The sequence below is a fragment of the Heterocephalus glaber genome, unplaced genomic scaffold (genome assembly GCF_053883595.1).
Source record: "Heterocephalus glaber isolate CG9 unplaced genomic scaffold, H.glaber_assembly_v1.0 deba00000818, whole genome shotgun sequence".
Classification (NCBI taxonomy): domain Eukaryota; kingdom Metazoa; phylum Chordata; class Mammalia; order Rodentia; family Bathyergidae; genus Heterocephalus; species Heterocephalus glaber.
The window spans coordinates 17,457,143-17,601,321 of record NW_028258164.1 but is presented as its reverse complement, the minus strand read 5'-3'; the positions used below and the strand labels follow the sequence as shown (position 1 = coordinate 17,601,321).

Below are 144,179 nucleotides of genomic sequence, written 5' to 3'. Positions count from 1 at the left end.
ATTGTATTAGTGCATATATGACTTTTCATGTCCGTTAGTATTTGTTTTATATAGTTGGGTGCACTAGTGTTTGTGCATAGATATTTATGATTGTCATCTCTTCCTCTTGGATTCTTCCCTTTACAAGGATGTGGTGTCCTTCTTTGTCTCTCTTAATCAGTGTTGGTTTGAAATCTACTTGATCTGCAAAGAGGATAGCTACTCCTGCTTTTTTTGGGTTCCTGTCACATGGAGTATTGTTTTCCACCCTTTAACTTTCAGTCTATGAGTTTCCTTTTGAATGAAGTGTGTTTCTTGTATGCAGCATATTGTTGGATTTTGTTTCTTGACCCATTCTGCCACTCTATTTCTTTTGATTGGTGAATTGAGACCATTAACATTGATGGTTATAACTGAAACGTATTGACTTGTCATTGCCATGACTTTTTCTTTTTGTTGGGTTCTCCCCCTTTACATTTAGTTTCTTGTCATGCCAGATGGGTTCATTCTGCTTTGCTTCCTGGGATTGTGATCCTCAATGTCTGTTCCTAGGCTATTGTGTAAAATTTTTTGGAGTGCTTGTTTGGTATTCACAAAGTTTCTAAGGTGCTCTTTGTCATGAAAGTATCTTATTTCTCCATCACTTTTGAAAGATAGTTTTGCAGGGTACATCAATCTGGGTTGGAGGCTGTTTTCTTTTAGGGCTTGGAATATGTCACTCCAAGCTCTTCTTGCCTTGATGGTTTGTGTTGAGAAGTCTGCTGTGATTCTGATGGGCTTTCCTTTGTATGTGATTTGTTTCTTTTCTCTGACTGCTTGGAGAACTTTGTTCTTCTGTTGTGTTTCTGGAATCTTAACAATTATATGCCTATGTGTAGATTTTTTTTGATCAAGGCTATTTGGAGTCCTATATGCCTCCCTTATCTGTATGTCAAGCTCTTTTCCCCTGCTTGGGAAGTTTTCTGCCATTATTTCCGTGAAGAGATTTTTTTTATGTCATCTCCACTCTCTCCTGTTTCTTCATTGAGCCCAGTCAGTCTTATGTTATTCTTCTTTGCATCATCCAGCAACTGCTGGATTGATTTCTCATATTCCCTTATAATTTTGAAGCAATTTTTCTTTTCCTGGTCACTAATTGCAATCTTATCTTGTATATCTGAAATTCTGTCCTCACATTGGCTCATTCTGCTCTGTAGACTTTCAGTGGAGCTTTTCATGTCTTGGAAATCTATTTGCATCTGTTTTATGGATTCCATTTGTTTCTTATGTTGGGATTCCATCATGTTCCTGAGCTCCTCTCTAGGTTTATTACTCATGTCTTGCACTAGGGGCACAATTTCTTCTGTTATCTGAGAAATTATTTCTGATTTCATTTTTTCCAGATCCCCTTTTGTTGCCAGTTCAGTGGGTCCAGGTGGTTAAGTACCAGTGTGTTCCATCTCATTTCCCTTTGGGGTTGGTGTAGGTGATCTGGAAGTCTGGTTTTGAGACTTATTTACGTGTTTTCTCATTTTGACTGGGGCGGGGGGCTGTTAGCGCCTGCCCAGCTTACCTCCTCTGAGCTGGGAGAGGTGGGACAGGGGCCAGGAGCAGCGGTAGGGATGGTAACCTAAAAGCCCTTTCCTGTGGGCTGGGAGCAGTGGGAGGGATGGTGACCGGGAAGCCCCTTCCTCTGGACCAGGAGCAGTGGGATGGCGGCTCAGAAGCCCCTACCTCTGGGCCGGGAACAGCGGGACTCAGTACCTTGGCCTGGTGGTCTGGTGTCCTCCGCGTCTTTGTAGTGTGGAATCAGGTGACTGCCTGTCTGCAGCAGGGTGATTCGGCATATTCTGCTTGACTCGGGACCTTGGTAGGGTGTGCACAGACCTGCCTATCTGCAGCGGGCTGATTCAGCGTATTCTGTGCAACTCCCAAGGAAACATTTTTTTAAAGAAAGAAACCATGCCAGGCCCCTCATCCAAGCCTTGCTGATTGCTCTGCCACAAGATGTCTCATGCCACCCTTTCAAGGGTCCAGCAAGCTGGTGGGCAGCAGCAAGAGGGAGTTCACAGCCACCCCACACCATGAAGGCCTCAAGGCCAGGTGCTAACCTTAACATGGGCCACTCTCCAGGGCTCTCAAGGACCAGGCTCCTCAGGCACCAGCTTCCCTGCCTTCCTGAGCCCCAGAGCTCAATTCCAGAAGCCGGGTGAAGCTGCCACTGTCCACGAGCGTTCCAGGGCCGTTTGGACACCGTGAGCCTGGGCTGGGCTGGGACCTCTGCTCTGCCAGGGCTGTTCCAACACAGACAGTAAGAAGCTTGTGATAGGGCCTGATCTTGATTCAATCATACATTCTCAGAGATTTGATATTTATGAGCTCTCCAGTTCTGTTACCTTCCCCCATCTACTCCTGACAAAACCATGGTTCCAGGACTCTTTCCATGTAAGCTAACAGGTGGCAGGGTAGGGACTTGAATTTAAACACTTTAAATCCTGGTAGCAGTACCACTGTAGCATTAATTTGCACCCCCAAACATGTCTTTCTTCTCCCCTTTGCAGTCCCACGTTGAAGGGGATTTACCTGGCCCACAGGGCAAAGAGAAAATCTCTCATTTCCTCAGTCTTATGCCAGAGGGACCAAAGGTGTGTAGTAGCAGCAGAGCTGTCCAGGGAAAGAACCATGTGGGCAAGGGTTTGGCTGGTGGTTGGGTTGTGGCTGAGTTTGGGGACAGAAGCAGCTCCCTGGCCTGGAAATGGCAGATCATTTCCTCAAAGCTCATAGTCATCATGGAGACCTTATTCAAGAAGCCCTGGGCTGTGGCCCCATACCTTGGAAGGTCCTAAGTTGCTTCCAGTACATCCAGAAGTCACTGGAAGAAAAGTTCCGTGACCAGGGCTGTCAGATAAAATACAGGATGCTCAAGAAACTTCACATCTCAGACAACTAAATAGATTTCTAGTATTTCCCAAATATTGCATGGGGTTTACTTATAAAAATATCCTGGTTATTGTATTTTTATTTACTAAGGCTGGCCACCACCACCCCCACCATGACCTGTGAAACTTGCTAACATTTGGTCCAGAACCAGGGACTCTCCTTCCAGATTGGGATGGGAAGCCAAGAACTACAGTGAGCCCCCCTCTCCCAAATGGAGAACATTCGAGAGGCGAGAAATTTTGATTTGAAACTTCTGTTTAGCATTTACACATATGTCTGTGTTTAGAAGTACTAAGAAAACCTTAAAGTGTAAATATCTTTATTTAAATTACTCACGTCTTAGACATTGAGGAAAAGCAATTATCTAAAAGTAGAAACTAAATGGTTTTTTGGAAACAGAAAATACTATTCACTTTACATACTCAAAAGTAGATGTGGATTTTAACTCACACATTCGCCGTCAGCGGGTACAGTCTGGATCCCCCACCGTGAGAAAAGGCCCCGGATCTTCCAGCCCACAAGCTGAGTCCTGCTGCAACCAGACTCCTCCTCCTGCTCACCCCTGACCACAGGGCCTTGCTCTGATCCAACTCTCAGGTTCACTGCCAGCCTGGATCCTTGGACAGACCACACCCATCTCCCTTGGGCTCATCCTGCTCCTGTTCCAAACTGACCTTCCCAAAGCCTTGATCCAATCCATGCCCCCTCACCTTTCCCAAAATATGCCCTAAGAATTAGAGTCTTGTGGGGCTCTAAGTCACCTTCTCACCCACCTCTGAGCCTCCCACCTAGCCCAGACTGTCCTTCTCATCTAGCAACTGCCACTCTCACCTGTGCCCAAATATACCATGACGGTCTTTCATAGTCCAAGTGAGCCCTGGACACTTAGCTGTGTGCCCCTGGGACCCTAACTGCACCCAGTCACAGCCCCAAACACCCTGAAGCCACAAAATACTGGCTCATGTCCCTTCCTCCTGGACAGCAAGCTCCTTCAGGACAGAACTAAGAAGTATTCACTGTGACCCCAGAACCAGAAGTGCATGCTCAATGATAGTGGAGGCCGCGCGCGCGCGCGCGCGTGTGTGTGTGTGTGTGTGTGTGTGTGTGTGTTGGACATGTATGTATATAATAGAGTGGAGTGGCTGGATCCACACCTCCAGGACTTGAGCCCTTGTGAGATCCTCTCACTCCATTGTGACTCAGCATGACCCTGAGGGAGCAGAGATTTCCAGGGTGGAGTATAGAGAACTTGGGGCTCTTGATGCTATCTCTTGGGTGGTTTTCTGGAGGAAGTGGCTGCACTATGTGAGGATTTAGAGACAGTGTATGGAGAAGGCTGTGCAGAGGGGATGAAAAGAGCAGAGGTGACAACTGTCATCCATGCCAGGGGCCACTCAGGGAGTGGACCTCCAGCCCCAATGGAGCCTCAGAGCACTGACCGCACCCATGGACAGACACAGCTAGACAAGAAGTAGCCGCCAAGGTTTGAAGCCATTGATTTTTCCGAGGATTCATTCTGCAGCACTGGATGACAAGAATGAGTGTGTACACACACTCGGACCTACACATGTCCATGTGAGACAATGATGTTCACCTGTGGTGCATGCCGGGTCGCCCACTCATGCATTTGTGCAAGAATCTTCTATTGAACACTGGGCATGAGTTGGTTTCAAATGGCTTATCTAGCTCCAAAATCCATGTGTATCTTCAGAAAATGAAGATTCGCCAAGATTTGGGTTAATCCAAAGCAATGTTGAGGCAAGTTCCAAAAGAGGAGGCTGGAGGCATCCTGTACACTGGCCCACTGCCAGCACAGATTCACCATGTGCCCTCCCAAAGCGACCCGTGTAAGGAACATGGCATCCAGGGCTACAGGTCACATTTATGTGTGTTGAAAAGCCAGCTCCAGGGCACAGTTTTGGCTGCTTTCCCAACAGGCAAGAGGACAGTCTGGAGATGTCGTCCTCATTGTGTGCTGGGGACATGTAGCGATAAACCGTAATGCAGGGCAACACTGAGAGTCACTCCACAAGGGAAAGAGGGGAGAGTAGGGAGGGCAGGAGGGGGTGTCTGCCGGGCCTCGTGGAAGTTCAGAGGCAGTTCCCAGACTCCGGACACCATTCAGAAAGGGAAGTGAGGCTTCTTGAGGGCCGGGGAGGATGTCTGCCTATTCTCGAGGGTCCCAGGCCCGATCCATTTTGACCAGTTGCTGTCCCATCAGCCGAGCAGAACTGGACTCCAGGCCCTGCCCTGCCATGATGAGCCTCACTGAGCGACTCCCCTAAGACTCCCTGTGCTCCATTTCGGGGAGGACAAATGAGCCAAGGCTCAGGGCTCCTCACCTTCAGATTCTGCAGCCAGTGAGGCTGCGTCTCTGTGTCCTGGAGACTGTCACACACACACTGTCTCCTGCCTTGGCCACCACCCTCCCAATGTCACCCAAGTCCCATCCTTTTTTCCCCCTTCTCAGTCTAAACATCTCCCCAACTCACATGCAGGCTGAAAAGGAACTAAGAAAAGCACGTTGGGATGGAAGAGAGAAATGAGAGCACAGGAAGTCAGGAGCTGCTAAGGGTGTGCTAGCAGGGACCTCAAGCCCTTCACCTGCAGAAGCGCACCAGCAGGAGGGGTACTGCCAGGGGAAGAAGAGCATTTCTCTTCTCTGCCACCTGAAACACTGACCACTGCCCCACCTCCCCTCCAGGCCCCTCTCAGGGCCCAGGGACAACACGACCTTTTCTTTGAGGGGTGGAATGTTCATGGCCTCTGCTCTGTCCTCATCTTGAGCTCTGGGCCAATAGCAGCGCAGCACCCACAGTAAAGGAGTCACTGTGGGTGGAAGGTGTGGGACATGGACTGAGAGGCTCCAGAGGACAGGAGCACCCCAGAAGAGATGACCTTCCAAGCCACTAGTATCCCTAGAGGACTTATTTCCCACCTTTGGAAAAGAGAGAAACTCTGGCCTTTCCTCTCACCATCCTCCATCCAGGCAACTAAATCCCCAGTAGGTTCATTTGCACTCTGCTCCTCACAGGGCTGGTAGGGTTTTGAGTGTCATATTTTTATCACCAATTAGAGGAAACTAGCCAGATTTCCACAGAAGAGAATGATATTTTATAGGGTTTCGCCCCTCAGAGATAGGGTGGGTTGCATGTTTGTCCACAGGGCATCCAAGCAGGAAGGACCTGGGTGACCATGGAGTCCAAGCCTCCCACATGCCAGATGAGACCACTGAGGCTGGGGATTCACTGAGGACTCTGGGCTCTCTCTGCCCTTTTTCATGGGACAGTCCAGGCCAGATTCAGATTTTACAGATGAAAGAAGAGATCACATGAATTTTCATTTACTTTCTCACAGAATTTTACAGCCATTATATTTTTTAAATAAGCCTTCTAATTTAGACTAATTATAGATTTACAGAAAAAGTTCCAGAGATAGCCCAGAGAGCCATCCTTGCCTGGTATTCCTGGGGCTCCCATGGCACACTGTTGGAGCAACATTCCCACAGCACAGTTCTGGAAGCATCCCTCAGAGCAGCTCCAGACCACACGGTCTCCACTGACATCTCACCTGTTCCAGAACATCACAGCCATTACATTGTGACTTTGTAAAACCTACAAAGAGAGAGAGACCCTCCTGCCCAAACCCATGCCACATCCTCAGCAGATCCATGTAGGTGGCTGGTAACTAATTAATTACCTGGCTCATTCATTCATTAGGACCCAAGACTTGCTTATTAATCACAGTGACCTTCTGTCTCAAGAAAGCTGCTTTCTCTGCATGGGCATCGACAGCCCAGAGAGAATGCATCTGGCTCTCTGCATCACGGTCAACAGTCCGCATGCAGCATATGACACTTCTGATCCAGGCAGAGGATCTCGTAGAAAGTGGTAGAGAAATATGCTTCATAATAGAACCAGGACAGGGTCTTGGATTTTCTCACTGTCTTTCTGGCTGCACTGAAGAGAGAGCAAAGAGAAGGAATAATGATTGGCTTGAGAAAACTCAGCCACCTGTGGCCACCTGCCTTCCTCCCCAGAAGCAGGAGACCAAGGATCTGAGAAGAGATGAGACAACTCTTGCTCTTTCAGACCCAGAGTCCAAGGAAGTGAGGTGAAATTTGAGACCAAAGAAATAAAAATGCAAATTTAAATAGGATTCTTTGTTTTACAAAACCAAGGCAGAAAGACTTTTCTTACATAAAAGATTCGTCTCAGCCGTAACCAGCTGTATGAAGAAGAAACTTTCTTTCTGACAGCATTAGTACAAAGTGTGGGGGCTTGGCACTCATCAGGAGCCACCAGGAACACAGGCTTCCCAGCTCCAACCCCCCAGGTGGTAGCTACCTAGTTCTTCTTCAGCTGGAGACAAGTAGGGCTGAGGAAAAGCTCATTCACAAAGCACTTGTGTGATTCAATCTTTGGCACCATCACCACCAAAAAAAAAAGAGACAAATACTTAGGGAAGAGAGGGTGCATGTTGGAAATAAGTGGTTTGGTTAAGGGTGTCTCTAGACAATGATTGGGAAAGAATCCTGGATGGCCAGCAGTAAGCCAGAAGCTCGGGAGAACATCACAGTGTATTAGCTGTCACACCAAAGGAGAAATTGCAAATGGTGGCCCAGCACTGCCTGTGGAAACACTACATGGCCCACTGTCAGAAGCACCATACTGTCCACCCTGCAGGCCAGCCACGGAGCAGCTACCTTTACAGGAGGGCTCAGACCCAGGAGGACCAAGCTGGGAGCTCAGACACCCAGCTAAGGGATCACTGTGCTCTGAATCCTGAGACTTTATTTCCCATAGACCTGCAGAGAGCAACCATCCAACCTTACCCCAAGGGTCATCCCAGCTGTATCACGTGTAAGGCGCCACGTAAAACTCTCCACAGAAAGTACTCCACGTAAAATAGACCACGTAAAACCCTCCACAGAAAGTACTCCACGTAAATAGGCCACGTAAAACCCTCCACAGAAAGTACTCCACGTAAAATAGGCCACGTAAAACCCTCCACAGAAAGTACTCCACGTAAATAGACCACGTAAAACCCTCCACAGAAAGTACTCCACGTAAATAGACCACGTAAAACCCTCCACAGAAAGTACTCCACGTAAATAGGCCACGTAAAACCCTCCACAGAAAGTACTCCATGTAAATAGGCCACGTAAAACCCTCCACAGAAAGTACTCCACGTAAATAGGCCACGTAAAACCCTCCACAGAAAGTACTCCACGTAAATAGGCCACGTAAAACCCTCCACAGAAAGTACTCCACGTAAAATAGGCCACGTAAAACCCTCCACAGAAAGTACTCCACGTAAATAGGCCACGTAAAACCCTCCACAGAAAGTACTCCACGTAAATAGGCCACGTAAAACCCTCCACAGAAAGTACTCCACGTAAAATAGACCACGTAAAACCCTCCACAGAAAGTACTCCACGTAAATAGACCACGTAAAACCCTCCACAGAAAGTACTCCACATAAAATCCTCCCACAACAGAAACTTATCATCTCATTCCATCCACTTACTTTCTTTCTGAAGAAGTGGTGAGCATCAATAACACTACCATACTAGAACATCATTTACCTCCTTATTATTTTAAATGTGTTGTACTATACCTTATTATATAGACGAATACTACTAATGTAGTATATATAATATACATAGCATATCAATATAGCACAATATATTCTGTGATGATTATTTATGGTACTGAACTAAGTGCTCAGATTACAACACTAAGTAAAAGTGCCCTAAATAAATGAAGGTGTCACAGACTGATATTAATGAGGTAGCTACACAAGCAAATTTCAAGTCATGCTAGATGCTAGGTTTGATGTCCACAGCACTCCCAAAGCAGACATCCTGACAGTGGTCTCGTCTCAAGGCTCCAAGAGATGTCTGAGAGTGTATCTGAAGGATGAGTAAATAAGTAATCAAGTCAAAGACCCAAAGGTGTTTTGAGAAAAGTGTTTCAGGCAGAAGAAACAGCACATGTGAAGGTCCTAAAGTGCAGGAGCATTGCTCGCTCTGTAAATAAATAGATCCATGGGGTACATTGCCTACCAAGAGAAGTGCTATGAGCCACATCTGCCAACAAAGGCTAAGATAGGGCCATGGCAGGCCTGGACCACGGGCAGAGAGGTTGATTTTACTTAAAAGCCATAGGAGGGGCAGGAGATTTAGCTCAGTGGTGCCACTGCCCGCCTCACAAGCACATGGTCCTGAGTTCGATCCCCTGTACCCGGAAAAAAAAAGCCGTAGGAAACTATGGACAAGTCATAAGAATAAAGGAGATGTGATTCGATCCTTAACCTGGAAGAGCTCTGTGCCTGCTGTGTGAACACAGCAGGTAACTACTGGACTTGCACATGTGAGAGATAACAGCAACCAGAGCACAGGGTGGGGGACAGAAATGAGGATCCCCAAATTAACTGTGAAATAAAGTTGCCACGCATGTTTTGGCTGAGGAAGAACAGGTGAGGGAGAGGGAGATGTGAGGGCACGTTCTGATCTGTCCTTGCTGGAGAAAAGGCACAGTCCTAAGCAGCTGATACAGAGCTGGGGCCTAGAGATGCAAATCTAAGAGACAGTGGTGTCTGCACCATCATCTAGGAAGAGATAGAAGGGGACAGGCCTCAGGGTGGAGCTGAGACAATCTTAGTGGGGCTCAATGTGTGGGCCAAGCACCTCGGGTTCTCTGAGACACTTTCACAGGACCCACAAGGTCAAACCTCTCTTCTTCCAACTATCACGAAGACATGATTTTCCTATTTTACCTCACCCCTTCACAAGTACACAGTGGGGTTTTGCAAAGACTCCTAAATGAGTGATCCTGCTGTGAGATCAGAGACAGAGAGGAGGCAGCTGGTAGGGCTCCATTCCCAGGGAAATAACAATAACAAGTGTATCATACTCATAAAATTGAAGTGTGGGACATTTCCAACAGGTTTTTAGCAAATGCAAAAAATTCTATTTGAGACAATCTGCTAATCCTCTGCAAGGACAGCAGGGGCTTGAGGCCTCTGAGTGTGACCCTTTCCCCAAAACCTCCAGTGATGCTGAGGGAAACACTGGTCCCCCTCTCCCCAGAGGCAGGCCAGGGTGGTGGGGTTCACCAGGTGGAACAGGCCAGGAATACTTCTCATCACCCTTAGCTGTGGGCTGCAGTAGCTTTGGTCCAGGCAAGAGCAGGACAGAGCCCTGGGACCCTCTCCCCCAGATCCCTCTTAAGGGGTGGGAACATTAGCTCAGATAGGGTGTATCAAGAGCACTGGGCCATCTCCCCAGCACACTCACCTGGCAGAGGCTTCATACCACAAAGGACACCGCCCCACCCAATGCCTTATTTGTTAAACAAAATGTCACTTAAGAGGAACAGGCACTGTGCCCCTTCAGAGAGGGATGGAGAGGATTTGTCCAGGAGATAGAGACAGGGTTTAAAAACAAAGAGCTCTGTCCTCTCCTCAAGGGAAATGACTTTATTTGGAACCGAGTGAGAGGAAGTTCAAGCTTAAAGGTGCTACCAAAACAAAGGCTGTTTCAATGGTGAGAAACTTAAGAGGCTGGGGTCTCCAAGGTGAATTGTAGACCAGCTAGCAATTTGCCAGAGGAAACCAGAAAGAGAGCATGAAGAAGAGTCTTTCTGGGATTAGAACAAGACTCAAAGAGCAGCCTTGCAAATAGGCATGAATTTAATTGAAACTGGCCGTGGAGCAATTTATGCCCAGGGGCATTGTCAAAAACAATACAGCTCAGAGACAGAATTCTCTGAGGCTAATATCTGATGGTGACACCAATGGAGGAAGACAATGGAGAGAGAGGGGAAGGGACAGTCACTGACAGCCCTACTAACCTACTGCCGCTGCAAGGTGACTGTGCATGCCTGAGGCGTCCTCCCGGGGGTGACATCACAGGCTTCACACTGGGAAGGAGGCAGAATTGAGTGAAATAGTCTAGCCAGATCACTAAACAAATAAACAAGCAAATGGCCACATGCCCTGAGGAGACAAGAATGAGGATCCAGAAATGCTAAAGTATCCAATTTTCAACAAAAAAATTATGAGACATAAAAAGGAAAGTGTGACCCAAATACAGAAAAAGAAGCAGGCAACAGAAATTGCCCTCAAAAAGACTCATATGTCAGATGGAACAAAGACTTCAAAACAGTTACTCCCAGTATGTTCAGAGGGCTAAAAGAAACCATGCTTCAAGAAGTAGAGGAAATGATTATGTCAATGTCTCACTTAATAGAGAATATCAAGAAATGGAAATGATTTTAAATTCAAGTAAAAATTCTAGAACTGAGCAATTGCCAAAATGAAGAATAGACTGGTGAGGGCCAACAGTAGATGTTAGCTAGCAAATGAATAAAAAAACACGGAGATAGATTTGCAGAAATTAAGTAATCTAAATATAAATTAAGAAAGAATGATAAGTAGAGCCTTGGAGAAATGCAGGGCACATAACACCACCAACGTGGAGAGAGAGAGCACAGGAAGACTAGAAGTGAGCGGAAAGAGCAGGAAAATGTAGGAAGAAATCCAAGCTGAAAACTTTCCACATTTAATTTAAAAATAATAATCTACACCATTTAAGAAACCCAATAATCTTCAAGTAGAATACAGAGACTCACAAAGAGACACATCATAGTAAAAATGTTACAAGACAAAGAGCAAATCTTAAAATATATGAGAAAAAACCCAACTCATCACACACAAGGGAACTTGCGTAAGATAAACTGCTAACTCCTCATCAGAAATAATGGAGCCCCGTAAGCAGTGGACTACAAACAAAACATTGGCAGGGGCTAGAAACAAACAACACGCTGTCACCACAGACTCTTATGTCAAGCAAAGCTATCTTTGAAATGAAAATGTGAAGTAAACATTTTAAGATAAAACTGAGGGACTGATGGCTAGCACACAGATGTTATAATAAATGCTAAAGGAAGTTCTTCAGACTAAAAGTTAGGCGACCCAGATGGTGATTCAAGTTCACATGAAAAACAGACCACTGGTAAAGAAAACTAATTATAAAAGAAAGAGGAATTAAATTTGTCTTCTTATGTCCTCTCCTAATTTACTTAAATATGAATAGTATATGTGTATGGTTGTGCTGTCAGGCCTATAGAGTATAGATATGTAATTATATGACAAGAACAGCTCAAAGGAAGTTGGTAATAGTAAAGTTATATATCAATAGATAGTAACTTGTATCCATCTGATGATTATGTTACCATGATGTAATGTATTAATAATTATATATTATTATCAATGTAATAATTTATTATAATAGGAATTGTGAACAAGGAATAGCATAAAAGAAGATTAATATAACAAAGATTCTATACTTGCTCTTATGTTTTCTGTCAACTTTTTAAAAAGATTTTTATAAAAATGTTTTGCTGGATTTGTAACAGTTATAGATTTATACAGCAATAGTAGCACAAAAGAGAGGAAGAGAAGAGAACTGCATAAGAGTAACATCTTGATGTCTCACTGAATTGTTACTATAAATTTGAAATTGATTCTACGTTATGATTTATATTGTAAGCCCCAGCACAATAACTAAGAACAATTTTTAAAATGTATGGTGAAAAATAATTACAGAATTAAAATGTTATTAGAAAAAAGTATTCACTAAGTGCAAAGGAAAGAAAGGCACAGAAGAGCAAAATAAGACAGAAAATAAAAAAGCAAAATGATAAACATGAATCTAACCACAGCAATACTAACACTAAATATAAATAGGAGATGTGATCTAAAAATATGATGAATGTTTAAATTTTTAAAAATACATTACAGTAAAAGACACATTGCCATTAATCCCCCTCAAAATATTCCCAATTCCAAACACACTTATGCCATTGCTCTTACCACTTTCTGAAGCAGTTTCAGAAGTATTCTTTCCTGTCTTCTGTTATGTTATCTTGGCTGCCTTGATGTCCTGAATTAATAAAAAAGTTTACCTTTAATGGTCATTTTGACTTCGGGAAAGAGCCAGAAGTCACACAGTGCCCAGTCTGGTGAATAAGGTGGATGAGGACACAGCATCACAGTTTATGAGCCTGCCTTTCCATCAGATGGCACTCGGCAGCAGTACTCACCATAATTTTTTATCATACCTTGTAAAGGCGCTCAGGAAAGAGGACTCCAGAACTGCTTCAGAAAGTGGCAAGAATGATGGGATCAGTGTGTTTGAAGCAAGCGGAGGATTGTGATGGAGACTGACGGCAATGTGTACATCATACGTTTTTGTCACTCCTTATAGATTAATAATCCAACCAAAAGGCAGAGATTATTAAACTTGATTGATATTATGTCTATAGGAAATGTACATTAGATTTACAGGTACAAATAAGTTGACAGCTAAAAGGATGAGTAAAAATATACCATGCAAATAGCAACCATAAAAGATCTAGCATGGCTTTAATAATATCAGAAAAAAATAGACTTTAAAACAAAGTGCTAAAGACAAGGCCATCTTATAATGATATAAGGGTTAGTCTATCAGGAAGCTATAATAATTATCAGCCTTTGTGTACTACCAAAAAATACAGGGAGCAAAAATTGACCGAGTTAAAATCAGAAATAGACAATTCCACTTTAATGGTTATAGACATCAATGTTCCACTTTCAATAATGGAACTAAGAGGACCAACAAGCAAGTAGAACACTTTACCAACACCACACATCCACCACACCTGCTACCATGTATAAAAACACCCAATGACACCAGGATCCACATTCTTCTTAAGCACACATGGCATATTCTTCAAGATAGACAACATGTGAGGTCGAAAAATAGGCCCACTACATATTAAAGAATATAAAGCATATGAACATCTTCAACATCAATGGAATGAAATTAGAAAGAAAGAAATTTCATCATTTTAAATATATGTAAATTAAATAGTATACTCTTAAATAATAAATGAGCAAATGGAGAAATTAGAAAATTTGAGATTAGAGGAAATATAAAACCACAACACTGCAAAATGTATGAAGTGCAATAAAGGAGCCTTTAGGAATGCTTTATAGCTGTACTTTTCTACTTTTATTTTTTTAAAGAATGTCTTAAATCGATAACAACTTTCTACCACAAGATATTAGAAAAAAGAGTAAACTAAACCTAAAGCCTAAAGCAAATAGAAGGAAAAGAAAAATTAAGATTAGATCAGAGACAAACTAATTAGAGGACAGAAAATTGAGAAAATTAAGAAATTCAAAAGTTAGTTCTTTGAAAAGATCAACAAATTCAACAACTGCTACCTAAAAGACTCAAATTATTAAAATCAGGAATGAGAGTGAGATACCACTACCAACCTTACAGAATAAAACTTATTACAAGAAAATATTACGCCAGCAAATTAGATAATCCAGATGAAATGGACAAACTCCTAGAAAGACACACTACCAAAATTTTCTCACAAAGAAACAGGAATTCTGAATAAATCTGTAACAAAAAATAAATGTGGAATTAGTAATTGTCTTAGTTACTTTCCCATCACTGGGATAAAATACTCAATACTTAAAACTTCAAGGAGAGGTTTATTTTGGCTCATGGTTTCAGTACACGGTTGGATGGCTCCAAGGCAGCATGGCAGGAGGGAATGGTGATGAGAAGCTGCTCACCTCATAATGGCCAGAAAGCAGAGACATAAGGGGGAAGCTAGGGACGGAGCTATGTCCTTCTGGGTCATGTCCCAATGGCCCATTTCCCACCAAGCCCCACCTCCTAATGGCAAGTCAGATATGGCATCCTATGATCCAATCATCTTCCAAAAGCCCCACCTCTGAATACATAAGGCATTTAGGGAACATTCTAGATATAAAATATAACAGTAATTTAAAATCTTTTAACAAAGAAAAATCCAGTCCCAGGTGACTTCACTGATAGACTCTACCAAATATTTTTTAAGGAATTAATAGAAATTATTCATAAACTATTCCAAAAATATTACTTCAAAATTTATTTTAAGAACTTTTATGAAAACTACTAATATCTTCTATGAATATTGACACAAAAATCCTCAATAAAATATAGCAAACAGAATTCAGCCACATACAAAAAAGGATTATAGGGCTGGGGATTTAGCTCAGTGGTTTTGCCACCTGCTGTGCAGGCACTAGGACCCGAGTTCAATCCCCAGTACCAAAATAAATAAATAAATAAATAAAGGATTATACTCCATGATCAAGTGGACTTAGTCTAGGAATCTGAGGTGGTCCCATATATGAAAACAAATCAGACTTATGCACTATATTAATAGGAAAAAGAACGACATGTTTGTACTACTAGATGCAAAGAATACATGTGACAAAATCTAACACCTGCTCATGATCAAATGGTCAACACACTAGAAATCAAAGGGAACTTCCTCAACCTAAGAAAGGGCATCTATGAGACATCTGCTCCTAACATCATACTTAATAGTAACAGACTGAAAACAAAGATGTCCATTCTCACTACTTCTATTCAGCATTGTGCTACAGGTTGCAGCTTGGGCAATTGGACAATAATAAATAAATAAAAAGCATCCAGATTTGAAAGCAAGGGAAGTAGCTTTCTTGGCATGAGCTTATATGTAGAAAATTATAATGAATCTGCTAAAAGAAAAGAACTAATGAATAAATTCAGCAAAGTTACAAGATACAAATATCTACAGTGGTACGTTAGTTCTTTCTACAGTTCTGGTCACAAACCAAATTGGATGAGAACCAAATCAAATTTCCCCATAAGGTCAACACTGAACCTGGTCATTGAATTTGATTTGGTTCTCGTCCAATTTGGTTTGCCACCAAAATCATGAAAAGAATTAAGTTTCTGAACCAAGTTACCACTGTATTGTATTTCTACAAGCTAGCAAAGAATAATATAAAATGAAGTGAATGAAACAATACTATTAATAATAATATCAAAAAGAATAAATATTTAGGAATAAAGTTAATAAGTACAAAACTTGTACCCTGATAACTACAAAAAGCATTGGAAAGAAATTAGAGGATTTAAATAAATGGAAAATCACCTCATGTGCACAATTGAAAAATTTAGCATTGTCAAATGGCAATGTTTCCTGAACTGATCTATGGATTCAACAAAATTCCTACAAATATCCCAGCTACCTTCTTTTTGCATACATTGACACACTTGTTCTAAAACATAAATGAAAATGCAAGAGGCATATGACTGTCTAATCAATCTGGGAAAAAACTGTCGAAGAACTCATGTTCACTGATTTAAAACTTATTATGAACCTACAGTAGTCAATAGAGTGTGGTACTGCCACAAGTAATACATATAGATCAATGAAACCAAGCCGAAGGTTCAGAAATAAAACCTCACGTTTGGTCAACTGATTTTCATTAAGGGTCCCATGATCACTCAATGGGGAAAAGACAGTATCATCCATAAATGGTGCTAAACAACTGAATATCTACAGGCAAGAGAAGGAAACTGGACCCCTACCTCACACCCTATGCAAAAGTTAACTTAAAATGTATTACAAACATAACTGTTAAAGTTAAAACTAAAAAAGCTATTAGAAGAAAATATAGGAGGAAATCTTCATGACCTTAGATTAGAAAATATGTTCTTGGGCCGGAGATTTAGCTCAGTGGTTTTGCCGTCTGCTGTGCAAGTGCAATGACCCGAGTTTGATCCCCAGTACCAAAATATATATATATATATATATATATATATATATATATATATATACTCAATTATGACACCAAAAAAGCACCACCAACAACAAAATATAAATAGTTTCAACTTCATCAACATTAAAAACTTTGTGGGACTGGGGATGTAGCTCAATGGCACTGAGCCTGCCTAGCAAGTGCAAGGTCGATACCCAGTACCAAAAAACAGGAAAAAACCCAACTTTATGTTTTCTTGATGGTGATCAAGAAGGTGGAAGACAATCAACAGAATGGGAGAAAATATTTGCAAATAATGTATTTGCCAAAAGAGTAAAATACAGAATAGATGAAGAATTCTGATAACATACGGGTTAAAAAAGACAAATAATTCCATTTAAAAATGAATATAAAATCTGAAAAAACATGATACACAAATAGCCAATGAACACATGCAAAGATGTTCAACATTTCTAGCCACCAGGGAAGTGCAAGTCTAAACCCCAATGAGTTACCATTTCCAATCTAGTAGGAAGGTAAATAACCAAATGGCAGATGGTGAGCAACATCGCCAAAGATGTGGAGAAACTGAAGCCCTCACACACTGAGTGGAAAATGTGCAGCTACTGTGACAAATAGACAGCACCTCAAGATATTAAATCTAGAGTTCCTGCGTGACCAGGTAGTGCCCCTCCTGAGTACCATATATAACCAAGAGGAGGGAAAGCACTGACCACACTCAACCCTGTACGTGGATCTTCATGGCAGCCTAACATATAATAGTGGTAAAGTGGGGAAACCCAGGGTCTATCAACTGACAAGGGAGTAAACCAAAATGCGGTGTTCCACATGATGTGATGTTATCTGACAATAAGAGGAGTGGACGGCACCAGGGACCAGCCTTGCAAACATCATGGTGAGTGGAAGAAGCTCAACACAGAAGTCCACCTACTGCATGCTTCCAATGACAGTAACTTTCCCAAATGGGGAAACCAGTGCTGCATAGTGTCTGTGTAGCTGTCCACAGCAAGGTCATCAGGAAACAAGAGGTAGTCAATACCAGATACAGAGCTTCCTTGGGAGAGGAGGAGAGTGTTCTAAAGCTGACAATGGTGATGGCCACAGAATCCACTGAGAACTATGCTATTGCCTGGTCTAAGCTGAGGAACTGCACAGAAGGTAAGATGCCCTATTAGTCCACTTTCCACAGCTGTGATAAATACCTGAGAGAAACAACTTAAAATGAGGAGAGTTTTATTTTGGATCACAGTTTCCGTGGTAGCTTTGAGCCTGTGGCAGCACAGAACATTGTGGCCGAGGAGACCGGTTCACTGCATGGCATCCAGGAAGCAATGAAAGTGACAGTAAGGGGCGAGGTCCCAACATCCCCTTCCGGGTCAAACCCCAGTAACCTTCCTCCCCTAGACCTCACCCCAAAGGGCCCCACCAATGCCCATAGTGGCCCAGGCAGGAACCAAGCCTTCCACACAGGGACCTCTGGAAACCACTCTAGACCCAAACTAGAACAGATCTTCATAAACCTGGTTAGAAGCAGAATTCTGTTCAGAAGCCAGTGTGAGAACCCAGCCATCTTGTTTTAAATCAGACATAAAAGGCATTTGTAAAACTATAAATCAATGCCACTCTTCCCACTAATAATTTTTATTTTTGGAAAATACAATCATTCCTATAGCAATATGCTTATAATGAGTAGTCACATTATTCTTTAATGAATGAATAAACATTTTTCAGCTTTAATTTTGATGCAATAAACAAAAGCTCTGTGGAGTCCTCCATAACTTTCAAGAATGTAAAGAGGTCTTGAAAGTAAAGTGTTTGAAATTGGCTAAGTTCCAAGAAGGTGTAGTTGGAGGCAAGGCCTGGGTGTGGCCTCCTGAAGACAGAGCACCCTGAGAAGAGGGGCATCACACCTCCTGCTCTTTAGAGGCAAAGCCACACCAGGGACAGTGCCTTGGTAGGGAGCAGAGTTTCCTAGGCAGTGATGGAGGAGCTGGGCCCTGGGGCAGACGACCTGCTTGTGCTACAGAACAGTGAAACTCCAAGAGGTGAGCATCCTGGGACACTTGGGCAAGAGGGGGCTCTGCCAGGCTGCGGCTTTGTCACTGCTGTGGTAACCTGGAAGATGTAGGGAGGCATCAACCGCTAAGGAGACGGAAGGTCACACCAAGGAGGGACAGGCAATACATTTGCAGGGCAGCTCTGAGGCTAACAACCCTGAGCTTTGGGGGCTCTGCTGCAGGGGCCATGGGGCACACGCAGCCTTTGGTACATGGCCCTCATCTGTCCCTGTCTCCCTCAGAGATGGCCACTTCCTCCCAAAGTGGACAGGCACACCACCTCAGGGGCTGCACCAGCCAGAGGGTTCCCACAGTGTTAGAGCTCCACCCCATGTGACAGAGCTCCTTCTCCTGCCACCAGCCAACCAGGGGCATCCCAGGCTGGAGGCCACCCATGCACCCCCAGGAAGCACCCACAGCTCCCTGACCTGGGCATGTCTTTGAGCTGCTCTGAGCCTAGGTTTTCTCTGCTGTAGGGCGGAGACAGTGGCACATGCCCCAGAGTCCTGCAGGGACAAACAGAAGGCCATGGGGATTGCAGGGTCAGCTTGAGTCTATGTTGTCCCTTTTAAGAACGCAGAATTCGAAGAGGGGTGGAGGGACAGCTCTGCCAGTCCCATGCTGAGGGACAAGGAGCCAGACACACAGAGGACAGTTGGAGCTGCCACTACACTATGCTAAGGCAACCCTGAGAGGCTCATTCCCCAGAAACTGTGTCCCGTACAGGACCGGAACCCTCAACAGTGTCGGCAAGCTCAGACGTAAGTAGCCTCCTGGCCACCTCTTCCTGGGCTCATTTTCCAGCCCTCACGTGCTTCTGACTCAGGGATGAGACCAGGAAGCCACCTGGGGCCTGGCTGAGGGATTCACATACAGAATTCTAACCCACTTCAGGTAAGTGCAGGTGTGGCACCTCCATCCCTGGGAGCGGTGGGGAGTGTTACACAGCCCTGCAGGGCTCCTCCCTCCAAGCATCCAGAAGTAGCTTAGTGGCTGATTTACAAATACAAGCAGCAACACCAAGGGCAGGACTTACGTGGTGAGATTAAAATCAGCAGCAGGGGAGCTGCTTCTGCCTGGAGCTGAGTGACTGGGGTGAATCACTTGACCTCAGAATCTGTCTGCAGATGGCAGGGCTCAGGAAAATTGCTCCTGGGGAACCTCTTTGAGAGGTAAGGTCGCTCCTGCTCTCACCCTGCGGGAGGTGTGACCTGATCTGTGGCACCAGCCCCCTAACCAGCAGTTGATAAAGATAAATGAACAGTTCCCAGAACCATCACCCAGCGCTCGGGTCTCTGATGGGAACATAGGGCCAAGGCATGTGCCTCTGAAAGCACATTTTCCATCCCAGCACGTCTGTCTGTTTGAATTAGAAGACTCACCCATCCCTACCTGCTCCCCCTCCACTGAATGGGGAGCGGCCCTCGCCCTGGCCTATGCAAGGACAGAGGTCTCTCCACATCCATTCTTTCCCTCCCATGCTGCTGCCCTGAAAACGGCAGCCTTTGCATTTTGCCAAAATTACTATAAAAGACCCTATGATGCAATTGTGAGCCAGACGCTGGCTTCCTCCCTGGCAAGTTTGTCCATTGGAACAAAGAGCACACTCAGGCCACTTGGCCACACGTGTATGCCCGGAACCTCTCAGACCTGCCTGGCCCCAGATGGTGACTGGAGACATGGCTCACGGTGGGCAGTGCTTGAGGTCCTGAGTGGTGACCAGACTTCTCCAGGCATGGCCCAGTCCATTCCCAGCAAGCAGCACAGAGACAGAATAGTGACATAAAGCCCCCTTTCTGCAGCACAGCTGTGCCCTGGTCACCTGGGCACCTCCTCAAAAACCCAGGTTCCAGGAAAGGTCACAGCCAAGTCCCTGAAGCCAGGATCTCCCTTCTAGGGCTTCTCCTTGCAGCTTCTTCTGCCCCTACACACACACACACACACACACACACACACACAATGGCAGGAGGACACTGTGGGGACAGCGTGGGGATTTGCTTGTTAGTCATTTCTCCTTGCTTGTTATGTGTGCCCTAAGGGGGTGTCCCTGGGTGTGTTTCTTGTAAACTCAAGTGACACATTTGGGTCTGAATGCCCTATAAAAAAAAAAAAGCAAGAACCCCATCTGGCAGGAAGGTTCTGCTCTAGGAAGAAGGAGGAAATAATCCTGCAGATGAACTGATGGGTGGAGCTATGTGATAAGGACACCTATAAAATGAGTAGGAACAAGTTTAACAGGTGCTGGAATCTGTATCAGGAGGTCATCGGAAAAGCTGGGGCGGGGCAAAAGCTGGGACAGAGCTTTCCCTGACAGCAGCAACCAGGAAGTGAGCACAGCAGATGGGAGGCACAGCTGAGACCTCCTGGGGCCAAAGGCACCCGAAACATCGGCCATCACACACCGTCCTGCTGGGGGCAGCTGTGCACTGCCTGTCACTACCCCTCTGAGCTTGGATCCCCACAAGTGCCCTGTGAAACCTGTGCCTTGCTGACCCCATTTCACAGAGGGGGAAATCTGGCAGCCAACTCTCCTGAAAGTGGCAGAGTTGAGACTCAGACCCTGGTCTGCTAGGTTCCAGAGCCTGTGACCTTCACCACTGTGCCATACAGCTCAGTTGATGCTGATCACTGTACCTACCATGGTCCACCCACCACCTTCTCCTGGTGCCGGGCATGGAGGGCGCGTTGGGGCTACAGGAGCCAGGGTGCAGGGAGGACCATGAAAGGTATGGAAATGCTGGGTGTGTCAGCTGCAGAGATGGAGTCAGGGATACACGTCACACACTCGAAGCCACACATGCAAGCAAAACTGTAATGTCTGAAGGAGGCAGAGGGAAATATAGATGAACAAATGTTACTTTAGGTGGGTGTGGTCCATGTGGGAAGTTCTCCTGGGAGGCCCAGTGTTGAGGACAGCAGGGCTCCCTAAGTCCAGAGCCCAGAGCTGCCGCCTTGGCTTACAGGGAACATCATCATGGTGCCAACCTGACCTCAGAAACAAGAACAGCCCTGGACTTGCCCCTACTGAGCCCCAAGACAGCTGGGCATGTGGTGGGGGGTGCTGCACCTGCCAGGCCAAGGCTGGAGTGTTGTTGATGAAACTTGGGTCACACAGCCCACCCATCTCCTGCTAGGCACACATGAAGGGAGGGAAGCTTGGGCAGAGCCAGGGTGCAGCTGCTGCAGGACGCCCCAAGGACTGCTGTTGGCCTCTCTGAGCCAGGTGGCAGCCTTCTGACCTGGCCCCTTCGAGACAGGCCAGCAGGCCCACAGAGCATGCAGTGCTGAGCCCCCAGCCACCTCTCTCTTGGCCTGACATGGAGCTGCACTGTAACCACCACAGCCACAGCTATGGTGACCCTGCAGACACCATTCCTGTCCTCAGGGCCATTGACTACAGCCAGTACCAGCAGCCTGGTGTCAGGCTCCAAACTGACCTTGCCGCCATGTCTGAGTGTGCACACTGCCCATTCCCACTAGGCCTTGGCCTCATGCTGGTCACCTGAGTTTTCTTTCTACACATCCCAAAAGACACCAAGAGTGGCCTGGCCTCTGAGTTTGTCATTCAGAGAGAAGACCAAATCAGTTCAGGCCCAGAGCAGGCTGGGCACAGCCCGACAGGCCCTCCCACCCCTGGGTACATAGCCCGCTCAACTTAGCACAAATACCAGCAGACCAGGTGAGAGCAGTGGCTGGCAAATGCATGGTATAATTTAGGCATAAAAAAAGCATTTTAATGAATGATTGTGTGAGAGCAAAGAGAGCGCCCTTAATCCCACCCTAACAGCTCTAACTAGAAGGGTTCTGCTCAGGAACCAGCCGGCAGGCTGCTCCTTGCCTACAAATGCAGGGAGTAACAAGGCAGTAAAGCTACAAAGAAGCTGATAAAAGGAGAACCGAGGGGGCTGGTTGCAGGAACAATTATGCGCAGACCCATGGGAAATGGCAAGTGCCATTCGAATGTCAGGGACACCAGAGGGTGACAGATTGTCTCCAGCTGGAAGAGAGGAAACAGAGACACAAATCAAGGGGGAAGAGGAGGTGGTTGTGGAAGGGTGGGAAGCCACTCACCCACCCTTCCCCTGCAGATGTGGCTGACAGCCAGAGCAGGAAGGGTTGACCAAGCCCCCAGTCCTCCCAGGGGTTAGGACCGGAACCAGGACATGGCAGCTGTGAGCCCACTCTCTGCACCTCCATCTTGACCTTCAAATGTGCAGCTCTGCCAGGGTGTCCCTGCACAAGTCACCTAGAGAAAGGCCTTGCCCAGACCTCCAGAGGAGAGGCAGGAAGACCAGGGAGCAATCAGGTGGGGTGGCAAGAAGTGAGCTCTCCACTGGGGCTGGGCTCCAGGGCTGGTGGTTGTCAGGGCCCTGACAGTGGCTGTATCTACCACACCACATCCTTGCTTCCCCAGGGGCTGTGATAAGGACAACGCTCCAGAAGGAGCTTCGTGGATGGGGGAATGGTCTCTGGCAGCCCCAGGATCAGCCTTGCAGGGCGGTGGATGCCCTCAGGGTTACCAGTCAAGGACCTTGACCTCAACCCTGGGGACACAGACATTCTCCCTAATACCTAGACCTCAGCCGCCGGGGCTCAGAGGCCAGTCGCAGGTCTCTGCCTCAGCCTGATCGCTGTCTGGTCGCCCTGTTCACCACAGCTGTGACATTGTGCCAGGCCTGGGCTCCCCCTGGGCTGGGGGGAAAAGGAGGAGAAAGGTGGCTCAGTAAGTTGGGGTCCCCGTCCTCAGTCCCCTCATAGTGACTCCAAAAACAACAGAAGACCAGGCACAGAAGGTGTTTGAGGCAGGGTCCATTTAATTTTCACCAGACCAGACAGAGAAAAAGAAAAGGGAGGGAGGCAAGGCTAGCACCTAGGCCCGTGGGCTCTAGTCGTGGACACAGTGAGGACGTGGAGGAGACTGGTGTGGAGGGAGGGACCCTGGCTCCTGCAGGACACTTGGCCCAGGTGTCTTTCGACAGCAAGGGCTCCTCCACATGCAAGGGGGTTGTTTACCAGGTTGAAATACCCGGAGCCAAAAGTGTATTTAATGCACTCAACCCACCCAACATTGCAGCTTGTCCCAGGCAGCCTTAGAAGTGCTTGGGTCACCTACATTAGCTGAAAGCTAGGCACAGTCACCGCTCACATGCCCTTTTTCATATCATGTGCAGAATACAGCCTGCAGTTTATTCACCACTGTACTGAAAGTGGAGTCACAGCAGTCACAAGTGGGTGGCTGCACACAGTCCTAAAGTTGGGAACCACCTCTCAGGATAGACCGCGGGACAGCTCCGAACCAGAGGTGTCCGGGATGAAGAGGGTCTGGGACACCACAGCAAAAACAGCTGGCCGAGGAGAGTCATCAGTAAGGAACAAGAAGCAGGACCCACAGCTGGCAAAGCTTGTGCCCTGAGCATGCCCCACCCTGAACCTCAAAACAGGCAGAGGTCAAATGGAGCAGAACCACAGGAAGAGCGGGGGCATCATTTTCCCTCCAATCTTGGGTGACGTGGAAGTGGCAGCACAGAGGCCCCATGAAGGGCAGCAAATCAGGTTCAAGGCGGGGCACTGAGCCCCTGAGAGCCCATCTCCAGCACTGCAGTGTCACCAGCTCACAGAGAGGAGATAACAGACTTGCCCTGGTCCACTCTCGTCTGTCCTTCTCACTCTTGCCCTGGAAGAAAGCCCCTGGGACAAAGCCCAGCTGAGCTGGCAAAGGCAGAAAAACAGAAAACTTCATCCAGTCCCTTTTTTAATGTCTCCTTCTGTGCCTCAGCCCAGGGTCAGGGGCGCCCCTTCCTCACCATGGGTGACCCCCATGATGCTGGCCCAGTGTCCTCTCCCCTGCAGCCCCAGCACATGAGCCTTGATCCCAGGCATTCTGCTCACCCTCCTCACTCACAAGTTGTTGCAGGCTTGTGCAGAAGCTGGAAGAACATGTTTCCCCACATCTGCATTCCCACAGGTCTGCTTGGGCCCCTGCAGCAGGCCTGGTGGGGATCCCAAGATGCCCAGGACCTATCTCCACCCTGGGGATAGACACCTCCCAGCACCCCACCCCAGGGACCCACAGAGACCCCAGTGACAGCTTTGGAGCTGGGGTGCCTCCCCATCATGAGGGCACAGGAGGGGAGAAGAGGCAAGAGAAATATAGCATGGCACCTGAGAGTGAGCCCACACTGGGGACATGGGAGACATAAAAAGGCAGGCTGACCTCAGCCTGGAGATTAGCTGCCTCCGCACTCGATCCCATGCGGAAAACAAGCAACTGTGAACATTGACCCTGCCTGTGACCCTTGAGTCAAGTTCCACTGGCCCCCAGATGACGGGGTGCCCAAGGCCTCCCTGAGAGAGAGGAATCCAGCTCAGTGCCTCTCCTGTCCCTGGTCCCCTGCCCTGTGTGGCAGCATTCAGGTGTGGGCAGGGACATCCCAGAGAGTGGGATCACCTTCATGGGGCCTTGGGCTCAACCTCTGCAGATGCAAACCATGGTGCTGACTTCATGGGCACGTGGGGTGCAGAGAGGGGTGGCTTACCCCTCAGTCCCAGCCAGCCCCTCCAGCCATTGTCAAGTTCCAACCTTGTTCCTCTTCCGTACATAGCCTCTTTCATGTGGTTTCCATCTAATCTGAAAACACCTCCCCTCCCCCATTGTCTTTGTGTTTATGAACTGTTTCTTAAGTCACCTTTGGAGAAACCTGTGCCTAGGAAAGAACATATTTCACCTGTGAGCAGTTCCTGTGTCTACAAAGGATCCTGCTCTTTGCCCAGGAGCTAGGGGAGAGGCACATTTGGGCGGGCGTGGGCAGCTCTGGGCTCTGGAAGGCCATTGTCCCCTGCTCACCCAAGAAGGGGGCAGGAGTGGACAGCAGCCTCCCTCTGGGCCTTCAGGTGTCAAGGCTGGAGGACAGGGTTGGTCAGCACTTCACGGAGTCACCTGGCCCAGGTCACAGTGGCCTGTGGTTTGAGAAGAGAAGCAGAGCACCCCAAGGCTGCTGCCTGGCCCAGGCCAGCTGGCCTCCTTGTCACCTGCCACTGGGCCCCAGAAGGGGGTGCCCTCTGAGCACCCTTAGAGCCAAGGATCTTGGCAGTTCAAGCCCCTGTCCAAAAAAAGACCTGTGGCCTCAGGACCCAGCAGCAACTCTGCCCCAGCCCCTGGGGTCCCCTACCCCCAAGGCCACCACTCCTGACATCCGCAAGGGGGTCGGGAGGGACAGGGCACCTGTGTTGCACATGGTCCTGTCCCATGAGCCGGCTTTCTTCTGCCTGCCAGGAGCCACGCAGCCCGCCTTAGAACTTCCCCCGCGTAGCTCCACATGATATTTAAGGTTTGACAAGTTACACTTGTGGTTTTCAAAAGAAATCATTTTGTGTGTGTGTGAAGAACTACCTTTCTTGGCCTAAAATAATTGGAAAGTACCTCGGATATCTCAATAAAACACATCAAAAGTAACTTTCTCCAGCTTGTTTTGACACGTCCACTTGTGGTTTCTGTCAACTTCAGCTAAACATCAGGCTTTCTCAGACAGAACAAACCATTAAAATATCCAACAGAGAAAGCAAACAGATATAATTCCTCCTCTGTTTGCCTATTTTCAAGTAAAAGGCAATACTGAAAGGAGCGGCCAGCCCTACTCAGAGCACATTTTTCTGATTCATAGATGGCCATAATTATTTGCATAGGATTTAAATGTCTAAGCCCCGGATCCTACCCTTTTTACTTATGTGTGTGTGTGTGTGTGTGTGTGTGCGCGCGCGCACATGCATGGCACTATAAAACCAAAATGCACTCGGCCGGTTTTGTGTTTGCAAAGGACAGAGTGTTCTCTGAAGGCTGATAAACGAGAGAAGTCTAGGGTGGGTGAGTGATTAGAATGTCAGAGTCTGTGCAAAGCAAACATCTTCCTTGGGGCAGTGAAGGGGAGCCCCTCACACTACCCCCAGATAATCTGTGCTTAATACCTCATGGGGACCAGCAGACAAATGAACCTCCTTGGACCCAGACAGCAGGTGAGGGCTGGGCCAAGCTGATCCAGCAGCCCACCTCAAAAGTCAGTGTACTGGGGACCACTGTCATCTCTTACAGAAAGCAAACTTATGAATTTGCTTTGAGGCCACACACACAAAAAAAACCCTTCAACAACAAAAAATCAAATCAAGTTTGCTGTTCCCCAGAGGTAATATGGGTGGGTTCCATGAAGGGATCTTGTGCAAGGGTACTAGGAATGTGGAGCAACCCTCCCACAGTCTGGGACAGACCAGAGCCACAGATCCCTGCCCCTTCCCCAGTGCCTAGGAAGGTGGTGGGGTTCTGGGACAGCTGCCCACCACAGGGCATGGAGGACACTGGACCTCCCTGGCCCTGTTCCTGCTGCTCAAGGACATGTTTTGTGCAAGCCCCGTGAAAGAAGTTGGAGAGGAGACACACAGACAATGCTGGTCTACAGGAAAGGGACTGAGACGGATGGAGCCCAGAGGGTGAGCAGTCACTGCTGGGAGGGAGGGGCACAGGTGGACAGTGCTGCTCCCACGGGTGTCCAGGGCCCTGCCTGCAGGCTCAGAGCTCTTCCTCCATTCTGAAAGTCCCAAGGCTGCACTTCTCCATTTCTGTATCCCACATGTGGGGAAACAGAGGCAGGGACTCCAGACCCCTGGGCACAGGGGTCACAGAGTCTGTGCTGGACCCAGTCCTCCTGGGCCTACGTGTCGGCCTCCTTGATGTGCTGGTGTTCTATGATCATGCTCCGCCTGCAGGCGGGCGCCTTGTCCTCGGGAGAACCCTCTCATGGTAAAAATAGAGTTCAGTTACTCTTTTCTGATTCTCCAAGACAGATTTGAGTTCCTTTCAGATGCAAAAGAGGCCACAAGAGTGGGGTTAGAGAAGCCAGTTAGTTGCACTTGGGTGACACAGGATGAACCAAGTCCCACCGGGTAGGGGTGCCCACCATTAAGGCCTGTTCTTAGGAGCTAATGGCCCAGGGCATCAGCAATGCCAGGAGAGGACAGGACAAGTGCAGGTGGGGCCCAGATAGAGGACAGCCCCAGCCCAGGGGTGGTGACCCTATGCCACGTACGGTGCAGCAGGCTCTAAAGTGCTCACCGTCACTGGCTAGGCCAGGGGGACCTCAAGGGGTTGACCAGCCAGGAGGGGGCTCATGGAAGGTGCCTGTAATGGCCAGGAGGAGACACAGTGGGCCTCAAGTGTGGGTGTGGGGGAGACAGAGAGCTGCCCTAGCACGAGGAGGCTGTGGTGGAAACCATCAGCACGTACCTGCATCTGGAGACAGGATCCTTTCAGGGGTAATCAAAGCAAAATGAGGTCACAGGGTGGCTGCTGTCCAATCCGACTGGAGTTCCTAGGGGAAGAGGAGATCAGGATGCAGACATTACAGAGGGATGGCCCCTTGAGGACACAGAGAGGACAGCGTCTGCAAGCCCAGGACAGCAGCCTCAGGAGGAACCAGCCTGTGACACCTGGACCTTGGACTTGCAGCCCCCAGGCTGTGAGAATCAGTTCCAGATGTTTATGCCCTACCTCCGTGGGCTTTGCAGACCTGTCCACACCCCACACCTTGCTGCCCTCGTTCAGCTTCATCACCATCTAGTGGGAAGAGGCCTACATATGAGCTGCTCCCTTACACTACATGCTGGAAGGTGGGTGAGAGCTCTGGGAACACGGAGGAAGGAGTGACAGTGGCGGTCACCATGGGAACCAGCCGGAAGGCTGAGTTGGGGCTTCCCTCCAGGCAGAGACCCCACTGCCTGACATGGGGCAGGACTTGCATTTCGGAGTGCTTTCATGCAGCTGCATGGCTCTTCCTTATGTAACAGCAAACCCCAGAAGGTGCTAACTTGGAAGTGGCCCACCCAGCCGGCTGCAGAAGGCCCTCAAATAGCCACGTGAACTCATCTGCTGAAGAGCCTAATTTAAGAACAGCCATTTCAGTTGCGAATGCCTTCCAGAGACAGAATCCTACCCTTCCCAAAATGGAGTTGGCACTGCAGCCCTTCCAGGTAACAGGTCCGGTGTGTGTGTTGCCTGTTCCACTGAGCTCTGACCCAGGGCAAAGTGGCCCTGCATCAGCAGCCACACAACCAACCTCCCAGCACACTCACCACTCACTGCAGGGCTTAAAGACCTAAGAGGTGGTGTTGCTCCTGGCCCCTGCCCTGTATCCAGGGCACAAGCAGAGGGTGGCTGCCATGCTGGGGACAGATCTACACCCAGCCCCCTCCCAGGGTTTCACAAGCTCCCACTTGGGGCAGCAAGGGGCCATGGGATACCCCTTGGAGGGGTGAGAAGGACCGGCTAAGGGTGCGGGCCAGGCCTTGAGGAAGTGGCAGGCCAAGTCGGTGCTGCACGGCCAGAGCTACTGATTCTAATACCAAGGACAACAGTCACCCCATTTGCCTACAGACCCATTCCAGCCACCTCTGCTCCAGTAGCCAGTTCTGACACAGTGCTGGAGGACACAAAGCCCCGAGACTTACAGCATGGCCCAGGGTCCACAGTCTGGGTCCACACTGTTGACAGTGCAACAGTGACCATAGCTCAGAACTGGCCTATGCCTTGTCCTATACCAGGAACTAAGGTCATTTCTCCTGGGCCAGCCCTGCTTAGGCTGTGCCTCCTGTGCCCTGCCCAAGGCCTGGCTTCCAGAGCACTGAAAACTGCTCACCACTGCCCTCTGGCCTAAGGCCTGTGTTTCCTCCAGACTCCTTTGGGACTAGTGTTCACACTGCTCAGTGCCCTACATCCTGCCTGTACCCTGTCCTCTTAGGACCAACCACGAGGCCCACAGGTGAGGTCTCCTCTGTCTCCAAACCCGGGAATAGCCCAGCACACAGGGTACATGGTGACTGCCCAATAAACACATGAATGAACAATTCTGCTTTCCCAAACAGTCAGTTGATTAGGATCCTCCGCGGTAGACCTGAGTTTGGAGAGGAGAACTAGGTCTGCAGTTATCCAGCAAGGTGATTATTCATCTTTGTCCCTCTGAGTGTTTAGCCTGTTCTGAGTTGAATTCTGTATAAATATATTATTTTAGTTTGGTCCTTTCGATTTGGGCTGTGTGTGGAATAGATGTGTTAGCTTAGAATTTGTCACCACAACATAGAAAGTGCTAGAAAAAAGATGGGGGATAGCTAACCCAAGGCTAAGAATAGAATCTAATTTATGCAAGTTGATTATACTTGTAGCAAGAGTGATAATTAGGATATTTTGAAAAGAAAAAAGAACCTGAAAGTAAGATAATTGGCAGGTTTATTTCTCCTAGGCTACTAGGTAGGGAAGAATAAGATCTGTAATTACATTAATAAGAAAATAATTATCGATAGTCACAAATAATGTCTCTGCTTCATTCAGGGAAGCACATGACCTGCTAGAACTTCTAATCAGTTTAAAATCCAGAGAGGATTTTTAATAGTAAGACAAGCTCTGAGCCCATCTTCAGAAGATAAGGATGATGTTCTCTTTATTAAATCTGAAAGAGCGACTCTTAGCAGGTCAGGAAGAAGGAAGCTCTCAGGAGGGGAATGGGCAGGAGGGCCTGGGCAGAGAACGGCAGGGTGAGGCGAGGGCTAGGCTTGCGGAGGGCTCCTGTCTCCCCTCACATAAGGTCATCGCCAAACACCTCCTGAGCCCCAGGGACACAAAATGCTCACGTTCCTCACCGTGTTTCTACTCACTGAATTTGCTGTGAGTGGCCTCTCCCAGCCAAGCTGAAGCTCTCTGGCCTTTGGGTCCTGCCCTCCTCTCCAGCTCCAAGTCTCCTCCTTCCTGCAGGCCCTAATCCCTGCCCATGAGCCCTCATCTCCTTAATTGCCCCTTGCCTTCCTCAGCCACCCTACCCAGCTACTCCCCCAGGCTCAGCTCTTCTACAAAGACAGCCTCTTCTCCAGGGTCAGATCCTTGCCAGGGTCAGCCCCTCCCCAGGATCAACTTCTTCCCAGGGCCAGCTCTTCCCTAGGGTCAACTTCTCCTCCAAAGTCAGCTCCTCCAAGGTCAGCTCCTCCTCAGGATCAGCTCCTCCTCAGGGCCAGCTCCTCCCTAGAGTCACCCTCCTCCAGGGTCAGGCCCTTCTCTAGTTTCGGGCCCTCCTTCAGAGTCAGCTCCTTCTCTGGGGTCGGCTTCTCCTCAGGGCTGTCCCCCCGACCAGAGTCAGCTGCTCCTCCAGGAGCAGGCTGCAAGTCCCTCAGAAAGATGTGATTTGTTCCCTGGAGGTTCAGGACCTGTAGAAGGGGAAAGTTCCTCTCTGTATAAAGACTCCCATAGAGCCACTTTCTGACTCAGTCACTCTGTCTAAATGTTCTGGCTCCCCACAACATGGTGGATGAAGCCCCACAGTCTGGATCAGCCCATGTGGCTACCTCCAGGCTCAAGCCTTCACACCTGCCTTCAAGCACCATGCCACTTCTCACCATCCCATCAGACTGCCATAGACAACACCTAGGACGCCTCTTGTGGGTCCACGTGCCATGTGACAGACATGTTTCTAGTAGCAGTACGTCCCTTCCTCTTCCAGCAGACTCGAAGCCAGCCTTCTCCTGTGACTGCCCCAGCAGTCAGAGGCCTGGCACTCTGTAAATGCTTGGGACAGGTAGATGCACCCAGCCACAGAATAAGACGTTTAATGAACCTGAAGAAACAAGCCATGGAAATCATTGGCATGGAGTGGATGAGCCATCAGATGAACACCTAAAAGCAGAGAAGGGCAGAGAGGCCTGTGACCAGCATCTGCCCTGAACCTGCCGGGGCACATGGATTCTCACTCCTGGCCTTTGCGTGTGCAGGAGCGGGGCATTTGCTCTCAGGGTTACCCACAGGTCTGGATGATCCAAATGCTTTGCAGAAGTCAGGATTTGTTGATGGTGTCAGAAGGGACCCTCAGGAGAAGAAAAGTCAACTTTGTAAGCCATGAACCCACCATTCCTGAGACCTCTCTGCCGGCCGGACAATTCTCTGTTTTCCAGAGCAAAATGAAATGAAATTTGAAACTGAGGCTGAGGCCCATGCCTTTTCCGCAGCTCCCTGCCCCATCCAGCCCAGCTGCCTCCCAGAGCCCTCCTCACACCCAGAGGCACTCACTGGCTGACAGCTGCAGTGATGACTGCAGGGGTGCTGACGGGTGACACCGGCTGTGCGGAGCGGTGGGTGTCGGCTCTCCTGTGTGAGGAAGGGCGCTTCCCTCCACCTGGGCATTTGGGATCTTAATGCTTCAACGTAATCCTGGTCACCAGGATGGATGTTCCCAGCTGAGAGGCAGACAGAGAGTGGCTACCCCATGGCGTGGGCCCAGGCCACCATCTCAGGGGCCAGGTGGACATGGCTGCAAACAGCCAAGGGCCTTGGCAGAAATCTCAGACCTGCCTCCATGTCTGCAGGGCTGAGCTGATCCAGGCAGGTGCCTGTGCATCTGCTGATGGCCACTTAGGGCCCCATCAACCTTGGCTGGACTCGCTCATGGGTCTGGAGGTCAGCTGGCTCATGGCCATGAGGGACACCCCAGCTGGGACTCCAGGAGACTCGGGACCATGCCTCCTCCAGCAGGCTGGCTTCACACAGTCCCACAGCCACGGGAGAGGGGTCAGTTACACCCAGTGGTGGACAAAGAGAGTCACGTGGCCAATGTGAGGCAGGTGTGACTCAGTGTCATCCCAGACAATGGCGGCACAGGGGCAGCAAGATGTCAGCACGGAGGACACCAGCAGCCTGGCACCCTGGCACCCTGCCTAGCTCTTCTCCAGTCTCACCTGTGACATCAGTGACCAACAAAGTGCAGCCGCCTTGTGAGCTGCTTCCTTGCCCCTTTGCCCTGCATGGGGCCCCTTCTTTTCACATAGTTTCCTGGCTAAGAAAACCCATGCTTCTCCCATTTCTTCTAAATGCTCCTTGTCTTCCAAGCTTGATCTGGGGCTCAGTCCCCCAGGGAGCCCAGTAGTCTCCTCCAAGCATGGGGACACTAACATCCCTCCTACCTTTCCTCCAGGATGGGGTGACATCAGGAAGCTTCCTGCCATGAACCTCACACCTGCAGCGCAGGGCAGAGCTCTCAAGGTACATTGATGATTAGTCACAGACTGTCCCCCGCCCCCGAGACTGTCAGAAAAGACTGGACCTTCCTGCAGGGAGACAACAATCCCAGTGCCTCGCCCCAGGTCCTCAGGAAGGTGAGGCCTTGGCTGGTTCGTGTGTGTCCCCAGTCCTCTCCCCACCATGAGCAGAGGATACTTGCCTTCCCAGTCCACAGATCCTCGGGCCCCGTCCGCACCTGAACACACAAAATCCCCAATTTCACCCTGTGGTCTTCAGTGTGTGGCCGATACCACTCTGTCTTTGAGGCCAAGTAGACAGAGAACGAGATGTCCTGAATTTTCCCATCAAATAGATGGTAGTAGACAATGGCCTTCCCTCTGAGCCAGAAGGAGGTTGAACTAAATGAGTCCTAAAGAAACTCACTCAAAAGTCTGCTGTAAGAGAAACACTGTTCCACTACTCAGAATGATTAAATATAGGATTCCTGGGCTACCCAGCAACCACACTCTGGGTGTGCACACAGAAGAACTGAAGACAGGGTCTCAGATGTGTGTACACACCTAGCTATAGCCACCAAGAGGTGGAGGTGACATGTGTCTGTGACTGATGATTGGATAAAGATGAGAAGGAGGTATGCAAATAGGGTACTAGATGGTCTTCAAAAGGATGGAAATTCTGACACAGGCTAGAACATGGACAAACCTTGAGGGAGGATATTGCACTGAGTGAGATAAGCCAGGCATAGAAGATCACTACCATGTGTCTCCACTTACATGAGGTCCCTAGCATAATCCAAGTCACAAAGGCAGAGGAGAATGGTGGTCCCCAGAGCATAAGAGCAAATAGAGATCTCTTGTTTCATGGGTGTGGAGTTCTAGTTTCAGAAAACAAAGAAAATTTTATAGACCCTTTGTCATGGTTTGTTTCAAGTTGTCTTCCAAGAGCCTCATGAATGCAGAGGCAGAGCTTTTGCACAGTAACTGGATTATGAGCTTGTTATAGCTGACTTGCTGTTAGGAGGTGGGGCTTTTCTGGAGGCGTGGCTTGGGAGGGTGAATCTCCCTCCCCAGCTCTGCCCTCCCTCTCTGCTTCCTGCTGCCATGCCAGGAGCAGTCCTCCTCTTCCACACCCTTCTGCCATGAACCCCTGCCTTGAAGCCAGCTGACCATGGACTGAACCCTCTACAAACCGTGAGCCAGAATAAACCTCTCCTCCTGTAAGTTGAGGGTGTCATCTGTTGTGTGCCTGTAATGAGGGGAATGACTGAGACACTGTTGCACAATGATGTGAATACATTTCACACTAGTGAACTGTAAAACTGGTGAATTTTATACACATGGTTATTTGCACAATTAAATTCATCTTAAAAAGAAGTAATTTCCCTTAAATATGACCACCCAATATAATCGGATCTCTAGGAAAGGCAGGCTCTTGTGCTCAGACAGCTGTACCAAGCTCATGGCTCAATTTTTCAACGGAGTTGTCCACAGAGACACTCAAAAAGGGACCACAATAAACTTTCTCTTCCCAATGTCACCAAAAGAAACATTTTTACACCACTGCTCAGTTTCCAAAACCACCAGGAAGAAATCAACTCCAAGGCCTTTCTCTCTACTACGTGATACAACCACGACAGCCAATTAAAGCTTCCCGAGAAGTCTGGTGGACAGATGGCATCACCATTTTAATTAAGCATATACATTAGACGTTGGAATCCATCTATTTGACACGACAGACGCTTTCTGTGCTCATTTAGAATTTTTAGTCATTTACTGTCTGTGTGGTGTCAGAATCAGGCCCCTTGTGAATTTTATCTGGTTCAATTTCGCAGTTTATCCATATTTTGTCATTTTCTGGCTGTGTCTGAGTAGTCTCAAGCATAATATGTAAAAAGGAAATGAGGAAACAGAAAGCGCTTTCCTGCAGGCAGAAGAACCAGCTTGGCTTCCGGGGACCATTATGGTCCTCTCACAGGATTCCGTATCTCACACCCCATGTGGTTCCATGGAGCTTCAGTCCCCTCTCCCGCCACCACCAGATGCCAAGTCTACTCTGCACTCACCCTGTGGTCCCTAAAGACCCCAGCTCATGCCCTCCTTCGTCTCTATCCTGTCTCTAAGTCTCTTCTCCTAAAGTACCACTCGCACCATGCAGCTCCTTCATGTAGGACCAGACCGAGTTCTCTGTCCCCTCGAGACAGATGGGAAGCACCTGATTCATTTTTCCCCTGTTCCCTCTTGCTTCCCTTTGTTTCCCCTTGGACCCCTACTGACCGGGACAGTTTCTTCGGTGTTTTCCATGGCTATCAAACCGCCACCCTCCACTCCAACATGAGTGCAGCCAGACAGTGTGGTGCCCTCCTCCACCTCCTCACATCCCAGGTTGCTGTTGGTTTTTTGAGAACAGAAGGGGCACCTAGGAGTGGCTGAGATCAGGAAGGGAAGATCTAGGCTCCTTACTTGTGTATACAGTATGCACAGCAAGCCTTCCAGAAGATTCCCTGGGTTTGGCCCTCACTGAAACAGGTCTTCAAGCTGCTGTGTGAGCAGCACCTCCCAGGCATCCCTTGGGTTTCAGTACACAAGGAAACTTCGGGCAGAGAAAGTCCTGTGCCCTGACGGAGCTCACTCCAGACCTTGATATGCTCTGACGCCTAAGCAACAGCTATGTGTCCCTTGCACCTGGGGCTGGCAATCCAAGGGCCAGGCATGGCAGGCCAGATTGTCCCTGTGTCCTCCTGTGGCCATCCATCTGTGTGCATCTGTGTCCTTCTCACCTCTTGTTGAGGAAAAGCATCCATATGACCTATTTCACCTTACTCACCACTTAAACACCCATCTTTAAACGCAGTCATGTCTGTAGTACAGCTGTCCTCCTGCCCACAGGGGATTTGTCCCAGCTCCAAAATATGCCTGAAACCATGGAGAGTGCCAAATCGTACCCAGTCTGTGTTTTTTCTTATGCATGCACGCCTAGTATCTACAGTGAAGCTTAATTTATACTTCAGGGACTGTAAGATCTTAGCAATAATAAATAATGAGAAAATATGATTGTATCAATATACTGTAATAAAAGTTCTCTCTCTCCTTTTTTTCCCTTAAATTCTTTTATTGGTACATTTCAGGTATACAATACATTTACATTTATCATTGGGAACTTGTACCTTTACATGATATATCTTGATTCTTATTTTTTCCCCATTTCCTGTCCTCCCTTTACCCCCTCGACCCTTCCCTATTTACAAAGACTTTGTTTCCATTTTTACCTTTTCTCATAATTTTTCCTTTCCCTTCTTTCATTTCCCCTTCCCCTCCCACTTCCCCTGCCCCTTTGGACCTTTTCTTCCTATTTCACATTATCAATTATTCATTTTAACACTTATTTACACTTTCAGTTTCTCACACTAGAGAAACTATTTGGTATTTACACATGTGTGTCCTATTCATTTCACTTAAGAGTATAGCCTCAATATGCATCAACTTAGCTATAAATGTCTCTAGTTTTTTCATTCTTTATGGCTGTGTAGTACTCCATTTTATAAAAAAAAAACCCACATCTTCTTTATCTAGTTTCCAGTTGATGGACACTTGGGCTGTTTCCAAGCTTTCTCTATTACAAACTGTGCCACTATAAACATGAGTGCACATATATCACTGTGGTATGATTCTTTTAATTCTTTGGGGAAGATACCCAGCAGGGGAATAGCTGGGTCAAATGAGACCTCTAGTCCTAGTTCTTTGAGGTATCTCCATACTGATTTCCATAGTGGTTGCACCAGTCTGCACTCCCACCAGCAGTAGAGCAGGGTTCCTCTTTCCCAACAGCCCGGCTAGCATTTGTAATTGGTTGATTTCTTGATAACTGCCATTCTTTCTGGGGTGAGGAAGAATCTCAGTGTTGTTTTCATCTGCATCTCTCAAATGACCAGTGATGTTGAACATTTTTTCATGTATTTATTTGCTATTTCTACTTCTTTGTCTGAGGAACGTCTGTTCATTTCAGATGCCCATTTTTTGAATTGGATCTTTAAATTTGGAGGGTCTGATTTTTTTAAGTTCTTTATAGATTCTAGATAGTAGTCCTTTGTCTGAGGTACAGCTGCTGAAATTTTTTTCCCACATTGTAGGTTGTCTGTTAGCTCTGTTGGTGGTTTCTCTTGCAGTACAGAAGCTTTTTAATAAGATGATATCCCAGTTGTTGATTCTTTGTGCTAGTTCCCATGCTACTGAGGTTTTGTTCATAAAGTCTTTTCCTATGCCAATGTCTTCAAAAGTTCTACCTAACTTGTCTTCCAGCAAGTTTAGTGTTTCTGTCTTAATATTTAGATCTTTAATCCACTTCGATCTTAGTTTAGTGCATGGTGATAGGTATGGGTCTAGTTTTAATCTTTGGCAGGTTGAAATCCAGTTTTTCCAACACCATTTATCAAATAGGCTATCTTTCCTCCAGTGAGGATGGTTTGCTCCTTTGTCAAAGATGAGGTGGCTGAGTATGTCTGGAGTTGTTTCTGCCTCTTCTAATCTATTCCACTGATCCTCGGGTCTGTTTCTTTCCTAGTACCATGCTGTTTTTAACACAGTGGCTTTGTAGTATATTTTCAATTTGGGTATTATGATACCCCCAGCCATGTCTCTGTTGCTTAGAATTGCTTTAGCTATTCTAGATCTCTTCTTGTTGCAAATGAATGTTTGGCTTGTTTTCTCTATTTCTGTGAAATATATTGTTGGAATTTCAATGGGCATTGCATTAAATCTATATAGTAGTTTTGGAAGTATGGCCATTTTCACTATATTGGTTCTTGTACCCAGGAGCAAGGGATGTCTTTCCATTTTCTTATATCCTCTTCCATCTCTTTTTCCAGAGTGCTATAGTTTTCAGTGTAGAGGTCTTTTGTTTCCTTTGTTAGATTGATTCCTAGATATTTCAGTTTTTTGGTTGCTATTGTGAAAGGAATTGTTTCCCCAATTTCTCTTTCAGTGAGTCTGTTATTTGTGTACAAGAAGGCTATTGTTTTTTGAGTGTTGACCTTATATCCAGCTACTCTACTGAATCTGTCAATTAAGTCTAGAAGTCTTTTGGTAAGCTTTTCTGGGGTCTTCTATATAGAGTATCATATTGTCAGCAAGTAGTGACAGTTTAACTTCTTCCTTTCTTATCTTTATTCCTTTTATTTCTTTCCCTTGTCTAATTGCTGTGGCTTCTCTCTCCTTCTTGTGCCTTTGGCTTTTCACTTCATGGCTTCTCTTTGGCATCACTACTTTTGCACTTTGGGGCTCATAGGAAATAAAGCAATGATTAACTTGAACCTAAGCCCTGCAATTCCCACAAGTGTGTCTGCTAATGAAGGCTGTTCCTCAATGACCCATGTTCCTCATGGGTAAGTAGCATATACAGTGTGGATACTCTGGACAAGGAGAAAATTAACATCTCCAGCATAGCAGACTTGGGTAAGATTTCATCCTGCTGTAAGGGTGGACAACTCAACACGTATGAATTGCTTATCTTTGGAATTTTTCATTTAACATTATCTAACTGTGGTTGACACTGAGTAATTGAAAGGGCAGAAAATTAATTGTGGGGGGGGGATGCTGTCCTGTGAGTCAGCCCAGCACAGCCAACAATGGCCCTCTTGCTTATTCTGGAGCTAGCCAGTCTTACCTAAATTATTAGGCACAGCAATTCTGCAGCCCCATTTACATCTGCTCTCCTCCTAGGGATGTCTATTTGTTTGCAATGTTTGTTCAGGGAACCTGGGGAAATCTAGGCACTGTGTATATCCCCAGCCTTGCCTGATCAAGTAATCCTAAGTAATTCCCTTCCAAATCCCACAGTAGATTGAGTCGTTAAGAAGATGATTACTTTTCTACCTGGGAGCCAATTCTGGCCTAACTAAAGCCAAGTTCAGCCTACACCATGCCAAATAGAAAACTATTAGGTGCCCTGAACAACTGGCTTAATTTTCTGCTAAATATAGGTATAGAGATTATTATAGCTGCACCCTTGTCAGGTACAGATGGGCCCAGCTTTTACGATAAAATGTATTCCGAGAAACTGCGGGAGGCAGACTGCTAGAAGCCTGGGCTTCTGAATTCAGCTTCCAGGAAATGATTGGCACATTGGTGGGCATAGCAGAGAGAAGGAAAGAGTGTTCTTACAGAGAATTTTTAAAAGTGGCTGCTGTGGCTGCACAGCAGATGAGAGGCTCCAGGAGGGGTGCAAATGCCCACCTGGCTAGGGCTTCCTCCCCTACTCTGTGCCCCTGAGTGGTTCCCCTGTTTGTTACCTGCTGCCCTACACAGACAAAGCTGGAACCAAGTCCTGAGGCTGGACTCGATCTGACCTCCAGGTGTGGATGGTGCTCCAACCTCTGGCCCTGGAGAACAGAGGTCTATTTAGCTCACAGTTTTAGCCGTTCAAGGACGGGAGATTGGCATCACTGAGGACCTCTTTGCAGCACCCTGCAGTGGCGGGTGACAGCGTGGGACCCACGCCCAGATGGGACACCTGACAAAGCCCGAGGGGTTTTATGAAAACCTCTCTCTGAGCTCACTCTGGGAGATTGGTATCCCCACCAGGGCACAGGCTATGACCCAGGGACTCCCCCCACCCCACCATTGATTGAGGTCCACACCTCCTCTGACACCAGCAACTGGGGGCCACACCATCACCAACACAGGAACCCTTGGGGAGCCACAACCAGACCGCAGCTCCATGTCGCAGAGCTCTTAGATGCAGGGAGGGGTGGAGCACAGGCTGCTCCCCTAACTCTGCATAAGTAGCCTGGAAGCATGCAGTACCTGGGGTCCAACCATAGCTACCGTGTTTTACATTCTCACCAACAGTGCACAAACTTTCCAATTCTCTGCACCTTTGCTAGCTCTTGTTTATTTATTTACTTGAGAATTAGCTGTCCTAATGGATGAGATAATATCCCAGAATGATTTCAATTTTCATTTGATTACCAATATTGAGCAATTTTTTCATGGGTTTGTTTAGTCATTCATATATTATCCCGAGAGACAGATATACTCACATCATTTATCCAATTTTTAATTGAGGTGCTTTGTTACTGTTGATTTGTAGGCATTCTTTTATATGTTCTGGATATGGACATCTTATCAGATACATAATTTGTAAACATTTCCTCTTGTTCTGTGAGTGCCTTTCACCCTACTGATTATGTCCCTTGGTGTACAGAAGTTTTTAGGCCCAGTTGTCTCTTTTTGCTTTAAAAGTTGCCCATGTTTTTATTGTCCTAGCCTGGGGATCATTGACAAACCCAAAGTTGTATATGTTTTCCCTTAGGATTTTTGTAGCTTTAGGGCTAACATTTAGGTCTGTAATCGCTTTTGAGTTTACTTTTTAATGTGGAGTAAATTTAGGGTTGAACTTCACTCTTCTGCATGTGGATATCCTGTTTCCCCAGCACCATTTGTTGAAGAAACCATCCTTTCCACCGGTAAGGCAGTTTGCTTCTGGGCCCTTTCTATTCCTTTGTTCCATTGTCTGTCTTCATGATAGAGTCACTGTTTTGATTACTGCAGCTCTGTAATATGGCTGGAAGCTGGGATTATGAGATCACCAGCATTGCTCTTTTGTAATATTGCTCTTTGGAGTCTCTTGAGATTTGCATGAATTTTGGCATAAATTTTTCTATTTCTGCAAGAAAAAAAATACAATTTTGGCAGAGATTATATTGAATCTATAGAACATTTTGGGCAATAATGATATCTTAGCAATATTAAATTTTCCAGTCCATGAACATGGAATATATTTCCATTTATTTATGTCTTCTTTATCTTTTTGAAGCAACATTTTATAGTTTTCAATGTAGTTTCAGCATTTTATGTACCAGTCTTCCAATTCCTTGGTTAAGTTTAGCTCCTAAAAGATTATTTTTTCAAATAAAAACCTATTACATCTAAGCAGAAGGGAGTTTTTCTTCCATTGTATCCTTTCCATATTCAATCCAGAGTCTAAATAACTGCTAAGTGGCCTTTAATTGTTCCTTTGTAAGAAATCACATTTGTGGGTCATTACAGCCGTAACAATTGCATTCTTGTCAGCTGGATTTAAACTGGGCCCTTTCAGGTCCCCGCCTGAGGCCCAGGAGATCGCTAGTGGTAACCGGGCCGCAGTGCTTTCCTGCGCGGACGATGCAGTTGGCCTGAATGCCAGGTTGCTCCCTATGGGGAAAGAAACGCAATAACTGCAGTGCCCCCCTGTGACTCCTGTCTTTGGAGTCAAGAAGAAGAAGTTCTATTTCAAAGAAAGCCTCTCCAGGCATGACTGATACATGAGAGGCTCTGGAACGCCACACCTTTTGGCTCTGCCATGAAGCAAATTCCAGTTTGTGGAGCTGAATTTGGCCTCCAGGGAGAGCTGGCCACTGCTGCCCACAGGCCAGGGTTCCAGAGCTGGGCTCCAAGAATCACAGGATGGCGATGGTTTGGGCTGACACCCAAGAGAGGCCCAACATCCTACCACCTAGATCCTGTGCATCTTGAAGCCTCTGCCCCGACCCTGACAGCATCGTGATCATGTGGAGGCCCTGATGACAGCAACACCTCCTCATGAGGCTCACCTTTCAAGCAGCTGTGCTGAGTCCCCACATGCTCCCTGAACAGCCCAGCAAGGAGCCATAGCTTTGGAAGGGACAGTCACTGGGGGACAATGGGGTAAAAAAAAAAAATACCATCTGCTCTGAAAAGAGGAAGCAACCATGGCCAGCAGAGGGGCTGGGAGCTGGGCAGGACCTCACCTCCAGAGAAGCTTGCATGAGCTTTGGAATCACTGGGGCACAGCTCGACACCCCAGGGACAAGCAGAGGCAAACACTGGCACTGCCAAAGCTAAGACTTAGCTAGCTGAGCTTTAGCCAACCACAGCTTCGGAATCTAATGTACCAGGTGTAGATCTGAGCGCTGTCCAAGGTTCCAGAGTCTGATTTGTAAACTGTGTAGCTCTAATGGGGGATGTGTGTCTGCAATAGAAGTAAAAGAGAATTGGACTAGTATTTTTCAGTTTTTCATTTATTTTTGTAATACTAAGAAATGAACCCACCTTTGCACTGAGCTATATCTCTAGCTGTATTTTTTTTTTTTATTTTGAGGCAAAGACTTGCTAAGTAGGTACACTCCCCTGGCAGGGCTCACACTTGCTATCCTGCCTCAGCCTCCCAGAATGCTGGGATTACAGGTGTGTGCCATCACATCTGGCTCAAACCAATATTACTAAATGATTATTTTAACAACTGTAATGTATGGGTCACTTCTCTATTCTGTAGTATCAGTAAGGATCCTGCCAGCCCACTTGGCACAGGACCCTGGGCAGATGGGTTACCAAGGGGTGCTCCCCAGAGAATTAGTGGGTCAGCTGAGACTGTGGCCCCTCAAGCCTTGCAGCTCCAAAGGCTGCCAGGGGCAGCCAGCCATACAGCTGTGGCCAATGTCATTGTAGCTGTATACTGGCAGCCCTGCAGGGAACAAAGGGGACAGAGTTCTGCCCTGGGGACTCTGATCCCTCTCACAGACCTGCCTCCAGCCTGTCCTGGGACCCATGCTTTCATCAGGCAGGAAGCTGGGGAGCTGGGATTCTTCTCTCTGCTTCCCCTGCAAATATAAACATCCTGATGCCTCTAGGGCTCCCGAACACTTGACCTTGGTGCCTCTGGGTTGTGCTGCCCTCAGGGGTGGCCAACTCCACACCTTCTGCTCCCATTGACCTCACCATTGCCTCCCCCAGGAAGCCTTCTGTGATAGGCCCTAGTCCACAAGTAGTAGCCTTACTCCTAGAAACATCCCAGGAATGACACCACACCAACCACACCACTTCCCAGTATTTGTGTCTCTCCCCTTCTCCCTCCCAGGGCAGGGAGGAGGTTTTCATATCCCCGTGCTTGGAACCTAGTAGCCCTCGGTTAATATTTGCTGAATGAATCAGAGGAAGGGTTTGCTGGAGCACATTCACACTAGCGTGTAAATGACTGATAATCATCTTCTCCTGAAAACAACTTGTGACAGGAGAGAGGCAGGGGAAAACTCCAGAGCTCTGTGCAAGGGAAGTAGAGGGAATAACCCCACCTGGAGGTTGGACCCCGCCCCGCCCAGCTGTGCTTATCTACAAGGGCAGCCTCTTTCTGCACATCTCCCAAGGGTTCCACTGCAGGGAAACTATGGTCCTTACTGGAAAAAATGACAGGCACTTCAGGGAGTTTCTAAATGAGGATGAGGATGGAGTGGGGGCACAGAGTAGGGTGAGAACTCAGACAGCCTGAGAAATCAGAGCAAGGCAGTCTCAGACAGCTTCAGCCTCCTTGCCTGACACCCAGAGCTGCTTCACGGCACACCTGACACCTCACACGGACTCATTAACAAATGGCCTGGCAATTACACCACAGGCAGGAGTGGGGTTTGCCCAAGCCCTGGCTCCTGGTACAACGACTCAAGGTGCTGGCCTGGGACAGCCCCAATTCCTGCCTCAGTGGTTGTGTGCAGGCTGGATCTCCTCCCAGCCAAGACTCTGGCCTCACAAGAGGGGAGGGCTGGTCTCTGCTTCCTGGCCCCTGCCCTGCCTGCCAGCTGCCTAGCCCTTCTTCCCAGGCCCATCTTCCCCATCCCTCCCACCACCATCCTTCCTCCTGCCCACCCAGCTTCCCTTTGCACTGGGCACCTGTCTCCCCAGGTCTCGGCCCTGCCCTAGAGCCAGAAGAGGCCCTCACCTGCCATCCAGGGTGGAGAACTGCAACCCTCACAGACGTGGCCGCTGGAAGGACTTTGCTCCCTCTGAGAATTCCAGCACCATCGCAACACGGTACCAAAAGCAGCCGGCCACATTGAGGGGCAGCTGGCATGACCTGGCCACCCTTGACTGGGCAGTTGTCTGCGTGGGCCCCTGGGGAGGACTGAGGACACTGGTCATGGTCGCATTTCTGTTTGCTCGCATGTGGAAGCTCACTGAAACACATTAGAACCTGTGACAACAGTTCTGCCTAAAATTGTTTCCAACCCATTGGACCTGTGCTATATCTTAGGGTTGCTTAGGACACCCTGGAGTCAAATCAGTCAGTACAGTGGAAGTCCCCACTGGGGAAGGAGAGGGTGACACAGACACAGGAGCAGGTCATGGAGGTTGTTTTCCTCAAAGCCAGGTCAGAAAAGAATTCTAGGACACACAGGCAGACACGCATGTGTACACACATGCACATGCCTGCATGCACACATGCACGTGGGCATGCACACATTTGTACATAATGCACATGTGTGTGTGCAAACACACAGGCCTATATACACACAATGCATGTACACAGATGTACTCATGCATGTGTGTGCACACATGTACACATGCACACATGCCTTCAAGCACACAGTCACTTCACATTGCTATTTGATGACCCTCTTCTGTCTTGAAGACACTACTTCCACTTTTAACCCCCTCTCCAACTATGAATTCCCACGGACTCACGCCCAGAAATTAAGAGCATGTAGTAGGTTAATGAGCCTCTGCCAATCACTGTGTTTACTTAGCAAAAGAGGCTCTTTCTTTGCCGGATGGTTGCTGCTGGTGTTAGTCATAGGATTCATGTGGTTCCCTTCCAGGGAAGGGGAGTGAATGAGGACAGTCATCCCATGAGCCCGGGAAAATTTCGGGTTTCAGGGTGCCTGAGGACGGTTGGGATGGGACCGCCAGCAGGAAGAGACTCCGCAAGCGTGGTTTGCAGGGTGGAGAAGCTGCTAGGAAGCACACAGCAGAAAGCAAAGTGGGAGATCCTCTGCATTGTGCCCTGGAACCGGATTTTGTTCTACTCCAACTATCCTCATGGAGATGCTGGCCTCCCTTGAAGCCAGGGGAAGTGAGTCCTGGGAAGTGAGGGACAAAAGCCCAGGCCACTCCCGAGGCCTAAACCGCCTGACCTCCCTACTGGCTGTGAGCCTCACCTCTGCCCCGACTCAGCCGGCACCTGTGAGTGCGTGCCCGCGATTGCAGGATGTTACCCCAGCCATCCCAACCTCGGTGACAAGGCTCAGCTGCAGGAGTGCCATGACACAGTGGTCATCAGCTATTGACTGCCTGGACTGGGTACCATGTCCTTCTCCCACCTGACATGGAGTGTGAAGGCAGAGAAAGATGCCGATGCACCGTGGCACACAGGGCCGTGCCACACAGCAGTTACCTTAGTGACCCTGCAAAGCCATCCTGTGCCACACAGCATGCATGCTAGTACAGGATGCCACCTCCTGCCACTTTGTACCCTGCTCTATGCTGCCTGCACCACACTATGCTGTGCCCTGAGTGGCCCACAGTGGTACATTGTACCCTGCTGTGCCCTCTTCTATGCCAGCCAACACCACACTATACCACACTCTGCTACACCATGCTGTACCATACCACACAGCACTGCTGTCCCATTAGAGACCCCAGAGTGGGCAGGAACCTGCCTGGAGCCAGAAGCCATGTATGCACAGTTGGCAGTACCCTGTGCCCTGCCTCTGGGCCTTAGAACAGGGGCTGCAGCATGCGCCTCACTCACTGCCGGGGTCAATCAGATGGCCAGACTCTGCCACTCTTGAGGAATGTGTCCTGCCCACTGGGCTCTTGGATGCTGGGAGTTGTGTCCCTGGGATTACTGAATGCCACCTCTCAGTTGGAAGGACTATACAACTGACCTCACCGCTCAGCTCCTCATTTTCCTCAGAAAATTTTGTCTGCCTCTAGAAAAGGTGAAGTCTCATTTTTAAAATTTCACAAGCCATGACATCTGCATCACCCAGCTGGGCCGTGGGGAGGGGCAGGTGGGGGGTGGATGTGTGTCGGTGCCCCAGGCTCTGAGCCACTCTGCCAGCAGATATTTACCAGCAACAGTCCTCCCAGGCCAGGGTGCTGGTGAGCTCGTGATGAGGCTGCAGAGGCATGGAGGTCAGGTCCTTCCTGCCACCCTGGGCCCCATATCCACGCAGGCTCCTGTGCACCCACTGCCAGCTATCCCCAGAAGACAGGGCCGATGGCCTCACATGTCCTCACCCTAGCTGCAGCTGCACACACAGCAATCAACATGAGCTTCTGCTGCTGTGGATAGCACCTGCTGGGAACCAGGGGAGCCAGAGGGCCACAGGAACACTGCAGGGCCCACAGCCACATGGAGTACCTCAGCCTGCATTCCTTCCCTGCCTCTGTGCCCAGCTGGCTCCTTCTGTGGTGGCCTTTGGCCATCCATCAGAAGCAGATTCCTGGGGCTCTTCTCCTGACTCTCAGCAGCTCCCTCTCGGCCTCAGGCTTTTCAGTGGCTTCCTCAGTCACACTTGTGAGCTCTATCCCCCTAGCTTGGCTCCTTCCTTGCCTGCCAATGCCCAGGAGGAGCCATGGGGTCTGTTCACCGTCTCATCCAACTCCACACACACAGCTGGGATGGAACACAGCCTCCTCCCACCCTGCCTGATTTGGCTCCTCTTCCTGTTTCTGGGCCCGGAAAAGCCCCTCTCTAACCTGCATCCATGGCAGGAACAGAGTCCTGGCGTCGCTTTCTTCCTATGGGTCCTCACCTCCAAACCATGCCACACTGTCCCTGAATCACAACTGGGTCCACTCTGCACCTTCCACCGTCACTCCTGGGTTTGTCCCCAGTGTGCCTTGAATGTACTGGCCATGTTCAAAATCCCAGACTGGATCCATTTCCCCAAACACCTGCATAGCTCCCTACAGGCTTCTGTCAAGTGGCTGTGGCCTTCTGCTCTAGCACTGATGGGTCCGGGATCCTCCCTCCCCTCCTCTGTGCATTCCACAGCTCTCCTCTCCCACATGCCCCAACCTCAGCTGCTCCCTCCCACCTAATCGAGGCAGGCCCAGTCCCACCTGTGCAGAGCTGGAGCTTCTTCATGGTCCCTAGGTCCACAGTGAGCACCAGGGAGAACCCCCCATTGTGCTGCAGCTCACCCTGGCTGGGCCGGAAGGATCTGCAGGGCTCTCCCCTCTGGCCCAGCACTCCCCTTGGGTCCAGCACTGAGGCCCCTCACCTGCTGGGGACCAGAGAACCAACCGAGGAGCCAGGTATGGTGCTGCACACCAGTGATGTCATCACTCTGGGAATCTGAGGCAAGAGGATCATAAACTTAAACCTAGCCTGGGAAATGTAGTAAGATCTCATCTCAAAACAAAAAACAAAACTGGGCTGGGGACCTAGCTCAGTGTGAAGGCCCCAGGTTCAATTCCAAGTACAGCAAAAACCAGAAAATCTGTGAACTAGTAAGCAGAAGTCTCCCTCTCTGGTTTGAGTTTTGCCCCGGCCACTTTCGGAGTGGGTGGAGTTGGAAGGCCCCACACTGTGCTCTCCTGTGAGTCACCGCCACCCGGGTTCTGGCATTTTGTCACTGGGCTCTCAGAAACCACAGAAAGAACAATCAGCAGCCAGGGTGCAGAGTTCATGCGGGTGAAATGGGGTTTCCTGGTGCTGGTGGTCCGATCCACCCCCATACGCAAAAACAAATATCTAGGGCTGGTGTTGCCAGAGCAGTGCCACAGTCCCGAGCCAGCGCTGGAGTCTGATTCACACTCGTGCTATTTGGGGAAGGAGATGCCAGGCTGCAGAGACACCCCTTCTCTCTCCCTCCCTAGCTCCACACTTGGACATGGATCTCGGAGTCTTTTTGTTTTTATCCTGATGACGCAGATAAACCCAGTGTTGCCAATAATCCAAATGGGGGTCTCAAATAGCCAGAGTGCTCCAATCCAGTGCTCAGAACTGGATTGCAGAGCTCACTGCAGCACAGTTCAGATCCAGACCAATCTCAAGATGAAACAGCAGTGTCAGAAGCTAACCCCTGCAGAACAATGAAGTGGTTTGTTTCCATTTCCTCTAAGGACCGGAGATCCTTCGGGATCCTCCACAGATCTACCCTGTGCATCATTTCCGCTCCCCGAGTCAGGACGTACGCTCACTGCAGGCACCCCTACTGCATCATACTCTGTCTGGTGTCTCTCTCTGGTGTGTGTTTGGGTAAAATCCTCCTAGCTGGTCCTTGCTCCAGTGGACATGAGGCGTCTCTTAATTCTTCCAACTCTTCTACTGTAGCATTCTAACACTCAGTGAAGAAAGAGAGCTAGGCTCTGTGACGATGAGGGCAGGGTGCACAGGTGTCCACCACCAACAGCCTATGTTCATCCTGGTGGTGCCATCTGAGATTAGCCGATTGGGGGTACTCCCAGTCCATCTCGGCAGAGCTGCCTGGTGAGAACTGCACTTGTGTTCATGCAAAGGTACCAATGCAGGCTTCCTCACAACAGGGACTTGGGTCAACACTGTCCCCCGTGGCCATCTAGGATGAGCCATCTCTTAATCCAGAGGCACAGGAGCCATCAGATGTCCCAAGACCAGCCTATCCCCAAATTCCAAAGGCTGGGGTTTCTATGTGTTTGTGAGACAGGCTGGAAATCTCTGCCTGACTCTTTAAGAACTCGATTTTTTGTGAAATATGCACAAAAAATAAAATGGAAGTATAGAGTGGTCATAATGGTTGGTTAATGCAGTTCTTCTGTCCAAGGGAAAAGATCTCTTCCTCTGACACCAGGCCCCCACCTTGCCCTGCTCCCCACCGCCCCCAGTTTTTCTCTGGGAATGTGACAGAGAACAGGCTGAATTTCACTGCAGACAGCCCTACTCTGCCACAGGGCCAGATTAATAAAAATACCTTTCCAACCATTTGGCTCTCAAACCAAACAAATTAAATGTTCACCATAACCAGACTGTTTCCCTGTTCAAAAAACATGTTTTTGCATTAAGTCCATATACACAGAGCTCAGCTCTATTCATTAAATACTACGATGGTATGTTTCTGCTGAAAGTCAGTTTACAGATGCCCCAGAGTATTGAGACCTAACATCCAAAACAACTGCATGACAAGCATTTTCTACCAAAAGTTTCTTCTTTGAAGGAAAAAAGTCAGTAGATTCAATATAAAAGTATAAAATCTCTGCACATCAAAATACAACACGTTAAAAATCAAGTAGAGGTCTTGGGAAAACACAACACATATAATGAAGAAAAGTGAATATGCTAAACTGAAAAACCTTATGGAAATAATCACTAAAATGCAGATAGAAAAAGAGAGAAGGAAACAAAAGAGGCAGGAAAAGAAATAAAACAACTAATAAAAATGAGCTTCATTGACTAAAAGAAATACAATGAAAACAGCACAATATTGCTTTTTCCTAGTGTGGCTTGGTGAGTGTACAGAGGGCACAGGGGTGGAAGATAAATTGGGTTAACCTTTCTGCAAAATAATGTGATGCTATTCACCACAGACCTGTAAAAACAATCCTATACTTTGGCTAAAAAATTTCTGATTAAAACACATTTGGTTCATAAACAATATCAAAGCTCCATTTATAACAGTGAAAATTGTAAACCAATAAAGTATGAGTGAATCATGGAATAGATCCAGACATTTAAAATCCTGCTTCCAAAGAATCTTTAAGAGTAGAGAAAATTCATATAATACCAGAAGTCAGAAAAACAAGAATATGAAATTTAATAAGCCATAAGGTCATCCTTTAAAATACATTTAGAGGAAATCCTGGAAGGAATGGGTGCATTACAGTGGCCATTGCTGTTATTCTGTTTCTTTTTCTCATTTTTAAAATATTATTGCATCTTCCAAAATATTTTCTAGTAAGCATACATTATTTTATAATGATTAAAAGTTCTCTTAAAGCTATAATAGTATACATTAATTCTTGATTTGCAAAGCACTGGTATTCAGTGATTTGCAAATAGTCATAAGAAATGAATGTCTTCCCACATGAGCACGGGATGATCCAAGCTCAGTGTGCGTCCCATAGAGGACATGGCTCAGCACTGCCCACCACTCCCATCTGAGGGGTTGCGGTTGTGAGGTGAGTGTGCCAGTCTGTTCACACCTTTCTCCTTCTGCCAGACAGACAGCTCCTGGGACCAACTTTTATCCCTTGCTGTGTCTCCAGTCCCTTCCAGAGTTCCTGGAATACAATAAATACTCAATAAATATTTATTGAATGAATAAATGACATATGATGGGTATTAGATAACTTCTTGCTGAATAAATATGAATGACAACAGTAAGCACCAAGCTGTATTATGTACATGTACTCACTCCCCAAGATGATTATAAAATGCGTGTACTGCAAACATGTACTAATTAAAAAATTCAGAAAAAAAGGGGGCCAGATGTCTGTGGCTGGGGGCTTAGGCCTAGTGGCACCTCACACAGCAGGAGAATGGAGTAGTTTGTGGAGACCTACACAGAGGCACAAGTGTCCAAGCATGACAGAGCTATGAGCAGCCTGCCCACTGACCTCAGGGCTGAGCAGAGGAGAAACCACAGCACACAGCAGACACCTGGGACACAGGCTGTGGGCACTGGGCAGGAGGCCAGGGTCGGTTCTCACCCTCCCTGGCCCGGAGCAGAGGAACCAGCCCCCTGGATGATGGCTCCTGCTCAGAGGTTGGTGGACCAAGGACCAGTGCCATGTACTGTCTTCTTCTTGCCTTTCTCGTGGAGCCAGCCAGCTCAGACATTGCAAGGAAGATCACACCAGCTGCTGCTGACATTGGTGACACCATCCTTTATAAGGACAGCTTCGGGATGGCTTTCCTGTGGAAGCAGCCCTGCCTCCAGAAACAAACCTCAGTGTACTAGCTGTCACATTCTGCATCTCAGATGGGGGAATTGGGACCTACCTGGCTTTTACCCACCCAGGCTCCCTGACCATGCAGGTCAACATTATGGGTCTCAGGACAATGAATGCTCAACTATCTTATTTTAGGGTGACCAGTGAAAGTAAACCTCAGGGAAGATCCCTTTGTCTGATATCTGGCCTCACCTTGTGCATGCATTTTTTTAGATACTAAGGATGGAACCCAAAGCCCCTTGCACATAGGCAAGTGCCCTGCCCCCAAGCTACACATGGAGCTACCTCCAGTACCAGCCATTGCATTTCTACAATACCACATGCATTTATGCAACATGGGTTGTGGGCCTGAGTCTGTGCTAGGACTGGATGCAGTGATGGACCCCAAAACACAGCCCCCCACACCCTCCCAGGCAGGTCAGCAGGAAAAACATAGCAGGCAGGAAGAGGGCACATTTGCAGTCCATAGAGGACTGGAGCTAATGTCATGACCCACCTGTGACCTTATTGCCCATTACCACATCAGCTCCATGAGGAAAGGGATTTTTTACTGATGCACCTCTGATTTTAGAATGGTATCTGTTCACCATAGGCCGTTAGCAAATACGTGTTGAATGAATACATGTATTGTCTTTTGCAAATTATCAAGCTGCCTGGAGATTACTGTAGACTATGAGTTCATGATGACAAAAGCAAAATAGCTAAAATACTTCTGTGTTTAAGCAAGAAAAAGGGGGAAAGTGGAAAAGGGAAGAATCATCTAAAAATTCCCAACAGTCTTGACTGCTTCATAATTATTACACACATTTTAACTTAGGATGACTAAACCCACCTGCCCACCAATCTGATACCCTTTTCCATTTACCCTTTCTTCAAGAGCCCAGGGCGCACATCAGATTTAACCATTTAGCTATTTTAACTACGAGTGTTAACTCATAAGAGAAAGCACACCGGCCCCCTGCCCGTTATCACTCAATAAATCCACAGGTCCGTTTCAGGGGCCTGACGGGTAATGGCACTTATGAGCTCTGGCAAAGTCACGACCACTTAACCGAAGCAATTAAGCTGTGCCTCGCTCTTGGGACTGGAAGATTGACTGGTCATAACGTATGCTCCTCCAATGCAACTGACAAAAAGGTAATGTTCCTCCTTCCAGATCACGCCCAATATCGGTATCAGAAAAGCACTTTCTGTCACTGCTCATCGCACGTGATGTTTCTCCTCTGAGAAGCAGAAACAAAGATACTTGCTTTTAACCTGGATCAGGAGATAGTCAGGGAGGCATCACTCAGAACTGGGGACCCCAGAGCTCCTTCTCAGAACATGAGAATCAGACCCACCCCAAGCTGGAAGGACCCCCCCCCGCCAAGGTCATGGCTCCTCCCTCCAAACCTCTCAAGGGGCCCAGCTGGAGGATGGGAGAGGGGCTGAGCCAGCACCTTGGAGGTTGAGCAGGGCCTTAGGGTGGCTTCCTGAAGCCAGAGGTAGCAGACCAAAGACAGGCATGCTTTTAAATAGATATGTGAAATAAATTAGAAGTTACCTATATTTTTAAATAAAAATGTTTGCAAGTATACAGACTGTCACCCCAAAGGTATGAAATAATGTATACTTCCCTCTACCAATGCACCTTTACTAAATAAGGTGTCAGTATTTAAAAAATCAGAAATTATCTCATTGCTAGTTTTTTTTTCTTTTGCAGTACTGGGGGATGGAACCCCAGGCTTTCAGCTTGCAGGGCAAGCTCTGTACACTGAGCTCCTCCCCAGCCCCAGTGCTGCCATGATCATGTTTGTTTACTAGTGGAGCTGGGTGTGTCCTTGCACTCCCATTAGCCTATTAGCTTTTTCATGTTGTCCCTTGCTGCCTTCTGTGCCATGTGTGGTAATAACACACATCATGAGTGTCCCATGTGGCCTTGGCAAAGCTGAATGAGGCCCTATAGCTTTTGGAGGTTCTTAGGGTGCAATGAGACTGGACTCCAGCATGTGGGTGGAGCCAGGATGCCTGGGGCTCGTTCTCTCTCCTCAGGACTCAGGTGGCACTTCCACCTGTCCTGTACTTCTGACACTGTTGACAGGATGGTGGAGAGAGGCCCATGTCCCCAGGGTTGGCATCACTCAGGGGCATGGGGATGTGCCAGTACGTAAGGCTCTGGGCAAGGACTCACGTCTGCAGACCTTTCTCCATTCTGGCTCTGGAGGGTGCCCCTGTTTCCTCTGTGACTTGTGAGCAATACAGGACCCCTGCTTCTGCACTGTTAGGAGAAAGCCAGTGCATCCCACCCACCCTGAAGCTTCTCACCAGCACCTCCAAGGAACTTGGGAAAAGACAAAGGAGATACAATGTAGGCGCAGGAACGAACATTTTTCAAGTCTGTTTTTTTACTTGGGCTATCCTGGTCTTTTCTTGGTATGCATGAGTGTGAGAGTGTGCACATTAATGTGCATGAGCATGTGCAGACATGAGTGTGTGCATGTGTTTGTGTGCATGTGTGTGAGAGCATGCTTAATCCACACACCTGTAAGGACATTCCATGTGGTTTTCCTGCTAACTCAGCAAACACAGCTTCCCCAGGACCCAAGAAGGTCCCCAGACTTGCATTCCAGAGGCCAAGCATGGGGCTGGATAGTGGTGACGATGATGATGGTGGTGATGACCATGATGACCAAAGGCTCACTGTCACCATCATGTGTGGTATAACACTAGGAGCAACTGTGAGAGTTTTAATTCAACCCTCTGGCTCCTCAGCCAAAGCTTTTCCCATCAATCACAGAAGGAGCCATTAGGGCATTTTGGTGAGAGGAAACTGTTCTTGGATTGCTGCCTTTTTGAAGAGGCTGAAAACATCAAGGACAGTAACTCTTGAGGCCTTGTAGACAGGTCCCATTGTTGGCCAAACGCTTGGCTTCCTCTCCTGAGACTCAGTACCGGGTACCCAAGAAATTGTTCCCAAAGAACAAAGCAAGTGATTGCAGAGTCCAAGTGATCTAGAAATCATGCATGGAAATCTTACCCTCCTTCTTCTCCTTTCCCCTAGATAACTCTCTCGCCATGCTTCGGGGAAAGTTCAAGGAGGCCTCTTCTTGGGGAATGTCAGGAAACCAGAAGGGCCAAGACTCTGGTCCCTAAAATGGCTGAGGAAGGACAAAGCTTTCTACAAACACTTGGAAGACGGCAAACTAAATGCAAGCTCCAGAACGGCCCTGTACACACACACATGCACACAGGCATACATATGTACACATGCATGCACACATCCACAAAGGCACAGGTTATGTATATACACAGATACATATGCATATACTTGCATGCACACTCCATGGACAAGGGCACACAGGTGCACCTACACAGGTGCACATACATACATGGACACAGCTGCACACATACATGCATGCACCAATAGACAAAGGCACACCTGTACACATACAGATGCATGCACACAGATATTCTCTTGCAGCTGTTATAGCTGAGCCCCCAGCTAGGAGGAGCAGGGTTTGGAGTGGGGAGCATGCACTGAAAACAGGAGGGACCCCACAGGCAGAAAGCACAGGAAGGGGGTCCAGAGACACAACCCACAACCTGAATGGCTTCACAGGCTTCTAAAATGCTTGCCATGGTAATGAAAGACTCAGCCTTGACACTCAGCATTTGCAAAGCTCCAGGCACATGGCCCAAGCTGTGTTCCCTTTTCAAGGGACATTTCAATGACAGCAGGACTGAAGAAACTGCTGAGTTCAAAGGTGTCTGCTGCATAGTCCTCTGTCCCCCTTTCCCACCTTGATCCCTTTTGAGGTCAGGCTAGCTCCCCATGGTCAGCCAGTGGCTGTCAGAGCACAGAGCATCAGGTGATTTTCCCACTCCGCTGTTCCCTAGGAGACAGGACTTATGTGGGGTGAGTGGTCATGGCCACTGCATCCTGCTCCAGCCTCTCTACAGGTCGGGGAGAGCCGTGAGGGCTGCCATAGGACTGGTGGCTGTCCGCCAAGGCTGACAGGAGCACCAGGCTTCCAAGAAATGTTTCGGGCTGTAGTTTGTCGGGGCAGTTTCTCCCAGGGACCAAGGATGCAAGTAGGTCAGAAGATGGGAAAGAGAACGGGGAGCAAGTACTGTGTGGGAGAAGAGAGGGCTTGGGAAGGAGGGGGCTGCAGTCAGTGCTGGTTCCTTGGTGGGTTCCTAGGGACTCATTTCTACTGCCTCAGCTTGCACATCTGCAAAGAGGGACTGCTTATCCATCACTGCATCACAGGCTGCTGACAGTGACTGATGGCCATGCATTAATGCAAGACCAGGATGTGCTCTGTGTCACCTCTTGCTCTGCAGCATTTCACCATGTGTGTTCAGAACAACTCCCACACCTGCCCACCGCCCGTCCATCCGGGGAGTAGGCGGAGGATAGGGGCAGCAGAGGAGTCTTTTAGTCTCATCCTACAGTGGAACAATGAGCTTAACAGGAGCACAGCACAGGACTAGGATAGCATGAGCCAGAAGATGCTGGGCGTGGAGTCCGGTGCACCGTGGCCCAGGGGTGGGGTCACTAATGTAGCATGGAGATCTTCAGAGTACTGGAGCCACAGAAGCAGTTCTGGGGGTGGCCACTGTCAGCTCCCTAATGTCAAGGAAGAGGATCAAGGCGGTAGAGTGTTGGAGGAGTAAGGGAGCCCCACACGGGAAGGGCTGGAACTTGGGGTGCACGGTCAATGCTCGCTCTCTGTCCAAAAGGGAGAACATTACCCAGGAGACCAGCAACACCCAAAGGACAGTCTATCTGCTCAGTTACTCAAAAGGACTTTGCATTGTTTCAGAATAAATGTTTCCTTTGACTAGGGTTGCCTGATAAAATTCAGGATGCCAAATCATTTCAGAGAAAGAAATCTTTTTTAGTAAAAATATATCCCAAACAATGCTTAAGATACTTTAAAATTTTGGGTACATATCTGAAATTCAAATTTAACTGGGCATCTTGGCTATTTGGGGGGTTTTGTGTTTGTTTTTCTTAAATATGGCTACTATGTCTATGTTAGCAATTGGCTCACCTGGTCAGCAGTACAAATGTACCATAAGAAATAGGACCTAAAGACAAAGTGTCAGCAATAAGGACTTTTAAAGGAATTGATGACCACTGCTAATCTATACAGACACCTAAACACCACACTATACACCATGTGTGTACTTTCTCACTTGACAGTTTAAAAATAAATAGCATAATAAAATCATAAAAATTTTAAAGTAAATACATTAAAAAATAAGACAGTTTGACAACGCATGCTGACCTCTACGCTGAGCTGAGCTGATGAGGAGCAAGTTTCTCCAGTCGGGCGGCCTGAACTGGGCTGCAGTGACTAGCCATCCAGGTGCTCGTGAGCGTGGGACATCACTGCCTCACATTCTGTCACTCCGCAATGGGTGGGGGTCCAGGGAGGGGAGGACGCAGCAGCCACTGTCTGGGCTGTGACTGGGCCTGTTCCAGAGCTGGGGAAGGAGCTCTGGGCAAGGAAGAGCAATGGCCCAAAAGTGACACTGTGGCCTCCATGTATGATGCATTGGCCGAGCAACTCCAGGAGGACAGGGTCTGACCAGCACCTCAGCAGGGCCACCAGGCAGGGAGCCCACAGGATGGGGCACTGGTGGGTGCCCTGCCACTTCTGTGGGTTCCTTTGTTGTGATTGAAATCAGCTCTCCCTAGTGGAACCTCAAACAGGACTCTTTGTAGGAAAATGATCACGGCTGTACCTCTGGAAGGAGGTGACAGGACTCAGGGTCACTATGGGAGAGGCAGCTGGTGGTCTCAGGGCTCCTGCCACCACCCAGGAGAAAACTGCTCCACATTGACTTAGTTCAGAGCACCAACCACCTGGTCATTAGGGAGGTGGGGTATCTGGACAGCCCACAGATGGCACCCACTAGGCAAGAACCAGAATGCACCCAGGAAATGCAGACAAGAGGAGCACAGTGTGGAGACACCAAGAACACATGTCCAGCACCCTGCGACAACCGTGCCCATCACACACATGAGGTCCGAGACACCCTGCCCACGTGCAGAGTCTTAGGGTCCTCTGGGCACTGTTGTGTAGCTGCCACGGGCCAGGGCTGCCCACAACTGACCCCCGAGACACAGGCCCTTGGGGGGTACTAAGGTTGGGAGAGTGGCATGAGCCAGGTTCCCAAATCCACTTGCTGAGAAGATTTCCCATGCGAAAGTGTGCTAGAAGTGAATTTTCCTGAGTCCAAATTCAGTATATTTAAGACTGGCTTTGCTTGGAAGGCTGGTACTAGATAGTTCTGTCACCTAAAATAAGGCTGCTGGTATATAATGGGCTTTTAAAAAATGTCCTGGACAATAAACAGACAGAGACACAGAGAGAGGAGCCAGCTGGGGTTAGTCACCAGGCTCGTTGGTTCACTAGCTTTGGGTGTCCCTGTGACAGATACCCAAGAGCCACCACTCATGGAAACAGAAGCCTTGGGAGGTGGCAGATGCCCCTCGGATGTAGCTTTTCTTAGGGTTGCCTCAGAGCCGTAGCCTGGGCCTTTCCTGGCTCTTACCAGCCCCACGAATGCCACGTGGGTCCTTCCATCCCTGGACACCAGCACCGCAGCCTCCCCAGCCTCTGCGTCTGTCCTTGAATCCCAGCACAGGTCACTCTGTCTGATGCAGACCCTCTTCCCACCAGCTCGCGGCCTCCTTCCCAGCAAGATCTCAGTGGAAGTTTCGTTGCCAGTGGCCGCCTTGTTAACCTTAGCAAGAGTAATGATTGTAATTTCTCAGTCCAATTTCCAGCAATTAGTTAGGTAATTTGCTTCTTCAAGAGCCCCCATGGTGAATTACCCATTAAATAAATATCTGATGCATTGAAGGTCTTCCTGCACTGTCGAGCTGAAATGGCAAATGAATGATAATTACACTTAAGTACACACCCATTTGTGGTGCCCTCGTTCCCAGAGTCTGGTCTTGTTCACAAGCAGCACTAGGATGAGCTCAGGGCCACAGGCCCTGACCCATTTCACTGACAGTAAAGCTGAGAAAAATAAACAGGAATTGTTAGAGTGAGAAACATGCCTTTTGGATGACTACTAATCCCCATCTGTTTTGCTTATTTGTTTTCAAGTATCTCGTGCAGGCTGACTGCCCTGGCATCATGGTGGTAGACGAGGTGGCCCTGGACATGGCCCCATGGTGCTCATGGGGTCTGGAGGTCCTGTTTATTGGGTTTAGAGAGGATGATGCTTCTCAGCGAGGAAATGATTGTGGACAGGTCCTGGTCGGAGATCCACAGCCCTTCTGCATCTCTGTGTTGTGAGCTCTCTGTGAGATGGACAGAGACACAAGTGTCCCAGACCAGGAGACCCATGCACTGGGTTTACCAAGCCTGGGTGTCTCAGAAGGAAATCTTCACTCTGCAGCGTATATCATCCTATTAACAGAAAGAAAATGCTTCATTCTTTCAGAAGGAAAAGCTAGACTATAGTTGCAATTTTTCTAATTCATTTAGATCTCCAAATCCATCTCCTACCAGAGCTAGTGTGGGATTGGAGTTGGTTGGGCATGTCTGGATGCTCGCCACTTCTTGGCTTGTGAGTGCCCTGGCATTTGGTACATTACCTGGACAATACATAAATAGAGACAGAGACAGAGATGAGGCTGGCTTTGGCTAGTCACCAAGCGTCCTGGTGTTTCTAGTCAGTGTTGTCCAATCTGTAAGGTGGGAGTGACACAGGTGGCCAAAGGTCTCACATGAAGGACAAAGGTAATGAATGGGAAGCACCGAAAGCTTTGAGAAATGATGCCCGTGCCATCCAGGCTAAATGTATCTCCAGGAACAACACAGAGAGCAGGCCTGAGACCTCAGGGCTACTTCTCCATGATTCCACCTTCTGTACCCATGAAATACAGACATCAGCACACAGAACACAAACAGCTTGGCAGGCAGTGACAGTGCCAGCTGGGAGAAGGCCACCTCCCACCACCCACTGCAGATAGAGGGTTTCTTGGGAAGCAACATCCCCTGCTTCCTTAGAACCCAAACCCAAAGCAGGAGCCTCTCAGAGTCAGCCTAGAAGGGGAGCTGTTGTGGCAGTTCTGTGACACACGGTTTTGTTCCCACTCATTTTCATGAACTTGGATAACAAGTGTTCAGGGCCGTTCTCACCTAATTAGAAGATGCACTTTCAGATGGGCTTCATGGCAGAGAGAAGACGAAGTTGCTTAACTTGCCATTGAATCGCTCTGAGTTTTGGTTTTCAATCCATCCAGTAGTCATGGGACTGTTGCACAGGATTAATGAGATCATATTTGCAAAGTGATTGGAGATAATCAGATGAAAAGCACACATAAACACAAAGCATTGCTATTAAGTCTCTTGGGAATAAGTATACGATGACACGTCAGTGGTCATCTATACTTAATTATGTAATTTCCTGATGCCCAGAAGGTAGCAGGAGCAGCGATGCATAAGTTGCAATGCACACAATCACTCTGTGAGGTCACCAGCCATTAGAGCTTAATCATGTCCCATTAAAAAGTCAAGATTTCTGGGTTTGTGCCTTCCCAGTACTTAATAACTCCTGCACGTGGTCAGGTATGAAGTCATATCGACTTAAAGAGAGGGAGTTTGCGTACCAGGCTCACCCAAAGCTCTCCACCAAGCAAACACTTGGATGCCAGGACTGCCCAGGGCGTCTCCCCAACAACACAGACAGAGCCCACGTGCGAAGGATAATGACCAGCCAGACTGCACATGGAACCCCAGGGGTCAGGAAGGTGGGGGAGGCTGCTGTGGGGCCCTCCCTGGGTTCCCTTGGGGATGGGGTGTGCACCCCACATGTGCTCTGGACGACACACCCTGGAGTAGCCAGGTAGCCCAGGGGCCGCAGTGATGTACTGCAGCTTGGAGGACAGGGACCTCAGCAGCCTTGAATAGGGTAACTCTGCTGATAGGAGAAGCATCCCGGAAGTGCAGGCGGCAAGAGGGCCAGTTCGGCTGCTTCAGACAGGGTTGGGGGCACCCCAAAGCCACCTGATTGGCAACTCTGGAAACATCCACTCAGCACAGCACCTCACACACAAAATCTACACACACGCACACAGACAGCATAAACAGCAAACACATACATGCATGCATGCACACACAACATGTATACATGGACACAAAGCACACATACAACCTGCACACACACAGCACACACACATACATATCGTGTACACACATGCACATACAGCAACACAGTACCCACACAGTGTACACATAATCTACACACAGGCACACACAGCATATACACAGAGCATACATACACACATAACCTACACATACACCTCTACACACATCACATGTACATGCAAAATGAACATACCAATACAAACATGTGCACCATATACATGTACATGTACAATAACCACATACACACTACAGACACACACGAACACACAACCTACACACACATGCACACAGCATGTATGCACAGCACACACATAGCATATATACATGCCTATACATGCACCACACATACATGCAACACAATACACACAAATATGCACAACACATACATATGCATATGTACAATGACCACATATACACCACAGATGCACTCGTCACAGTAACCGGGCTCTGTGGTGCCTACGAGGCGAGCAGCAGCACCCTCAGCTCCCGCACAGCCGGGTGCCTCCACAGCAGCGCCGTCTGTGTGTTCCCCAAGGCACTCTCTTGCAAGAAAACCCAAGGCTGAGCTAAATGCCACGCAGGGACAGCTCTGGGCTGTGTCACCCGGGTAGGCAAACCTTTCTCCCGAAGGCCAGAGAACAACTCTGTTCAGCTCTGTGGGCTGCGGCTCTGTGCCCCAACACGCAGGCCCAGAAGACAGAATGAGGTGATGTTTAAGGGACAGGCGACATCAGTAAAGAGAGAAGAAAGGGCAGAGGCACCCAGAGAGCCCAGAGGCTGTGAGGATCAGGGGGTGCGGGGGCGAAGGAGACAGCACTGAGTGGCCCGGACAGGGAGGACGCGGCCCTGCCGGAGCCACAGGCCTCACGCAGGAGCTGGGGACACCACACTCGGAGGACACCGGCTGTCTCAGGGGCTCGGGGCAGACACGGTTTGGTGCTGGAGTTATGGAGAACGAGGGACCTGCTAAAGGTCTCAGGCTGCAATAGGCAGTGAAGGTGACAGTGATCAGCTAAGAGCCAGTGAGTCACCAATGGAGGGGGATGCTACTCCTGGCCACCATGAACCCTAAGGAAGCAGAGCTGGGGCAGGGTGAGGGCTCTGAGCCCTGACGAGGAGCCAGGTGAATGAGAGGTGGCCAAATGGGCATCGGGAGGACTTTCCCACAGGTGGAGCAGCCAGTGCCAAGGCCCTCCTGGGACACAGGCGTGGAGTCCCAGGCAGCACGAGGAGGCAGACGGCTGCACGGGTGGGAGCTGCAGAAGGAGCGGTGAGACCCCGCAGGACCCACACCACTGTGTTAGGCTTCCACAGCATGTGTCACAAGTGGCGGCCCAGCTGGCAGGAGCCTTTCTCCCTGCTCCACGCTGCCAGAGCAAGGCCATGGTGTCTCGGTGGCTCCCGTGATGCCGTCCCCTCCCTGTGTTCTCCAGTGCCCTCTTTCTGTGTCTGTCCAATCTCCTCTTCTGTCTTGTTGGGTCAGGGCCACCCTAGCAGGGTCATGTGGACTCCGTGACCTCTGTGAAGGTCTCCTGTCCAAACACAGTCACATCATGTACAGCTCAATGACTGGGGGACGCTCTGGGAAGCGTGTTGCTGCTGATCTTGTCTGTGCCAACACCGCAGCGTGGACTTGGGTGAACCTGTAGGTCTCCCAAAGCCCACTACACACACACCTCATGGCACAGCCATCCTGCACGTGACCCATCACTCCCCAGGCAACATTATGTGGTGTAGGACTACACAGTCACATCCAGAGGCCCTGGGGGAAGTCGTCAATGCAAAAATTTGGGAACACAATCCAGCCCACACAAGCCACTGAAAGCCCTTTACAGAAACAGGACACTGGGCAGATAGATGGCTTTACTGGCTGAGCAGCACTTCCTTCCAGGGCTAGGCAGAGCTGCCATCCCAGAAAGGAGCTGCAGGGACAGCGAAGGCTCAAGGTACTGCAGCTCTGCACAGCAGCTTGGCTCAGCATGCAGCCACTCCAGTCCTGAGAGCTGCAGGGCTGGACCATGAGGGCCCAGCACTGCACTCCATGCCTTGTCTGAGCACCCAGCATGCCAGGCTCACACAGCTGCTGGGTACAGACTTGAGGTGCCCCAATCCCACACAGCCAGAAAGACCTGGGGTTCTCACAGAGCCAAAATTAGACCAACGGTGCTAATGAAAATGTTAATAACGCTAATTACCATAACCATCACTTCTTTAATGAGCTGACCTGCCCTGGTGGAAATCTTCCGGGACTCTGCACCCTGTCTAAAGGCTCCAGCCTGGAGAGAGCAGAACATTAGATTAAGACACCCCCAGGGGCCTCAGCTGACAGCGGAGAGCCTGAGGATAGGGAACACCAGACAAGGGGAACACCAGACAAAGGAACACCTGCAAGGGGAAAGGGGAAAGATTTCTACAGCACAGCTGGTCTGAAACCTGGTCAGAAGATTCAAGCAGGTGCAGCTTCCCAGCCTGGCTGTGAACACAACCCATCAGAACCCTGATCTGTTTGGGAGAGAGGTAGATCCTGCCTCATTGTAACTGCGGGTCTGCCTGGGTTCAGTAACAAACAGGCCGGGGCAACACACCAGAAGCTTGTTCCAGCTCAGGCAGAAGTGATCAAGAGTGCCCTGCAGACAGATGGGGGATCTGGGCCCCAAGAACCAGGTCATTTCCAGCTGTGCAGAAAGAAGTGTATGGAGAGGCGCTGGTGCCTCAGGAAGCCCCCATCCCATGACAGGCTGTGTTATATAGTTCATATGTAGATGTTTCCCCAGTCTTGTGTGATTATGAGGGGGTTTAAGAGTGGACTGGATCATGGGGTGCTATACTCATGTGTGGATTAGTCCACTGATGAGTTCATGACTGTATGTGATGTTGGCAGGTGAGGTCTGGCAGGAAGAGGCAGCCACTGGGGTGTGACCTGGAAGGGTGAATCTCCCTCCCTGGCTCCTTGCTACTCTCTCTGTTTCCTAGCTATTATGAGGTGAGCAGCTTTTTCCTCCACCAGAACCTTCTGCCATGCCATTTCTTCTTTGGAGCCAACTGACCATGGACTGAAACATGAGGCAAAATAAACCTTTCTTCCTTTAACCTGTGAGTGTCCAGTATTGTGTCTCAGTGACAAGGAAGTGACTTAGGCAGGGTGGGACTCTGCAGGGAAGAGGAGGAGGTGTGTCCACCTAGCGATCCTGCTGGAATCTGTGAACATGTAGCCAAGGTGAATCAAGGTGGGTGATCCTGAGATCAGGAAATCATTGGATCACCTGGGTGGACCCAGTGTCCAAAGTCCCCGGCCACTGATCAACTTGTAGTGATTTGTCATAGGAGCAATAGGAAACTAATGCATGCACAAATAACAATCCAACCACAAACATACCTGACATAGGTGGGTCTCCCTACAGCTGTCCTAGCAGCTACTGGGATTGGTTCTGGATCCCTCAGATACCCAACTCCTCAGACACTCCGTCCCTGCTATAGGACAATGTGCTACCTGCCTGTAACCTATGCAAGTCCCCCTGTGTGCTTTAAACCATCTCTGGATGACCTGTAAGGCCCAACACAATGTGAATCCTGTGTCGATGGCTGATTTGCTGTCTTATTTAGGGAATAAGAAAAAGAAAAAAGTCTGTTCATGTTCAGTACAGATGCAGAGCTCTTCCGATACATCTTCATTCATACTGGGTCGAATCCATGGACAAGGATGAGGAGTGTGAGGGTTGGTGGTGCTGTTTTCCTCAATGAACTGAGTTTGTCTACCAAGTGGGGACAATAATAACACACTTGCAAAATCATCTTAGGGACTCACATCACATCAAACAAACCTGGGTAGATAAGGAAGGTCTGCGAAGCCCACCCTGTGCAAGTCCTCACTCTCCATGCAGGCTGATGGCCCAGAGCCAGGCCGGGTCTTCCTGGGCACAGAGCCTTGTTCACCTTGCAGAGTCCTGATGCCCTGAGGGCCCTTGGGCTCCTCTTTGGCTTCTATTTTTGGGGGAAACTTTGGGCTCCAACCCTGGGGTGCCCCTGGGATCCTTTGGGGATTCTGTTCCTTAGGTTCTGTCCCTGGGGTGCCCCTGGGCTCTCCCTGGGGTTCTATCCTTGGGCTCCTCCTTGGTGCCCCCAGGTTTGTCTTGTTGCTCAAGTTCTTAGGGTTTCCACCTACACAGGTGATTTAACATGGTGACTTCCCCCAACCCTAGCACCCCTCTTTTTCTCCAGCTGATTTCTCTCCAAGCATGCATCACTGTGCACACCCGCCATCTTGTGTTTCTTACATCTCTCCCCTCCCCATGTGTTGCTCCTTGAGGGAAAGACCTTGTCCATCTGCTTGCCTTGCTAGCTCCGCACTGCCTGCTCCCTTCCTGGAAGTAGAAGACACTCTAGCCCTTCCTGTGGTCAGAGACACTCATTCTGTTGGAGTCTAGAGGCCTTGCCCAAGTCCAGCAGCCAGGCTGAAGCAGGAACCCGCCATCTTCTCCCTCTCCCTGCTCCCACAGCATCTCCCACCCCAGGTCCATTTGTGCTCTCTGCCTTCCTGAGCTGGCTCTGCCCTCTCCCAGAGCCCCTCCTCCATCCCCCAACAGCCTGTGCAGCAGGAGCTGGAGCCAAAGACCACAGCTGCAGCCTTCACTCCAGCAGCCACCAGCAAGCATATGGAAGGTCCCACTCCCCAGCTTCTTCCCCAAGCAATGGGAAGATGTCATCTGCCCTTACTCCTGGGGGCTGAGTGCCAATGACATCAGTGCTTTCCACACACTGCCAACTTGAGGCCACTGTCACATCCCTGCTGTTCTCCTGGAGTTATCTGTAAGTCACAGAGACTGAAACCTCCCAGGAAATTCTGCATTTCCACACAGCACAACCCCTGGGATAGAGGACCTGCTTGTACAGGAGGTTTGGTAGCTCTGAGACCCGCACACACCATGCAGGGCTCTGGGCAGCCTGTTTCATGGACAAGAAGGCCAAGATTCAGAGAGGAAAGGAATGATCCCCAAAACCACAATGGAGCCGTAATGCAAACCCCATGTCTGCTGTGTCCCAAGCCCCTAAATGACCAAAGTTCCCTAGGTGACTTGTAGATGGAGCCTACCTTCCTGTGGTCACTGCAGAGACACCGGGAAAGCTTGCAGATAATGTGGAAGTAGAGACATTTATTATTTCTTTTGGGGGGGAAAGAGCTATCATTATCACCTTGCTGGCCCCTGCTGGGCCCCCCACAAAGCCACACACTGCCAGGTCCCAGCCACAACGCGCCCTTCTGTGCGGGGGACTTGCCATATTCTTCTTTACCTCGCGACATTCCTGCAGCCCCACACGCTGCCCAGTTGCACAGTGGTGTGACTTTGCTCACTCTTCTGCCATTTTCTTGGAGTCTCCCAGGAAGGCACCAGCAAGGATGGCAGGGCACAGCTGCGGGAAACTCTTCCACAGCCCCCCTCAGGGGTGCCACCAGCCAGGCAGGAGTGGGGTGGGACTTCACTTCCAAGTGAGGTGCTGGGCTGTGGCCCGTGGGGTCAGGGCCAGAGTGACCAGCATGCCGGACCCATTGACAGGCCATGGACAGCTGCCACCCTCTGTGCTATGTGCTAGCTCATTGCAGAACACACATTCTCCATGCCACTGGGCCTCAGACTCCCACAGGTTCTAGGCGGGACAGAGGCAAAGCTGGGTATTAAGCAGAGCTGGCACAGGAAGCTTCCATTGTCTGAGTAAAGGCAGTGCCCAGGCCTCCAAGCAGTGCCCGGCCTGAAGGTCACCAGGCCATGTGACTAAGCTGAACAAGCAGGGGTGAGCACAGACTCCGGGAAATGAAAATCCTTTTATTGTACAGCCTGGAAGGTCAGACATTGCCATTTGAGATTGCTTGGGCCAGCAAGGCACCCACCACCCCCGTGAAGGTGACAGCATCTCGGGCAGCAGTCAGCATGGCTGCCGTTGCCAATACAGCACCCTGAGCAAAGGCCCCATTATCCCATCACAGACAAATGCCATTGTGATGTAGAACTGGCCCACAATAAAGAGGTGGTTGTTTGAAAGGCCACCAACCAGCTGAGCCCGGACAGATGGAGAGGTGGTCCGAGACAGTGCCAGACACCCAACTTCAGGGCCATCAACCCAGAGGCACTCCATGGCAGTGGGACAGGGTCTGTCATCTGAGGTTGCCATGAACCTGTGTTGGTGCCTACTTGCCATTCCCCAGGAGGGACACAGGCTGGTTTCCCCCAGCCTCTGGTCACAGGACAGTTCATGACCCATGGGAACACCTGTGGGAGGCAAGTAGCAGAAATGCAGTGCTGGCTCTGCTGACACTCCTCCTGGACAAGCTGGCATGTCACAGCATCCTGTGCTGGGAGACACAGGTGGCACTTCAGTGCAGTGGCAGGACAAATCGCCAAATATACAACTGAGCCTCACTGCCTAATAGCCCTCCCCACGCTCTGCTAGACCACAGGCATGGGGAACAGAGGGTCTTCAACCTGGCAGGCAGCTGTGTGCCCATAATTGGGACAGTCACTGGAGTTCAGGTGCACCTGATGTGTGTCTGGGATAAAAGCAGTCACTGGAGTTCACATCCTAAACTGGAGATAGGTCCTACTCTCAGGTCCAACAGAAGAAAATGCCTTGCAAAGGGCTTTAAGAAAAGCAGATATCTCGTGTGGCACTGGGAATTTTCTGGCATTTTCAAAAACTGTAGGTGCCCAAACTGAAATTCTCCTAAGAACCAAGAGACTGACCTACTCATGAGCTCAGGGCTGTCAAAGGTTGGTGGAGGCAGGAGGCGCCGTGGTGGAAGCCAGGCCACCAGTCATCCCAGCTCTACTATGTCACCGCCTAAGGTGAAAGGCAGCTGCAGGTGCTCGGGAGTCACGGTCGCCACTGGACCCATTCATCCCTTTCATCAGTGCAGCCTTCCCTGGAGACCCAAGGTAGATGGTCCCCAAATCCACAGACTCATAGGTCTTCTGTACAAAACAGTACCCTTTTCGCATATAAATTACACATACCTTAGGAAGACCTTAAATCCTCTCCAGCTCACTTATAATACTGCATACAACATAAATGCTATGTAAACATTTGTACTACTTAGGAAATAATGATAAGGAAAAGGTTTGTGCATGTCCAATACAGATGCAGTTCTGTTTCTGAGTGTTTTTGATCTGCAATTCGTTGGCTTTGATGATGTGAGGCAGGCAGCCCTTTGCTCCAATGTTTGGGCTGCCCCTGAAGGAAGCTGGGGTCCCCCCCGCCATGGCAGCTGCAGGAAGAGCAGAGGCAGGAGGGGCTCTTCTCTAGGGCAGAGGTGTCCTTGGACCTGTGTCTCATCTCCTGGGTGTTCGTGTGAGGTCAGCCCCAAGGCTTCTCACCCAGGAGCCATCTGTTTACCCTCCAACTCCTCCAGGGAGGCGGGCACTCCGGACGGGGAAATTCCCCCACCCCAGGTACACAGGACCCTGCAGAGAGGTCGAATATGGGGGAAGGGCCTTGCTGCCCTCCTAGAACCATGAGCTATAACCACCAGGCAGGTGGGTGGTGCAGGCCCAGCTACACATTTTCAGGGGTCAGCAGGGGACAGAGCCTTTGGTTTGTGGACCTGGGTCCCATGGACATGTCAGCTAGCTGAACACTTTCATTTTGCTTAATCCGATTTGAATTGGGTTTTTATCACTTGGGATCAAGCCTTCTGCTAATCCATATGGTCCCTGGACAAAACTGATTAACTCACTGAGGTACTCAGAAACCTGATAAATGCCTCAGATGATGCCACTGGCAGCACAGGTGCTCAGCATGTCCTAGGTAGATAGCTGAACCTCGTTTGAGGTGTGTTTCAGCCTGCCAACCCTGGGAAGCGTGTCCACCTTCCTGGGTGGGTCATAAACTTCTGCTCCCAAAACCCAGAGAGCTAAGTTCAGACTCTGAGGCTGCCCTGTCCCATGGAACCCAGCAGGGGAGCTGACCACATATCCAGGAGAAAAGCCAGACTGGAACAGAGGCAGGCTGATCTCTTAGTAACAGCAGCCAGCTCTGCCTTACCCTTCAAGTGCACTTGATGTCTTTTACAGCCTTGTCTCTTTGCTCTCCTGTGAAGATATGGAGAAACACATTCAGAATTTTAAGCGTAGAACGCCTTCCAACTTCCCTGGCTTTTGGGATGTTCTGGTAGAATGCCTGCCTCGTGGTAGGCAGCAATGCCTCAATACCAAGTGAAAACAGGAGACCCCTCAGATAATAACAATGGCAGTAATGATGGTTATCAACCCTTTGGAGCCCCAGCACGGTTCAGCCACCAGAGAGCAATTAACACGCATCATCTCACACAGGAAGTGGTAGGTAAATAATACCATTTCTTTAGAAATCAAGACAAGAACCTCCTTTAAAACCATACCTCCCAAAGTCTCCTGAAACAGCTTGCCGATGTCTCATCTGCCTGGGGGTGGCATGGCCAGATGCAGGGCAGGCAGCCCGGCAGGGACACGAAGGCCACAGGATGCTAGGCTCAGGCTTGAGAGCCTTGAGACCCAGCCCAGCCCCAAGCAGTCCCAAACCTGAGGGACTGGATCTGTTCATCACCAAATTGGAGGGGTCCGGGGAAGTCGGAGAACTTCTGGTTCTATGGCATTCCGTGACAACTCTGAAAATGCCTCTTGGGGCAGCAGAAGACACTGTTTGTTTTTGCTTTTATCAGTGCCTGATCCCTCTTAACTCTCTAAGATTCTACTGCAGAAATGGAGCAGGCCATCAGGGAGCTGCAAAGGGCAATAGGCACTGTCTCACCCCATTGGAATGGCGATTACCAAGAAGATGCAAGATGGCAAGCACTGGCTAAGATGTGACCAAAGGAACTCTTACACTGCTGGTGGGGACGTACAGCCATTGTGGAAAACAGCATGGACATTCCTGCCCTGGGACCCAGCAATCTCTTATACAGGGAATAAACCAAAAAAAAAAAAAATGAAATGGTATGTGGAAGAGACAGGCGTTCTTCCGCGAGAACCAAGACATAGGATCAACCTATGTCCATCATGGATGAATGGGGTATACTCAATAGAATATTATTCAGCCATAAAAAGGACAAAGTCCTGGCACTTGCAACCACATGGGTGAAACTGGAGATCAGTGTATTAAGTGAAATAAGCCAGACACAGATACACCCCATGTTCTCTCTCATATGTTGAAGCTAAAATAGTTGATCTCATAGAAGTTGAGAGAAGGTGACCAGAGGCAGGGAGGTGGGGGAGGCTGGTTGACAGATACTAAGTTATAGTTAGGTAGAGGAGTAAGTTCTGGGGTCCTAAGGCACAGCAGGGGAACAATGGTAACAATCATGTATTGCATATTTCAAAATAGCTGGAAGATCACCATCGCCTCCACTACCATCATCATCAGCTTCACAAATATCACCATCACCTCCACCACCATCACCCCTGGCTCCACCGCCATCACCTTCATCTTCTTCACCAGCATCAGCTTCACTGGCATCACCATCAGCTTCAGCACCATCACCACCATCACCGTCACCTCCACGTTCACCCCTTCCACTGTGTCCCCCACCTCTACCTGCACCATCGCCAGCATCTCCTCCACCCCACCTGATGGCTTCAGGGTTGGGCTTAACTGCAGCTGCTCCTTGGCCTCTCTGGAGAACCATCTCAGGGTCAAGGTTCATACTACTGGTGAAGTCCCTTGGAAGCTGCCCCCAGCTCTTCAGACCCCCACTTACAACCTCACCCTGAGAGTCTTCAGTGAAGCCAGCTCCAGGACAGGTTCAAAGCAGATGCCCTCCTGAAGAGCCTCTGGAAGGGCCAGATACTTAGGCCACAGGACCCACCCAGGCTCCTTGGCTCCCAGGCAGCCCTGTCACCAGGCTCTGCAGGGTGTCCTCGGCAAGGCTCCCAGCTCAGTCCAAGCATGTCTTGCCCTGCACCTCCCCACCCCACCACTGGTAACACCGCTAGCCCAGTCCCCTGGCAAAGAGGACGAGGTGTTCTCCACCCAAACAAAGCTGGGTGAGCAGACTCCACGACAGATATTTCCAGCCAGAGCCCTGTGCATCACCCTGCTGCTCTGTGAGGAGCTGAGATAAGCCAGTGAGGTCCTCTACAGCACAGCTGGCCTGTTCTGCCTCTGTCCAGGTCTTCACCATGTCCTGGCCAGATAGGATTTAAGAAGAGCAGGAAGGAGGAACAGCATCAGGAAGGTCCCTCATGCCATCCCTGTCCTCACCACCATCCCTTGGCTCCACCAGACAGAGGGCACATGCAGGATGCAGGAGCCAGGAAGGCACAGCCCAGACACAGCCCTGGGACCACACTCAGGTGGGAGGGCATTAGCAGACATGAGAGCATGTGACAATCAGTGATGAGCAGCAACAAGAAGTGACAACAAACAGCCTCATCTTGGGGACCTGACCCAACTCAAGAGCTTCCAGGCCCTGGCTGGCCTCTCTGCATGGAACCTGAGGCTACCAGGAAGCAAGAAGAGTGCGTGCATGCTGGCTCTGCTATGTCCACTCTCACATGGACTTGAGTCATATGGCCACGGCAGCCCTAGAAAAGGGCAGTGTCTTGAACAAGGCCCAAGTCTGCTAGTGAACTGCAGAAGCAATCATCCTGCCACCTGGCAGCCCCTAGCTGGCACACATGGTGTGGGCCAGTTACTCGTCACAGCTGGGCACAGCTCAAATGTCCATGAAATGTCAAATGAGTGGGGAAATCTGGGAAGTCTCAAATATTCTTCAGCAATAAAACAGACACTGGGAGTGCGCACAACTTCATGGATTAATCTTTGAAGGCATGTTCCATAAAGGAAAGAAGGCACAAAAGAAAATACACTGTGAAATTCTACTGTGCAGCACTCAGAGGCAGGTAAGTGCCCCTCACACCACCACAGATGCAGCCCACAGGGATTTGGATAGCACCTTGTCTCCAGTTGCCACCCACAACTGTTGGTCACAGGACCTGATTTATGGACGTCTAGGGTCGCAGCCTCCGGCTCTCTGGGGAGTAATCACCCACCACAGGAAGGATCTTCTGTTTGGGCCAGCAGGGCCTGTAGGGGATCTGGTCACCACTAACCTTAAAGCCATCAGGAAGAGGAGAATCCTTCTGGAGCTGTATTTTACTGGTAACAGTGGGTGCACCCTGGGTGCCATGCTTACTGCATTGCGTTTATCTCCATTACCCAACAAGATCCAGGTGAGCTGGACTTGTTAGGACCTCATTGTGCAGACATGGAAAAGAAGGCTCTTGTCCCAGGTTACAGGCTGGTCAGTGTGAGTTCACATCCAGAACGGGGACCCTGGGCCCCCAAGGTCCCACCTGCTAGTGCACACCTGTCTCATGTTAAGCGAGCCAGGTGGATGCTGCATGCAGGTGTGCAGGACCCTGCTGAAACCCAGTCTCCCTCCTCTGAGTTCCCTTGCCCTCACCCCTCCCTGCAGGGGACTTAGTCCTCATAGCCCCAGGTTGTTCCCCGACAGCAGGAAGACAGGCCACCTCCTAGAAAGGATGAGGCTGCAACATGGAGCCACTTGGAGAGGGCTGTGGGTCGTTTTACGCACCTTCAAATCTAAGGCCAGGTGGCTCTTTCTCACTGATGTGTGGCCAACACCAGTGACACAGCCTGAAACAGTACTTGTCCTTCCTCCAGGATTCCGGCTGAAAGCATTACTATGACAATGCTGATTTTTTAAATGTAACTGGGTTTAACATTACAGGAATGTGTAACTCCCATAACGATGCTTTCTCCAAGAAGAGAGAGAATGCTGCTTGCCAAAGAAGAGTGTTTGCAAAAGCCAGTGAGGAACAGTGGACGGGACAAGTGTGATCCAAAGATAACTGGGGCTGCCACTCTGTGGTGCAGACACCAGCTGGAGGAACTGGACCATTTCAAGGAACCACAGAGGGTTTCTCTTTGTGAAATTCTCCCTTCCTCCAGAGCAGAAAATGGAGGGGAGTGTGAACTGAGTGGGAAAGCAGCTGTGTTCCCTGTGATGGCCGCGGAGCATGTGGTGTGACGCTGAGCCCACGTTTCCTGGGAAACAATGCCATGTCCTCAATGCTCTAGCACACTCAAGTGCAGCTGAGGACTCCCCAGGTGACCCAAGCGCACATCAGTCCCAACAGTGTCCTCATACTGCAGTGACTCCCTTCCACCCAGGGTGGCACTGTCCCCAAGGGATGGGGGCAAATGCGTCTTCAGAGCTGGGGAGGACAGGCAGTGTGGTGCCCACCTCACCCTCTGCTGGCCCTCGGGCATCTCCACCTCCACCTGGCCACACCAGGTTGGGACCACATTGCCCAGTGTTGGAGCTTGAGAAGCCAAAGGCAGGTGGGCTGGGAGGAACACAGGAAGTGAAATCCTAAGAGGACCTGGTTCCAAAAAAGGCCAAATCTTAGATCTTCACCCTGCCCCACTCTGAGGGACTGGCTGAGCTCCAAGAGAGCGGGAGAGTGGCTAGTGAACACCATCACCCTCTGAGTACCTACAATGTGGTCCTCATTGCTAGGCCACTCTCCAAATGATCCTAATGTGCAGCTTCTGTCAGCTGGCAGATAGGCTTAAATATAGATGAGGCATCAGTGTTAAGTGACGAAGTGGTTTATGTGTGGCTTGCAGAACTGTCTGTCCTGCAGCAAGACAGCTCACCGTGGAGGGAGGGGACAGAGTGTAACCTAAGCTCTCTCTGGGAAGTGGAGCAATCTACTTAGCGGTTGGGTATCATCCTTGTGATCCATCAGATGTCTGTGGTGAGCTCACCCAGAACGGAAAGTACCAACAAGATGGCGAGCAAATTGACAAAGCCGCGGAAACTCCCAGAGTGTCCAGCGAGACGACCTTGAGAGTTCCCAAAGGAGACCTTGGGTCCAGGAAGTAGCAGCAAGTTCCAGTCCTTGAGCCTTAGAACACCCTGGTCAGGGATTTATTTTACACCTTCTCTCTATCTTCTGTCATGAGAAGCTGAGAGACAACATTGAACCAACTCCTATGGAGAGCTGATATGCACAGAGCCATTCCCAAGACCTCCACAGCCGTGCACGGCCTGTGTCTCCTGTATATGCCATAGACACCCATGCTGGCAGCACAGGGCCCGATGGAACTGAGCTTTGACCATGGGCCCATTTCCTGGGAGGGAGACCTTGAGGTCACTAGTTCACGTCCATATCAGTATAGAAGATATAAATGCACAGATAAAATGTAAGACTGGTCCAAGGTGGATGACACAGATAATACTGAAATGATAGATGGACATTTTAAGATACAGATCGTCTAGATGACAGATCTTTAAAAATGGAATTTATGTAGCATACACACAAGACCCTAATCTCAAGGGTAAATGTAAGCTAGAAAAGAGCCATCAAGACCATTGTGTACCAGGAAAAAGAATCTCTGAATCTGATGGCAAAAGTGAGGGATCTGAAAACATCATTAAAGTTGAGCTACCTGGATAGAATTTCATATTTGTACTTCAGCTGATCAAATCCAATTCCTAATACAGGGTCCAGACCTGTATGCCTTGAAGACCAACTTGTAAGAAAGCTTTGGGTCCCACAGGGAAGACACAGAATACAACAAAGAAAAGCTAATGACACCAAGTGACCTATCTGAACAGGTGGCCACCACTCGCAGATCTGCCATTTATTAGCTGTGCAACTTTGGACAGCTACTTGTCTACAAAATAAGCATAATTTAGAAACTTTCTCTAAATGAAATAACTGCAAACCACATTTGTCTCTAAGCAGTTGACAAATTTGCTAAATCACTAATTTTTATTGTTGTGCTGAAAAAGATATCCTGCAAAGTGAACTCAATAGCTCTCTTCAAATATTTGTCTCAGGAGGGCTGGAGGAGAACTAAAGGATTGTTCCAGCAGCTGAGCTGAGGCTGGTAGGTGGACAGCATAGCCAGGCAACCTAACATAAGGTAAAGTGCCACCAGAGGGTGACACACCCCACCTCCTGACTTAACTGCCATGTGAAATTCCTGGGTAAGAAACTTGAGAAGCACTACTCTAGAAGTAATAAAATCTTGCTCAGAGGGCAGGAAGAGCTCCAGGAGTTGAAGGCAGGTGCGGCCCCACCCTCTTCCAACTCTAAGGCCCTGCAGGTCTTTCTCCTATACCATCTTCAACTTCAGGACTGAATGTCATAAACAGGCACTAGGCTTCCCCGACACCTAAGATTATAGGAAGGCTCTCCAGGATGCCACTGTCTGGAGGAAGTGGCTCACCCAAGCCCAGGTCCTAGGGACAGACAGTGACAGGAAGTGTTACCTCTTCTCCCAAGTGGTCATCCTTCAACACCTGCCCCTACAGTATGCCTGAAGCATCCTTCCCACATGCTCCCAACTGTGGCCTTGGGAAGCACCTGAATGCTGCTTTTCCAGCCTGGGCCATCTGCCCTATGACCTGCACACCTGAGCCACATCAAGCAGACAAGCGTCTGCTACATGATCTCCATTCAGGTCTTCAACTCTGCCTTTACACCATCCCTCATTATAAAAGTAATTCATGTACATTGTATAAAATTTGGAAGGTACAGAAAGGTAGCTTTATCTAGAGGTAAATAATAGCTATTTCATGTGCTTACTGGATATAAAACATTTATTGTACAACATTGAGTTTAGCAGATTTTATACAATGGCAACTTTTCTGTCACTTAGCACATTGTACAAATTTTCCAATTCATTAGATATTCTTCAGAATTATGGCTGTGGTTTTCTACTACATGAACAGGGTATATATACTTTACTGGGAAAAAAAATCTTAACTATTTATGCTAGCTCAATATTTTTGGTATTATATGTAATGTTAAAGTAAATGCTCTTGTGTGGAGATTTCTATTATTTCTTTGGAATAAATTCCTAGGACAAATTTATTTTTGGGTCAAATGGTTTAAAAACTAAGAATCTTAATAAAAAGTTTCCATGCTCCTAGGGCAGAGAAGGTGAGCCAGTCCCAGAACCCAGAAAGAGGCTTCCCTGCCACCATTCCACACTCCTAGGGCAGAGGAGGTGAGCCTCACGGGTGCCAGAAGCAGCCCCCACCCGTGCAAATGAGAAAACATGTAAACAAGCCTCAAAAACAGACTTCCAGATCACCTATAGCAACCCCACAGGGAAATGAGATGGAACACTCTGATACTCAATCACCTGGACTCTCTGAATTGGCAACAAAAGAGGATCTGGGAAAAATGAAATCAGAAATAATTTCTCAGATAACAGCAAAGACTGTGCTCATAGTGCAAGACATGATTAATAAATCTAGAGAGGACACAGATAAAAAAAATAGAGGATCTGAGGAACATGATGGAATTCCAATGTAGGAAACAAATGGAATCCATAAAACAGATGCAAATAGATTTCCAGGAGATTAACACTCCATCAAAAGTCTGTGCAGCAGAATGTACCAATGTGAGGATAGAATTTCAGATATAGAAGATAAGATTGCAATTAGTGACCAGGGAAAGAAAAATTGCTTTAAAATTGTAAGGGAACATGAGAAATCAATCCAGCAGCTGCTAGATGATGCAAAGAAGAATAACATAAGACTGATTGGAGTCAATGAAGAAAGAGGAGAGAGAGCAGATGACATAAAAAAACTCTTCACAGAAGTGATGGCAGAAAGCTTCCCAAGGAGGGGAAAAGAACTTGACATACAGATAAGGGAGGCATATAGGACTCCAGCTAGCCTTGATAAAAAAAAAATCTACAACATGCTCTACCGAGGTCCCAATTCATGTGGAACATGCTGAATCAGCCCATTGCAGATAGGCAGCCACGGGTTCCACACTACAAAGATGCAGACCACACAGGGCCACCAGACCATGGTACTGAGTCCCATTGCTCCCGCCCAGAGATAGGGGCTTCTGAGCCACCATAACACTGCTCCTGGTCCAGAGGAAGGGGCTTCCGGGCCACCATCCCTCCCACCACTCCCGGCCCAGAGGTAGGGGCTTCTGAGCTGCCATCTCACTGCTTTTGGACCAGAGGAAGGGGCTTCCCAGCCTCCATCCCTCCCGCTGCTCCCACCCCACAGGAAAGGGCTTTTGGGCCACCATCCCTACCACTGCTCCTGGCCCCTGTCCCACCTCTCCCAGCTCAGAGGAGGTAATCTGGGCAGGTGCCAACAGCAACCCCCCCATCAAAATGAGAAAACACATAAATAAGTCTCAAAACCAGACTTCCAGATCACCTACACCAACCCCAAAGGGAAATGAGATGGAACACTCTGATACTCAACCACTTGGACCCACTGAACTGGCAACAAAAGGGGATCTGGAAAAAATGAAATCACAAATAATTTCTCAGATAACAGGAGAAATTATGCCCCTAGTGCAAGACATGAGTAATAAATCTAGAGAGGAGCTCAGGAACATGATGGAATCCCAACATAGGAAACAAATGGAATCCATAAAACAGATGCAAATAGATTTCCAGGACTTGAAAAACTCCACTGAAAGTCTACACAGCAGAATGAGCCAATGTGAGGACAGAATTTCAGATATAGAAGATAAGATTGCAATTAGTGACCAGGAAAAGAAAAATTGCTTCAAAATTATAAGGGAACATGAGAAATCAATCCAGCAGCTGCTAGATGATGCAAAGAGGAATAGCATAAGACTGATGAGAGTCAATGAAGAAACAGGAGAGAGTGGAGATGACATAAAAAAATCTCTTCACAGAAATAATGGTAGAAAACTTCCCAAGCAGGGGAAAAGAGCTTGACATACAGATAAGTGAGGCATATAGGACTCCAAATAGCCTCGATCAAAAAAAATCTACACATAGGCATATACTAGTTAAGATTCCAGAAACTCAACAGAAGAACAAAGTTCTACAAGCAGTTAGAGAAAAGAAACAAATCACATACAAAGGAAAGTCCATCAGAATCACAGCAGACTTCTCAACACAAACCATCAAGGCAAGAAGAGCTTGGAGTGACATATTCCAAGCCCTAAAAGAAAACAGCCTCCAACCCAGATTGATGTACCCTGCAAAACTATCTTTCAAAATGGATGGAGAAATAAGATACTTTCATGACAAAGAGCACCTTAGGAACTTGGTGAATACCAAACAAGCACTCCAAAGAATTTTACACAATATCCTAGGAACAGACATTGAGGATCATAACCCCAGGAAGCAAAGCAGAATGAACCCATCTGGCATGACAAGAAATTGAATGTAAAGGGGGAGAACCCAACAAAAAGAAAAAGTCATGACAATGACAAGTCAATACGTTTCAGTTTTAACCATCAATGTTAATGGTCTCAATTCACCAATCAAAAGAAATAGTCTGGCAGAATGGGTCAAGAAACAAAATCCAACAATATGCTACATACAAGAAACACACTTCATTCAAAAGGAAACTCATAGACTGAAAGTTAAAGGGTGGAAAACAATACTCCATGTGACAGGAACCCAAAAAAAAGCAGGAGTAGCTATCCTCTTTGCAGATCAAGTAGATTTCAAACCAACACTGATTAAGAGAGACAAAGAAGGACACTACATCCTTGTAAAGGGAAGAATCCAAGAGGAACAGATGACAATCATAAATATCTATGCACAAACACTAGGGCACCCAACTATATAAAACAAATACTAATGGACATGAAAAGTCATATATGCACTAGAACAATTGTAGTGGGGGACCTCAACACCCCACTGTCACCAATAGATAGATCAACTAGACTAAAAATAAGTAATGAAATACTAGAACTCAATTGAACTCTTGAACAAATGAACTTAACAGATGTTTTCAGAGTCTTCCACCCCACAAAATCAGAATACACATTCTTCTCAGCTGCACATGGGTCATTCTCCAAAACAGGCCACATACTCACACACAGAACATGTTTAAGTAAGTGCAAAGGAATTGAAGTTATCCCCTGTATATTATCATACCATAGTGCAATGAAATTGGAGATCCATAGCAAAAGAAACTCAAAAAATTTCATAAACACGTGGAAATTGAACAACACACTTCTGAATAACCAATGGGTCACAGAGGAAATTAAAGAAGAAATCACACAGTTCCTTCAATTAAATGACAATGACAATACAACATATCGGAATCTATGGAACACAATGAAAGCAGTCTTACCAGGGAAATTCATAGCAGTGAATACGCATATTAGGAAAACAGAACAAGCCCAATTAAACAACCTGATGCTGCACCTCAATCCTGTACAAAAAGAACAGGACAACCCCAGAGCTCATACAAGGGAGGAAATTATAAAGATCAGAGGAGAAATCAATGCAATGGAGACTAAGAGAACGATACAAAAAAATCAATGAAGCCAAGAGTTGGTTCTTTGAAAGAATCAACAAAATTGACAAACCCTTAGCCCACCTTGTCAGAAAAAGGAAAGAAAAGGCCCAAATCCATGCAATTAGGAATGAAAAGGGTGAAATGACAACAGACCCAGCAGAAATCCAGAGGATCATCAATACCTACTTCCAGAACCTATATGCCAATAAGATGGACAACACAGAAGAAATGGACAGATTCCTAGATACATATGAATTACCAAAGTTGAACGAAGAAGACTGAAAAATTCTGAACAACCCAATATCAATCAATGAAATTGAAAATGTAATTAAAAACTTATCAACTAAGAAAAGCCTGGGCCCTGATGGCTTCACTGCTGAATTCTACAAGACATTTAGAAAGGAACTGCTGCCACTACTGTTTAAACTCTTCAATGAAATTGAAAGGGAAGCAACACTCCTAGATTCATTCCTGGAAGCAGGCATCACCTTGATCCCCAAAGCAGAGAAAGACCCAACCAAAAAGGAGAACTATAGGCCAATCTCACTAATGAACATAGATGCAAAAATCCTTAATAAGATAATGGCAAACAGAATGCAGAAGATCATCAAGAAGATCAAACACCCTGACCAAGTGGGATTCATCCCAGGGATGCAGGGATGGTTCAATATACGCAAATCAATCAATGTAATACACTATATCAATAGAGCCAAGGACAAAAACCATATGATTATCTCCACAGACGCAGAAAAAGCATTTGACATAATCCAACATGCATTTATGATAAAAACCCTACAAAAAATTGGAATAGATGGTCTCTACCTCAAACTGATAGAAGCCATCTATGAAAAACCAACAGCCAATATCATACTAAATGGTCAAAAACTGAAATCCTTCACACTCAAATCAGGAACAAGACAAGGATGTCCACTATCACCACTCTTGTTCAATATAGTTCTGGAAACATTAGCCATGGCAATTAGACAAGAGAAAGAAAGAAAAGGAATAAAGATAGGTAATGAAAAAGTCAAATTGTCATTATTTGCAGATGACACAATACTCCATATAGAAGACCCCAAGAACTCCACCAAAAGTCTTCTAGACTTAATAACCAAATTTAGTCAAGTAGCTGGTTACAAGGTCAACATACAAAAATCAATAGCTTTCCTCTACACCAATGACAGACTCACTGAGAGAGAAATAGGGCAAATAATTCCTTTCACAATAGCATCCAAAAAACTGAAATACCTAGGAATCAACCTAACGAAAGAAATCAAAGACCTCTTCTCTGAAAACTATGGCACTCTGAAAAGAGAGATTGAAGATGATATCAGAAAATGGACACACATCCCCTGCTCCTGGGTATGAAGGATTAATATAGTGAAAATGGCCATACTTCCAAAACTGCTATATAGATTTAATGCAATTCCAATTGAGATCCCAGCAGCATACTTCATGGACCTTGAGAAAACAATCCAAAAATTCATTTGGAACAAGAAGAGACCCGGAATAGCAAAAGCAATTCTAGGTAACAGAGACATGGCTGGGGGTATCACAATCCCCAACTTGCAACTCTACTACAAAGCTACTGTGATAAAAACAGCACAGTACTGGCAAAGAAACAGACCTGAGGACCAGTGGAATAGATTAGAAGATGCAGAAACAATGCCAGACACACTCAGCCATCTCATCTTCTATAAAGGAGCCAAACACCCTCACTGGAGGAAAGATAGCCTCTTTAATAAATGGTGCTGGAAAAATTGGGCTTCAACTTGCCAAAGATTAAAACTAGACCTATATCTCTCACCATGCACTAAACTAAAATCAAAATGGATTAAAGATCTAAATATTAAAATAGAAACTCTGAACCAGTTGGAACAGAGGTTAGGTAGAACCCTTGAAGACATCGGTGTAGGAAAAGATTTTATGAACAAAACCTCAGTTGCCCGTGAATTAGCACAAACAACCAACAAGTGGGATCTCTTCTTATTAAAAGGCTTCTGCACAGCAAGAGAAACCACCAGCAGTGTGAAGAGACAACCCACAATGTGGGAACAAATCTTCATCTGCCCTTCCTCAGACAAAGGTCTACTATCTCGAAGCTATAAAGAACTTAAAAAGATCAGACCTCCCAAATTTAAAGACCCAATCCGAAAATGGGCATCTGAAATGAACAGACATTTCTCAGACAAAGAAGTAGAAGTAGCAAATAAATACATGAAAAAATGTTCAACATCACTGGTCATTCGAGAGATGCAAATTAAAACAACACTGAGATTCCACTTCACTCCAGAAAGAATGGCTGCTATCATGAAATCCACCAATAACCAATGCTGGTGGGGCTGTGGGGAAAGAGGAACCCTGCTCCACTGCTGGTGGGAGTGTAGACTGGTGTAAGCACTGTGGAAATCAGTACAGAGATACCTCAAAGAACTAGGACTGGAAGTCCCATTTGATCCTGCTATTCCCCTGCTGGGGATCTTCCCCAAAGAATTAAAAGAATCATACCACAGTGATATATGTGCACCCATGTTCATAACAGTGCAGTTTGTGATAGCTAAAACTTGGAAACAGCCCAAATGCCCATCAACTGGAGACTGGATAAAAAAAATGTGGTTTTTTTATAAAATGGAGTACTACTCAGCCATAAAAAATGAGAAATTAGAGACATTTAGAGCTAAGTGGATGCACATTGAGGCAATACTCTTAAGTGAAATAAATAGGACACACATGTGTAAATACCGAATAGTTTCTCTGGTGTGAGAAACTGAAAGTGTATATAAGGACTAAATGTATAATAGGTAATGTGAAATAGGAAGAAAAGGGGCAAAGGGGAAGGAAGTGGGAGGGCTAGGGGAAAGGATAGAAGGGAATGGGATTAATATGAGAAAATGGAAAAATAGGAACAAAATCTTTGTAAATAGGGAGGACTGGAGGGGTTGAAGGGAGGGCTGGGCAAGGGTGAAAAATAAGAACCAAGAGAGACTATGTAAAGGTGCAAATTTCCAATGATGAATGTCATCATGTTGTATACCTAAAATGTACCAATGATTAGAATGAATAATTGATAATGCAAAATAGGAAGAAAAGGTCCAAAGGGGTAGGGGTAGTGGGAGGGGCAGGGGAAAGGAGAGAAGGAAAGGAAAAATGATGAGAAATGGAAAAAATGAAAATAAAGTCTTTGTGAATAGGGAAGGGTGGAGGGCGTGAAGGAAGGGCTAGGAATGGGGAAACAATAAGAACCAAGATGCATTATGTAAAGGTCCAATTCCCAATGAGAAATGTAATTGTGTTGTATACCTACAATGTACCAATAAAAGAATTTAATAAAGTGAAAAAAAATGACAAAACAAACAAAAGCAAGTATATGAGCCCAATACTGTCTTTGCAGTACTTTTCTATCTGGGGGTAACTTCTCTATATATCGGCTTACAAAAGAAAATCTACACATAGGCATATAATAGTTAGGATTCCAGAAACCCAACGGAAGAACAAAATTCTACAAGCAATGAGAGAAGAGAAACAAATCACATACAAAGGAAAGCCCATCAGAATCACAGCAGACTTCTCAATGCAAACCCTCAAGGCAAGAAGAGCTTGGAGTGATGTATTTCAAGCTCTAAAGGAAAATAGCCTCCAACCCAGATTGATGTATCCTGCAAAACTATCTTTCAAAATGGATGGAGAAATAAGATACTTTCATGATAAAGAGCACCTCAGGAACTTCATGAATACCAAATCATTTATAGCAAGTATACATAGACCTGAATTTTTATATATACCTTGTGTTTTCTAATTCTACTAAATTCAAATGCAAGTTCTAGAGACTCCCAGAGATTTCTTAGTATTTTCTCTGTAGATGATCATTTAATCTACATATAAAGATTTTGCTTTTACCTTGCCAATCCTATCCTAATTGTGTCATTTTATTGCCAGACTATTTTGATTTGGGCCTAGGTTTCAAAGTTTAATGGACAGATGAAGAGTAAGCATATCTGCCCTTGTTCCTCACCTTAAGAAGAAAGCATTGTATCTTCTCCATTCACACAAGGTGTTCTCGCTGGAAGTATGGATTATATGTCTTTAATCTGTTGAGAAGGTTCTGTTCTACTTCTAGTCTCCTGATAGCTTTTATCATGAACAGCTGTAGAATTTAGTCCAATACTTTTTCTCCAACTAGTGACAGGATCATATGGCTTTTTCCTTTCCTCTGTTAAAATGATGACTTTTGGGGGTGGATCTTCCAAGGCTGAACCAACACTGCCATCCCTATAATAAAACCACTTTCCACATCCTGCCAGATCTGACTTCTAATAGTTTGTTTTGTTAAACAAATTTCTATCTATGTTCATACTTTTTTCTTCTATTATCTTTATCCAGTTTTAGGAGTAGCACAATGTTGATTTCCTAAAATGAGGGGAGAAGTGTTCCTTCTTTTTTCTGCTTTAACTGTTTGATATAATTTATCAGTTAAAATGTATATGAGCCTCTTGTTGTCATATAGGTAGGTTTTCAAGCTAGGAATATGCTTTCTTTAATAGGTGCTATTCAAATTTTATATTTCCTCCAGAGTTAGTTTCCTTAATTTGTCTTCCAAGGTACTTCTTAGGTGTTCTCAAATTTATTTCAAAGTAGATGTTTGAAATATGCTTTCTATATCCTTTTAACGTCTGTAAAATCTGTGGTAATGTCTCCTAGGTCTTGATACTTTAATTTTAAAAATGTATAATTGATATTGTGTAATAGGAAGTAAAGGTCTAAAGGAGCAGGGGAAGTGGGAGGGGGAGGGGAAAGGAAAGAAGGGAAAAGAAAAAAGGTGAGAAAAGGAAAAAATGGAAACAAAATCTTTGCAAATAGGGAAGGGTGGAGGGTGTGAAGGGAGGGCAGGGGAAGGGGAAAAATAATAAGAACCAAGATATTCATGTAATGGTACAAGATCCCAATCATGTATGTAAATGTATTTTATACCTAAAATGTACCAATAAACTTAATGGGGAAAAAAATAAAAAACAAAAAGTAATAAAACTACTTCCAGAAAATCACACCAACTTACTCTTTGTTGTGAATGAGTGTCTCTGTGTCATTCAACTTCAGCCAGCCACACTGGCCATCCTTTATTTCTTATCTCTGCCAATTTGATGGTTGACATTACATTTTTATTTTCTTGTGAATTATTTGATTATTCACATTTTATACACATTTTATATACAATTTATTTGGGCATTTTATATACTTTCATTGGCCATTTGTGTTATTTCTGGTAAATGTACGTTGACATGCTTTCTTTGTTTTTTCCAGTGGATATTCAACCTTTTCTTATTGATTTTTAAGAGCATTTTAAAGGATTTTAGATATTTAAGACTTTTAGTTATCTAAGGGTATCTAAGGATTTAAACTTTTGGTCTATCATATGTGAACATTTCTCCAGTACACTTTCTTTTTTCATTTTAACTTAACATACTCTTATAATTAGCAAGGACTTTAATTTTAATATGGTCAAATCTATTAATCTTTGTCATATCCTCTTTGATGTGCTTTGAAAAGTCCTCTCCATCCAAAGATCAGATAAGTATTTATTATTTTCTCTCTGATTTTTAATGTTTTTCCACATGTAATTATTTAATCACATAAAATTGATCTTGGCCCCCTATAAGAAACTGAACTCTATCTCTTCATTTCTAAATAGTAACCTAGTATCCCAGCCCCACAGAATAACCCATCCTTTCTCCTACTGATATGAAAAGTACCTTTTACCAAATATTAAATTAGTATAAAGTGTTGGGACTGTCTTTCAGGGGTTTTTCTTGTTTGTTTGTTTGTTTCTTGATCTTCATGGTTTGAGTTAATATTTCCCCATCACTTACCTGGTAGAACAAGTACAATCACCGTGAATTTTCAAAATTATCAAAAATTTTATCTCTTTCTACTGTTTTGTTACTTCTCTAATTTAGAAACCCTTGGTCAAGTTCCATAAGTATCTGGACATGATTTTGGTTGAAAATTCATTGTGGTTTCAAATTAATTATAGGGAAAGTTGTACCTTTATACTATTGGATTTTTCCATTTAGAAGTATGGTATATCTTCCCATTTAGTTAAATAGAAAAATTTTAGTTGTCATACCAGTTCTGCACATTTCTTAAATTCATTCCAAGATATTTTGTAGCATATAGTTAATATGATCTTTTCTTGCCTTATGTTTGCAAGCTAGTGGTTGCCAACATATAGAACACCTATCGGTTAATATTTTTATGCCATAACTAGCCAAGTGAGTACAAACTCTTTAAAGTATTTTCAATTTATTCTCTTGGATATTTAAAGGTAGACAACCAAAACATTGACAAATTATGATAATTTTTATCTGCCTCTTTGTAACTATATTCTTTCTTATATTTTTCTTGTCTTGTTGCATTAACTAAAACTGACAGATTTGTGATAAAGTGGAAAAATAGACTCTTGTGTCTCATTTTTGAGTTTCATAGGGGACTCTGGACTGTTTTACCCTACTGTCTGATGTTAGATTTTAGGTGGTTCTGGTTGTGGTTGTTGTTGTTGTTAGAACTGAGGATTGGACACAAGGCCTTCTTGCTGAGCTACATTGCCAGTCCTTCTTTTCATTTTTTAATTTTGAGACAAGATCTCACTAAGTTACTGAGTTGCCCAAGCTGGGCTCAATCTGGCCACCCCCCTGCCTCAGTCTCCCAAGGTTTGTAAGATAGAATATTCACCAAATTAAGAAAGAATCTGACTTGGGGCCAGGGATTTAGCACAGCGGTTCCTCCACCAGCCTTACAAACACAAGGTCCTGAGTTCAATCCCCCATACCAAAAAAAAAAAAAAAGAATCTAACTCACTGAGAGAGAAATTAGGGAAACAAGCCCTTTCACAATAGCATCCAAAAAAATGAAATATCGAGGAATCATTCTAATGAAGGGAGCAAAAGACATCTACATTGAAAACTACAGCACTCTGAAAAAAGAGATAAAAGAGAATATAAGAAAACGGAAAGACATCCCTTGTTCCTGGGTAGGAAGAACCAATATAGTGAAAGTGACCATACTTCCAAAACTGCTATATAGATTTAATGCAATGCTGATTGAAACTCCAACAATATATTTCACAGAGCTAGAGAAAACAAGCCAAAAATCATTTGGACTCAGAAGAGACCTCGAATAGCAAAAGCAATTCTAGGCAACAGAGACATGGCAGGGGGTATCATAATACCCAAATTGAAACTATACTACAAAGCCACTGTATAAAAACAGCACGGTACTGGCAAAGAAATAGGCCCAAGAATCAGTGGAATGGATTAGAAGACACAGAAACAACTCAGACATACTCAGCCACCTCATCTTTGGCAAAGGAACCAACCATCCTCACTGGAGGAAACATAGCCTATTTGATAAATGGTGCTGGAAAAACTGGATTTCAACCTACCAAACATTAAAACTAGACTCATATCTATCACCATGCACTAAGCTAAGATCAAAGTGAATTAAAGATCTAAATATTAAAACAGAAACACTAAACTTGCTGGAAGTTTGGTAGAATTCTTGAAGATACTGGCATAGGAAAAGATTTTATGAACAAAATCTCAGTAGCATGGGAACTAGCACAAAGAATCAACAACTGGGATATCATCTTATTAAAAAGCTTCTGCCCTGCAAGAGAAACCACCAACAGAGTTAAGAGACAACCTACAATGTGGGAAAAAATTTTTAGCAGCTGTACCTCAGACAAAGGACTACTATCTAGAATCTATAAAGAACTTTAAAAAATCAGACCCCCAAAATTTAAAGACCCAATTCAAACATGGGCATCTGAAATGAACAGACATTTCTCAAACATAGAAGTAAAAGCAGCAAATAAACATGTGAAAAAATGTTCAACATCACTGGTCATTCGAGAGATGCAGATGAAAACAACACTGAGATTCCACCTCACCCCAGAAAGAATGGCAGCTATCAAGAAATCAACAAATAACAAATGCTGGCGGGGATCTGGGAAGAAAGGAACCCTTCTCCATTGTTGGTGGGAGTGCAGACTGGTGCAACCACTGTGGAAATCAATATGGAGATACCTCAGAAAACTAGGATTAGAGGTCCAGTTTGACCCAGCTATTCCTCTGCTGGGTATCTTCCCAAAAGAATTAAAAGAATCATACCACAGCGATATATGCACACCCATCTTTATAGCAGCACAGTTTGTAATAGCTAAAACTTGGAAACAGCCCAAATGCCCATCAACTGGAGACTGGATAAAGAAGATGTGGTTTTTTAAATAAAATGGAGTACTACTCAGCCATAAAGAATGACAAACTAGAGACATTTATAGCTGAATGGATGCACATTGAGGGCATAGTCTCAAGTGAAATAAATAGGACACACATGTGTAAATATCGAATAGTTTCTCTGGCATGAGAAACTGAAAATGTAAATAAGGATTAAAATGAATAATTGATAATGTGAAATAGGAAGAAAAGGTCCAAAGGAGTAGGGGAAGTGGGAGGGGTAGGGGAAAGAAAAGAAGGGAAAGGAAAAATATGAGAAAAGGAAAAAATGGGAAAAAAGTCTTTGTAAATAGGGAGGGGTGGTGGAGTTGAAGGGAGGGCAGGGGAATGGGGAAAAAAATAAGAACCAAGATACATCATGTAAAGGTACAAGTTCCCAATGATAAATGTAAATGTATTGTATACCTAAAATGTTCCAATAAAAGAATTTAAGGGAAAATAAGGGAGAAAGAATTTGTCTATTCCTAATCTGCTGAAAATTTTTTTTATCATGAATGGACTATGCAAGAAGTTTGTCAAATTAAACATATTTTCTATCCTTAGGCCTACAGATCTGATTAATTATATGAACAGGTATCCTATGTCAAGCCAGCATTTCATTTCTGACATAAATCCTTATTACAATCAAGATGTGATATTCTTTCTATTTCCTGCTGGTTATGACTATTTTATTCATCATTTAATATACCCATAATCATAAGTGAGATGGGTAATTTTCATACTATTTTGGTCAAGATTCATAAAAGAAATATGCTACCTTTGCAAAATGAATTGGAAAGGATTTTCATTTTGTGTTTGGATATTTATATAATATGACAATTATCTATTCCCTGAGAATTGAAGAGAACTTGCTGCAAAACTTTTCTACGTCTTGGATCCATGTTTTCTTCTTTTGGAGATAATTCTTTGACAGTGTTTAAACTTTATCCCAGGGGCTGAGAATGTAGCTCAGTGGCACCGCACCTATGTGGCAAGCGCAAGGTCCTTAGTTCGATCCCCAGTAATAAATAAATAAGCAAACTTTACTCCAATGACAGTAAATTGGCTGCACTTTTGCTAATATTTTCTTTCTTTTTTAATTAATATATTGCAATTCACATATAGTAATTGTACATATTTATGGGACATGAGGTAGCTTTTCAATACATGTGGACAAAGTAATTTTACCAATGTGTGTTTTCCCAAAGAGTAATCAAATTTATCAAACACAATCATAATCATATTCATTATCATGTTTAGACTTTGGTAACTTCATAGCTAAGCCCATATCTCCTTTGCATTTTTCTTTTTTACTTGATGACTTGGACATCTTCTTTTTTTTCCAAAAAGCCAACCTATGGGTACATAATCCAATTGGACAGTCTCTTATTCTCTAATATATTAATTTCTGCATCTATCATTTTACTTCCATGCTTTTCTTACTCTGTGATTGCACTTACTGTTGCTATCCCTTTTTTAACTTATGTATTTCACATATTGAATTTCATTTTTTTCTTACGTGCTAATGAATAAATGTAACATCATATATTTTCACAAACACTGCTTTGGCCACTCCTGTAACAGCAGATGCACAAGGCTCCCCTGATACTAACGAAAGAGCAAAGAACATTCTGATTCCCTCATTAGTACAACTGACTTTGCTGAGTGATTCCTAGTTCCCAAAAAGTTGAGGGTCAGGGGCACACTTCTGACCACAGTGGATGAAGCATTGGTGTAGGTCTGACCTCAGTGGATGAAGATGGAGGGACACAGAGAGAACCTAAGGACAAAGACAGAGGCAGGCCCTCCAGTGGCACAAGACTGCTGTGGCTGTGGTCTCAGCCCGAGGACAGCACTGCATCCCAGAACAGCCACAGACCAAACTGCCAGAGGTCCTCTCCCCAGGCCAGTCATCACTCACAGACACAGAGGACTCTGCCTGGGGCTGGCAGGAGCGAGCACTCTTCCTCCCTCTCTGTCTCTGTCTCTATCTGCCCTCCATTACCCTACTGCTACCTCTGACTCTCTCTGGATTGATTTCTTCTGAAAAAAATAAAGCATAGACAAAATGTTCTTTTCCAGAAGGCCCCATGTAAAAATCTTAAAGCAAGACTCTAGTTACAGAGACCCTCAGGCACGAGTCTGGTCCCCATCTTCACCAGCAGGGGCATTTTAGGGGCATTGGGACCATTTTCTCTACCCACTCAAATGCAGGCACAGATTCAGCTTCGAGGGTCAAAGCTCACAGAGGGCTCTCACCTTTAGAGGACGTGGCCTCTGAACCACGTCCACCCCAAACTTGCCACCATCAGCCGTCTGCTTGCCACTGTTCCTGGTGAGCACACTGGCACAGTGCATAAAGTCTTCCCAGGAACTAACACTGGCAAGATCCCCTCTGGGATGTGGTCCAGCCCCACAGTGTCCTCCCACCCATCCAAGCTCTGTGCTGCTCTTTCTACCTCTATCCACTCTGACACAATAAGCAACATACCCATGGTTCTATGATCTAAGAAGAGGAGAGGGAATCCAGGCCTGGCTGGGAAGCAGATGTCCCCTTGGAGCTGAAGAGAAAGAGCCCTCTCAGGCCTTTGTGCTGCCCACACCCACACCACGACTGGTGCCTTGTGCTTTCACACGACATTCTGCATGCCACGTGACATTGTCCGCCATTGCCCTGTCCTGGACAGCTCAATCACCTCTTAAAAACAATGCCACTGAAAAACAGTTATTTCAAGCGGCTCAGACGCTGAAAAGCCTTGGCTGCTTCATGCCAGACAATAGAAGAAAAGACTGCAAACAGATAGAAAAGAAAACATGATTAAATCACAGGCATGACATTAAATCAATAGAAGCAGCACAAGATCAATACTGCTTTGCTCCGAGTAACCACGGTGGGCTTGTGCATATTTTCAGATTGCTCCAAGATCATTTCCTATAGGAGTTGTACAAAGGCAGATTTGGGAAACAACATCAGGAAGGAGCTGCTATTTTCTTAAAAGTCTGATTAGATTCTTCAAGTGTGATTCTATTTTACTTCCTTGATTCAGCACAATAGTCAATGGGCTCCAGCCCAGTGCACAGAGACCCAAGGGCATGGTGCAATCGCCAGTCAGAAGTTACTCCCCATTCAAGGACAGGAAATCACACAACTGCTGCGGGCCACTGTGGTGACTGGGCACTGGGCCCCAGATCATGCTAACAGCTCCTTTGGAGCTGTTATATGCCTGGCTTAATAGCTGCCTGGACCAGGAGTCCCGGAACAGCTTCCATTGTAGGACAGCAGCAAACCCACCAATCTGTTCCCCACTGGGGAAAGAGTCAGTAAAGAGGGAAAGCCAGGTAGAGGCAAGGCCGCTAAGCTCTGGTGGGGAGTCCACTGTGACAGCAGATGAACTATGCTCTCCAAGCACCCTGGGCCTCTGTTCTTTTCATCTGAAATGAGGCTGTGAGAGCAGGCGACCTTAACATCGTGTTTAACCTCCAAAACTTCATTCTCTAAAAAGAAGACCAAAATCTTTGGGATTCATTTTTGTAGGGTGAGAAGCTAAGCAAGGGGAACAAAAAGACCCTAGAGGCTTTTCAAGCATTCTGGACAAATGCTACCTAAACAGTGTTAAACACATCTAAACAGAGTGCTTTATCCATAAAGAAAACACACATCGCTCCGGCTATATCCTGCCATCGATCCTTGCGCGGAACCCAGGCAGGATATGGCCATGGGTCTGCATTTGTTATTAATAGGGAGGCTGAATTTTTCAGGACAAAAATAACATTATCTTCTGAACTAAGGAAATGTGAGGCTGTAAATAAAATATATGCAATTGCTAGCTGAGAGGAGAATATATCCGGCGTGGCCCTCCAAAATATCTTGCTCCTCAGGACTCAGCGATGGAGCTCAGTAGAAATGGTCTTGGATCCCCACCCAGGGTTAAAATGCTGTAGCTTGACAGCAGGACTGATCGTCTAGAAATGCTGAGATGGAAGGACAGGCGCTGGGCCGTGAATGGGGGCTCTAAAGAGTGGGAAGAGTGCACCGGAACCTGGCAGGCACATCCCCACCACCAAGCTCAGGGAAGACACCCATCTCTCAGCATCTGCTGTCACTCCACCCGAAGAACAGAAGGACACAGAGGCAGAAGGGCAAGAGTGGAGACTTGGGTCCCACAGCCCCATTCCAGTCCTTTTTTAAAGTTCCAAGTTCATTTTCCTGTTTAGGGTATGTTATGTGATGAATTGCATATCCCCATCAAATTCATATGTTGAAGTCCTTGACCCCAGACCCCCAGATGCAGCTGTATTTAGAGGTATAGTCATTAAAGCAGTGACTGAGTTAAGGTCATCAGAGTGGGCCTTACACACAATCTGACTGGTGTCTGTATAAGAAGAAAGATGAGGACTCAGACACACACAGAGGCCAGGGTGGGGGTGCCATCCCCAAGCCCAGGCACGTGCACAGCCCTATGACACCTTGGCCTTGCACGTCAGCCTCCCTCACAGGAAGAGATTCATTCTGCCATGCACACCGCCTTGTCGGTGGTATTTGTCACTGCTGCCATAGCAAACCAGTACAGGACAAGTAACTAGGAAAATGTTCATGGGGACAAATGGTGGGTAAGCTCCCCTGGGGGTGGCTAAGATGACCTGCCCCAGCCTAAGAAGGAGCAAGCTCTTTCACCCTGTGAGTGCAAAGTGGAACACAGAATGAGTAGGTTAATGAGGGCATGAACCCTGCCATGAGTGGGGACCAGGAAGCAGGCTCTACTCGGGGGGAGATAAGAGCCTTTTCCACACAGGCCCACCTGGCAAATGTCTCACCCTGTGAATTGAGAGGCCACTGTCGCAGCACTCTAACTCTGCAGACAGCAGGAAAGGAAGGGACATGGCTGTGTTCCAGGAAGACTGTAGTTAGGGACACTGAAATTCAAATTCACATCATTGTCACATGTCCTGGAATGTCATTCCTCATTTGATTTTTTTTTTTTTTTTGTCAACCACTTAAAACTGTAAAAACCAGCCCGCTGCAGACAGACAGGTCTGTGGAAGCCGTAGCAGCGTCGCGAGTCACACGGAACGTGCCGAATTAGCCCGCGCCAAATCAACCCGTGCCCCGGCAGCAATCCACTGGACACCCCACCCCCACCCCAGCTCCTCTGTACAGCCACCTGGTTCCACACTTCAAAGAAGCAGAGGACACCGGACCACCAGACCACTGTACTGGGTAAGTTGGAGTCATCTTCACCTCCCATCAGGACCGGGACTATCTTCAGGGGAAGGGCAGCAGGAACCTGCAATACAACTCTGCAGAGTTCAACCCTACAGGAGGACAGGGAGCTCAACTTGGGACTTGCAGCCAGAGATCTGCCTGAATCTCATGGGTCTGAGACTAGCTTGCTGAGACCCACTGACTTATATCTGCACACTGCAACCCACGTTGTCTGTTGTGACAGCAGAGACGTACCCTGAAAGAGACCCTTCATCTTCATGGTTATTTTTTATTCCCAAAATTAGTTTTATCATTTTGGTTTTTTTCTCCTTTCTTTTCTTTCACTCCTCTTATCTTTAATTTTTATCCCTACTCTTTGCAAATATTTGTTTTTCTCTCCTTTTTTTCTTTTCTTTTCTTCTTTCTTTTCTCTTTCCTTCTCTTACACTCACTCTCTTGCTCTCTCACATTGTGCATCTTCCCTTTTTGCCCCTGTTTTGGTCCTCATTTGGAGTTCTTCTTTATTTTCCTATTATTCTCTTTTTCCTTCTCACCTGTGTCCTCTGACCACACTGCTAACCTTCTCCTATCCTTCTTCCCATCTATCCCTCCCTCCCCAACCCCTTCTAACTCCCCATCCCAAAGGGTAAAGTTGTTATATTGAAGAGTTTATTCACTATATGTTGGGTTGGTCCTCGATCTTGATTTAATTCACACAGCTGAAGGTGATAGATTAATAACTACCACAAAATGTCATTTTCGAAGATGTACTTGATGCAGTGGTGTTGCTGATTGTATCATTTGGGCTAGGTGTTGGTATTGGTCTAGTCAATGAACCTTCCTAGTAAAAGGAAAATGAGATAGCCTTAGTCATTAGAGACTCAAAACTTAAAGGCCAGCAATATCTGGAACACACCTCTGAGAAGCAATCATTCCATAAGGGTTCTAATTACAAGCAACAAAGATGTCAATAATCAATAATCAAATACAATAATATTTGTACAAATAATAATATTTGTACAATAATCAATGTCAAACTATCAACCCAGGAGTTAAACCAAGGACAGTACCAAAAACAAAAATGAGAAGACATTTAAGCAAGGCACAAACTCAGACTTCCACCCCATCAAGGGTAAATCCTGGGGCAAATGAGATGGAAAAGCCCCAAAACCAACCATCTGGATACCCTGAACTGATAGCACAGGAAGTAACAAAACAGATGAATGAGGCTGTAGAAAAATTCAAAGCAGAAATAATCTCCCAGATATCTGCAGAGATGGTGAGCAGAGTGAAAGACATGATTAGAGGATCTAGAACAGAAACAGATAAAAAAATAGATGAGCTTAGAAACATGCTGGAAGCCATGAATATCCAGCATAAGAAAGAAATGGAAACCATGAAACAGATTCAAACAGATATTCAGGAGATCAAATACTCCATTGAAAGTATCCACAGCAGATTAAGGGAATCTGAAGATAGAATATCAGATATAGAAGACAGGATCACGGTTAGAGACCATGAAAATAGAGATTTCTTAAAAATAGTAAGGAGCCATGAGAAATCAATCCAACAACTGCTAGACGATGCAAAGAAGAATGACATAAGACTGATAGGAGTCCATGAAAAAACAGGAGAAAGCACAATTGACATAAAAAAAACTGTTCACAGAAGTAATAGTGGAAAACTTCCCAGACAGAGGTAGAGAATTGGACATACAGATAAGTGAGGCATATAGAACTCCAACTAGCCATGATCAAAAAAAATCTACATCTAGACATATAATAGTCAAGATCCCAGAAACCCAACAGAAGAACAAAATCCTACAGGAAGTTAGAGAAAAGAAACAAATCACCTACAAAGGAAAGCCCATCAGAATCACGGCAGACTTCTCAACACAAACCCTCAAATCAAGGAGAGCCTGAAGTGAAGTATTTCAGGCCCTAAAAGAAAATAACTTCCAACCTAGACTGTTGTATCCTGAAAAATTATCTTTCAAAATCGATGGGGAAATTAGATACTTCCACGACAAAGAACACCTGAGAAATTTCATGAACACCAAGCCACCACTACAAGCAATTCTAAACAATATCCTAGAAAAAAGCAATGAAGGTCACAACTCCATGAGGCCCAACAGAGGGAAGCCACCAGGCAAGATAGGACACTAAAGGGAAAGGGGGAAAAAATAAGAAATAAAAGAGCCAACAAAAGTAAAACATCATGACAAGGATAAATCAATATCTATCAATTATAACCATCAATGTTAAAGGCCTCAATTCACCAATCAAAAGAAACAGACTGGCAGAATGGATTAAAAAGGAAAATGCAACAATATGCTGTGTACAAGAAACACACCTAACTCAAAAAGAAACTCATAGATGGAAAGTAAAAGGATGGAAAACAGTTCTCCATGCCACAGGAACCCAGAAGAAAGCAGGGGTAGCAATCTTACTTGCAGACAAAGTGGATTTCAAACCAAAACTAATTAAGAGAGACAAAGATGGTCACTACATCCTTGTGAAGGGAACAGTCCAAGAGGAAGAGATGACAATCCTAAATATATATGCACCAAATACAAATCCCCCCAACTATACAAAACAAATATTAATAGACATGAAAAACCAAATAAACACTAACACAAATTTAGTGGGGGACCTCAATACCCCACTATCACAAATAGACAGATCATCTAGACAAAAGGTTAACAAGGAAATTCTAGAACTGAACCAAGCTATTGAACAAATGAACTTAATAGATGTTTACAGAGTGTTCCACCCCACAAAATTGGAATACACATTCTTTTTGGCTGCACACGGGTCATATCTAAGTAAATGTAAAAGAATAGAAGTTACCCCTTGTATATTATCAGACCATAGTGCAATAAAATTGAAGATCAATAACGTAAGAAACCACAAAACCCCAACAAACACATGGAAACTGAATAACACCTCTTGAACAACCAATGGGTCACAGAAGTAATTAAAGAAGAAATTAAACAGTTTCTGAGAGTAAATGATAATGCCAGTACAACATACAGGAATCTATGGGACACAATGAAAGCAGTTCTACATGGGAAATTCATAGCAGTGAATGCCCATATTAGGAAAACTGAGAAAACTCAGATAAATAACCTAATGCAGAACCTCAAGCTCCTAGAAAAAGAAGAGCATAATAAATCCAAAGCTCATACAAGAGAGGAAATTATACAGATTAGGGCAGAAATCAATGCAATGGAGACTAAGAGAACAATACAAAAAATCAATGAATCAAACAGTTGGTGTTTTGAAAGAATAAATGAAATTGATAAACCTTTAGCCAACCTTATCAAAAAAGGAAAGAAAAGGCACAAATACATGCAATTAAGAATGAAAAAGGTGAAGTCACACCAGATACAACAGAAATCCAGAGGATCATCAATACCTACTTTGAGAACCTGTATTCTAATAAAATGGAAAACACAGAAGAAATGGACAGATTCCTAGATACATACGAATTGCCAAAGTTAAATGAAGAAGATATAGAAATTCTAAACACCCCAATTGCAGTGAGTGAAATTGAAAATGTGATAAAAAATTTACCAACAAAGAAAAGCCCAGGTCCTGAGGGCTTCACTGCTGAATTCTACAAGACATTTAAAGAAGAACTATCTCCATTACTCTTAAAACTCATCAAGGAAATTGAAAGGGAAGCAATACTTCCAAATTCATTCCTGGAAGCAAGTGTTACATTGATTCCAAAACCAGGGAAAGACCCAACCCAAAAAGAGAACTACAGGCCAATCTCCCTAATGAACATACATGCAAAAATCCTCAACAAGATACTGGCAAACAGAATACAGAGGGTCATCAAGAAGATCATACACCCTGACCAAGTTGGATTTATCCCAGGGATGCAAGGATGGTTCAACATTCGTAAATCAATAAATGTAATACACCATATTAACAATGCAGGACAAAAACCATATGATCATCTCAATAGATGCAGAAAAAGCATTCAACAAAATTCAGCATCCATTCATGATAAAAACCCTACAGAAAATTGGAATAGAAGGACTTTATCTTAACCTGATTAAGGCTATGTATGAAAAACCATCAGCCAATATCATACTAAATGGTCAGAAACTGAAAACTTTCATGCTAAAATCAGGAATAAGATAAGGATGCCCACTATCACCACTCCAGTTCAATATAGTTCTGGAAATATTAGCCACAGCAATTAGAAAAGAGAAAGAAATAAAAGGAATAAAGATAGGAAAAGAAGAAGTTAAACTGTCATTATTTGCTGACTATATGATACTTTATACAGAAGACCCAAAAAACTCTGACAAAAGACATCTGGACTTAATTGACAGATTCAGTAGAGTAGCTAGATATAAGGTCAACACTCAAAAAACAATAGCCTTCTTGTACACAAATAACAGACTCACCGAGAGAGAAATTAGGGAAACAATTCCTTTTTCAATAGCATCCAAAACAATGAAATATCTAGAAATCAATCTAATAAAGGAAGCAAAAGACCTCCACACTGAAAACTGCAGCACTCTGAAAAAAGAGATTGAAGAGGATACAAGAAAATGGAAAGACATCCCTTGCTCCTGGGTAGGAAGAACCAATATAGTGAAAATGGCCATACTTCCAAAACTACTATATAGATTCAATGCAATGCCAATTCAAATTCCAATAATATACTTCACAGAACTAGAGAAAACAATGCAAAAATTCATTTGGAACCAGAAGAGACCTAGAATAGCAAAAGCAATTCTAAGCAACAGAGACATGGCTGGGGGTATCATAATACCCAAATTGAAACTATATTACAAAGCTACTGTGATAAAATCAGCATGGTACTGGCAAAGGAACAGAACCCGAGGATCAGTGGAATAGATTAGAAGATTCAGAAACAACTCCAGACATGCTCAGCCACCTCATCTTTGACAAAGGAACCAACCACCCTCATTGGAGGAAAGACAGCCTTTTTAATAAATGGTGTTGGAAAAACTGGATTTCAACCTGCCAAAGATTGAAACTAGACCCATACCTATCACCATGCACTAAACTAAGATCGAAGTGGATTAAAGATATAAATATTAAGATGGAAACACTAAAAATGCTAGAAGATAAGTTAGGTAGAACTCTTGAAGACACTGGCATAGGAAAAGACTTCATGAACAAAATAAGATAAGTTAGGTAGAACTCTTGAAGACATTGGCACAGGAAAAGACTTCATGAACAAAACTTCAGCAGTAAGGGAACTAGCAGAAAGAATCGACAACTGGGATCTCATCTTATTAAAAAGCTTCTGCACTTCAAAAGAAACCACCAACAGAGCTAACAGACAACCTACAATATGGGAAAAAAAATTTAGCAGCTATACCTCAGACAAAGGACTACTATCTAGAATATATAAAGAACTGAAAAAAATCAGACCTCCAAATTCAAAGATCCAATTAAAAAATGGGCATCTGAAATGAACAGACATTTCTCAGACAAAGGTGTAAAAGCAGCAAATAAACATATGAAAAAATGTTCAACATTACTGGTCATTCGAGAGATGCAGATGAAAACAGCACTGAGATTCCACCTCACCCCAGAAAGAATGGCTGCTATCAAGAAATCAACCAATAACAAATGCTGGCGGGGGTGTGGGGAGAAAGGAACCCTTCTCCATTGCTGGTGGGAGTGCAGACTGGTGCAACCACTGTGGAAATCAGTATGGAGATAGCTCAAAGAACTAGGACTAGAGGTCCCATTTGACCCAGCTATTCCCCTGCTGGCTATCTTCCCAAAATAATTAAAAGAATCATACCACAGTGATATATGTGCACCCATATTCATAGAGGCACAGTTTGTAATAGCTAAAGCTTGGAAACAGCCCAAGTGCCCATCAACTGGAAACTGGTTAAAGAAAATGTGTTTTTTTATAAAATGGAGTACTAGTCAGCCATAAAGAATGAAAAACTAGAGTCATTTATAGCTAAATGCATGCATATTGAGGCCATACTCAAGTGAAATAAATAGGACACATGTGTAAATATCAAATAGTTTCACTAGTGTGAGAAACTGATAATGTAAACAAGGGTTAAAATGATTAAAATGAATAATTGATCATTTGAAATAGGAAAAACGTTCCAAAGATGAAGGAGTGAAGGGAGGGGAAGGGGAAAGGAAAAACTATGAGAAAAGAAAAAAAATGGAAATGAAATCTATGTAAATATGGAAGGGCGGAGGGGGTGAAGGGTGCACAGGTAATGGGGGGGAAAAAAAGAACCAAGATACATCATGTGCAGGTACAAACACCCCATGATAAATGTAAACAAATTGTATACCTGAAATGTACCAATAAAAGAACTAAAAAAAAAAAATTAAAAAAAAAAACAAACTGTAAAAATCATCATTAGGTCAACAGCCATATAAACACAGGTGCCCAGACAGGTGGGGTTCCTGCCACAGTGCTTAGACCTCTGTTAGACACGTGGCTGGACAAGGCACCACAAAGACCCCAGAATCCTGTCAAAGAAGGGTAGGCAAGTTCTGCTCTTCATTCTCAGATTCTGCCAACACCCCAGACCTGCACAGGTCCCTAATACTGGCTGTGGTGGATTCTACGGCTGTCTCAGAGCAGAAACCACTCCAAACCCAGGATATTGCTCTGCGGCTAACATGGTCCAGAATAAATTTCATTGTTTTGCTAAGTATTATTTTGTTACTAAGACTTTAGAGATTTTGTTATGTGGCATGACCTCATCTGACCTGACTGATATGGTCTCTTATACTTCTTCAGCTTTAGAAATTATTGATCATACATCATACACAACCTCCCATTCTCCTAGAGAGGAAATGACAGTGGGGTATTCTGTTTAGTTTTTCTCTTGCTTTTCTTTGCAATTTTGGATGATATCCTTTGGGGTTTTTTCCCTTTGACTTTAAAGGCATCCCTTGCCTTTGCACTGTGAAACTCTGGGAGGCAGGAAATCAATCTTTCCCTCCCTCTATGCTCTCTCCTCTACCACTTGACTTTTATCAATTAGCATTTCATTTTTACAATGCCAGAAATTCTATCCTGGATCCATAATCAAGTATTCTGGGCTTTATTCCTAAGGTGTCCCTAAAAGAAAAATTAAAATTTTTTAAATAAAGAGTGCATTTATGTTATTATGACTATATAACAATCACTCCCTACAGGGCCATGTGGTGCAGTGGAATCTTCTCTGAGGGTCCTATGTCAAGATTTCCTGCCCCTCCAAAGAAGATATTCCCAGCCCAGAGAATTAATGGATTCTCTCTTCATGCACCCTCCTACATAGTCTTTTCTCTACCTACAATTTGGCTTTCTTGTGCAGTTTTGTGCTTTTTCTAGGCATTTTTAGGCAGGCAGTGGAACCACTGAGCTAAATCCCGGGCCCATCTGGGCATTTTCAGTCTTGCTCAATGGGCATGCTCCTTCCCCTGGCTACATAGATCATGATTTGGTTCACACACCATAATGCACAGGCTCAGAAGATCAGCCATGAGTCCTCTAGGTCAGTGGGTCTTGAATCTGGTGATTCGAATCACCAGCAGGGTGGGAGTGGGGGGGGTTGAAACCACAGATGCCCAGATCCAGCCAGTGCCAACCAGACCTGACTTCCTGGGGTGGGGCCTGGCCTTTGTCTCTGAAGTTTCACCAAATTGAGAAAAAGTTTCACCAGGAAGAATAGCAATCACAGCTATTCTGTTTCCTTCTGCCAGATACTCGCCTTCCCAGCCTGTTTTCCAGGCAGAGGTGACCACCTGTGATGAGAAAGACAAAGGGAAGGTGCGCTAGAGAATCCTGGAAGAGTTTTTCCTTTGTGACAGAAGGAAAGCCCTTCCCCTCCAACCTCCATGGGTGAAGTCAGTGGGAGCGTTCTGTGCCTGGAAATGAAAACAACCACTCACAGCCATGAGGTAATGGGACAGAGGAGCGGAGAGAGGCTGGGACTGTGAGGACATCTTTGAGCTTCTCAGCCAACTCACATGACCCGTCCCTGGAGTTTCTGCTAGGCAAACCCTAAATACACTGAGTGCTTGAGACATTTTGTACTGGGGATCAAACTCAGGTCCTTGCGTTTGTGAGGCAGGTGCAGTGCCACTGAGCTAAATCCCCAGCCCCTGCTTGAGACATTTTGGAGCAGAATATCTGCTACTTGCAGATTCTCCTACCAACAGACCTTTCTTTCTATCTTAGAGAAAGCTTATTTCCTTAACCCCATACCATTACTTCCTTCATCTTCAACCTATGTCATACTCCAGTTTTGATCTCTATAATCTTAAAATCCTCTGACTTCTTGCTCTAATTGGGTTCTTGTGCTTTCCAAGACTCCACAACATCAGTGGAGAATGTGTCCCCTCCAACTCCTAACTTAGTGCCTGTCTTGTTTCACTTACCATTCTTCATTGACTTTCTGGAATACTTCTTCAAGTAGACTTTCAGAAAGGGTTCATAAAAGACAAGCTCCTTTTATCTTGTCTCTATGCCTGAATTGTACCTGACCTTGGTATGACAGCTTATGAAAAAACACTGATGTCAGTCTGATTTTCATTCCTTTATAGGTGGCCTGACTTTCCCTTCTTGTACATTCCTAGGTGTTTCTCTTTATCTTTAGTGTCCTGAAGCTTCACCAAGAGTCAACAGGTGATTAAAAAATACAATAAATGTTTAAATGTTAAACATTATTACAGTAAAAGACATGTTGCCATTAATCCCCTTTGAAACACTCCTCACTTCAAACACATTTATCCCATCATTCTTGCCACTTTCTGAAACAGTTCTGGAAGTCCTCTTTCATGCATGTCTTTAGAAGGCATGATCAAAAACATGGTGAATGCAGCTGCTGCGTGCCACCCAAAGGAAAGCAAACTCATAAAAACATCACAGTGTGTCCTCATCCTCTTTGTTCACCAGATCAAATACTGTGTAACTTCTAGCTCTTTCCCAGAATCAAAATGATTGTGAAAGGTCAACATTTTGAATCAATTCAGGACATTAAGGCAGCCATCACAATGCAACTAAAAACACTCATAAAAGAAAACTTCCAGAACAGCCTCAGAAAGTGAGGCGTTTTTATTAATCATGCTGGATATTTTGATCCCTGTTATTTAAGAAATTTTGTGCCTCTTTTGGGGTCTTTAAGTTTTATATATAATTTTTGGAATTTTCTCGCTTCATTTCCCCTCAAAAATATTGTAGTTGTATTTTTTTTTTTTACTTCTTGAATTGATCCTCTTAGTATTTTTTCATTTTTATCATACTTTCCATTTTGCCTTGGATTCTGGAAGTCTTCTCAACTCCTCGGATTTATGATACAATCTTTTTGTCTTTGTTTCTGAATAATCTTTCTCATGTTTTCATAAAATCTGTTCTTATTTTTAAATGCATTCTTTACTTGACTGATACTCCAAGATGTCTTGTTCTGAAGTTGATTTCTGTTTCTGAATTAGCTTCTTTCTTGTTTCCTTCTTACTCGCTATGATCCTACTCTGCTGTGAGGCTGGTGTCCTCCTCTGTCTGGTGTGTCACTGACACTTACACAACCAGTTGCACACCCAGGAAGCCAGCATGGCTTTTACCTGCACCAGATACATTTCCCTGCAGTTTCTCCCAGAAAGGAGGGCTAACCAGGTGCTCCCCATCCAAGCCTGGAGTTACTGACTACCCCACAGGGAGCTCACCTGCCTGCCTATAAACTGGGACCCCCGCAGTGCCAAAATAAGAAGGCATCATTCAGAAGCACTGCAAGAAATCCAACGGTGCCTACAGCAGAGAGCCCATTGCTGGACACCTGTGACCTGCTCCTCACAGGCTGGCACAGCTGTGGGGTGGGGACTCACAGGGAAGTGGAAGAGGCTTCCATCTTTGTTCCCCCTCCACCTGGACCATGTGGTCTGGCCCCTACCCATGTGCCCACAGGGTGGCAGACACATGACCTCCTCTGGAGCCTTGGGCTACTGGCTTCTCCAGGCCCTTCCACTGGGCAAGCTACAGGGCTGGCAGAAATCTGCTGGGAACCCTGAGCTCCTGTCATCTGACCTCCTGCCCCTTCTCAATCGACAGGAGATACAAACCTAAGACGGCAATTTACAAATATCAGCTTCTCTTAGGAAAAGAATCAAATTCGGCTTAATTACCAAAATATAACTGTATGAAATTGCGGTTTCATATGGAAAATCAAAAACAAAAACCTCTCTTAGATAATAGGGAGCAGAACTTGACAATCACCTGCCTGGGTGACCCTGAGATGGTGTGGCTCTCACAGGGTGCTGGGCCCTTCCACACCTCTGATACATCCCAGGTATGCTCAGCGCCACCCAGGCCCTCCTCCTGCCCTGCCAGGCTTCCTGCTGCCCTTGGCCCACAGTGTGCCCCGTGGGTGTCCCCCGTCTGAGGGGAGGTGGGGGCAGCCGCTGTGGGCCAACGTCCACTTTTCTTCCTGCCAAAGGACAGTTCTGGGAACCGCCCCTTCCCTTCTCAGAATGGAGCCCCCATTTGCCACACCAAGCACCTCAGGACTGCCCTGACAGAAATTTCTTTCCTGTCTCCTGCTCCTCTGCCATCATCACTGATTTCTGAAAGCCCCTTCCCAAATCCTTGTCTCAGACTCTGCACTCAGGGGCACTTGGCCTGAAGCAGGGCATGCAGGTCTCCAGGGAAGGTGAGCTGGCTGGTGGAGTGTGCTGACCTGTTGGAAGGGTGAGGGCAGGAGTCAGGTGGTCCAACGAGCTGGTTCTAGGGAACAGGTCCAGCAGAGGCTGTTGGGACATTTGCTCATGGAGCCTCAGGAAAGGTCCCGAAGGAGGAAGAAACGACATCAGGAGACCCAGGAAGAGAGCCCTGCAGAGGCTGAGCTGCATCCGGGTTAGGGTTCGTTCTGCATCTGGGCACAGTTAGCAGTGGAGACTGGGCTGCACTGAGGGGTCCCCCAAGTCCCCAGGGGGAGAATGGGGAGGGCCACCAGCCCCCACTGCCTCCAGAAGAAGACCCAGTGCAACTAGCCTTAGCCTCAGAGGAGGCCAGACCCTGCCTGGGCACAGGAGTCCTCCTCACAATGGCACCTTGAAGTGACTGAAAGCTGGGTTGTGGTACTCAGCACCTCCTCCCTTTCCATTCAGCCACAGGACCCTCACCCTCCAGCTCCAGCACAGCACTGTGGTTGATGTGTGGTCTGAGTGCCTCCCAAAACTCCTGTATCAAACTCCATCCCCACTGTGAGGTATCAGGAGGTAGAGGCAGGATCCAGGCACAATGTGGAAAGATGGGACCCTTGGGAGGTGATCAGAGTCAGGCAAGTCATCGGGATGGAGCCTATGACTAGGTCCTGGTAGCTTTATAAGAAACCTCTCCCTTGCCACATGATGCCCTGCACCACCTTGCAACTCCTCCTGCAAGAAGGCCATCACCATATGTGGGCCCTGAGCCTCCAGATCTGTGAGCTAAATATGCATCTGTTCTTCTCCAAGTTGCCTGGGCAAGGCACCTGGCTCATGTGCCACTGGACCAGGCAACATCCCTTGGCCTGCTCTACAGCCAGTCTGCCCATGCGGCTGACACAAGCAGGGAACAATGCTGCAGCCTCTGTGCCCCGTCTCTCCTCCTCCCTGGGCCCTGTCCCTTCAGAACCACACCTCCAGACTGCTGCACCTTACAGAAACGACGCCTGGTTTTGTTTGGGTGGACGCATTTGGGGACTTTGTTACAGCACCGCAGCCTGCACCCCAGCAGACAAACGTCAGGGTGAGTGGGTGTTCCAGGTAACCCTCTGGAGGTAGCTTAGATTGGAATTAAGGCTGGACCCAGGCAGGGTTTGGGAAGGGCAGCTGCTGCTACAGTTGGTCAAGGAAGGAAGAAAGGGAGTGTCCTGGGGGATTTGGAAACATGGCCCAGAGGCCCTGTGTCCTCAGAGCAGCCTCCACCGAAAAAAACCTCCCTGCAGGTCCACACTCTTGCCCAAGGGGAGGAATTTTCCCTGCTGCTGGGAAACAGCCACGGGGGAAAGAGGAAAGGGAGCAGTGCTGGGCAGGGCGCCCTTGCACTGAGAGTTAGGCCCGGGAAGACCTTGGGGAGTTGGCAGCACTGGGACTGCTGCAGAAGGAGCCAAACTTGCTCTCCAGCAAAGACCTTTAGTGAGACCTGGGGCTCAGGGTGTGGCCAGAGCCACTCTGCAGAGACCTCAGGCCATGGGGCTCACGGGCAGCCTGTGTGTCCCCACAAGCCCACCTCATCTGGATGAGCTCTACAGACTCCCAAGAAACTGTGAACAGATTTCAAGGGGCCTGCAGAGGCTAAGGGTGCAGCGACAGAGGGGAAAGGCACAGCTCGATGGAGGATGCATCACAGTAGTGGCAGCTGCAAGAGCATAGTGTCCTGAGTAGGGACAGATGTGTCTTTCCAGACCACAGCAAATGCAGACACAGAGCTGAGTGAGCCTGGCCTCGTGCACATGGGCTGTCACCCTGAAAGCTCCCTGAAGTTGCACTCTCTCCTTGGGAAGCCCAAGAAAGGACACAACACAGGGAGAGGAAAGCAGGTGTTAGGGAAAGGGCTGCCACCAGAATGCAGCCACAGGCCCACCAGCCCCAGGGAACAGGCCCAGGGCTATGTGACCCAAGGTGGCCAGGGACAGGCACCTACAGGCACTGCACAGGGATCATATTGTGTGGCAAGTGTCTCCTCTGCTGACCCCCATGAATGCCACATGACGCTGCCAGGTCCAGCTGGAATCCCATCTCGACTTGAGCAGATGTGCCTGGCCACCACAGGCCATTTCCCGTGGGGTTGCCTGCATCTTCTATGAGTGACAAAGTGTGGGTCCTGTGGAGGACAAAGGGCTGGATGTGAAGTGTCCCTGGGATCTGAATTGGGGGAACATGTTCCCATGGCTCACCAGGGCAGACAGCACACACCTGAGGATGCCCCATCCAGGCAACAGGGAAGGCAGAGGCCTCAAAGTCAGGGTCAGCACTGGAGCAGTGACGTGCATCCTCTATGTCGAACCGCAGGGTCTCGGGCTCTGTGCGGTGTCTGCTGGGAAACCTTGCAGGTCCCCATGACCTTGGAAGGGCACCTGCTGGCTTTGCATTTTCTCATTGCGCTAAACTCGAGTCATTTTCAAGTTAAAAGTTTGCATTTAACTTTTTTAAAATTGCAAAGAGAAGTTTATGGTCCAGCAATAGATAATCCTGTAAATCATCATTAAAATGCCTGCCTTCGTGAAACAATGACAAGAATAATAATCGATGGACATATATCAAGGGTGAGAGGTTTATGCTGGGCTGAGACAACAGCACAGCAAAGCAAATGTTTGCATTCTGTAAGAATAGCATTCTCATTTATAAAGTATGAGTAATGAAATCAATACTGCTGAAACGAACAGCAGCAGGGTGGAACGTGTTCTCCTAGCATGAGGACAGGTGACCAGATAAGAATGTTTCCTGTTCTTTTCACTAAATAAAAATATGGGCCCAAGATGTTTAATATCCTACCTATAATCCTGGTGAATTTTCTTTTATTTCCCAAAGAGATTTCTAAGTGCAGGTGAGATCCAGGATGGCAACTATGTGAGAATTATATCCCCCTCTGGATTAGCCCATATCTTAACTAGTCAATGCTCAATAAATATGTTGGTTAATTGATAATCATCTTGCCCTTAAGAGCCCTTGAACTTGAGTGTGTAAACTGAAACCCCGTGATCCAGTACCAACTTTGGAGCAGAGTAAGGAGGAGAGTTTGGGAAGCATCCCCCAGCTGGGACAAGGGGACAGCACCTCAAGTACCCAGGAGAAAGATAGCTATTGATGTTGTTGCCATGGTGATGGGCACTCTGATTCGGGCAAGCCTGGGAAGCCATGCAATTGACATCTCTTCCCTGCAGGACTTGCTCAGCACCAGGGCAGTGCATGGGAGGGGCAGGGTGACATCTCACATCTAAGGACTTGCTATTTAAGGGCATGCAGGGGGGCTGTCTGGAGGGATGCCGAGAGGAGAAACACTTGCCTTTGCAATCATTCCTCAGAGCCTAAATTCCACTGTGATTCCTGCCAACAGCTACTCGGCCCTCGGAAAAGCCACCATCAGGTTGGCACCAGCCTTGTCCCTCCTGGCCAGAAGACCTAGCCCTTTGCCACCCAGCACCTGGGCTGGCCTCAGGCCTCTCCTGTTCTTGTTGCTGCCCTGCCTCTGCCTGTGCTCTGTGCCAGGGTTTGACTGCTCACTGGGCATGGCTGTGATTTCTGCTTGCCTGAAGAGACAGGCCTGGTGGCAATGGCCCTGAGAGCCCTTCCTGCAGCTAGGCAGGGGCCAGTTCACTGCTGCTTCCCCAGGGAGTCTGAAGTGCAGCCCCAGCTGCCCTCCTCTTTGTACCTGGCCCCCTCTCCATGCCAGATGTGGGCAAAGTGCCCCGAGAGGTACCCAGTGTCCGACAGTCACCCTTGGGAGGCACTTGTCAGGGCCCCCCGCCCCCAGCCGTGGTGGGCAATGAGAACGCTCTGATGATGAAGCTGTGCTCGGCAGCCCAAGGCAGGGCTGCCTGCCAAGTGCTCTCCCAGCAGAAGGGGCTGCTTTGCAGGAAAGAGGAAAAATGATTGCAAATATGAGCAGACGTCAGCTTTCTCTTTGGAACAGGATGAGGTCATCCTCGGCACTCTGCTCCTCCTGAATTGTTTCTGTCCGTCTGGACCTGCACAGCACTAAGTCCACGGCTCTCCTGTGCCCAGACTCCCTGCAGACAGTGACTGCCCAGGGCACTTGGGGTCTCCAGGGCCCACGCGGCTGCTGCCCTGCAAGCACTGGCTGTTCTAGACCTCACACCGCAGTGGGCCCTCTAAAAATAGAAGCCTTCCAAACAGCAGCACTTCCTGGAGCCAGACACTTTCCCGACACACAGAGGCTGCGAGACACCTGAGAGCTGCAAGATTGTCTTCAGCAAGGGCTCGGCATTTCTCTTCTGATATGGCTTTGTCAGGGACACCCTGGAACCATGACCAGCCTCAGTTAGTCCTGAGAGGCTGAGGCAGGGTCAGAAGAAAGGACTCACACACAGGATCAGTAGCAAAGATGTCCTCCCAAGGAACAGTAAAGGGGGGCAGAGCTTGGGAGGTTGGCGTGGGGGGGTTCTCCAGAGAGGCCGGGCTATAATGTACAGATGGACAGAGGGTATAGGGACAGACACCAATGTGGGCACAGGCACAATGTGACCTGGATGTGGACAGAAACACAGACAGGTGATGGGGAGAGAAAGCAAGATCAGGATGCAGCTCTGAGAACAGGTAGAGATGGATATAAAACTGATGTGGATGTGGGTGTAGGCACAGATACACTCACGAGTGCACACTCACTCTCACAGCATACACTTGCATGTACTTACGCCCACATGTGCATGCACATGTTTACACATTCAAATGTGCACACGAATGTGTTCACGCAATATACACTGACATGTGTTGTCATGGGAGCACACACTCCTATAGGTTTACACAGTCACGCGTGCACACACTCACGCACCCCTGTTCACTGCACCACCCCCACCCAGGGCACGTGAGGGGAGGAGCAGTTGCTTCTCCCTGGGGAAGACTAAGCTGGTGACAGCCAGTCTGACCCACCAGGGGCTGTGGACCCACCTCTGGGCATCACCCATGCGCCCCTTCATAGCATCCAGAGCCACCACAGCATGCTGGTGGCAGACATCAGTGCCCCAGCACATGCAGAGCCCCAGGCACATGTAAGGTCTCCTTGCCAAGTGCACACAGCGAGCCACAAGGACAGCAGAGCTCAGGCAGCAGAAGGGGGAGCTGGAAAGCAGTGTGGCCTTGAAGGAAGAGCAGCGAAAGGGAGGAACTCCTGCCAGCAGGACCATGCCTGAGGCCTGGAAGGACCAAAACCCTGGGCCTGTTCTGGTGGGAGTTCATACATTGGCCCAGCCTCTCCAGCCACCTTGGAGCCACAGGGCTCCAGGAGAAGGGTAAGACTAATGCCACCCTAAAGGACCCGTCCTCCGCAGCCATCCTGGAAGTCCTCTCCAAGGAGAGCAGATCCTCCCTGGAACACACGGCTCCAGGTCCCTTGGCTTCCTCAACCCAGGCTCTGGCAAATAACAACATAACTGCAGACACAGCACGATTCTGCCATGGGTGTGAGCCGCACCTGGCTCAGTCCTGCCGGGCTGTGCTGAGTGTGTCCTGGGCCGTGGAGGAGATCAGGGTGTGCTTCCTGCCCCCAGGTGTTGTGAGCTGGGGTGGGTTTCTGTGTGCCCTCACCCCAAGATGCACCTAGGCCACATAGTGTGGAGTGGTACTTCGTGGTTTTCATCTGAATCTCTGTGAAGACTGGTGATGCTGCACACTTCCTCGTGTGCCTGTTGGTCATTTGTGTCTTCTTTGGGAAAATGACTGCTTGGGTCTTTGTCCATTTTTAACTGGGTTATTTTGCTGTTCTGCTGCCTGACTTCCTTTTCTGTGCTTGTGAGTTTGATAGAGTGCCCCTTGTTCATTTCTGGGACCTGTGCTTTTGGAAATCACATTGCTAAAGTCATCTGCAAGGCCTTTTTCACCTGTTTTCCTCTATGGTATTTAGGGTTTCGAGTCTTATGTTTAGGGCTTCATCCACGTCGGGTTGATGGTTCTATATAGTGTATCACATACATTTGTAAGATAGGGATCCAATTTCGTTCTTCATAAGCAGAAATGCAGTTGTCCCATTGCCATTCTCTGCAGAGACCATCTTTTCCTCGTTGTATATTCTTGGCACCCTCGTTAAAGTCTGGTTGACCATACGTTGGTTTATTTCAGAGCTCTCTGTCTATTTCCATAGGAAAAGCATCTCAATGTCGGTTCTCACACCAGTACCATCCTGCTTTGATTACACAGCTTTCAACACCTGGAAATCAGACATGAGGGGCTTCCAACTTTGCTTTTCGTCCTCAAGATTGCTTTACCTATTTGAAGTGTTTTGTAGTTCTGTATGAATTTTGTTTTTACATTGCTGTGAAAATGTATTGATATTTGGGGAATCTGTACATTACTTTGAGTAGTAATGACTTTTTAAAAATATCAAATATTCAAATCCATAAACATCTTCCCATTTATTCATCTTGTGTAGTTTATCAATGTTTTATAGTTTCCAAAATACAGATCTGTCTTCTCGGTTAAATTTATTCCTAATTATCTCATTTTTTGGATAAAGAAAATGTGGTATTTATACGCAATGGAGTACTACTCTACCATAAAGAAAGATAAACTTGAGGCATTCTTTGGCAAATGAATGCAACTTGAGAACATAACATTAAGTGAATAAGTCAGAAACACAAGCTTAACTATCACATTGTTTCTCATATAAGAAAAAAATAGAGAATATATATGGAGAAAGAGAGAGAGTAGGAGAGGGAGAGAACAAAATAGAAGATAAATAGATAAATAGGAAGTAGAGAGATATTTTTCAAATGAATGGGCTAACAGGAGATGGAGGCCGGAGGAGGGACAGGAGGGAAAAGGGACGGAAAAAAAGAACTGACAGGAAAAAAGATGATGAAAATAGAGCTTTTGTAAATGGGAAAGGGACCAAGAGTTGGAGGGAGTGGGGAGGGTGAGGAGGGGTAGAAAGAAGAATTAAGACGTGCTGTGCCACCACTCCACAATAAACGCAATCATCGTGACAGTCCCCTGATGTCCTTGTCCTCTTTTACCTGGTCAGTGCAGTGTCAGAGCGTTTGCATGGTCCTGTCTGGTGCTCGATTCCCCCTCTTCCAGGCTCTTCCCTGTCTGTCCCCCTAGTCTCCGTGAGGACCATCCTTCAAGCGAGAGTCTCTCTGTCACTTCCTGCTCTTGGAGGACAGCATGGTCCTCATGGGCCACTTTTGTTCAGAAGCATCAGGGAGATTTGTGGGCCCAAAATGAAGAAACTATTCCATACTGTTGTGTGTCCACCCCACCCCACCTCACATAGACATGGGTCAGTGCATGCTGGTGAGGAAGAAGGAACTTGCTCTAAGGAGGACCTGGGTGGTTTTCTGCCACGCATGTCACCCGGAGAGAAGTATCTGTCCTGAGAAGACAGAATGCACACAGATAAGGGGGAAGGAAAGGCCTACATGCCATGGTTCCTCCTGTTTTACTGCAAATGTTTGATGCTGATGTAGGGGTGACCAGGAGGTGTTCCTGGCCATGCCATCATCACCCACCCGGAGGTGGAAGTCATGATCATGAACTGTGGTTGGAATCACACTTCTCCTTCAAGGTGAGAGTGTTCAGCACATAAAAACCAAAGGTTTTTCTTGACTGAAAGAGGCTGGGGGGTGATGAAGCATCAGAGGGTCTGTTCCTGGCAAGCAAATGTCTCCACAGGCCAGAGATGAGAGAAGGTTCATTGTCCTCCTGTTCCCTATGCTGGGGCTGGTTCTGCCTCACAGCATCCAGGCTGCCCCTGAGTCAAGGAGAGCAAAAAGGAGTGAAGGCCAGGGAAAGTCAGGTCCTGTCCAAACTCTTCTGTGGACAAGGAAGGGGATAGGGATGGAGAGGGGCTATCAGTGACCTTGCAGGGAGACAGGACAAACTCACAAAGCCAGGAATCCATCCAACATGAAGCAAAGCCAAGCAGGCACGCATCCAAATTGAACCCAGAATCCAGCTTGCCGGGTCTGACATAGAAAGTCTAGAAACTGTAATTCAAGCACTCTGGGAGGCTGAGGCCAGAAGATTGCAAGTTCAAGCCCAGCTTGGACAACTTCATGAGACCCTGTTTTAAAATGAGAAATTTCAAAAAGGGCTGCGATATAGCTCAGTGGGAAGGTTCTGAGTTCAACCCCCAGTACCACAGGAGAAGGAAGGAAAAGAAGGAGGAGAGAAGGAAGGAAGGATAAGAAAGGCCTAGAAGTGAGGTAGATCTTAAGTGAAATAAACAGGACACACATGTGTAAATACCGAATAGTTTCTCTAGTGTGAGAAACTGAAAGTGTAAATAAGGATTAAAATGATTAAAATGAATAATTGATATATGGGAAGAAATTTTTAGCAGCTGTACTTCAGACAAAGGTCTACTCTCTAGAATATATAAAGAACTGAAAAAAATCAGACCCCCCAAGTTCAAAGACCCAATTCAAAAATGGGCATCTGAAATGAACAGACATTTCTCAGACAGAGAAGTAAAAGCAGCAAATAAACATATGAAAAAATGTTCAACATCACTGGTCATTCGAGAGATACAGATGAAAATAACACTGAGATTCCACCTCACCCCACAAAGAATGGTTGCTATCAAGAAATCAACCAATAACAAATGCTGGCGGGGGTGTGGGGAGAAAGGAACCCTTCTCCATTGTTGGTGGGAGTGCAGACTGGTGCAACCACTGTGGAAAACAATATGGAGATACCTCAGAGAACTAGGACTGGAAGTCCCATTTGACCCAGCTATTCCTGTCCTGGGTACCTTCCCCAAAGAATTAAATGAATCATACCACAGTGATATATGTGCACCCATGTTCATAGTGGCACAATTTGTAATAGCATAAGCTTGGAAGCAGCCCAAATGCCCATCAACTGGAAACTGGATAAAGAAGATGTGGTTTTTTTTAATAAAATGGAGTACTACTCAGCCATAAAGAATGAGAAACTAGAGTCATTTATAGCTAAATGGATGCACATTGAGGCGATACTCATAAGTGAAATAAATAGGACACACATGTGTAAATACCGAATAGTTTCTCTAGTGTGAGAAACTGAAAGTGTAAATAGGGATGAAAATGATTAAAATGAATAATTGATAATTTGAAATAGGAAAAGGTCCAAAGGGGTAGGGGTGGTGGGAGGGGAAGGGGAAAGGAAAGAAGGGAAAGGAAAAATGATGAGAAAAGAAAAAAATGGAAACGAAATCTATGTAAATAGGGAAGGGTGGAGCGGGTGAAGGGCGCACAGGTAATGGGGAGAAAATAAGCACCAAGATATGTCACATACAGGTACAAGATCCCAATGAGGAATGTAAACGTATTGTATACCTAAAATGTACCAATAAAAGAATTTGAAAAGGGGGCAACTGGTTAGAAAGGGCAGGAAATTATTTTTAAAGTGGGGAGGGCTTCCAGAACAGGACTGGCCTTCCTCAGCCAGCCAGCCACCAATCTCCCGCTCTTGAGGTCCATCACTTCCTAACAAGTGACAGGGACCCTCATGGGACAGCAGCATCCCCGGGGCCTACATGGATCAGGAATCACACATGCATGGCCAGAGGGAGGAGGGTGTGTTACCAGACAGGCCCAGGGCTGATCCAGCATCCCACAACCTCTGCTCAGAGTCTGGAGCACATGGTCCAGGACCCTTCCTGTGGGCAGTGTTTGCTTCATCTTGTGAAACAGCCAAGAATATTAGACTCCAAACCTTGGCAGCAGGATAAGCCATCTGGTGGGGACCACACACAACAAGACCTTAGCTTCCTGGAGATGGCTGGGAAGAAAAGTTGTCATTGAGTCAGGGAGACCAGGTGTGCTGGGTGGAGAAAAGTCTGTGCACTCCTTGCTAGGAGCCTGAGTGTGCATGCATGCATGTGCATATGTATGTGCTTCCCACTCTGTCTTAAAGCCACAAATGCACTGGGAGTCCACTCTTTAAAGGCACTGCATGGCTTAGAACTTCAATGGCTCCCAAAGCCACATGCTGAAGTCTTGGACTCAGTTGGTGATGCTACTGGATTGTGATGGACCCTTAAGAGGTGGGGCCTAATGGAAGGAAGTGAGGTTGCTGGGTGCACGTCCTTGAAGGGAATGCTGGGACTCCACCCCTTCCTGTCTTTCTCTCTGCTTCCTGGTCACCATGAGGTTCACATGTTCCTTGCCACCTGCTCCCACCATGACATGCTGCCTACCACAGGCTTGAAGCAACAGGGCCAAAGACCATGGACTGAAACCCTTGAAACTATGAACCAAAATGAACCTTTCTGCCTTAAGTTCATTTTCATGGATATTTTATCCTAACAGTGCAAAGTTGCCTAACACAGGCATCTTGGAAACTATTCTTTTGAAGAGTTAATACAGCTCCAAATACATGTTTCATCCACCAGGCTCACCACATCTCAGCTCTGTAGGAACTACCTGCCATATACCTGCTCATGAAATACACCCAGAATCTGCAACTCTAAGTAGATCTCTCTCCTGTCAGGCCCCAAGAGCCAACTAGTGTAGATAGAGTGTGAACACTGAACCCTAAGAGTCCTCGTGATTCCAACTTTTCTCTGTCACTGCACCCCACTGCAGATGAACTTTGCCTGAGTTCAGGAAAGCAGCTCCAGGTAAACAGGGACATTTGCCAAGTGGAAATCCCAGCCCTTTGTATATTTAGTAATTGGTGAAGATAAGATTTCTTCTTTGACATCATGACAGATACAATCAGAGCAACAGCCTGCCGCTGTGATCAAGGGTGCCAGAAGAGCCAAGCGGGCTCAGCCCTCTCAAGATTGGCAGGACCTGCGGGAACTCAAATCTTATCTCTCTGGCATAGAGGTCTCTGGGGCCACCAGAGCACTGGAGCATAAACTTGGTGAACATGGCAGCATAGTCTCATCCAGACAACTGTCATCTGGAGCAGGGGGTGAAGAGCTCCTGCCTTTGGAAAAGCCTATTCACACCACGGCTTCCCTGTGGCCTGTGACTGGATAACAGCGGGTGCTGCAACAGGTCTGGCTACTTGGACTGCAGCAGACAAGCTCCCTCATCAACCCCAGATCCTTAACCACAGGACAGCAAGAGAACCACACACCCTCTTGGTGACATCAGGGTTCGAAGCCAAGCCCTCCCAGTTTTGTGACCTTGACACAAAGGAGCTGAGCTTTGGGACTTTTTCTATGGAGGTTTCACTGCTTTAAGACTATTGTGATGGCTCTGTCTATCCAGCGCAATCCCAGGAAACAAACAGCTCGCTCAGTAGAAGTCTTACTGTCTAAATCTGTAGATATGCAGTCACAGCCACGAGCACATGTATCCACAGAAGTGAGTCATTGGACCAAGCATTATTGTTTTGGGGAGGATTCTCACTTAATACTTACATTTTGTGTCACGTATTTCTGTTGTCTCACAGCTCCTGACAAGAGTACTAAAAATTTCATGGGCTATAAGCTCAACATGAAGGAAACCGTGGCCCACTGACTTACTTTTTCTAATTCAGTTATGTTAGGGTTGGGTCTGGACATCCCCCCAAAACCTCACTTGGTCAGAGGTGGCTGAATGTGGAAGGTGTAATGCTGGGGTTAAGGGTGTGTGATTATTAAACCACTACACACAGGGGAGTGGTTTAGCACCGCCCTAATCCCCAGTAATCTGGATGGGATCAAAGAGGCAGAAAGACGCGGTGAAACTCTCTTGTTGCCTTTGCTACCTTGTGAGCACCATGTTGTTTCTCCTCTTTCGATGCCCTTTTGCCATCCCTGCCTTGGAGCCAGCCAACTATGGACTGAAACCTCTACAAACTATAAGCCAAATAAACCCCTTCCCCTCTCACTTTGGATGTCAGGTATTTTGTCTCAAGAACGAGAGAAAGGTAACTAACCCAAGTTAACGGAGCTTTACACCACTATGATACCAACAACCCAGAAAACAACCCAAATCACTTTCTTCTCAACTCTAAGGTCCCTCAGTTAAGCCCAGAGATCTACAGTGCTTTTGCAGAAACACTGTTTTAAGACTCCCTGAACCTCCATTTGCTATCTCTCCTCCCAGCCTCTGAAGCCCTTAACTTGGCCTTGGAAGTCAGATCTTCCCCACAGTGCACAAGGAGATCAGGGCTGAGCAGGTGCTGCTTGCATGCCCAGAGAGCATCTGTCTGTCTGTCAGAGAGAAGTGCAACTGGGATGATAATGCCTGTAGCTGTCGCTTCTCAAATCTGTTTTTCTTAACTTGCTCATACCCATCGGCACACATGTCCTTCCACATGCAAACCTGGGGAAGTAGCGACACACCTCCCTCTTCACAGCTGAGAACACTGCACACTGGCTTTCCCAAGGCCTGGACATCAAAGAACCAGATCAGACCTCACTCCTGACCGGGCCTAGTGTTAGTGGAAAGGAATGGGATGGTGAGGGTCCTGAAGTTCAGAGAACAGCCCTGGTGAGTGCATTGGAGAGGTCCTGCCTCTTTCACCCTTCTCCAGAAGCAAAATCATGGATAGCCATTATATGGACACTCTGCTACCAAGGACACCAGCAACATCCTGGCTCTGTAATGGTCTTCTTCTGGTTAAGATGGAGAGGCCAAGGCAGTCAGCATGGAGAAGGCAATGTGCTCTCCAGGTCCAAATGGTAAGCACAATCCAGGGCCTTGGCCAACCAAGCCAATACCGCATAGTTGGACGGATGGACGGACCGATGGACACCTGAGATCATCTTCCACCAGCACTGTCATTGCTGAAGCTCTAAGAAGATCACTTGAGATCCTTCAAGCACTTTAAAAGCATTTATTAAATACTTTCTGTATGCCCACTGGAGCAGGGCAAAGAGAAATGGGATGGCATTCAGAAAACAGAAAACAGGCTCATTCTCTAAGGGGTCAAAGCTGAGGGACCCTTCAAGGCCAAGTTCCAGGCAACCACCCCTTCCAGGGGAGCCTGTAGCCTGCACACCTCACCCGGGATGGGGAAAGGTGCACCCCAAGGGGCTGGACAGCAGCCTCACATCCCAACAGCCAGGAGGCAGGGCCTCTGGAAACCTCAACCCCCAGATGTCAGCATGGTCCACTCCTCTAAGGACAAGACCACTTGAGAGGGGTCCTGGAAGCTTGGCAGGGGAGCTGCAGCCAGTTGGGCTCATGAGGCCAACACCGGCCTGCCTATGCACGGGGGAGACCCAGCCCCAGCTCCGCCCTAAGCTCCAGCCTGAGTGGAGCCACCAGTGGGGCAATCAAGTCCAAGGACTTCGTGTTCACAGGGGGAGACCCAGCCCCAGCAGAGGCCAGGATGTTTTGCGGAGGCCAAGTCCCCAGAGTTGATGGGGGCAAGATCTGCTCTGGGGTATCCCCATCCAAGCTTAGCATCCATGGCCCCGGGTCCCTGGGCTTCTGTCCCACAGCTCAGTGCCTGCTGACAGAATGCAGTGCACACCTATTTACACGGGGTGATGACCAAGCCCAGCACTAGGTGTGGTGCTAATGGATTAGTGGGATACCCCCACCTGACCCAGGGTCTCTCCCCAGCATGATAGCCAGAGAGCATCCAGGCCAGGCAAGTCAAGAACATTCCTGCTGAGGGAAGGGCCTAGGGCCCTTGCCCAGGAGCCAGGGAAACCACAGGCCCACAAGAAAAGAATAGTGGTCCAGGGCAGCTCCAGAGCAGGATTTCAGAACAGGCTGTTTGGGAAAGACAACCCCGAGATGCCCATAAAAGATGACATAGAGCAGGGCACCTCCAAGAGCTCCAAGAGGCATGTGGACCTGCTGGCTTGGCCCACGGGGAGGAAGCAGGGCACTCATCTTCCTCCAACATCCGCCTGCCTGTGGCCTGGGAAAACCTTCCCCTCACAGGTGGCCTCACAGCCACCGAGGGGGATGTACAGAAGGGTGCACAGAGCACCAACCCCAAATGCCAGGGGCAGGGACCAAAGAGAGACCTCAGCAGATGCTGCCCCATCTCAAGCTCCAGACAACCAAGGCCCAGAGGTATAAGGAGCACTGGCAGGTCCCCAGGAGCCCAGGCAAATGGACCCAGCCTGGTGTTGACAGGCCCATGCTCACCTGCTTGAGGCCCATCTGAAGCTGGCCTGGGCTGCAGTCCTGCCCCATGGGGTGATTTCTGAAGTGAGAAGTCAGGGGATGATGAGAGTGACCGGACAGTGCAGGCAAGAGTAAAGCCTTACACCCACTCCCTGAGGAGACCATCAGTGTATAACTTTATTGTACTTAGAGAAGGCAAGAGTCACAAGGAAGAATGCAGAACCCTCTGCCAGGCAAGGACTTTGGCCAACCCTGCTGCCCTTGAGGATGTGCACCCCAGGATATGCTCTCCATGGGAGCCTTGAACCTTGCCACCTGCCCAGGGCCACAGCCAGAGACAGGGCCCAGAGACGGGGACCACAACCCTCTGGTGATCAGCCACAAGCCACGGTTTCCCGCTTCTCCTCCTGCTTTTTCCCTGGCTGCTACAGAGCTAAAGTCCAGGCACCCACTAGCGGGCTCCCTGCATCCCCACAGAAGCCGGGCTTTGCTCACAGCAGCCCAACACAAATGCTCGTCCTGGATGAAGGGACGCAGAAGGTAGCACGTCCACCCGGCCCTAGTAAGCCATACTGTGACACAGATGGGCATTGGAGATTCTGCACTACTGCAAAACGCCAGCCACAAACCCTACCCATTGGATCAGCCCATCCATGACACGTCCAAAACAGGGACCTCCACAGAGACACAGGTGACTAGAGGTCATCTAGGGCTGGGGTGCTGGGGAAGAGTGGCCTTGGGAAGTCACGGAGATGTGCTAGAGCTGTAGCAAAAGCTACCTGTGCCTGCGGACATGCTAAAACCCTACACTGTAAATGAGCGAATGTATGGGAGGTGAATTAAATCTCAATAAAATCATTTGGAAAAAAGATCTTGTGGCATCAGAAGCCAGAAACCCTGCATCCCATTCCAGCTGGGCTGAGGTTCTGGGCCAGCCAGAACCTGGTGGGGGTGCATGGGGGACCCCTGTCCCCACGCTCCCAGCAGGTGGCACTGGCCGACTGGGGCACAGGTTCCCCCATTACAACTCTCTTCTGAAATCAGGCTGTCCTTGAAGGGCAGGCAGAAAACTCAGGGCCCCTACAAATCCACTGGCATCTGGGTGCCAACTGCCTGAGGCCATTGTCCCTGAGTCAGGGACACATGTGAGTTCCCCATCTGTACTGCCAAGGTTAGGGCAGAAGCAAGGACTTTCTGGACAGCAGAGCAAAGACTATGTGGTCTTTCAGGGCAGTAGGAGCCCATGAGCCCTTAGCTGCAGAACAAAAGTCCCAGGCAGCTCTTGGTGGAGGGAGGGACAGCCCACCAGCTGTCACCACCCAGCCCAGGGTTGTCCAGTTCCCAGAGCACTGCAGAAGAATCTGCCTCAACTGACTTTGGTGGCACCGAATCAGAGTCAAAGAGTCCCTGCAGGGCAAAATCAAGGCTACCATCCCTAGGAGAGGGGCCCAAGACCTGTCCTGATGCTGACACACTGCGAGCCACTCTGAAACAAAGCATCACACCATCAGTGAAGATTTCAGATGTCTGAAGACCATGAGCCTAGTCTTTTGGCCATGACTTCCTGCCTGTATATACACAAAAGGGAACAAATGTCATTAGGGGTTCCAAGAAGTCATCTAGAGGATTCTGAGGACCTGCAATCACCACAGACTAAAAGTGTATGCTCTGAGGAGGAGTGAGCCATGCCGAGGACAGAGCCTGACCCTCCGGGAGCCCTGGCAGCCCCTACACCACCTGTGCCCACCCGCTCCACTCTACAAGGCTCACTGAGGAGTGCTGTGTCTCATCCCAGACATGACATCATTTCTGGGGGTTGGGCTAGGCAGTTTTCTAGAACTTTCTAGATGGCTACACCGTGCAGCTAAAGTTGAGGACCCCGCAGCACTGGATGAGGCTTCAGGGCCCCCTAGCTTGACACCCTCTGTCCCACCGTTGTCCCAGAAGCAAGTGAACACTGGACCAAGGCAACTTTGATCCGGGATATGTCCCTACAGCAAAGCCACTGAGCAGATCTGCCCAGCTGGCCATTCTCTGTGGGGAGCACCCAGGCTGGAGCCCACCTAGGGAGGTCTTGGGGTGAGGGATGGGTTGGCAGGAAGTGAAGGACCACACCAGTCTCCAGTTTCTGGGTCACCAAGGCCCCCCTTCTCCCAAGTAGATGACGCTTGTTACCTGGGGTGCTGCTCAGCAATGACAGGCCCCAAAGCCCCTCACAATGCAGCCAGGACTTGGTTCTCCACTCTTCTAGGCATGGAAGAAATGCGACTTTGTACCTGGCAAGAGAGCCCAGGGCTGGGCCCCCCACGTCCCCTCTGCCACCTCCTGTGCAGCCTACAGCGCTGTCCCCTTGTCCCACCTCCACCACTCTGCCTCAGCTCCAGACTGAGGTCCTCTCGTGGGCCTCCCAGTGGCCGCTGGTAAACACAGCCTCCCACAGCCATCCCCAAGTCCATCTGCAGAGACCACGCATGGCCACATGTGGGGACAGTGAGTCCAGGGACATAGACACAGAGGCAACAACACCCTGGAATCCACACTGGAAGGAGCCACAGGATGGCCTCGGCTCGCCTGCACCTCTGCACTCGGCCTTGGCACCCCCACTTGTGGTGTTCTTTTCCATCATCCTGAGTCACTCTTCCCAAGTGCTGAGTCCCCAGGGGCTGGGCCAGCCCCTGCTGCTACTGCTAACGGTCCAGGAGACTCCATTAAAGCACCATCCTCTGACCACGTGACTTATGTCATCCTGTGGGGGAGGCCAGCTCCAGGCCACCACTCCTACAGCTCTCAGCCCTTCCAGGAAGGAGGACACCTTGGGCCCTCCCTGGGGACATCCAGTCCCTGGATCACCTGCCTGGCCTGTGGCTGGATTCACATGCCCTGCCCTGGGTCATTTCTTTCTTTCTTTTTATTTTGATACAGGATCTCACTAAGTTGCTAAGTTGCCCACACTAGGCTCAAATTTGCAATCTTCCTCTTTTCCATTCCAGTTTTATAGATGTGATTGACAAAAATTATACATATTTTGGGTGTATGACATGAGATTTTGATATATGTGTGCATTGTGAAATGATTACTATCAATCTAATTAACATCCTATCTCCTCACCTGCTCACCTTTTCTGTCTTGAGAGCATTTGACATCTGCTCTCCTAGCAGAACCTAAGTGAGTAGCACGTTATCAGTGACTGCAGTCAGCCTGCAGCAGATCAGGTCTCTAGGTCCCTTTGAACCATGCCCTACCCCAGCCCCTGGTAACCACCTCTCTGCTCCCCGTTAATGTGAATTCAACTTTTTTAAAGATTCCACATCTAAGTGAGAGCATACAATATTTTTCTCTCTGTGCTGCTGGCTTATTTCATATATCATATCTTCCATGTTGTCGGAAATGGCAGGATTTTCTTCTTTTTTAAGGCCACATAGTATCCCGTTGTATTTATATACCACATTTTCTTTATCCATCACCCCTTGATAGACACTCAGACTATCTCTCAATTCTGCTGAGTGCCTCAGAGGACATGGGGTACAGACATCCCTTCAATATCTGGTCTCAGTGCCTTTGGACAGACACCCAGAAGTGGGATTGCTGAATCCTAGGTAGTTTTGTTTTTAAGTTTTTAAAGTATCTCCATGCTGCTTTCCATAATGGCAGCATAGTGGAGCCTCCTCTTGGTAAGTCAAAATAGTCACATAAATAAGGCAAAGTCCAATCACCATTCAACACCATCCTCTCCTTCGTCGGGTTATAAAGTACTTCTCTGAAGGGCCAGGGGTTTAGCTCAGTGGTTTCGCTGCCTGCTGCACAAGCGCAAGGACCCGAGTTCGATCCCCGGTACCAAAAAAACCAAAAAGTAAAATAAAGTCCTCTCTGACCTCATGCTTCTCTGGTGGGTACACTTCCTGCCCAGACTGGAAGATCAGAGATCCCTCTACCCTGCCACAGCCAGGGGCTCAGAGGTAGGTACCTGCTCGGCCTCTCATAGCACTCTTGGAGTACAAAAACCTCCTGAGCCAGGGGCTGCCTAGAGCTGCCTCTGGCACCCAACAGAGAGCTCCAGGAAATGGGCTCGGCAGAGAGGGCACCCACGGTGTGGTGCATCTGGCAAGCGGGGACCACTCCCCCTGGGTGCAAATGGAGGACATGAAGGTGGCAGATCATTCTCTGCAGGGCCAGTATATATTTGGAAAGGAAAGAGGGTGAAAAGGGAAAAGATACCGATTTAGGTGCTTATGCTTGTGACCCAGCCCCGAGCTGGGTGCTGACTCAGTGGTGGGAAGCAGGCCTTTGCCATGGGATGCTGAGCCTCCATCGGCAAAGGTGCTGGGTGAGGGACAAGAAGAAAGCTCCAAGCAGCAGGAGAGGAAACTGGCTAGACAGACTCTGGGGCAGACAAACAGGATGAGAAAACCCTCCTCCAGAAGACACTGGAGACCCAGAAAGGTGGAGAGTGTGGTCTCCGAATTCGCCAAGCTTCGGTTCACAGCATCCCATTCTGTCTGAGTCAGAAGCAAGCTGGGGCCTCTCTGGTCCCCAAGGGACCTTGCAGCCCTTTGCCCTCGGCTCCTTCTGGGGTCCATGCCCTTGGTTACTCCTCTTAGCCCAGGATGGGTCTTATGTTTGTACCAACGGGTAGACCTGGCCTAACCTCAGTACATGCTGGGAGTAGACCCAGTATTGTTGGGCAAAACAGGTACACAGTAAAGGACACCAAAAGCACCAGGGAGCTGCCCAGCCTGCATGTTCCCAGCCTCAGAGAGCACTGGGCACCTGACCCCTCAACATAGAGCTGGCTGCAGCTGGACACCAAGTCTAAGAGGAGCCAATGGGAGTGAGGCCCGGAGCAGTGGGAGGTCCGCACCCTGACCCCCTGTTCCCCTCCGTCCCACTGGTTTCCTCCTGGATCTGAACCTCCACAAAGCTCTCCCAGGATACTGCACTCTCTTTTTTGATGAGTCAGAAAGGCAAAGCTTTCCCGGGATGTCAGGACCAAGCTGAGCTCTGAGATGGGGATCATTTTCTAGCTGTGCTCCTGGCCTTCTTTTACAGTCGCCCTCTAAGCACTTTGTGTTCACTTTGATTTTCATCTTTGTTCTCAGAATGATGATTTATCTGGCTTTCAGAATAGAAGGCTAAAAGGCCTAATTGTATATGTGGCTTCTGGGGTTGTTTAGATTTATAAATATTTTAATAGGACTTTTATTCCTTTATAACAAATATCTTAGAAACCTTTGTACCGGGAGCAAGTGCCATGGTTTTTCCTATTTTAAAAACTGGAGTCTTTTTTCTTCTCTACCTTAAGAGAGAGAAAAATTGTCACAACTTTAAACATCCCTAAAGGGCAAGTGGTGGTCACACCTGATTTACACCGACTCTACGATGCTTCAGTTGCATCGGTTTCCCATGGTTCCTTGCAGACTTCTGCCCCTACCAAAACATAAGACCACAGTCAAGAGGCAAATGTCTCTCATTTTAATTATGCTTCTTAAGGAATATTTTACTGAGTAAATAAGTCTACCAGATATTAAACCTCTGACCTGAGAAGTTATAAAGGCAAATTAGATGAGCACAAACCCTGTAGTTGAGTAGACACAGCCCAAGCCAAGACAGGGAAGGGAGAGAGCAGCCCTGCCATAGCAGGAGACAGTGGGGTGGGGCACTGTGCTTGGTGTCACAGCCACACCTGTTTGCACTGGCTTCTGTCCTTCCATGTGACTTTCCTGTCGACACAGGGTTAGGTTCACAAGCTCACTGCCTGAGACTCTGGCTTATCTCTGACCTTGGGCCTGCTTCTCTCACTCGGTCCTTCCTTTTATGTTGCATTAAAACCTTGCCCAGAAAGTCACCTGAGTAATCCCAGGTTGGAGCCAGGCATGGTGGAGCACACCTGTCATCCTTGCACTCTGAGAGGCTGGGGCAGGAGGACCACAAGTTCGAGCCCAGCCTGAGCAACTTAGTGACTTAGCAAGACCCTGTTTCCAAATTAAAAGTCAAGGAAGGGTGAGGATGCACCTCCGTGTGAAGGCCCTGGGTCCCGTTCCCAGTGCATCTTCACTGCCGCCACCACCATCACCATCGTCCTCCCAGGCTGTGTCTACACAGCACCCAATGTCCTCTGAAATAGATGCTCTGGGGTTCACATCCTGAAGACCCAGCTTGGCTTCCACACGTGCCTCTGCACAGGGAGGGTGGACTGACGTGGCCTGGCCTTGAGGACCATGACAGGAAAGCTCCCAGCTGCCCTGAGTACTCAGATGATGCACTGGTGCCAGAGCCAAAGGATGACAGCAGAGTTGAACTATTGCCCAAAAGCAATTACTGATTAGAATTGATTATTTCTACAAAGAAAGGTGACCGATGGATTAGTTGTCACATTGCAGCAGATTTAGGCAGAACTGCCATAATTGTTAAAAGGACTGAGCTACCTCACCCAGTGTGAGCAGATGCCCTGCAGCACCCCGGACACCCTGGCTGCACTCTATAAACCCAAAGCTAATGGGCTGTTGACACAGCTCGGGCTGCTGGGGTGTCCTTCAGGGCTCCTCTCCTGTCCCTTCCTGCTACAGAGGTTATGCCATGCTGTCCCAGAACCCTGAGATGTGGGTATGCAACGTGGAAAAGCAAGCCATGCTTCTGCCTTTACTTCCATTTTACCAGAAGATTACAGAAATTCAGACCTTGTTCAAGCACACAGTAAATTAATGAGAAATGACATGTGGCTGAATATTTGAAAGTTGTTGCCAGGCTTTATTTGATTTGCCTAATTACATGTTTTACTGCCTCCTTCCCGGAGCTCTTGCCTAAGGTATCAAAGCCTTTACAGCTACTTCTTTGCTAACAGCTGGCTCAAATGGACCCTACATTGTGTTGGCATGCAGTTTTAAAACTGCTCCCAAGTGCACGGGTACCTGCATCCTGGAGAGAGAGGATCAGTAGTCAGGCGCTAGGAACCACAGGTCAGTATTCTGGACCAATCTAACACAAAGGACCTCCCTCCCTCCATCACCTCCACCCACATCGCTCCTCCATGAAGCAGGGCGAAACAAAACAAAACTGGGATATAAATATGTCAGGACAAGAAAGAAAACATGGACACAACATTCAAACACCGTCTGCCTGTGGGAAGAGACAAGAGACGCCAAGACAATCGTGCACATACTTGCCTGCTACCATGGCCCACTGAATGCAGTGGTTACCATGGCGGGAGGAGCCGGGAGTATCACGGCCCAGGGCAGGCTTTGTCTGCACCCTGCTCAAACAGAGTTGGGATTCAGTCTGTCGGTTTGTGTACTCTGGGGCAAGCCGTCCTCATGATGAGAGGCCAGGAGAAGTGCAGGCCACTCCATCTCATACCTCTGGTCTCTCTTGGCACCCTTCCACCCCCACTGACTGGCTCAGCCTTCTCCAGCTCCTCCTCTATGGAAACAGTGGTACTGAGCACTCTGAAGGGAGGATGCCACCGAGGATCCTCTCTGGCCATGGATGAGCTTCTGCTAGGGACAGATGGGCCCATGGACAGTGAGTCAGTGTAGAATCAAAAAATGTTCCTCCCTTGGACAGGAAATGGATTCAAAGCTCAAGCCAGGCCAGCCTGACACTAGGACAGCCCTCGGGATCAGCCGTAGGGTGAAAGAGCTGAGCTTCCAGTGCTCATGCCCAAGCACACCCAACCCCATCACTCATACCCAAGCAGACTCAACTCCTGCCTGCAAGGTGAGAAAAGAAAGGGTGTGGAGCAAGAGCACAGACAAAGTGGAGACCCCTAGACAGTCCCTGACCTCATCAGATCTGAGCTCAGCACAGTCCTGTAGGGATGCTGACACGGATCTGTCCCCTACACCTTCACCTGAGACCCCAGCACATGAGCCCAGCTGTGAGAAACACAGCTCTCTGCACAAGAAGTAACATAATTTAAATTAACCCAACAAGCTTGAGAGTACTCTTCAGTTAAGTTAAAGAACTGAGCCTGTTACTAACCCTCCTCTGTGTAAAAACAGCTGCCTGCAGGGCGTTTGTACCTACACATCCAATATTACGGGGCTGAAATGCTGTCAATGCTGCTGTTTGGTTGGCTCTGTGGGGCTGGTTGCAGGACGACTTTGCAAATGGCAGCCACCCAAGTGCATCTCACATGAGCCACTGGCTACCTGGATGACTCCTGAGAAACTTTCTCCCATGGACAAATTTTTTTTTTTTCAGTACCAGGGATCCAACTCAGAACCTTACACTTGCAAGGCAGGTGTGGTGCCACTGAGCTAAATCCCAGCCCCTCATGGACAAATCTTTACTGAGTGTCTTCCAAGCTGGGAGCTGAGGATCCTGCAAAGACAAATGAGACTCATACCCTGCAGGCTTTTCTGGAATTAGAGGACAAGTCTCGGGACAAATAACAGCCGTGATGTCAAAATTCAAGCAGCAGCCCCCAGAGGAAAACAAAGACATATGCAACAACACAGAAGCCATCAGCCACTGCCCACTGTGATGAGCAGGAAGTCCTCAACCACAGGTCATGGAGCTGGGAGCTAGGCAGTTGTAGGGATGGCGAGAGGCCACCAGGGCTGGTGGGCAGAAGTGCAGATGACCTTCCTCTCCCAGGGTAGTGCTGTCTGGCACTTCAAGTCCATTTTTTCCTGGGGCCCTGTCAGTGTGCAGTGAGATCTCCACATGGAGCTCCAGCTTCCTGTCTGTGAAGTGGGAAGGGGCCACGCTGGGTCCCCTCTAGAGCAGGTAAGGTACAGCAGGAAAGCTCCTTGTAACTCAGGACACACTAAACAAAGAAGTCCTGTTGCCCAGGCTGGAGGCTTCCTGCCAAGCCCTAGCTATCATCGTGTTGGCTGCTGACAGGTCATCCATATGGGTGACCCCCTTCCCAGGGGCACTGGGGTTCCCTGCACTCATGCCTGGCACAAGCCTTCTCCACCTGCTGCCTTCCAGGGATACAGGATGCCTAGACAGTGATGCTGAGTACATGCCAGAGCCAGGGAACTGGTATGTGACCAGAAAGGATAAGGCACCTGTCTATGCCTCAGTTTCCCCAGTGGTGTGGTGGTTCCTCCTTTGCAGGGCTGCTTGTGTTAATCCAAGCACCACTAAAACCTGTGCTGAACTTGGAGCAAGGAAGTTACTACACCTGCAGGGAGGGCGGATTGTGACCTCAACCTAGGCTTGACTCTGGCCACAGGGTCCCAGCCTGAAAGCCGGGGCCACAGTAGTGCTGTGACTGCACATGGAGGGAGAGAGTGAGAAAGCAAATCTGTCGGTGCTCCACCCCAGTCACCAAGCCTGTACTGCCTGGCCATGCTGCAGGGTCTCTTTGCAGCCAGAGGTGCCCCACAGCCTCCTCCAGAAGGTGGCTCTGTCTCACCGAGTAACAAAGAGCATGCCCTGCCCTCTCTGTGGAGATGGCAGAAGAAGCAAGCCCGGCAGCCTTGGCTAACGTGGTGAAGCCCAGGTGTGTGTCTGGCATCCGCTTCCCCTTCAGCACCACCTCCTACCCTTGGCCCACCCAGCCCGCCTCCCTCCTCCCATTCCATCTTGCAGCTGGGTATGTTGCAGTGGTGCACACCTGAAATCCCAGCACTCTGGGAGGCTGAAGCAGCAGGATCACAAGTCCCAGCCCCATCTAGGTAACTCAGTGACTTAGTGAGAGGCTGTCTCAAAATAAAAAAATACAAGGGGTGATCAAAATATATGGTGAGTATTTACACTAAAACTTGGATTACAGTAAAAGACACATCACCATTCACCCCCCCTCAAAAACCTCCTCCTTGATTCCAACACATCCCATCACACTTGCCACTTTCTGAAACAGTTCTGAAGTCCTCTTTCATGTGGTCTTTATAAGGCATGATCAAAAATTCAGTTAATGTGGACATGTAGTCTCATAAAACATGACACTGTATCCACATGCACCTTATTCACTAAATCTGGTACCGTGTGACTTCTGGTTCTTCCCCATAGTCAAAATGACCATGTAAAGAAAATATTTTGGAACAATTCAGGACATTGAGGCAGCCACAACAGGACAACTGAAGACACTCAGGAAACAGGACTCAAGTCAGTGAAGAAACTGACAAGGGCGGTAGGCCAAGTGTGGTCAAAGCAAGGAGCAGAATTCTGAGGGGTATTCGTGGCAATGTGTCTTTTACTGTAATAAATTTTAGAAATTTAAACATTAACTGTATTTTTTAATCACACCACCTAAAAAGGGCTGGGGATGTAGCTCAGTGGGAAGGCCCTGGGGTCAACCCCCAAATACAAAGGAAAACCAAACATCCATACCCTATCTCTCCCCATCTCCCCACCACAGCAGGCCTCAGCCACCCATGCCCCTGTCATTTATGGCTCCTAATTTTGCACATTAAGGAGGATGTGTGTCTTATCTCTTTTTAAGAAAGCAAAGAAGGACAATGTTCCTTAGAGGGATGGGGAGAGGGTCCACTGTCCTTCAGATTTGGGGAGCAGCTGCTCCTGCCCAGGGGGCTGGTCAAGCCCTGTGGCCTCTGGTCTTCTGTCCAGGCTGCTGTCCAGCTGGCTAGGGACAAGGCCAGCTACTGGCTGGTCCCCTGAACATAGTGGGCAGCACTGAGTGGATGCAGCAGCACCAAGGGGCAAGAGGGCACTGTGTGGCTTTTTGGTGTCCATGGCAGGCAGGGAGGTGCCTGAGATTCAGTTTATCCCTCTAAGCAGGGGTATGAGCACTGTGGGCTTCCTGGAGAACAGGTTCCAGACTCCCGGAACTGAGGGGCAGGGATTTCTGGCTTTAGACAAGCAAGGAGACCAGTGTGCAAGGGGGCAGTGACTCACTGGGAACTCACGGAGGGCTGCGGGGTCTGCTGTCTCTTACATCCAGGCCATAGCCCTGCCCTCCACAGTACCATGCTGGGGATACTGGGAAGCCTGGGAGCTGCTGCAGTGAGGGGCCTGACAGGGGTCAAAAGCTAAGCTGGGTCCAGGAACAGCCAGGCCTGAGCCTCCATATTAATTCTGCTCTTGGGAGGACCTGGCCAGTCTCTCCACCCCCTTTTATGTGTGGCCCAAGGCTCCCCAGATGATGTAATACTCCTCTGCCTGTCCAAGGTGGTAAGGTCACAGCCACCCGTTGGCCAGTAAGGGCCTTCCCAGCAGGGGCAAAAGTGGCAACAGGTAAAAATGTCCCTCCCCAGGCAAGGGTGGGTAAAAGCCAGGCAGCTCCCACCATGGTGACCTCACATCCAGAGATGCACTGGAGAGGCCCCTGCAGCTCCGCAAACCCCTCCTGTGCCTCACCCTCACATGCACACACAACTTCACATACACATCCCACCATCGACCTCTGCCACCCAGAGCCACTGGACTTGGCATCAGGGCGGCCAGGGAAGAAGGGATCCCAGGCCCCACCGCCTCCTGCAGGACAAGACAGCACACTGAGGTGGGAGCCTAGCTGCAGACCTGGAGCCAGAAAGTTCTGCTCCCCCATTTTTTGGGTCTTGGGGTTCCCCAACCAGAAGTAAGCAGAGCAAGGGGACAGAGGTAGGCAGGGGCCTGGGCACTGTCATGGGCTTCTATTTCCAAAGCTACTGGTGGCACTCATGTGCATGGGGTCATGAAACACTTCCCAGAGTCCCCTGGATACCAAGTAGCCCACAGATAGAAGGGACAACTGTGGCACAGGAGCAGAGCAGGATCAAGAGGAAGGGCTGCGGTCCAGCTCTGCCCCTTCTCTGGCACGAGGCTACCTGTGTACCCTGTGCACACAGGCAAGTGGAGGTGACAGCTGCCGTTGCAACCCATGAGACCAAGGATCCACACAGCAGAGGGTTATTTGAGCCTGAACCCCCTTGCTTGCTGAAACCACACAGGACTGATAACAACTAGCAAGGCCCCAGGGCAGAGGCGCAGTTCGGAGAAGCAGGGATCTCAGAGGGGCTCATTCCTGCCCAGTGCCAGCTTCCCAGAATAGGAGTTCCCCCTTCCCGAGCTCTCGAACCCTGGGAATTAGGGAGACCAGGTCGGGGACAACAGCGCCCTGGCACGGCCTGCTGAGAGATGCCACTCCAGGAGCCATCAGCACGTGGCCTCTCAGGCCTTGGCCCCTGGAGGTCCTGTGCATACCGGCCAGGCCCTGGCTCCACCGGTATCTGCACCAGACAGTGCTGTGGCCTGGGATCGCCTATGTGCACTTAGGCTGGGCCATGACTGCCAGGCACCTAGGTTCCCTGGCATCCAGTGTCTATGGCTCTCCTGGGAGCTGGAGACACCACCCACAGGGCCGGGCAAGGGCCACTGCTTAGGACAACAGTGCGGGGCCAGGCTCCCTCTCAAGATCAGAGAGGACCCAGGCTGGCAACTGCAAAGAGAAGTGTGACAGTGGAAAGCCAACTTTTAACTGTAAGTTTTCAAAACGAAGGCGAGATTCTATGCCCGGCTGGAAAGAGACTGCGCAGATCTCTTAGAGGAAGAGGAATGGAGGGGAGGGCCATAGGGCTGGAGCTGGAGGAGGGGAGTTGGATGGCCAGTCCTTTTTCCGGGTCCTTCCAACCTGGGGCTGTGGGAATTCCCCAAACCGGCCCAGTCTGAGCCCAAGGCAGGGTGAGAAGGCCATCTAGTGGCAGGGGCTGGAAGGAGGGGACTGAGCAGGGCCTAGGGAGGCACCTCCTGGGGGGCTGGGGCAGAAGCCAGCGCTGCACCTGTACTCAGCAGGCATTTAGGGGGAACAGATAAGGGGTGGGAGGTGGAGGGGAAGGTGGAGGAGCCACGGAGGATGCTGCAAGGGAAGGAGGCGAATCTCCACGGGAAGAAGGGTAGAGCCTAGGAAAACCAGCAGTGGGTTCTGAGGGTGCCCGGGGCTTGGAGTCTCTCACTGGCCTGGGGAGGGGCCCCCAAGGTCTGAGGGGAAAGGTAAAGAGAGGGAGCCATCTGGTGTCTGGAGGTGGAAGGCAGCGGTGTCTGCTGTCTGGACACAGCCATAGGTAGGAGGGCAGAGGCTGCGGCTTCTCCCACTGCCTCAGCCCAGGGCCCTGCTTTCAAGGCAATAGTCGAAAGGTCCCCATAACAGGAGCAAGCCACCTGAGGTAAGCTCTCCTGTGCATCCTTGTTCCACTTCTGAGAATCCAGCCAGTCCCGGTCCCTGAGATGCCTAGTCTTGACAGGCTCTCTGGGCATCCAGAGCTGGCTGGAGATAGAGGAAGGGGGCAGTGTCCTTTGTCCCTCCAGTGGGGAAGCTTGAATAAACCTCCCTGGTGGCCCAAGCCACCAAGACAGAGCCACATCCCCTGTCCCCGGCAGGGAGCTAATTCTGGGGGTGCCAGTCCAGCTGTGCCCATGAGGAACTCTGTGCTGCTCCAGCCTTTGCACCTGAAACACACCCTGCCTGTCCACATGTGGAGTCCTATGGAATTACGTCCTGCCCCTCTGCCCTTAATAACCAGGTGTGGGGAGTGGGGGAGTGGGGGGACCAGGCAGAGGGAGGGATGCCAGGAGGCCAGAGCACCTGTCTGGCCCCGAATCACCCCATGATGTGACATTCACAAGCTGTGCAGGTGACCACGCCAAACAGGCCCACCTCCTAGATAGGGGAAAATGTCATTGTTGCCTCTGTTGTTCCCGGAGCACCGGGCAGAATCACCCAAGTCAAGTCGGCTAACCAGTGGGGTCTGCTGTCCAGGCTCAGGGCCATGCTGGTTCTCCACTCAGGCACTGGCCTGAATGGAATGAGGGAAGCCCCAGGGTCTGCAGTCTCCTGATAAGGAAGGAGTGGGTGAGGGAGCAGAGGTCAGCCCCACTGGGAGTGTGCCGGGCAATAGGGCTCCAGGGCACACCTCTCCTCCCCATCAAGACAAGTGTGCCCGAAAAGCAAGTGCTCTGGGAAGGTCCCATTGTCTGAGGCTGGGCTTTTAGGCTGGGGCTGTTCCCTGGGCTCCCATTTGGCCCCCAGGGAGCTCTGGAGGACCGGGGCCTCCTCAGGGCCAGGTCTGCAACCCACAGGGATACCCTCATCCTGCTGGGACCGGGGAGGGCATGTTCCATAAAAACAGAGTTTCAGGTTTAATTCTTCTGGGTTATTAGGATTTTTTTTGAAATTTTTTTTCTATATTGGAGGTTAAAATATTGCTGCTCTCTAGAGACAGTGCCCATTCCTAGGGTCCTGCTCTCTGATTGCCAGGCTTCAGCCCCAGCACCTGGCTTGCAGGGCCCCATGTACGACTGACTCTCTGCTCTCCCACCCACTGCTGTGGCTGTGGCAAGGAACCTGAATCCCACATGCAACTCATCCCGGCCCTGCACTTTGCTCTGATCGATCGTGGGGGTGGTGTGTTGAGCGTGTTGAGTGTGTGTGTGTGTGTGTGTGTGTGTGTGTGTGTGCAGCCTTGCTGCCCCAGGCACAGCAGCCTCCACCTACCACTTGGGCACCAGCCAACCCCAGCCTACAGCCCCCTTCTCTGAGCTGGGCTGCAGCACCCAGACCCACCTGGCCAGCACCCACCCTGGGGCCCTCTACATGCTTCCTTCTACCCCCTCTGTAGAGGTTCTAATATGATGTGTTCATTGCAACATAAGGAAGGGTCAATATTTTCAAGTTTTTCTATGGTGCTTAAGGTAGTTCAAATAGCAATACTTTAAGTTGTGGCCACTCCTAATTACCCTCTGTCCAGGTATACTCCGAAGAAGCCCCAGGCTCTCTTTCTTCCCATCTTGGGTATACGAGCCTGCAGGATCCAGTCTGAGGGTGGGTAGGGACTAAATCAGAGCAGGGCAGCTTTGCCCCTCGAACATTTGAGAGACTATTTCTTTGATGGTTGATGCTGGTGTGTGTGGGGGGGGGGTCTAGACTGTCCTTTAAAAACTTATATTGGTTTTAACTGAAGCACCTACCATTCTAGAGAAAGTAAAGGGGGAAACAGAAGATGTATACAAAGCCGGCAGTAATTGATGTTATCCTAGGAAACGTGCCTCCTCCCACCCACCTTCATCTTCGGAAAGATCTTTTTTTTTTTTTTTTTCGTTTCAGGTGAAAATAAAGCAACAGCAGTAACGGGGGGGCGGGTGTAGCCTTCTTCAGGGTTAACATCAGAAGACAAGCTTGTGCGGCTGTGGCCAATCAGATGCGCCCCTGCCAGCTATAATATAGTGCGAGAGGAGGCCTGTCTCACAAGCTCTCCAGGCTGGCTACCATTTAAAATCAGACTCTTTTTGTCTTTTGATTGCTGCCTCCCGACCCAACTCCGATGTGTTCCGCTATCAGCGACCGGCAGCCTGCCCTCGCAGCCCCTGTCTGGGCCGAGATCGGCGGAGAGTCCACCGCAGCGGCGGCGGGCAAGGTTGTATAGGAAGAGAAAGAACCCAGCAGCGCGCGAGGGAGTGAGCGAGCCGGAGCGAGGCAGCCGCCGAGCGCAGGGCAGAGCGCACACGCACACCGCGCGCACCCGCTCGCGCGCAGACAGACCGCGGGGACAGCTTGGAAGTCACCGGGTTCCATGGGCGAGATGCTGCTGCCGGCGAGATGTCTGCTGCTGGTCCTCGTCTCCTCGCTGCTCGTGTGCTCAGGGCTGGCGTGCGGCCCCGGCAGGGGATTCGGGAAGAGGCGGCACCCCAAAAAGCTGAGCCCTTTAGCCTACAAGCAGTTCATCCCCAACGTAGCGGAGAAGACCCTAGGAGCCAGCGGCAGATACGAAGGGAAGATCTCGAGGAGCTCGGAGCGATTTAAGGAGCTCACGCCCAATTACAACCCCGACATCATATTCAAGGATGAGGAGAACACCGGCGCCGACCGGCTGATGACTCAGGTAGCGGAGACCCACGAGGGGTGTGGAACGCGTTCCTTCCCGGGGGTCACCGCGAATGAGCACCCAGACTTACACTCTGCTTGTTCTTCGGGCAGAGAGGAAGGCAGGCGGTTTCGCCCTCTCCTTCCCCACCCGCCTACCCACCTAGCACCTCTCCCCTTCCGGGAGGAGAGTGGAGGTTAAGGGTCCAGCCGGGAAGTTTAGGGTATGGGCGGGTGCTAGCAGCAGAGCATGTGGTCCATTACGGCCCTGATCTGCTCAGTCTTGCAGGAACGGCCTCCCCTATCCTGCTGTGCTCTGGAATTGTAACTTGGGGAGACCTTCACCTTGGGGGTGTCTGTTCTTTCCAAGTGAACAGCAGAAATAGAGAGGGAGGGTGGGGATGTCCCCATAATCACAAAGTGGCGTCCAGGTCACTGTGCCGACATGGCCCTTGAGCATTAGAAAGCAGAGCTGGCATACTTCCCTTTGCCTCTGTGGTTTTCTTTGCCCGGGCGACCCCCACCCTTTGCCCACCAGCACCAAGGGATCCTCCTGGGAGAAGCCAGGGGCTGTTCTGACCAGAGGCAGGGGCTGCAGTGGCGCCCAGTCTGTCCCCCACTGAGCCATGTAGCTGGCGTTGGACTCCCTCGGCCCCAATGGAGCCCAGCAGAGTGTGATCGTATTAATATTTCTTTAAGGATGCTCTGGGGTTCTCCAGAGCCCTAAGCGGTACCTCGGGGGAGGGACTTAGAACTTGTTGGCACCGAATTGCTTTAGTTTTGAACCAGCTTGCATAAGAATTGGGCGAGAATAAATATTACTGGAGGAGGTGGCGGTGGAAGAAGCAAAGCAAAACATGAATTCTTCTCACCCTTTCCACCTCCTTTGAGACTTCTGGGCTGCCAATCTCCCAGCCAATTCTAGACTTTCTGAAACTTCATGCACGTATAAAGCTAGAAATGGGTTTCCTTGCAAATATAGGTCAACATCCTTTTTATTGCCCTATTAAAATATTCAAGTCCTACCTTTAGGGCTAGGTGCGCGCAGCGCTGGCGGGGCGAGTGCCGGGAGGGCGCGGGAAGGGAGGGAGGGAGGCGGCCTCGCTCTGCGCCGACCCCCAGGTCCCGGCCTAGAACACCCGAACCCAGGTGGCAGGCCAGAGCTGGCAGGAGGCAAGGACTAGGAGCCTCGAGGAGGGTCCTCCCTCGCTCCTCCGCATCTCTTCCGACCACCTTAAATCTGGATCGCGAGTGTGGACGCGCTGGCTTGTGCCAGACAGCAGCTCGAGCCACGATTAACTCTGCGCGGGCCAGGGGCGCCTGGCGCGTGCAGCTGGCCGGAGGGAGTTCTCCAGCCAGCCCCCCTCCCCGGAGGGTCCCTTGTCGTCCTCGGTCCCCGCAGAGGAGGAGCTTTCTCGGGGTCCCTTGGACCCAAGAGGAGGCAGGCGATGAGGGGGAAAGTGCCGGGCACGGGGACACCCGAGGTCCCCCAGCCGAACAGGTCTGCGTACGCCCTTCGCGCAAGGCGACTGCGGAGAAGGGGTCCCCGCCGCGCCCCTTCCCAGGGCCCTGGGCTGGCCGCCTGCTGCAGAGCTGCGAGCCAGGCAGCCAGGCAGACGCATTTCAGCTCCACTTACTCCGGACTGATCGATGCCGCAGCTACGGTTTCAGAGCGCGCAGGGATGGGCGGCGCCGCCATCCCTACCGCCCCACGCGCTGCGCACGAGCCCGCTGGAGCCACCCGTGGTGCTCGACCTCCGTGACTACCCAGAGGGAGCGGCCCGGGGCGCTGTGCAGGCTCTGCGGGCTGCCTCAATCGAGAACCCCCGCCCCTCCGGCCTTCGCGCGCACCCAGAGCCCCTAGCCAGGTCCCCTGCCCCGTGCACCCGGCCCGGGACCCAGCGCCCCACGCCCGGCCACTCTCGCCACCGCGCGCGCTGGCAGCATTTGAACTTCTGACCTTCTGTCAACTTCCCTCAGATGAACGAAACGAAAACAAATACTTTTTTTCCTTGGGTAGTGGCTATTCCCGTTCCCCACACAAAAGGAGGGGGAAGAGACAGCCGTGGTGGGGGTGGGGTGGAGAGAGCTAGGCCAGGAGCCTCTCCTGGACCCTTCAAAGGTCCCCTGAAGTCGGGGGTACCTGGAGGGTGGCAGGGTGTGGGGTGCCCCTGGCTCCCCCTTGGGTCCGAGGGTTAAGGGGCGGAGGGGCTGGGGTTGAAGTGAGAGGCCAGGAAGGAGGAGTGCGCGCTGCTCGGAACCCGCTCAGCCGCGGGCCCCTCGCTTTCAATAACCACCTGATTCGGGCCCAGGTGCGCCCGTCCTCGGTCTGCCTCCCTCCCCGTCTGTCTCTCTAACGTGACTGCTGCCCGACTCCCTCAACCATGGCAAGATCGTCCCCAGTGGAACTTTCAGCGCAGTTCTGGAACGCATGAGCTGCTGGTTAATATTAACTCCGGAGAGGGAATCGCAGACTGACTCGCTCTCCGCGTGCAGGCCGCCGTGCCAGGAGAGGGTGCAGGCGGCAGCGGGGCTGGAGCCACAGGGCCGGGGCCTGGAGGTGCGGGGGCTGGAAGGGGACCACCTGCGACGCTGCGCTGCCTAGGTGTCCTGCGCGCTCTGGGGAGGGTCCTCCACCTAGAGGACAGGGGTGCTCCCGAGCCGGGGAAGGCGAGTGGGAAGAGGTGTGCCCAGGGACCGGGTCTCTGTTGAACGTCTCTGGCGCCAGGGGAAGCCCCTGGCCTCCCTCTGAGGGGTGCGCGATGTAGACGCGGACGGTGGGCGGGAGCGCCGGCCCGAGGAACAATTTGGCCTTTGCAGACATAAAGCCGGGCCGGCGGCCCTGCTGGGCTTCACGGTGACTGCACAGGGTCCAGGCATGATTCGCGGCACACGACCCGATGAATTAATAACCGGCTTGGCTTCCCGGGCTTTGCCCATCCCGCCTGGCCAGGGCGGGGGCGCGTCCTGCTGCCACCAGCCAGGCCGGGGACCCGGGGCCAGGAGGGTGTGTGGGCTCGCGGGCCCCCTCGAGGACCCTAGGCCACGGCCTGTACGGGTTGCTCAGCCTGTCTCAGCCTTGGGGCTCCTGACTTGGGGTCCCCCAGGTCTGCCCAAGTAGTCTAGCTCAGGATGCAGGGAGCCGAGTCCTTTCCACCCTGCCTCTGCCTTTCCTCTCCTAGCTGTCCAGGGGGCTGCAGTTCAAAGCCTCATCTGCTCCGCCTCCTGGGAGAAGGGAGCAGAGTGGGGTGGGGCTGGAATGGGGGCTGTGGTCTGTACCCTCGTGTGCTCCTGGGCCCACGGGCTTTAAACCCAGGCTCCAAATGGACCCTGGTTTACTGATTGATTTTCATGTAAAACGTGTTCAATCTTCAAGATGACCTCATTCAAAACCTCCCCTTCCGACTTTCTTTCTTTCTTTCTTTCTTTCTTTCTTTTCTTTCTTTCTTTCTCCTTTCTTCCTTCCTTCCTTCCTTCCTTCTTTCTTTCTTTCCTTCTTTCCTTCTTTCCTTCAGAAAACTACAGGCAGACCCAGAGACCTGCAAGCACTGACCTGTTACCAGGGCCGCCCCCAGCCCCTGCCCTCCCCCCATTTCTTGTATGTTTAACTCTACAACCATATTACTGGTTTTTATTGCTGCCAAATACACAGAACTTTTCCTGTTGCGCAATCTGTCAGTCCCCTGAAAATGCAGGCAGCAGTCTTTGCAAGAGCCTCGCCCTTTGCCAGAGAGCTCCCCTGCTGTAATTAGGGCCCTTGATAGAGGCAGTCTTTCCCCTCCTAACCCCCTCCAAGAAGCCTATCACATCGCCTGGGGCTGCAGAAGGTTAGAGATGGCCCTACCCTCTGCAGAAATCAACTTGAAATTGCTTCTCCCACCTCCTCTGAGATCCCCTTCCCCAGATGAGCCCTCTTATTTTGTCCCTGGCTCCCCTTCCCAATCCTGAACCACACCCGCAGCAGCATAAACATCTGTGTAGTGAGTTAATACTGCCCTAGACATGCACACCTGACTGGGCCACCATTACTGAATCCTTTTCTGAATGTGGCCTAAGAATTACAGAGGGACCCCCACGTCCCCAGATCCCATCCAGCCTGGGCATCGGCAGAAGCCTCTGAGGGGAGACTCCCCAGGCCAGGGTTTGGAGGCCTCAGGCCTAGAAAAGCTTCCCACCCACCCCCACCTCCTTCCTGCCACCCCCTCCCTTACATTTGTTCTCCAAACTTGCCGGACACCATTCTGCACCCGGGGCCAAGAAAACAAGAGGGGAGGAAGAGAACAGGTTAAAGAAAACAAGAGCACAATCAGGCCACAGGCAGGCCTGGCAGAGAGGAGTTCGCAGGGAGGGAAGGAATGTGGCTGCCCAGACCAACAATGTTTGTCCTCCCGCCCTGCCTGTGGCGGGCATCCCACTCACCAGCTGGCCTTGCACTTGGCGGACTCCACCCCAAGCAGGCGCTGCCACCCAAGTCCTCACCTTTGGCTTCATTCTCACCAAAGATGGGGGGCGGGCAGGGCTTCTGGCTCCTACATGCATGGCTACTGTTCCCCATCTCTTCCAGCTGCACGCACCTGGGACATAGGAGAAGGGGGACCTCACACAGGTGTGCAGAAAGGGGGCAGGGAGGGGAAGGGTACAGAGTGGCTGATAGGGCCCCCGGAGGATTCTCGGCCTGGTGTCTGAAATGCGCAGCTCACCTGGTCTGGAGAAACTCTGGCCATGTGAGTTTCTTTGCCACTGGCTCCAAGAGGACTCCTCCTGCAGATACCGTACCCTCTTCCCACCTAATGTTCATTTAGTGCCCTCTCTAGTCTCCCTACTACTCTGCACGCCCTCCCCCAGGCTAGGCAGCTGGCTGAAGAGGGGCTGGGATGGCACTAGGACCTCAAGCTAATGTATCTGTTATTGGGTTGCTTCTCCACAGAGGTGTAAGGACAAGTTAAATGCCCTGGCCATCTCGGTGATGAACCAGTGGCCTGGAGTGAAGCTGCGGGTGACCGAGGGCTGGGACGAGGATGGGCACCACTCGGAGGAGTCGCTGCACTATGAGGGCCGAGCCGTGGACATCACCACCTCTGACCGTGACCGAAGCAAGTACGGCATGCTGGCCCGCCTGGCTGTGGAGGCCGGCTTCGACTGGGTCTACTATGAGTCCAAGGCTCACATCCACTGCTCAGTGAAAGCAGGTGAGCCCCTCCCTTCCACCTTTCTCAGAATGCCCTGCCCTACCCACCTGCACCCCTTACTCCAGATTTGCTCCCCAAAAAGGCCTTAAAGTCATCTTTGTGCCTGCTGGTCTGATTTGAGGGAAAGAGAGAAGGGCCAGGTGGTGCCTGGGGTTCCGCTGCGGGACCTCTAAGCCCCCTAAGCCAGGAATCACCCCAACTTTTGAGGCCATGATGGCCCCAGGTCCCCCCTGTGCCCAGATGCAGGGAGCCTGCAGCTTTCTGAGTTGGAGACAGGGGGAGCCAGTGGCTGTGGGAAGGAGACTGGGGGTTTCTTGGCGACTCTGCAGGTGTCACCAGATCTCTTCCTCTAAGGCTTAAAGGCCCAAGGCCACACCCCCCAAGTCAGGAGGGTCTGTGGGGGTTCACAAAGCAGCACTCTTCCCTGCTGGCCACCTGTGGAGACTAAAAGCAACTCACTGGCTAAGCCTCTGGGAAGGGCCCTGGTGGGAGTCATAAACCGGGTAGTTACCTTGAAGCATCTGGAGCCGCAGGCCCAGCAGTATCCATTCTTATTAGGAGCGGCTGGGTGCCCTGGGCCCGCGGCAGTAGCGAAGGCGCCCCCTCCCTGGGCTGCAGCTGCAGCGTCCGCTTCCCCCGGCCTGTGGCGCCACACGCTGTTGCCAGGAGGAACAGCTGAGACAGGAGCTGGCATTGTCACACGTGGTCCCTGGGCGGTGTGCACACCTCGCATCTCAGCACAAGCTGTCGCATTTAGCTAGGCGGTTCATAGTGAATTTCCGAGGAACTCTGCCTCCTGCCTCGCCCCCCCCCCTTTCCTAAACTATTTTAAAGGCAAATGTCAGTGGAACAACACTTTCAAAGTGTCGGGGCACACTTCCTAGGTAAAGAAAATGCAACAGGGCGGGGGAGGGCGGTGGTTACAGCCCAGGGAAGGTCTGGGCTCAGACCAGGGCAGCAGCGTGGTCACCTTGAGGGACCCCTCCTGCTGTATTCTGGGTGGGAAATGGGGCAGCGGAAGCCCCCACCCGACCCACTCCACCGAAGCCCCAGGCGCGCCCTTCCCTCTGGGCCTCCTCCTCGCCGCCCCTGCCCGCGGGGTCCCCCTGGCGGGGGTCCCCGGAGCTCTCCTCCGAAATGAGCAGCGGTAATCCTGCCGCCAGGTTCCGGGCGCGAACGCGGCGCCGAGTCGCTCATTCGCATTCTGCGCACGCGGGCGGGGGTGCGGCAAGCTGCGTGTCAAGCGGGGTCGTGCGACTCGACGACTCGGGCTCTCCAGCGCCCGGGGTCGCATTCCGGGGAGCTCCGGAGGGCCTCCCACTGCCGGCCCCGCACTTCATGCCGAAGAAACCAATGAGCAGATTAAAAACCTTCTGTAATTCCAGAAGGAAGATCCTTTCTCGCAATCTCTATTTGCAAAACCCATGATCCCGGAGATTGGAATGCAAAGAAGACGGGGACCTCCCGCCCCTCGTGGCCCCCCGCGCTCCGCCCCAACCTCAATTATTGTCACCGGGACAGTGAGCTTCGGAGAGCGACAGAGGGCCGAGAGCGGTAGTCAAGGGGCCTTGAGAACTGGTGCTCGCAGCGCTCCGAGCAGGCCGGGCCATTTAAAATTCAAATACACATCTCGAGTGCTCGCAGGAGAGGCCTGGCTGTGCAAATAGTGCCTGTGGGGCCCAGGCCCGGAGAGACCATGTGTGAATTGCACACGGCGGGGGGGCGGGGTTGCACCTGAGCAAATAGGGAGGGGGCGGCCGCGAGCTGCAAAGAGGGGAGCTGAGGAAGAAAGGGAGGGGCGACGTGGAAGTGTCCCCTCTTCCAAGAGTGTCTTCTATTTATTCCAGAAATCACAATGGCAATACTGGGCCCTTTATTGGATTTTAATTAGAAAATCCACACAAGCCTCGGATTTTCACACCTCGGGCAATTCCCTGGAATGTTTGTCCAGTTGCTACAACTACTACAGCTATTTTGTGCCCCCGCCCCCCACCGGCCAACACCAGGGCCCAGGCCGGGTGGGATGGGGGGCCCTTGCCACCGCGCAGCCTCCGTGCCCAGCACACCCCAAGGCGCCGCGCCCTGGCCTGGGGCGGGTGGGGAGGGGGTGCGCCGGCGCCTGGGGAGCCGAGACTTCCCGAGACCCACCCGAGTAGAGAGCAAATATTCTCAGCTCCTCGAGGTTGAGTGTGTGCCGAGCGGGGGATGGGCTGCAGGTAGGCGGAAGCGCGGTGCGCAGCGTGGCCCCTCCCGGAGACGGAGGCCTGTCGGTGCCACCGCCGGTCCCCTCTAGGGTGCTCAGGAAGGTGCCTGCGCCACACTTTGGCCACCGCAGCGGTGGGGGGGGGGCGGCGGTGGGGTGAGGGGCGGGGTCCGCGCGAACCCTTGGCCTCCCTCTTTGCTCAACGCTTGTACCCTCTTCCTCGCCCTCAGAGAACTCAGTGGCGGCCAAGTCGGGCGGCTGCTTCCCTGGGTCGGCCACCGTGCACCTGGAGCAGGGCGGCACCAAGCTGGTGAAGGACCTGCGGCCCGGGGACCGCGTGCTAGCGGCCGATGACCAGGGCCGGCTGCTCTACAGCGACTTCCTCACCTTCCTGGACCGCGACGATGGGGCCAAGAAGGTCTTCTACGTGATCGAGACCCAGGAGCCGCGCGAGCGCCTGCTGCTCACTGCCGCGCACCTGCTCTTCCTGGCGCCGCCACAAAACAACTCGGCCACCGGGGAGCTCGAGGCCGCCGCGGGGGGCGCTCTGGGGCGCCGCGCGCTCTTCGCCAGCCGCGTGCGCCCGGGCCAGCGCGTGTACGTGGTGGCCGAGCGCGACGGGGACCGCAGGCTGCTGCCGGCCGCCGTTCACAGCGTGACGCTGCGCGAGGAGGCGGCGGGCGCCTACGCGCCGCTCACTGCGCAGGGCACCATCCTCATCAACCGGGTGCTTGCCTCTTGCTATGCTGTCATCGAGGAGCACAGCTGGGCACACCGCGCCTTCGCGCCCTTCCGCCTGGCGCACGCGCTGCTGGCCGCACTGAGCCCGGCGCGCACGGACCGCGGCGACGGCGGGGGCGGGGGCGGGGGCGGCGGCCGCGTACCCCAGCCCGTGCCCGGGGCGGCCGAGGGTGTCCACTGGTACTCGCGGCTGCTCTACCGGATCGGCACCTGGCTGCTGGATGGCGAGACCCTGCACCCCCTGGGCATGGCAGTGGCGTCCAGCTGAAGCCGAGGCCAGGAGCAGCGCGGGTGGATTCGAGAGCCACGGCCAGGTGGAGCAAGACACAGAAAAGCGCACGGAACGAGACATTCATAATAATAATAATAATAATAATTAATAATAATAATAATGTAGGACAGTCCAAAGTAGACTATAAGGAAGCAAAGACCCCGGGAGTTTTGTTGTTGTGTTTAGTTTATATATATATATATTTTTTGAATTTTTGGTTATTTTTTCTCCTCTCCTGGCTATTTATTTGTTTGGTATGAATAGATGTTTTAAAATAATATGAACCGGACCTTCAAGAGCCTTAACTAGTTTGTGTCTTGGATAATTTATTATTATCATGTGAACTGTATTCACGGGGGGAGAGATTATTTTGTGCGGCCAAGTGACCTGCTCAAAGTCTATTTTTCTACAAGTTCCTGGTCCTGAGAGTCGGGAAACAGAATTCTGTGCTCGCCAGTTCTCCTCTGCTACGCTCCTGCTTCTCTGAAAGTGTAAACTAAAACATGCTTCATGGGGGTCCACAAATTATATTTTTATACACAGAATTGTAAATTAGATTTTTTGAGAGATCAATACTTAACTGAATGACATTTCATTTTTTGAAATAGTGTAAAATATGAAATATATTATTTTAATTTAACTAGTTTCCGATGTTAACAGCCATCTCCTGCACTGTCTTCATGGTTTAATACTTGCTTTCATCATCTTTATTTTGGCCACATTCTTCGAAGCCAAGACTGTTACACACTCACACGTACACTTTTTTTTTTTTTTTTACAAACTGGAAGAACTCTGTTATTTTTAACTTCAAAGAGTTTATTAGAAAATAATATTTTTTAAAAGCGCACATAGTGATGAGCCCATGAGGATGGAGCCTGTAGTTTGTACAGAGAAAAAGGATGTTTTGCATTAATAAATTGAGACATAACTGCTGTAAATTTACTAAAATGTATTTTTGAATATTTTGTAATAGTTTTATAGAAATAAAATGTGCCACGCACAGACCCGTTAGTATGTAATAACTCAGAAATCCTGTTGCCGCCCCTCTTCTGTTCCTTTGGGCTTCTTTTGGGGGAGCACAGTGCCCCCAGGATCTGTCAGGTGGACACAGCATGGACAGCCAAAGTAGGCCAAGTGGCCAGTCCTCCTCGCTGGAGAACCGGCAGCTCTGGTCCTAATTACTATGTAAAGCTCTTTTGTGCTCCCAGAGGTTGGGGGTGCCCTATGTGGGAGCCCAGCTTTCCCAGCTCCAACCCTCAGCTAGCAGAGCCCAGTTTGCAGGCCTGGAGAAGGTGGCCTGAGGGGAACCTTCTTGTAGTGACTGCCAGGCGACTTTGTGCCTTTCCCTGGTCTTCTGGTGTTTGATCTGTAGGCCACAGCTGTCTTCTGAAGTCTCAGTGTGACCTTGGCAGAGAGGTGCTAATGTCTGAACCTCCCACCTCTGGGCTGAGCACCGTCTGCCTGGTCTCTGCCTGGTCTCGGGAGTGGGGGCGGGGGGGGGGCTGCTGCCAGGGTCTGGGACCATACCTGTTGTCTGTAGTGGGTGCTAGGCCTGGAGTTGTATTCCTGGGGAACAGTTCATGCCCAGTGTCAGCTGGGGCTGGGGATGCTCCCTCTGAGCTTAATGCTGCCTCTCAGCTTGCCAGAAATCTCTCCTCTCGGCTGCAGTCATTTCCGGTTCTGTGGCTTGTTGGAGCCTGTTGTCACAGCAGAGGCACCTGAGTGGCCGGACTTGGAAGGGTGGAGACTGCCAGCCGAATATGCCTGTGTGGGGGGCGGGGGTGGGGTGACTCAGTGTCAGGAAGAAGACTTGATGAGCCTCAGGCCCTGTGGCAGGGTCTGGCTCCAAGGGGAGGCCTGTGGAAGTCAGCAGCCAGAGACCGGGTCCCCAAAGGCTTTGGTGCTGAATGGCCATGTCCACATGGATGGCCCTGGGTGCTGGGGTCAGGGCCAGCCTTCTGGGCAGCAGTGGGCCTGGTTTTCTCCACAGACTTTTCCTCGGTTATCCAGGGGTGAGTAATGTCACAGCTGGCTTTCATAGTCCCCACTGAGGCTGATGGCTTCTGCCATTCTGCCTGTTCAAGTCTCTGTGGTCAGCAGGAAATGAGCAGTGGGCACGTGGGCTCTGCTCAGTGATCTGATGAGTTATAAGGGGTGCACCCCTGTCTGCCAGAGGGGGGACTCGGACTCGGCGCTGGGACAGCTCTATAGGAGGCCTGGCAACGAGGGTACCACGTAGAGTATGGGGCTCTGGCAGTCCCCTGCGGTTGGCTTCTCCAGCCCTATCTGTCCATCTTAGAGATCCTTCCACAGAAAGCCAGGTGTGGTGGCACACACCTGTAATCTCAGCACTTGGGAGGCTGAGGCAAGAGGATCAGTGTGAGTTTGAGGCCAGGCCTGGACCACATAGTAAGACCCTGTCTCAAAAACAAAAGCAAGAAAAGAAAACCTTTTCACAGAGAAACAATAAGACAGGTGAGGAAAGGAAGCCACTGTATACATAGAGAAGCCCCATGCTGACCAGAAGAAGGTGCAGCCCCTCTGCCTGTGCGGAGCGCCAGTCTCTCGAGACTGTGGTACCTGGAGTTTGTGCAGTTTGCTGCCTGGCCCTTAGGACCAAATGCGTATCAGTCCTTGTCAAAAATATGCTTCAAAATGTACTTGAAATTGGCATCGTCGTGCTCTATTGTTTGGGTCATTAAAGAAATTACAGAGACTTTCTGCAATGTCTGTTATGTGGCTGAATTCCTATCCCACACCGTCATCTGCTCTTCTCGTTTTCTTCCACGAGGCTGTTCAGACAAAGTGAAAGAAAAGTCCCATTGAGCAGCAGGCAGCCGCTCTCAATGGGTGAGTTGGGTCGCTGTGGGAATTTCTCCTGGTGCAGCCTGGCACGTGATGCCTGTTCCTGCTGGGCTGACACAGCCATCCTGCCCTGACCGAGTCCTTGTGCTGTCAGCATCACACCCATGTGAGGAATATCGGCAGACATGCAAAGAATCCTGGTCAGTTGAAGGATTTGGGGAGAAAGCAGCAAAGTGCCTACTAGAGAGCAAAGGTGGCATTGTGAGCCGGTGCTCAGGGCTCTGTAAGGACACAGGCCAGGCATCAAGTCTGTCCCTTCCTACAGATGCCCAGGGAAGTGACCATCACAAAACACGTCCTGCATGTTAGCCTTCCCGGGAGCGGCACTGGACATGCATTCTGGGACAGAGGACAGAGGCTCTGAGTTCTACTTTCACACAGCCCTTAAGCCGAGACTGCTTTTTAAATATTTTAAAATATTTGAAACAATCTAAAAAAGGATACTGTCTCCTGACCCATAAATACTATATGAAACTGGAATGTCACGTCTCTCAGTAAAGCACAGCATACATTTGCCTACACATCCAGGCAGCCTGGCCCCTGCTTCAGGGCTGAGCTCATGCAGCCTGCCAAGCCCAGGTGTCCCCGTCTGGCGCTCCACAGAGCCTTACCAAGTCCTGCTGGGGCTCTTGCATTGAAACTAGGCTTGGCTTTGGGTGCTGGGCTTGGGAGCACTGGGCACAGCCCCTGTCCACTCCAGGTCTCTCTGTGAGGGGCCAGGTGCCGAGCTCAGCCCAGGCAGGCCTAAGTGTGGACAGGAAAGAGCACCTGGGCCTGAGGACCCCAACACAGGCATGGGGACTCAAGAATAGCCCAAGGCAGCCATGCAGCTTTCCTTCTGCTTCCTGAGAAAAACGTCCCAAAGTGAGCCATAGGGAAGTCTGCATGCGGAGGGAACTTTTCTTTTTTGGCTGAGGCTGGTTTTCTCAAGTTAAGGAAAAAACTATGTAAATGCAGTTCCCAATTTAGGGTGTACACAGACATGAGACCTGTTCAAAGAGGCAGGAAACCAGCATGGAAGAGATGTTGCCACAGCTCTCTGTGGTTCTTGGAAATCATGTTGTGTTTCCAGAAGGGAAAACTGTTTAAATAAGAGAAAGGAGAAATCGAAAATCTGAAGACAAACAAGAGAGGGACAGAAATTGAAGGACACACTGCTCTCCCCAGGACCTGCTTTCTGGATGGAGTCCTGAGCCACACAGGCCTAGGTGACTTCCTGGGAAACAGGACAGCAGCCACTCCTGTCTGGGCACCCTCAGAACTCTCAGCCACCCAAAGCCT

General features: G+C 48.6%; 1 protein-coding gene and 1 long non-coding RNA gene across 5 annotated transcripts; one reads left to right on the top strand and one right to left on the bottom strand.

The window, feature by feature from the left end:
* Positions 1–47,327: 47,327 nt before the first annotated feature.
* LOC147828983 (uncharacterized) lies at positions 47,328–137,874 on the bottom strand. Of its 2 annotated transcripts, none has more exons than XR_015449960.1 (7): positions 137,330–137,873; positions 136,109–136,203; positions 58,463–58,577; positions 57,827–57,915; positions 57,231–57,727; positions 56,859–57,050; positions 47,328–49,640 (listed from the first exon to the last, which is right to left on the bottom strand). It is a non-coding gene; the product is annotated as an uncharacterized LOC147828983 (long non-coding RNA). The 2 variants fall into 2 exon arrangements; XR_015449961.1 differs by lacking the exon at positions 47,328–49,640 and adding an exon at positions 51,679–55,798 and having other exon boundaries at positions 137,330–137,874.
* Shh (sonic hedgehog signaling molecule) lies at positions 130,912–142,766 on the top strand. 3 transcript variants are annotated; one of them, XM_004860333.3, is made up of 3 exons: positions 130,912–131,648; positions 136,557–136,818; positions 139,252–142,764. In XM_004860333.3, the coding sequence occupies exons 1-3, from the start codon at positions 131,340–131,342 to the stop codon at positions 140,028–140,030; spliced, it is 1,350 nt and encodes a 449-aa protein (XP_004860390.1). In that variant the 5' UTR covers positions 130,912–131,339; the 3' UTR covers positions 140,031–142,764. The 3 variants fall into 3 exon arrangements, with proteins under 3 accessions (XP_004860390.1, XP_087063960.1, XP_087063961.1); XM_087207834.1 differs by lacking the exon at positions 130,912–131,648 and adding an exon at positions 133,715–134,189 and having other exon boundaries at positions 139,252–142,766; XM_087207835.1 differs by lacking the exon at positions 130,912–131,648 and adding an exon at positions 134,289–136,235 and having other exon boundaries at positions 139,252–142,766.
* The last annotated feature ends 1,413 nt before the right edge of the window (positions 142,767–144,179 follow it).

Coding starts and splice junctions, on each gene's coding strand:
- Shh (XM_004860333.3), top strand. CDS start 131,340: ATGGGCGAGATGCTGCTGCCGGCGAGATGTCTGCTGCTGGTCCTCGTC. Junction 131,649..136,556: donor CCGACCGGCTGATGACTCAG/GTAGCGGAGACC, acceptor GCTTCTCCACAG/AGGTGTAAGGACAAGTTAAA. Junction 136,819..139,251: donor CCACTGCTCAGTGAAAGCAG/GTGAGCCCCTCC, acceptor CCTCGCCCTCAG/AGAACTCAGTGGCGGCCAAG.